General features: G+C 39.8%; 2 protein-coding genes across 3 annotated transcripts; both read left to right on the forward strand.

The window, feature by feature from the left end:
• Nucleotides 1-22,298: 22,298 nt before the first annotated feature.
• SLC33A1 (solute carrier family 33 member 1) lies at nt 22,299-44,553 on the forward strand. The gene is made up of 6 exons (XM_066258335.1): nt 22,299-23,658; nt 36,482-36,672; nt 42,014-42,198; nt 42,443-42,560; nt 43,496-43,711; nt 44,357-44,553. The coding sequence occupies exons 1-6, from the start codon at nt 22,884-22,886 to the stop codon at nt 44,522-44,524; spliced, it is 1,653 nt and encodes a 550-aa protein (XP_066114432.1). The 5' UTR covers nt 22,299-22,883; the 3' UTR covers nt 44,525-44,553.
• An 8,218-nt stretch (nt 44,554-52,771) lies between these two features.
• Nucleotides 52,772-85,171, forward strand: C2H3orf33 (chromosome 2 C3orf33 homolog). Of its 2 annotated transcripts, XM_066258336.1 has the most exons (5): nt 52,772-52,936; nt 63,378-63,437; nt 69,338-69,485; nt 80,038-80,198; nt 84,385-85,171. In XM_066258336.1, the coding sequence occupies exons 1-5, from the start codon at nt 52,823-52,825 to the stop codon at nt 84,772-84,774; spliced, it is 873 nt and encodes a 290-aa protein (XP_066114433.1). In that variant the 5' UTR covers nt 52,772-52,822; the 3' UTR covers nt 84,775-85,171. The 2 variants fall into 2 exon arrangements, with proteins under 2 accessions (XP_066114433.1, XP_066114434.1); XM_066258337.1 differs by lacking the exon at nt 63,378-63,437.
• Nucleotides 85,172-134,374: the final 49,203 nt, after the last annotated feature.

The following is a 134,374-nucleotide window of genomic DNA, read 5'->3' on the forward strand; positions in this document are numbered from 1 at the left end:
GACAACAACAAAAAGAAAGAAGAGGAGTAGATGGAGATTAACAGTAGCAAAGGTCGATGAAGTGCAAAAGTACTCACAAAATAGTTCACTACAATGAACAGGGTAGGGACCCTTTTCATTACTCAAATGTAACCACCATCGAAAAAACCACCACAGAAGCACATGAGATAAAAAAGATAGCAACAGAGGAAAGATGTATGGAATACAACCAAATAAAAACAAAAGATAGAAAAACGAAAGAGAAGGATCAAACAAGATGCAAAACTAACAGAAAACAAGATATAAAATGGTGATAGGGAACTCACAAGTATCAATAATAACACTAAATGTAAACGGATTAAACTCACCAATAAAAAGGCACAGAGTAGCAGAATGGATTAAAAAAGAAAATCCAACTGTATGCTGCCTACAGGAAACTCATCTAACTAACAAGGATAAAAACAAATTCAAAGTGAAAGGCTGGAAAACAATACTCCAAGCAAATAACATCCAAAAAAAAGCAGGGGTAGCAATACTCATATCGGATAATGCTGACTACAAGACAGAAAAAGTACTCAGAGATAAAAATGGCCATTTCATAATGGCTAAGGGGACACTGAATCAAGAAGACATAACAATTCTTAATATATATGCACCAAACCAAGGAGCACCAAAATATATAAGACAGCTACTTATTGATCTTAAAACAAAAACTGACAAATATACAATCATACTTGGAGACTTCAATACACCGCTGACGGCTCTAGATCGGTCATCCAAACAGAGAATCAACAAAGACATAGTGGCCTTAAACAAAACACTAGAGCACCTGGATATGATAGACATCTACAGGACATTTCATCCCAAAGTGACTGAGTATACATTTTTCTCCAGTGTACATGGATCATTCTCAAGAATTGACCATATGTTGGGTCACAAAAACAACATCAGCAAATTCAGAAAAATTGAAGTTGTACCAAGCATATTTTCTGATCATAAAGCCTTGAAACTAGAATTCAACTGCAAAAAAGAGGAAAAAAATCCCACAAAAATGTGGAAACTAAACAACATACTTTTAAAAAATGAATGGGTCAAAGAAGAAATAAGTGCAGAGATCAAAAGATATATACAGACTAATGAAAATGACAATACAACATATCAGAATCTATGGGATGCAGCAAAAGCAGTGATAAGAGGAAAGTTCATATCACTTCAGGCATATATGAACAAACAAGAGAGAGCCCAAGTGAACCACTTAACTTCCCACCTTAAGGAACTAGAAAAAGAAGAACAAAGACAACCCAAAACTAGCCAAAGAAAGGAGATAATAAAAATCAGAGCAGAAATAAATGAATTAGAGAACAGAAAAACTATAGAAAAAATTAATAGAACAAGGAGCTGGTTCTTTGAAAAGATCAACAAAATTGACAAACCCTTGGCAAGACTTACCAAGGAAAAAAGAGAAAGAACTCATATAAACATAATCCAAAATGAAAGAGGAGAAATCACCACGGACACCGTAGATATACAAAGAATTATTGTAGAATACTATGAAAAACTTTATGCCACTAAATTCAACAACGTAGAAGAAATGGATAAATTCCTAGAACAATACAACCTTCCTAGACTGAGTCATGAAGAAGCAGAAAGCCTAAACAGACCTATCAGTAGAGAAGAAATAGAAAAAAACATTAAAAACCTTCCCAAAAATAAAAGTCCAGGCCCTGATGGCTATACCAGAGAATTTTATCAAACATTCAAAGAAGACTTGGTTCCTATTCTACTCAAAGTCTTCCAAAAAATTGAAGAAGAAGCAATACTTCCGAACACATTTTATTAGGCCAACATAACCCTCATACCAAAACCAGGCAAGGATGGCACAAAAAAAGAAAACTACAGACCAATATCTCTAATGAATACAGATGCTAAAATACTAAACAAAATACTAGCAAATCGAATACAACATATTAAAAAAATAATACATCATGATCAAGTGGGATTCATCCCAGAATCTCAAGGATGGTTCAACATACGTAAAACGGTTAATGTAATACACCATATCAACAAAACAAAGAACAAAAACCACATGATCTTATCAATACACACAGAAAAGGCTTTTGATAAAATACAACACAATTTTATGTTTAAGACTCTCAACAAAATGGGTATAGAAGGAAAATATCTCAACATGATAAAGGCCATATATGATAAACCATCAGCTAACATCTTATTAAATGACACTAAACTGAAGGCTTTCCCCCTTAAATCAGGAACAAGACAGGGTTGTCCACTCTCTCCACTCTTATTTAATGTGGTACTAGAGGTTCTCGCCACAGCAATCAGAAAAGACAAAGAAATAAAAGGCATCCATATCGGAAAAGAAGAAGTAAAGGTATCACTTTTTGCAGATGATATGATCCTATACATCGAAAACCCCAAAGAATCCACAAAAAGACTACTAGAAACAACAAGCCAATACAGTAAGGTCGCAGGATACAAAATTAACATACAGAAGTCAATAGCCTTTCTATATGCCAACAATGAAACAATTGAGAATGAACTCAAAAGAATAATCTCCTTCACGATTGCAACAAAAAAAATAAAATACTTAGGAATAAACATAACAAAGAATGTAAAGGACTTATATAATGAAAACTATAAACCATTTTTAAGGGAAATTGAAAAAGATATAATGAGATGGAAGAACATACCTTGTTCTTGGCTAGGAAGAATAAATATAATCAAGATGGCTATATTACCCAAAGCAATATACAAATTTAATGCAATTCCCATCAAACTTCCAATGATGTTTTTTAAAGAAATAGAGCAAAAAATCATCAGATGTATATGGAATTATAAAAAACCCTGAATAGCCAAAGCAATCCTAAAGAAAAAGAATGAAGCTGGGGGCATTACAATACCTGACTTCAAACTCTATTATAGGGCCACGACAATCAAAACAGCATGGTATTGGCAGAAAAATAGACACTCAGAACAATGGAACAGAATAGAAAGTCCAGAAATAAAACCACATATATATAGTCAAATAATTTTTGATAAATGGGCCAAGAACACACAATGGAGAAAAGAAAGCCTCTTCAAAAAATGGTGCTGGGAAAACTGGAAAGCCACATGCAAAAGAATGAAACTGGACTACAGTATGTCCCCCTGTACAAAAATTAACTCAAAATGGATCAAAGATCTAAACATAAGACCTGAAACAATTAAATACATAGAAGAAGACATAGGTACTCAACTCATGGACCTGGGTTTTAAAGAGCATTTTATGAATTTGACTCCACAGGCAAGAGAAGTGAAGGCAAAAATTAATGAATGGGACTACATCAGACTAAGAAGTTTTTGCTCAGCAAGAGAAACTGATAACAAAATAAACAGAACGCCAACTAAATGGGAAATTATATTTTCAAACAACAGCTCAGATAAGGCCCTAATATCCAAAATATACAAAGAACTCATAAAACTCAACAACAAACAAACAAACAATCCAATAAAAAATGGGAAGAGGATATGAACAGACACTTCTCCCAGGAAGAAATACAAATGGCCAACAGATATATGAAAAGATGCTCATCTTCTTTAGCTATTAGAGAAATGCAAATCAAAACGGCAATGAGATACCACCTCACACCTGTTCGATTAGCTATTATTAGCAAGACAGGTAATAGCAAATGTTGGAGATGCTGTGGAGAAAAAGGAACCCTCATACACTGTTGGTGGGAATGTAAAGTAGTACAACCATTATGGAAGAAAGTATGGTGGTTCCTCAAAAAACTGAAAATAGAACTACCTTATGACCCAGCAATCCCTCTACTGGGTATATACCCCCAAAACTCAGAAACATTGATACGTAAAGACACATGCAGCCCCATGTTTACTGCAGCATTGTTCACAGTGGCCAGGACATGGAAACAACCAAAAAGTTCGTCAATAGATGAGTGGATAAAGAAGATGTGGCACATATACACTATGGAATACTACTCAGCCATAAGAAATGATGACATCGGAACATTTACAGCAAAATGGTGGGATCTTGATAACATGATACGAAGCGAAATAAATAAATCAGAAAAAACCAGGAACTGCATTATTCCATACGTAGGTGGGACATAAAAGTGAAACTAAGAGACATTGATAAGAGTGTGGTGGTTACGGGGGGGGGGGAGGGGGGAATGGGAGAGGGAAAGGGGGAGGAGGAGGGGCACAAAGAAAACAAGATAGAAGGTGACAGAGGACAGTCTGACTTTGGGTGATGGGTATGCAACATAATTGAACAACAAGATACCCTGGACTTGTTATCTTTAAATATATGTATCCTGATTTATTGATGTCACCCCATTAAAAAAATAAAATTATTTTAAAAAAATCAAAAAAAACAAAAAACTCTATGAACAAATCCCTATGCACAAAAAAAAAAAAAAGGTTCATCGATCTTGTTTACTTTTTCAAAGAACCAGCTCCTAGTTTCATTGATCCTCTGTATTGTTTCTTTAGTCTCTATGTCATTTATTTCTGCTCTGATCTTTATTATTTATTATTATTGTCTTTCTTCTACTACATAAGGCTTTACTTGCTATTCTTTTTCTAGTTCTTTTAGATGCAGGGTTAAGTTGTTTATTTCAGCTTTTTCTAGCTTTTGAAAGTATGCCTGTAGTGCTATGAACTTCCCTCTTAGTACTGCTTTTGCTGTATCCCATAGATTTTGAGTTGTATGCTCATTGTTATTTGTTTCTAGGAATTTTTTTATTTCTTCTTTGATCTCATTCTTAATCCATTCGTTATTTAACAACCTGTTATTTAGTTTCCATGTGTTTGAGAGTTTTTGAGCTTTTCTGTTGTGGTTCATTTCTAGTTTCATGTCATTGTGATCAGAAAAAGTGCTTGATGTGATTTCAATCTTCTAAAATTTGTTGAGACCACTTTTGTGCCCTAACATGTGGTCTAGCCTAGAGAATGTTCCATGAGCACTTGAAAAGAATGTATATTCTGCTGCTTTAGGGTGAATGGTTCTGAAGATGCCTATTAAATCAAGTTGATCTAGTGTGTCCTTTAAGTCTGCTGTTTTCTTGTTAATTTTCTTTCTTGAGGATTAATCTAGTGATGTTAGCGGGGTATTGCTGTTCATCTTGCCCTTTAAATCTATCAAAGTTTGTTTTATATATTTAGGTGCTCCAATATTAGGTGCCTAGATATTTATAATGGTTATATCTTCCTGTTGGATTGCTCCCTTTATCATTATGTAGTGGCCTTCTTTATCTCTTACTATAGTCTTTGTTTTTAAGTCCATTTTGTCAGATAAAATTATTGCTATCCCAGCTTTTTTTTCATTTCTATTTGCGTGAAATATTTTTTTCCATCCTTTTACCTTCAGTCTATGTGCATCTTTTGTTTTAAGGTGTGTCTCTTTTAGACAACATATGTATGGGTCCTGTTTTCTTATCCATGCAGCTACCCTATGTCGTTTGATCAGATCATTTAATCCATTTACATTTAAGGTCACTATTGATATGTAGTTGTTTATTGCATTTTATTCTTTAAAACTGTATTCCTCTTTTGCCATATTCCTTTTGTCCTTTGATCTGTTTACAACAGGCCCCTTAGCATTTCTTGCAGCCTTGGTTTGGTTGTAGTGAATTCCTTGAGTTTTTGTCTGGAAAGCTTTTCATTTCTCCTTTAATTTTAAATGATAGCCTTCCTGGATAAAGTAGTCTTGGTTGTAGGCTCTTACTCTGTATTACTTTGTATATTTCTTGCCATTTCCTTCTGGCCTCAAGTTTTTCTGTTGAGAAGTCAGAAGTCATCCTTATGTGGGCTCCTTTTTAGGTGATAGTCTTTTTTTTCTAGCAGCTTTTAATATTTTCTCTTTATCACTTACCTTTGGTATTTTAATTATGATGTGTCTTGGTGTAGATTTCTTTGCGTTTCTCTTTAATGGAGTTCTCTGTGCTTCTTGAACTTGTGAGATGTTTTACTGCCTTAATTTAAGAAAGTTATCAGCTATGATATGTTTGAACAAAATCTCTATTCCTTGTTCTTTCTCTTCTTCTTTAGAAACCCCTATGATGCGAATGTTATTTCTCTTCATGTTGTCCCAGAGCTCTCTTAGAGTTTCCTTAGTCTTTTTGAGTCTTTTTTTTCTGCTCTCCTTCTGTGCCTTTATTTATCTTGTCCTCTAACTCGCTGAATCAATTCTCAGTTTCATCTATCCTGCTTTTAATTCCTTCCATTGTTTTCTTTATATCTGATATTGTATTTGTCATTTCTGAATGATTCATTTTATTATTTTAATGTCCTTTTTTTATATTTGCTATCTCTTTATTTAGGTGTTTGTAATAACCACCTATTGTTGTTCTAATATCTTTGAGCATCCTAACAATCATTATTTTAAACTCTGCATCTGGTAATTTGGTTATATCTGACTCATTCAGGTCCTTTTCTGGGTATTTCTCTTGATTCATTTGTGTTGCATTTCTCTGCTTTTTCATTTTGTCTGTGTAAAAGAAGGTTTTGGCCACTGGAGTCCACTGGGTTTGGCTTCTGTGTTTCCTAGGTGTGGTCTGTCTGCAGGCCTGCCACTCCTTCTGCTGTTGCTGCCTTGGGCATTCAGGTATGGGCTTTGCCGGTGCCTGCCTACTGGGACTGTTGCTGTGGTTTCTGCCTCTCCTTCACAGGAGTAGCTGTGATCATGTGCTTGGGTGTACAAGCCTCGTTGGCCTTGGCCTTCGCCTCACCCCCATGGGTGGTGTTATGCTCAGCCCTGAGGGCAGGGGTAAGCACCTTTGCTCAGCTGTGGGTCTTGCCTGATTTCAGGCTTTCGCCCTGCCCGTGCAGGAGGAGCCCGCTCGTGGTACAGCTCTAAACCTTGGCTCCACAGGCCGGGCTGGACTGCATGCCCATGCTCAGTAGAGGGACTTGGCCTGTTCTGGGCTCTTGGCTCCACCCCCTTGGGAGGAGCCAGCTCCCAAGTCAGGCCACAAGCTTGGGTTTTGTGGGCGGAGCAAGGCTGTGCTCCTGCACCCTTGCTCAAGGGCGGTTCTCCACCCCTTCCGGGGCTTCTGCCCTTCCCCTGCAGGCTGGATTACAGACAGCCCACAGCTGGGCTTGAACACTGTTGTACGTCCCCTCTTTTCCAGCCGGGCAAGACTGAGCTCACACCTGGGCCTCAGTGGTGGCCTTCAGGTTTCTGCCCTTGCCAACAGAACCGTGCTTCCATGTCCCACCACCGCCCGCCCTCAGCCATGTGGGTGGGGGTGCTGCAGCTCAGACCCTGTAGTCCCAAAAGCTTCCTCCTTCTAAGTGACTCTGCTTTGAGTGCCATGGGAGACCTTGTTTGGCTGGTGTCCTGCTTCCCTTTGCTGGTATTGCTGTTTCCAGGAGAAATATTCACTTCAGATTTGGGGAGTGACTCGTCCCAGAGGTTAGGGTAGCTTTCTCTCAAAATATTTCTCCCTGTGCCTCCTAGATTATACTCTCTTCCTGCTACTTTGGTCCTCTCCTCTCTCCCTGTCCCTTGGAGCCCCAAGTGAGTGGTTGTGAGAGAGGTTTTCTGTGCGGTCCCTTTAAGAAGAATCCTGGGTCAGAGAAATCAGGCTCTTTCTCACAAACAGTATCCTGTCTTGTTTCCAGCTAAATACTGTCCATACGCCTTGTCTAGGCTCTGGGGATACAGGCTGGGGCTTTGTTTCTGGGACTCAGGACCCTCCTCTCTCTGCTAAACTCTCTTCTCGCCTCGCAAGTCTCTCCCGGCTGCCATTCACTCTGGGGAGCTGGGCAGCCCTCTCCGTGTTTCTGCTTTTTCTACCAGTTTCAGTGTGCCTTCTTCAGTGTTTCTTGATTGAAGAGTCCTTTTAGTTTAGTCCAAAGTTGGATTTTCCAGATAATAGTTCTTAAAATTAGTTTGTAGTCCACTTTGCTTCTGGGAGGTGGAAGTTGGTATGTCCACCTACTCCATCACTATCTTGTCTTCCTCTTGATCTCTTTTTTTATTATTTATTCATTAGAGAGAGAGAGAGAGTGAGAGAGAGAGAGAGAGAGAAGGGGGAGGAGCAGGAAGCATCAACTTCCATATGTGCCTTGACCAGACAAGCCCAGGGTTTTGAACCGGCAACCTCAGCATTTCCAGGTTGACACTTTATCCACTGTGTCACCACAGGTCAGGCCCTCTTGATCTCTTTTTGATGCCCAGTTATCACTGGAATATCAGCTCTGCAAAGTCATGAAATTGCACTTAAAGGTCTGACAGATGGTGTAGAAATGCATAAAGAATACCATGTAGTAAGGTACCAAAAAGATGAAAAATTAGTATTGATATTCCAGGAGGAAAGGGCAGGCTTTACTGTCAGGCTTTTCTATCCTGTCCTTCCTTTGGAAGGAGAAGGGAGAAGACTGTAGAACTTTCTGGCTTGCAAGAACAATGGGTCATTTAGTTTTAAATCTAAAATAAAGGTTAACCAAGAAACTTCTCTTTCAATAGGAGACCAAATTTACGTACCACCTTAAATTGATTGAAGTTCCTCCCCCTTTCTGGAATATTGAGAGTAAAATACCTCTAGGCTAGTGAGGGAAGATGCACCCTAAAAGATTTGTAAATATTTTTGATTGTGTTACTTTGAAAATCTTAATGTTTCAGTGTATCCCCTAAACAAATGTTGCCAGCTTGTGCCATGATGTCATGCTCTCTCCCACCAGTGTATGATCAAGGGTATATAAAACAGCTCCTGAACTATTTTGGGGGGACATGATTTGGGTTTCTAGACTACCCCATGTAAGCCATATGCAGCCGGCATATTTAATAAATCTCCTCCTTTAATAAAACTATTCAAAATTCATCTGGACTTGGTGTCTCTATAAAAACCTGCAGAATTGAGGTACAGTACCTTTCAGCATCTGGGGTACGAGTACTTTACAACATTTGGTGCTCAATGTGGGGCTGCGGTGTTTTGCATCACTGGGTAGAGACACCCCAAATCAGAAGGTCTTTCTGGGGAGCTGCCCGACCCCGCTTGAATCTCGAGGAGAGGAGCACCACTTGAGACTTTTCAGGGCTTCTGGTCTTCCTGCAGGGTCCAGACAGTTCTCCGGTAGATGCTCCCCAGTTCCCAAATTCAATAATTTGGACAATTCGGCAGAGAAATCAAGGAGGTAGGTAAAGCAACTCTGGCTTTACTGACTTCTGGCTTTCCTCTGAATTCTTGCTTTTGCTTTTCTGTTTGGGACTAGAATGTAGGTAAGGTAGATTTGTGGCTTTGCTGAGTTGTGACTCTGGAGATGTGGAATTCTGGTGTGTAGGTAGGGCCTTCAGAGCTACTTTGCTGAGTTGAAACTAGTTTGTCTGTCTGGATTGGACTCTCCAAAGACTGAGATGTTGGTAGGAAGTCTATTGGTCTTGCCTTAGTATTCTCTGGGATGCATCTGGTTTTACTCTGGAAAGCAGGCTTCCAGAGATGTCCATTTGTGTTTGCACATTTAGTCATACTCTAGAGCAGGGGCCTCAAACTCACGGCCCGCCGAACAATTTTGTGCGGCCCGCAGACTAATCCACGAAGTTCAAAATATTTTGGATAAAATTAAGTAAGCCCGTGGATTAGTCTGTGGGCCGCACAAAATTGTTTGGCGGGCCACATGCGGCCCGTGGGCCGCGAGTTTGAGACCCCTGCTCTAGAGTCTAGAAAGACAATTAGTGGGAACTGAACTAACCAGGTTATTCAGTTCTGCCTCAGGCTTTCAGAGACGTCTATTTTTGTTTGCACATTTGTACATTTGTTCATGCTCTAGGAATACAATTAAGGGGGACTGAGTTGAGACCCTGAACTTCTGGAGACATCTAGTTGTGCTCTCAGAGAAGCCTGAGTGGGGACATTTGGTGGTGCCACATTTGGGGTTTTCTCAGGAAAAAACCTGAGTTGGGACTGAGTTGATACTGAGCTGATCAGTTTTATCTTAGGACTTTCAGGGACACCTCTGTGTTTGTCGAGATCTCAGTCTTTGTTTTTAATGTTTCTGTCCAAGAAAAACCCCTAAGTGTATTAATATGTAAGGGACGTGGCTTGTGTGCACCTGAAAGGCCACTAGGGGGAATCCTTCCCTTGTCTATTGAGTCTGTGTATAAGTCTTTGTTTAATGTTTAAATGTGTCTGTTTTTAAGGCCTGGCTTGAGTTTTTGTGTAAAAAATTGGAAGTTTATGACTAGAGAGCAATCTTAGATGGCGAATTATTTATTCTCTTTGTTATTGGATTCAAAAGCTTCAGGGCGCTCTGTCTGATTTCTCCCCTGAAGAAATTATTCTCTTCTTTGGCTTCTTCCCCTTGTCCTGTGTAATAATTAATAACTCTATAGTCAAACACCCTTTATTCTGGGTGCTAATTGATTATCTGTCTTATCTTTCTTTCTTTTATTAGTGCACTAATTTCTGGATTTTCCTAAAATAGTTTCAATTTTATAATAGGTAGCCTTAGCTATTAAATATAAGAGGAGGGTCCAGTTCACAGAAGACCCCTTTAGGTTGTCTTTTAAAGCACTTTCAAGAAGCTTATGGAGACAACTGTGGGTATGGAATTAAATGGTCCAAGAAAAGGCTTCACTCTCTCTGTGAATCAGAATGGCCCACTTTTGGGATTGGATGGCCATCAGCTGGAACTTTTACTTTCTGGCTAGTAAGGGCAGTTTGGAACATCATAACTGAGGATCCAGGCCACCCTGATCAGTTTTCATACATTGATCAATGGCTAAATTTAACAATGAATCCGCCACAATGGCTAAAAGCTTGCTCCATACAGAGAGGGTGCCACATCTTCTTAATTGAAGTTCAGATTTGAGTCTGAAACAGGATAAAAGAATAACTAAAGTGACGGTAGCAGCGCTACAAGAGACAAACTCTTTTCAGAATAAGAGGCCCCCAAGGAAGTGAAATAGAGAAGGAAAAGATTTGAGGAAAAATAAGACTCTGCAAGGAAAGAGTCAGTATGCCTATTGCAAAAGAGAAGGGCACTAAAAAATTAAATCTCCCATATTACAAGCAGACAAGGTGGGTGAGAGAAAAACAGGACCGGAATGTGCTGTGGGCGGAGCGGTGGGGGAAGGGCGCTGAGGTAAGAGTGAGATGATTAGAGGAAGTATAGAGGCTACTTTCAAATAATAAGAAATCCAACTACTGAACAGAAAAGGCTTTGCCCTTTTGGAAAATACAGGGTAAAAATAATATTAAAAATTAGAACTTTGCTTTAGAAAAGAAAAAAAATTTAGAAATTTACAAACCACGGGTGTGGACCTTGCTAGTTTCAGTTCCTTAAAATAAATTACAATTCCAGAAGGAGTGATAGAAGCATAAGTAATAGGATTATAGGGAATAGAATTATTACAGATGAGCCCTCCGTGGGTTGGGGATGATGGCTTGTTGCCTCAACTAGTGTAAAAAATTAGAAAAAGGTTCCAAAACTCTCCTGCAGGGCTGAGGCAGGTGTTGGGTTCTTGCCAAGTCTCCCAATTCCTTTGTGTGACATAATTGTTATTTGATGAGGGAGGCATGGAGTTCATGGGAAAGACCCACTGCATTAGCCATAATAGTAAAAATTGTAAAAAGAATTCTCAGGGAATTGCAGGAAAAATTGGAAACTTCATATAGGCTAAAACAACCCACTACTGGGAAAATAATTTTGTAAAATTTGTATTTTAATTAGATGCTCAAAGCAAGGCAGTTAGTTACAGGTAGTGGACTGGATTATACAAGACAAATGGCAGGAAAGAAAAAAAAAGGGTAAAAGGGGCAGGCTTTTCTTTCACAGCTCCCAGAGCCTGCTGCAAGAATCCCAGGCATCCTGCCCCTCATGTTGACTTAATAGTGTAAATTACTGTGGGTCAAGAGGGTTAGTATCTTTTTGCCAGCTGGGTAGTTTGTACCAGGAATTCCATATTGTGTAAAAGTATTTTCCATATTAGAAATGTATATGTTATTTCAAAGGCCTTTGTTAATTCTTCTTTTTATTTGTGGTTCTATAGCCCTGTAATATTGAAATCTTAGTTTAAATATTAAGAAATATGCTTGACCAGCTGATGGCGCAGTGGATAGAGCATTGGACTGGGATGCGGAGGACCCAGGTTTGAGACCCCAAGGTTGCCAGCTTGAGCGCGGGCTCATCTGGTTTCAGCAAAAGCTCACTAGCTTGGATCCAAGGTTGCTGGCTTGAGCAAGGGGTTACTCGGTCTGCTGAAGGCCCACAGTCAAGGCACATATGAGAAAGCAATCAATGAACAACTAAGGTGTCACAACAAAAAACTGATGATTGATGCTTCTCATCTCTCTTTGTTCCTGTCTGTCTGTCCCTATCTATCCCTCCCTCTGACTCTCTCTTTGTCTCTGTAAAAAAAAAAAAAAAAGAAATATGTAATAATTGTTAATAATATCTTTTTATGTTATGTTTAGTTTATCATTTTGAAACAATATTGGCCAATGCTAGGTAATATAAGAAAAGGAGTCATATCCTGGCACTCTGAAAAATCTATTTTTATCATGCTCTTTGTTGTACTGAGTTATTCAGCAGCAGAGAGACTCTGGAATCCTAAAGGAGACACCAAACCTGTTCCTCCTGCAAGCTTTTACCCTCTTTTATTTGATCCAGTTAATAATGCTGTTTCTGACTTTTTCCAATAGTTTATATAGACAGAAAAGGGCCCTCAAACCCCTTAGTGAGATCTTCTGAACATGGCTTTTAAGGTTTATAATGACCAGGATAGAAACAGAAAAGGCAAATAGAGCCCAAAAGAGATCAGGAAAATACCAGCTTTTGGTATATGCCCTTAAAGGCTCCAGTGCCCCAGAGAGGCTTCATAGGATTCCATCAGAACCCTGCTTGAAGAGTGGAAAGAAAAGTCATTAAGATGAGGCCTGCCAGGCTTCTCGGCCCCACCAGGGACATGCCTTTGCTGTGGGAAAAAGGGACACAAGAAGGTAAGCTGCCCCCTTGCTCCATGGAGGGAGGGTTCAATCTCTTCCAGCCATAGTCCAGCCACCTGTGACCTGACTTTGCCCAGCATGCTGGGACTTGCCACTGAAGGCTACAGGTGCCCAGTGCCGTTAAGCTCATCTCACGTCACTGTGGATGAGCCTTGGGTATTTCTTCCAAGTAGCAGGTTAACTGATCTCATTTCTTGTAAACACAAGGGCCACATACTAACCTTGCCTAATATTTGAGTTTTATTTATCCCTTGAAGATCTCTATTGTGGATATTGATGGTCTTATTTCTGTTGCTTTGTTTAATGTGTAGTGTCTCCTTTATTCCTCTTTCTCAATGCCCCCATGCCTATTTTAGGCTGGGACCTGCTCCTAATTCCAACTAGAAGCAGTGGTTATTAGGATTTATACTCTAGATACAGAGTGTGAAATGTGACCACAAGTCCAGTGTCTTATAGACTTTTCCTGAATATATGTGACTTCTACTCTTTGGGACAATTCTCAGACTGAAGTAGGAATTGGGTTACATTTGCAAATAATATGAAGCAATAATGGTGTCAACATGGACTTAGTAAAATTATGTTAACATGTTAAGGACATTTGAGACTGTTAAGAATTTTATTTTGAGGCCTGACCTGTGGTGGCGCAGTGGATAAAGCGTCGACCTGGAAATGCTGAGGTCGCCGGTTCAAAACCGTGGGCTTGCCTGGTTAAGGCACATATGGGAGTTGATGCTTCCTGCTCCTCCCCCCTTCTCTCTCTCTCTCCTTTCTAAAATGAATAAAAAATTAAAAAAATTAAAAAAAATCATATTAAAAAAAAAGAATTTTATTTTGAATACTATTATATTGGTTAGAACTTTGTTTAATAATATACTAGGCTTTAGTCACTTTATTGTATTAAGACACTTATTATAGTATTTGTTAACATTAGCTGTTTTATTTTTTTATTTTATTTTTTTTTCATTTTTCTGAAGCTGGAAACAGGGAGAGACAGTCAGACAGACTCCCGCATGCGCCCGACCGGGATCAACCCGGCACGCCCACCATGGGGCGACGCTCTGCCCACCAGGGGGCGATGCTCTGCCCATCCTGGGCGTCACCATGTTGGCGACCAGAGCCACTCTAGCGCCTGAGGCAGAGGCCACAGAGCCATCCCCAGCACCCGGGCCATCTTTGCTCCAATGGAGCCTTGGCTGCGGGAGGGGAAGAGAGAGACAGAGAGGAAAGTGCGGCGGAGGGGTGGAGAAGCAAATGGGCGCTTCTCCTGTGTGCCCTGGCCGGGAATCAAACCTGGGTCCTCCGCACGCTAGGAACATTAGCTGTTTTAGTTTTATTATTTATTATATATTTTTCCAGTCTGCCTCAAAATCAGAACATAGTAATTCAAATGAGTAGATGCCACCCAAAACCAGTGGGGGTTTGGGACCCTTATTGCCAAAAGTTTATTCAAAACTAATTAGAAAAAGATTTTGCCAACTGAAAAGGAATAATTAGAAAATCCAGTCTTATAATCTATTACAGATGACATAATATCTGAGTATTTAGTTTGTGTCCAAGTGAATACTAAGCAAAATAAGAAAATTATAAGAAAGAAACAGGGAGAAGGGAATTTTCCCGTGTAAACATTTAGAAATAGACTTTAATAAAAATAATTGACAATTTTTAGGAAATTGCTATATAGAATTCTTTCCAGGTTTAGCTTGCCCATTCTAGTGTTGGGCCTACATTTGTATCCACAGTCTCAAAGCTGGTAGGAAAGGAACCCAATATTAATTAGAAGCTAATTTGAAGTTACATTGTACCCCACAGGTACCAAAAGGTTCAAGGCAAATAAGATGCATAAATCAAATTGTAAAGGAAACGTAACCACCCCTTCCTTAAGTACTTGCAGGGTTTGCAGGTTACTCAGCAAACTGTTCAAAGGACTGTCCAAGAGTCGCTTCCAACATTGCCAGGAGATCCAATACATCACCCAAGGACTGACTCTCACATGGACGGGACCACACACCATAATCCTGACAACTCCCACTGCTGCCAACATAGAAGGATAGCATGCCCAACTCCAACCACAAACCATATGCTGGTTAGTCTACGTATGGTGAATGCATGAAGAAACTTACTAAGGACTCCCTTTTCAATCAGACTTTAGGGGAAAGGAAATCTAGGGTAAAACGAAAGCCAACTTGTCACTAAAGGTTAAAAGTTTTAAAATTGCCTGACCAGGAGGTGGTGCAGTGGATAGAGCATCAGACTGAGATGAGGAGGACCCAGGTTTGAGACCCCAAGGTCGCTGACTTGAGCGTGGGCTCATCTGGTTTGAGCAAAGCTCACCAGCTTGGACTCAAGGTTGGTGGCTTGAGCAAGGGGTTACTCAGTCTGCTGTAGCCGCCCCCCCCCCCCGTTAGGGCATATATGAGAAAATAATCAATGAACAAATAAGGTGTCACAACAAAAAACTGATGATTGATGCTTCTTATCTTTCTCTGTTCCTGTCTGTCTGTCCCTCTCTCTGTCTCTGTAAAAAACAAACAAACAACGTTTTAAAATTAAGAGTTCTGACTAAAAGTAAATTGTTATAAAAACCAATTAGTTTTATGTAAATTGCAAAAGGTTTGTACAGTTTATAGGAAATCAATCAGTAACATTTGTTTCTTTAGTGAACTCTATTGCTATTAATGCTGTCTGTTAAATATCTGTTACATGTTATAAGTTAATATTCCTACACAACAGCCTCATGCTCTTCAGTAAATTAAGGATTTGACTTAGGAACTAAAACCAGTGGGGATTGTAGTAAGGTACCAAAAAGCTGAAAAATTAGCATTGATATTCTAGGAGGAAAGGGTAGGCTTTCCTGTCCCCCCCATCCTTCCTGTGGGGAGGGGAGGGAGAAGAATGTAGAAGTTTCTGGCTTACAAGAACAATAGGTCATTTAGTTTTAAATCTAAAATAAAGGTTAACCAAGAAACTTCTTCTCTTTCAATAGGAGGCAGAATTTACAAACCACCTTGCATTGATTGTAGTTCCTCCCCCTTCCTGGAATATTTAGAGTAAAATACCTCTAGGCTACAAAGGGAAGATGAACCCTAAAAGATTTATAAATATCTTTGATTGTGTTACTTTGAAAGTCTTAATGCTTCTCTGTACCCCTAAACAAATGTTGTCAGCTTGTGCCATGATGTCATGCTCTCTCTCACCCGTGTGTGATCAAGGATATATAAACAGCCCCTGAAATATTTTGGGGGCACATGATTTGGGTTTCCAGACTGCCCCATGTCAGCCATATGTGGCCAGCATATTTAATAAATCTCCTCCTTTAATAAAACTATTCAAAATTCATCTGGACTTGGTATCTCTATGAAAACCTGCAGAATTGAGGTACAGTGCCTTTCAGCATCTGGGGTACAGGTACTTTACAACAAAGGACAGTCCTAAATATCATGAGACATTTGGAAACATTTATTTATTTATTCATTCATTTGGTCAAAATATACCTCACCAGAAGAATAAATATCAAGAATCAGTTTGATTAACCTTAGTTAACCAACTGATCTATAAAAAACTGATTGTTTTATCTTTTTTAAAATGAATATAAGATGTATTAGCTATTATATGGACTCTCTTGGCTGGACTGTAAACAGTTGAAAAAATTGTACTATTTTTGAATGATTCTAGACAACAAATAAATATTAGTCTGTTGAATTTCTTAACCTATTTTGTTATTTGTGTCATGGTCAATGTGATTACATTTTAGATTAGAACAGGGCTCGGGAAACTTTTTGGCTGAGAGAGCCATGAACGCCACATATTTTAAAATGTAATTCCATGAGAGCCATATAACAACCCGTATACGTTAGGCATTATTCAATAAAAATTTGATGTTGTCCTGGAAGACAGCTGTGATTGGCTCCAGCCACCCACAACCATGAACATGAGCGGTAGGAAATGAATGAATTGTAATATATGAGAATGTTTTATATTTTTAATGTTTTATTTTTATTAAAGATTTGCGAGCCAGATGCAGCCATCAAAAAAGCCACATCTGGGCCCTGGCCGGTTGGCTCAGCGGTAGAGCGTCGGCCTAGCATGCGGAGGACCCGGGTTCGATTCCCGGCCAGGGCACACAAGAGAAGCGCCCATTTGCTTCTCCACCCCTCCGCCGTGCTTTCCTCTCTGTCTCTCTCTTCCCCTCCCGCAGCCGGGGCTCCATTGGAGCAGGGATGGCCCGGGCGCTGGGGATGGCTCTGTGGCCTCTGCCTCAGGCGCTGGAGTGGCTCTGGTCGCAACATGGCGACGCCCAGGATGGGCAGAGCGTCGCCCCCTGGTGGGCCGGGCGTCGCCCCTGGTGGGCGTGCCGGGTGGATCCCGCCGGTCGGGCGCCTGCGGGAGTCTGTCTGACTGTCTCTCCCCGTTTCCAGCTTCAGAAAAATGAAAAAACAAAACAAAACAAAACAAAAAAAACAAAAACAAAAGAGCCACATCTGGCTTGCGAGCCATAGGTTCCTGACCCCTAGATTAGAAACTTATTGCCAGTATAGACTCTTGAGTTCTGGACTCCTCCTGAAAAGACAAGTTAACTGGACTTCAAAAAACAATGTTACTGGCCCTGGCCGGTTGGCTCAGTGGTAGAGCGTCGGCCTGGCATGCGGGGGACCCGGGTTCGATTCCCAGCCAGGGCACACAGGAGAAGTGCCCATCTGCTTCTCCACCAGCCCCCCTCCTTCCTCTCTGTCTCTCTCTTCCCCTCCTGCAGCGAGGCTCCATTGGAGCAAAGATGGCCCGGGCGCTGGGGATGGCTCCTTGGCCTCTGCCCCAGGCGCTAGAGTGGCTCTGGTCGCGGCAGAGCGACGCCCCGAGGGGCAGAGCATCGCCCCCTGGTGGGCAGAGCGTCGCCCCTGGTGGGCGTGCTGGGTGGATGCCGATCGGGCGCATGCGGGAGTCTGTCTGACTGTCTCTCCCTGTTTCCAGCTTCAGAAAAATACACACAAAAAAACAAAAAAAACCCCAAAAAACAATGTTACTGAAATGTTTGTTTTGAAAACCTGGAAAGGCAGAAAAACCTATTCAAGCTACAGGTTCATGGTTGATGTTGTAAGTCCAGGAAGGCCATGTGGATACATAAGAATATTCCCAGGGTTTACACTAAGAAGACACAGGTTTTTGCTAGTGGTAATCCATAGGTACCAATTATTGTATGAATTTATTTGGTCTGAGTGGGCTTAAATTTTGTTATAGCTTCTGAATATCTAAGAAAATAATTGGAGTATATCTTATTTCATTAGTTCATGTTCCTTTTTATCTTTTTTTTTTTTGTGGTAACAGAGATGGAGAGAGGGACAGATACAGAAAGACAGGCAAGAAGAGAGATAGATGAGAAACATAAATTATTCGCTGCGATTCCTTAGTTGTTCATTGATTGCTTTTTCATATGTGCCTTGACTGGGGGGCTACAGCAGACCGAGTGACCACTTGCTCAAGCCAGCGACCTTTGGCTCAAGCCAGCAACCATGGGTCATGTCTATAATCCCATGCTTAAGCCAGCAACCCCATGCTCAAGATGGTGAGCCTGCACTCAAGCTGGATGAACCTGCACTCAAGTCTTCGACCTCCGGGTTCTGAACCTGGGTCCCCTGCATCCCAGTCTCTCCCTCTATCTACTGCTCCACCACCTGGTCAGGCTGAACTTGAGATTTTTATCAGATTTAAATAACTCATCAGTTCCCAGTGTGGTTTTAAACCATGTCTATTAATTGATACTCCTCCTTTGAAGTGTTGGAGCTTTATTCTTCTTCCTGGGAGTGTAGGCTAGATTTAATAATTTGCTGCTCTTAGATTACTTGCTCTGGAAGAAGACAGTTGCCATGTCAGAAAGAAACCTAAGAAGCTCTACAGAGAGATTCCTATAGCAAGGAACTGAGGCCTTCTGCCAGCAGCCATGGATGTGAAAGTGCCATCTTGAAAGCAAATCCTCCAGTGCCAAACATTCAGATGACCTGAAAACCCAGCTGACATGCTCACTGCAACTTCATGAAAGATACTGAGCCAGAACCATCCAGCCAAGCCATTTCTGAGTTCCTAACCAACAGTAACTGTGAAATAAAATTTTTTATTTTTCTTGAGAGAGACAAGGAGAATCAACACGTAGTTGCAGCACTTTAGTTGTTCATTGATTGCTTCTCATATGTGCTTTGAAGGAGGCAGGAGTTCCAGCCAAGCCAGTAACCCCTTGCTCAATCCAGTGACCATGGGATCATTTCCATGATCCCACACTCAAGCTAGCAACCCTGTGCTCAAGCTGGTGAGCCTACACTGAAGCCAGATGAGCTCATGCTCAAACTGGTGACCTCAGTGTTTCAAACCTGGGACTGTGTCAGGTCAATGCCCTATCCACTGCATCACCTCTGGTCAGGCAAAAATGTTTGTTGTTTTAAGGTGCTATGATTTGGAGTAATATGTAAGCAGCAATAGATAATGAAAATACTCAGGAAGGATTAAGGTGTTGTTTTTTTTAAGGCACATCTACAAATTAAGAAAAACCTCACAAACATCAGACAGGAAGAAAAAGTTACCTTCAAAAGAAACAAAACCAGATAAATATTTCTTTCATCTCAGTAATAAAAACTGGAAGTAAACAATTGCACTTTTAGACTAAGATTTAGTTTACCTATACATCCTCTTTTAAAAAATAATAGAAGAAATTCTCTAACAATATAAAAATGGAACCGAATTTAATCATGACTATATCAAGATCTTAGAGGTAAGATAAAGAGCACTAAAAGAAACCTTTTTATGCAATATATAAGTTAAATCTAATTGATGAGAAGGTGTGAATGAGAATTTGCAATTTATTTTGTAAAATTAGTCTTGAAATAATTTCCACTTACATACATAAGTTAGTATTAAACTTTCTAATACATTTACCATTCAACATTTATGTATAACTTAAAATGCATATATACTTTAAAAGAAAGTGAGCATTTCAGCAAGTTCATAGACCTTTGATGCCCAGAAATGGAACTTCCCTTAAGAACCACCATTCCTAGAAAGAGACTTTGCATGGGGCTTAGGGGCACGATGCAAGGGGTTGAGTGTTTTATACTGGGTAAAAACACTTGAAACCATGTTAACACAATAAATTAAAAAATTTAAAAAAAAACTACCATTCCTTAAAGAGTTGCAAAACTCTCTGAGCCCTGGCCAGTTGGCTCAGCGGTAGAGCATTGGCCCAGAGTGTGGAAGTCCCGGGTTCAATTCCTGTTCAAGGCACACAGGAGAAGTGCCCATCTGCTTCTTCCCCCTTCCCTATCTCTTTTCTCTCTATCTCTCGCTTCCCTTCCTGCAGCCAAGGCTCCATTGGAGCAAAGTTGGCCCAGGCGCTGAGAAAGGCTTTGTGGCCTTCACTACAGGCACTAGATTGGCTCAGACTGCAGTAGAGCAATGCCCCAGAAGGGCTGAGCATCACCCCCTGCTGGGCATGCTGGATGGATCCCAGTCAGCGCATGTGGGAGTCTAACTCCCTCCCTGCTTCTAACTTTGGAAAAATACAAAAACAAATAAACAAAAAAACAACTTTCTGAAACATTGTGTAACATTAATTTTCAGAAGTGAGTGTTTGTATTGTTTGGTTTCCTGACTAAACTCTAGGTTACTTTTAACAAGTAATTTTTCATATTCAAATTTTAATGTCCATTTTCAGGAAAACAATATTTCTTTCCAATAACTTTGTGATGAAAAACAGTTATTTCAACATTTGTACTCTCCAGCAATAACACATTTTATCTCTTAAATGATGTGAAGTTTGGTATGTTTAAGTATAGGGCTTTTGCATTTACTTATCCAACAGGAAAGAACAGATATATGTGTGTGTATACACACACACACACATACACAGTACATATATACACATATAGAACTTTATATATATTATATATAGAATTTTTATAGATAATGTATTTTCTATATTATGTGCCACTGTGTCAGCTCGACTCCTGGCGACTATGAATGAGTGATGTCTACAATGTCCTGTCCTCAATAGCCCTGGTCAGCTCCTGTAGACTCGTGACTACTCTTTTGTGGAGTCAATCCATTCTCATATTTGGTCTTCTTTTCTTGCTGCCTTCTATTTTTCCACTATTATAATCTTTTCTAAAGAACCCTGATATTTCCACAATGGATAGAGCATTGGACTCAGATGCAGAGGACCCAGGTTTGAAACACCGAGGTCGCCGGTTTGAGTGTGGGCTCAGCCGGCTTGAGAAGTCTCACCAGCTTGAGTGAGGGGTTGCTGGCTTGAGTGTGGGATAATAGACATGATCTCATGGTCGCCGGCTTGAGCCCAAGGGTCACTAGCTTGAAGCCCAAGGTCGCTGGTTTGAGCAAAGGGTCACTCATTCTGTTGTAGCCCCCAGGTCAAGGCACATATGAGAAAGCAATCAATGAACAACTAAGATGTGCAACGAAGAACTGATGCTACTCATCTCTCTCCCTTCCTACCTGCCCCCTCTCTAAAACAAATAACAAAACAAACAACAAAAGAAAAACCCTGCTATCTCATAATGTGTCTGAAGTAGGACAGCTTCAGTTTTGTCATTTTTTGCCTCTAGTGATGTTTCAGGCTTTACTCTAAAATCCATTTGTTTATCTTTCTGGCTGTTCAGGCTATCCACAGACACCTCCCAACACCATATTTCAATAAATTTATATTACAAATAATGCTTTTAGTTTCCTAAGGTTATTTTTCTCTTATTTCAATTACGAATATGTATTGAGTTAACATGAAACAAATAACACTTGGATCTTATAAGACCTTTCACAGTAGGTCAAAAATTGTGGGATGTAACCAGTTGTATAATTTCAGCCCACCCAACTGGTGGATGGGGCCACCTAGACCCCAATTCACCTACATGTTTTCCTCCATACTGGAAAAAAGGACTACAGGAAAACCGAATACCTCTTGAGCAGTTTCATTCACTCTATAAATGGGCTTTGTAAAGTATCAGCTTTGCCACTTCACCAGACCTTTTTCTACCCTTGTGGGGGCACAAAGCACAAGATAAGAAATTTCTGAAACTTCAACCCTTCTCTCCCAGTCTCTGCCCGGCCTACGAAAGCAACAGCATTGCACACTTGCTAGCTGGCATTTTGGGCACTGCCCTTCCCCCGCCGAAAGATCAGTCCTCACTTGCTCACTGCAAGAATCAGAGGCAGCCCGCCATTAGCACGGCCGCAGAGCGCAGACTCGGCTTAGCCCACGTGGCTGCACCGGCCCAATGACTTAAGCCCACGCTCTCCGTACGGTCGCATGCGCTCACAGAGCCGGAGCGCTCCGGCGGCCCGCCTGGCCGCACAGTGCGCTCGCGTTCATCGTCCCCTGAGGTCCCGGCTGCTAGAGTGGCGGGTTCCTACCAAGCGCCGTTTCCGAGCTAGGCCCCGGGAGCGTGTCCTGATTGGCTTGCTCGGAAGGCGGAGACCGGACTTACTTGAGAATGCGACCATTTCCTGAAGCGCGAGGCAGGAAGTTCCCCGGCGTCTCCCGAGCGCTGGGCAGAAGGTGCTGTCCGTAGCATTGGTAGCGGCGCGAGCTACCGCTTTGGTTGGTCAGTCCGGAGGCTGGCCGTTCGGTCCCGCCGCAGTTAGGTCGGTTTCCCTCGCAGCACCGCGGCCCCTCCTCCAGCCACGGGCCGGTGCGGCTGCCCGGTGCTCCGTCAGGCTCCTTGACGCCGCTCCACGGGGCGCCGACCTCGCCATCGCCTGGGTGGACGGCCAGGGGACTGTCCCGTCTTCAGCACGCAGTGCCGCAGTGAGAGGTGCCCTTGTCATCCCGCGCCCCACCGTCCTCTCTGAACCTGATCCAGAGCGGCAGCCTTGGACCTCGAGCTAGACGCATCCAAGACGCTGAGCCCCGGTCCCCCTCAGACAGGTCTCTGCGTTGTCTCTAATATGTCACCCACCATCTCCCACAAGGACAACAGTCGGCAACGACGGCCAGGGACTTTCAACCACTCTCTGGATATGAAAAGCGGCCCTTTGCCGCCAGGCATCTGGGATGACGCTCAGCTGGACTTGGTGGGCGGAGAAGGGGACAAGGAAGCTCTTCTGGAGGACAGTGGCATCAGTGATATTTCAAAACCCCCACGGAAATGCCGGGCCGAGTTAAGCAGCATTTTTCTGTTGCTTTTTCTTTACGTGCTTCAGGGCATTCCACTGGGCCTGGCAGGAAGCATACCACTCATTTTGCAGAGCAAAAACGTTAGCTATACAGATCAAGCTTTTTTCAGTTTTGTCTTTTGGCCCTTCAGTCTCAAATTGCTCTGGGCCCCATTGGTTGATGCGGTTTACTTTAGGAACTTTGGTCGTCGCAAATCTTGGCTTGTTCCTACACAGTATATACTGGGAATCTTCATGATATATTTATCCACTCAGGTGGACTGTTTGCTCGGAAATACTGATGGCAGAACCCCCGATGTGGTGGCTCTCACAGTTACATTCTTTTTGTTTGAATTCCTGGCTGCCACTCAGGACATTGCAGTGGATGGTTGGGCATTAACTATGTTATCCCGGGAGAACGTGGGTTATGCTTCTACTTGCAATTCAGTGGGCCAAACAGCCGGCTACTTTTTGGGCAATGTTTTGTTTTTGGCTCTTGAATCCCCCCACTTTTGTAACAAATATTTGCGGTTTCAGCCTCAACCCAGGGGAATCGTTACTCTCTCAGGTAGTATATTTAAACTATTATGCTGTTAGGTTTATTTTGTTTATGAATCCTTTTGATTGTGTGACATTGAAAGGAGGCTTGTTGTTTAATTTACTGGAAATCATTTTATGATAGATGACCCAAGGTAAGTGTTCTGTTCCGTTAAATTGAGCTTCAACCAGAACGACTACATTGGAGTAATCATAATTGATCTGTACTCTGCAGTAAGCCGAAAAAGGCAACTCATCCAGTAACCTTGTTGTGGAAGGACAAACAAAACTCAGTTTAGGGATATGTTGCCTAAGGTACAGATGCACATTTAAAAAAATCTGGCTAGTGTGAAGACACTAATCCAGCCTGACACCTATGGTTTACATTTTTCTTTTTCCTTTCCTTGGATTGAGATATCTAGCTCCACACTGTCTGATCCAATTCTAGCTCCTATTCTTATACCAGGAGCCTTCATTTAGCTCTCTTGTGAAAGGAATAGGGTTAATTTATTCAAACATTAACTAGTTGGCTAAGTGACAGAGTTCTCTGGGCCTGCTATAAAGCAGAGTCCAACCCACAAGCAGTGAGAGAAATGCACTTTTTAGGGGAGCTCAGATTTGCTGGTTATTAACTGACTGTGGGAATCGGGCTTCACATTGCAGATATTTAACTCTGGAATAATAATATTCCATGAAGTGGGTAAATGGAATTTCAGAATTTACAATACCATGTGAAAATGCATTGAAGAAGTAAAGTACAAAACAGTACAAGACAGTGCTAATGATGTTCAAAGTGCCTGAAGCGGTAATTATGGGGGTTAGGTTTGAGAAATAGTGCTGAAAGAAAGTTTGTGACCAAATTGGTGAGATTTCCTTTAAATGCTATTAGAGTTTGAAGTTTATCTAGTAAGAAATTGGGTGTAAGTGCTACAAAATTTCCTTTTTCCTGCATCAGTAAAATACATGCCCCAGGAAGGTCTTCTGAGGATTTTCTTTAACTTTCCTAACAACTAAGAAACAGAAGTACAATGACCATTATTAGTAATAACATCAGGAATATAGAATTCTTCATTTTGGTAGTGATGATGAATTCAAACAGCTAAACTTTCTCTCATCTTCCGTGTACTAGATTGGTAATTCCTAACAGGGTAAATGTCAGGGGTAGTTGTGTGGTGAGGGAAGTTAAGAGTTATAATATTTGGGGAGTGGTGAGGAGGGAGGTCTTCACAACTGAACTACTCATCCCCTGAAATCTTAGACTATCCCTGTAGACCACCCCGTAAGGGACCCCCTTTCTATCTCCTCAAATTGCTAGTGAGCCACTACTACTGATGAAATGATAATTGTACTTTTAATCAGTTGGTTTGAGACCAAAAATAGTTGAGAACTCATTGCTTTGCACTGGATTTGTCTCTAAATGTTATGGGGTCCCAGTCCTGCTCTGTGGATGGATCTCTGCCTAAAAATAATTTCTGATTGCATCAAGTAGGCACCTAGTTGTTTTTTATATGTCTTTCTTTTCATGAAGTACTGGTCTATTTATGCCATGAGGAAAGACTACTGAGATGATATGTTATTTAACATTCAAAAGTCTCAGCAGAGAATTTAAGGTTTAAGAGGCTATGGAAACTAAATTTCTAACAAATTATAACTTTCTCTTCAGTATGATATAAGAGTGATGGATAAAACATTATTCCAGAGAATGACATTCTGAAACCATTATAATTGTATCCTCCCTTAGCCACAACTGTTCCCCAATGGGAAGACCAAACTTGTGCTATTGGAGTTTTATTTACACTGATTTGTTATTTTGGATAGCTGTTTATTCTGTGGAATTTGAACTCTGTTCTCCAGGAAATTGAAAAAATAGCTATTTATTTATACATACATACATACCAGAGACAGAGAGAGGGACAGACAGACAGGAAGGGAGAGAGATGAGAAGCATCAGGTCTTCATTGCGGCACCTTTCTCATATGTGCCTTGACAGGGAGGTGGGGGGGGGGTTACAGGTTGCTTAAGCCAGCAACCATGGGGTCATGTCTATAATCACATGCTCAAGCCAGCGACCTCTGAGTTTTGAACCTGGGTCCTCTGTGTCCCAGTCCAACGCTCTTACCTACTGCACCACCACCTGGTCAGGCAGCTTACTATTTAATTTGTTATATCTGTAGTGGACTACTAGTTTTGGTTCAGACATTTTAGTAAGTTGAAGAGTTTCTGAATTTTCTTTTGTCTCTTTTTAAAGGTTTTATTTATTTTAATTATTATTATTATTTTTTACAGAGACAGAGTCAGAGAGAGGGATAGATAGGTACAGACAGACTGGAATGGAGAGAGATGAGAAGCATCAATCATTATTTTCATTGTGGCACTTTGGTTCATTGATTGCTATCTCATATGTGCCTTGATTGTGAGGCTTCAGCAGACTGAGTAACCCCTCGCTCGAGCCAGTGACCTTGGGTCCAAGCTGGTGAGCTTTGCTCAAACCAGATGAGCCCACGCTCAAGCTGGCGACCTTGGGGTCTGGAACCTGGGTCCTCCGTATCCCAGTCTGATGCTCTATCCATTGCGCCACCGCCTGGTCAGGCAAAGATTTTATTTATTGATTTTAGAGAGAGGAGAGAGAGAGAGAATGGGGGAGGAGTGGGAAGCATTAACTCCTAGTTAGTTGCTTTGTAGTTGCTGTAGTTGCTTCCTAGTTGCTTCTAGTATGTGCCTTGACGGGGCAAGCCCAGGGTTTTAAACTGACGACCTCAGCATTCTAGATTGACACTTTATCCACTGTGCCACCCCAGGTCAGGCTCATTTGTCTTGTGATGGCTACACATATCACATTTATAGCCCTGTACTTTCTGGAACCTAGTATAACTAAGAAAAACCAGTAGTTTTGAAGAATTTAAAGAGCACAGAAATAATCATGAAGAAAATAAAATTGCTTAGGTAATAAAATAGAGTCCGAACACTGAGGCAGATGCTTAGAGAAATCAGGATAGAGCAGTGGATAAAGTGTTGACCTGGAATGCAGAAGTCCCTGATTTGATCATGGGCTGGCCACCTTGAGCACAGGGTCACTGGCATGAGCACAAGATCTTCGGCAAGATCCCAAGGTCTTGGGCTTGAACTCAAAGGTCTCTGGCTTGAAGTCCAAGGTTGCTGGCTTGAGCAAGGGGTCTCTGGCTTGGCTTGAGTCTGGGGTTTGATCGCAACTCAAGGTGCATATGAGAATCAATCAGTGCAGAACTAAAGTGAAGCAACTATAGGTTAATGCTTCTCCCCCTCTCCCTCCCTTCTTGTCGGTCTCTCAAAAAAAAAGGAAGGAAAGGAAGGAAAGAAGGGAAGGAAGGGAGGGAAGGAAGGAAGCAAGGAAGGAAATTAGAAGTAGGTGTAACTTTTTATAAAATTCCAAACTATGTTCTGTGAACATGTGTGTTACAGATATATGGAGATGGAACATACTAAAAAAAGAACAGTTTTGCCATCTAGAAGGCAATAATCTAAACAGTAAAAATAGAACAAGAAGGATAGGGTGAACCTGACCTGGTGGTGGTGCAGTGGATAGAGCATTGGCCTGGAATGCAGAGGCCCCAGGTTTGAAACCCTGAGGTCACCAGCTTGAGCACAGGGTCGCTGGCTTGAGTGTGGGATCATAGACATGACCCCATGGTCGTTGACGTAAGCTCCAAGGTTGCTAGCTTCAAGCCCAAGGTCACTGGCTTGAGTCCAAGGTCGTTGGCTTGAGCAAGGAGTCAGCAAAGTCACTGGCTTGGCTCTAGCCCCCTCCCCATCAAGGCACATATGAGAAAGCTGTGAGTGAACAACTAAGGTGCTGCAACAAAGAATTAATGCTTCTCATCTGTCTCCCTTCCTGCCTGTCCTCTCTCTCTCCCTCTCTTCCCCGCTTCCCCACTCTCTCTAAAACAAAAGAGAAAAAAGATGAGCATAGATTCCCTTAGAAACAAAACCTTGATTATGCTGAGTTTGGATTTGGTGCCTTCAGGGTCCAGGACAGTGCTGTATTCAGAAGTGGGTTTCTTCTGTCCTGCCACTTGGTTTTCAAGGATCTTCAGTAACAAAAAGGGGTGACTTTTTAAGCTGCAGGAACTGATTAACCCAGAACAGAGATGAGAACATAAAGTTTTATGTCTTGAAAGAATCTCATGTTTCAATTCCTTTATTATGGATGAAGAAACTGCAGCCAAGTGGCTAGTTATAGGCAGAGATATACCTACTGCTTAGGGTTCCTGACTACTTAAATATAATATGTGGATAATGTAACATAATAGAATATGTGCTCATAGGGCTTTTCTACCAGAGAAAAGTAGCTCTATGACTACTGATGTCTAAAATAACATGGAATATCTAATGCCCAGAAGTGACAGATTAAAAAGTTTTGTTTTTGAGTAATGGACGTTATTCATTTATTCAGCAAAGACTCCCTATTTGGTGCTAACCATGTGATAGTGTTATAATTTGATGAATAAGACCTGGGAATTCTCTACTCCTAAGGAACTTAGAGTCTACAGTCTGTAAACCAAAGTGATGGAGGGGGAAATGGATAATATAAATGAGTGGATTTGTGCAAGATTGCAGGGATTGTAGGGGACAGTGATGTCCTGGAAAACCCATGCTCATCTAAAGGCAGAGAGCTTCAATGCCAATAAATTGTAGTCTTGTGGCAACAGGATCATAGGATTGCTAGATTTTATAAATACTCAAGAGAAGCTGAAATTTGCTTTTTTATTTTTTTCCCCTAATTTAAAAAACACTAGATTAATATAAAATATGTCTCTTGGCCAGGTCTAACTGGTAGTTAAGGCTGACTTTTCTATAAGCCCTGGTAAGAATAATGAATAGAAGAAGTGATTGGAACAGGAAACAGGAAATTTGGGTTTGAGGACAGGGAGCTGGATAGTCTGATGCCAGAAAATAGAGCTATACATATTACAGTTTATGTCCTGACTGGTGGCGCAGTGGATAAAATACCTACCTGGAACACTGAGGTTGCTGGTTTGAAACCCTGGGCTTTTGCTTGGTCAAAGAACATATGGGAGTGGATGCTTCCTGTTCCTCCTCCATCCTCCCTCTCTTTCTTTCCCCTCTCTAAAATGAATAATAAATAAATAAATAAATATTATAGTTTACGAATCAGTTTGTTTACAGATAGAGGCATATACATAGGAGTCAGTCAGAGAGAAAGGAACTGTTGTTTTGAAAAAACTGATACTCGTAAGTGTGAAGCTAATCAAACTGGTGGTGATAATTGTAGAAACAGTATGTATTTATAAGACATTCATGCTTTGAACTAGAAAGAGAGCAGAACCAAGGACCAGTTCTTACTATTTTTTTAAAATTTTATTTCAGCAAGATAGGAAATGAGAGAGAGACTGGAACATCGAGCTGTTACTGTATGTGCCTGAGAGCGAACCGGCAACCTCTGCACTTTTGGATGATGCTGTAACAAATTGAGCTGTCCAGCCAGGGCTAGACCAATTCTTTTTTTTTTTTTTTAACAGAGACAGAGTGAGAGTCAGAGAGGGGGATAGATAGGAACCACACAGACAGGAAGAGAGAGAGATGAGAAGCATCAATCATCATTTTTTCGTTGTGACTCCTTAGTTGTTCAGAGATTGCTTTCTCATATGTGTCTTGACCATGGGCTTTCAGCTGACTGAGTAGCCCCTTGCTCGAGCCAGCGACCTTGGGTCCAAGCTGGTGAGCTTTTGCTCAAACCAGATGAGCCTGCGCTCAAGCTGGCGACCTCGGGCTCTGGAACCTGGATCTTCCTCATCCCAGTCCGAGGCTCTATCCACTGCACCACTGCCCGGTCAGGCTAGGCCAATTTCTTTTTTTTTTTTTTTTTCATTTTTCTGAAGCTGGAAACGGGGAGAGACAGTCAGACAGACTCCCGCATGCGCCGGACCGGGATCCACCCGGCACGCCCACCAGGGGCGACGCTCTGCCCACCAGGGGGCGATGCTCTGCCCATCCTGGGCATCGCCATGTTGCGACCAGAGCCACTCTAGTGCCTGAGGCAGAGGCCCCAGAGCCATCCCCAGCGCCCGGGCCATCTTTGCTCCAATGGAGCCTCGGCTGCGGGAGGGGAAGAGAGAGACAGAGAGGAAAGCGCGGCGGAGGGGTGGAGAAGCAAACGGGCGCTTCTCCTGTGTGCCCTGGCCGGGAATCGAACCCAGGTCCTCCGCACGCTAGGTCGACGCTCTACCGCTGAGCCAACCGGCCAGGGCTAGGCCAATTTCTTGATGACATTTCTGCCTTGCTTTCTGAAGTAATACTTATTAATATATTTTATGTGACTAGCAATACTTTTTAGAATTCGGTAGCACTAACTGACCCATTTCTAAATAGACTGGTTATTTTTATGTAGGCTGTAATACATTCTTTAGCATCTGTAAGCTTAAAACATCCCCCTATATTCTCAAAAGGTAAAACTGTAGAGATGGAGAACAGATTGGTAGTTGCTAGGGGTTGTGGGTGAAAAGAGGGTGATGGATATCCTGAGGGAGTTTTGGGGAGTGATAGAACTATTCTGACTCAATTATGGTTGTGATTTGAAATTGATAACGTGTTAAAGTTTGTAGAACTGGACACAATATATTTAGTTTTTTATAATAAGGAAGTTATAAAAAAATTTTAACCTACTTTATCACCTTTATTTATTATTTATTTTTTTATTTTTCTGAAGTGAGAAGCAGGTGAGGGAGGCAGACAGACTCCCACATGTACCCCACTGGGATCCACCAGCATGCCCACTAGGAGGCGATGCTTGATCCCTCTGGAGCATTGCTCCACTGCAACTGGAGCCATTCTAGCACCTGAGGCAGAGGCCATAGAGCCATCCTCAGCGCCTCGGCCACTTTGCTCCAATAGAGCCTTGGCTGTGGGAGGGGAAGAGAGAGACAGAAAGGAAAGAGGAGGAAGAGTGGAGAAGCAGATGGGAAGGGTGGAGAAGCAATAAAATAAAATTATTTTATTGTGTGCCCTGACCAGGAATCGAACCTGGGACTTCCACATGCCAGGCTGATGCTCTACCGCTGAGCCAACCGGCCAGGGCCAATTTATCATCTTTATGAGCTAATCTCTGGGCAAGGTTGATATAAAATCCTTGAGTTTACCTTCCTTTTTTTTTGCCTTGAATGAAACAAGTTCATAAATCTGATGGACCTTACATTTCAGCATAGACAAGTGGAGCAAATTTGAACTTATTTTCAAATGTTGGGGCCCTAGTAGTAAAGTAAGATCGGGGGAAGAATACTGGGGCTAGACATTCAAGAGGGATTAGCTATCAGATGTTAGAAACTGGAATCCATATCACAGGAGGAAAGTCTTAAAGCCATTTTAAAAACAAAACAAAAAAATGAACCAAAGTAGCCCTGACTGGATAGCTCAGTTGATTGGAGCATCAACTGAAAGTGCAGAGGTTGCTGATTTGATCCCTGATCAGGACACATGTGGGAATGGCATGATGTTCCCATCTCTTTTTCTCTCTCACTGAAATAACTAAATAAAAAAATTTAGAGGCCAGTTGAATTAGTCTGTAAAGATTTCCTTTTCTTCAGCCTGGCATGTAGGAGTCCCGGGTTCTATTCCCGGCCAAGGCACACAGGAGAAGCGCCCATCTGCTTCTCCACCCTGCCCCTTCTCCTTCCTCTCTGTCTCTCTCTTCCCCTCCCGCAGCCAAGGCTCCATTGGAGCAAAGTTGGCCGGTGCGCTGAGGATGGCTCTATGGCCTCTGCCTCAGGTGCTAGAATGGCTCTGGTTGCAGCAGAGCGATGGCCCAGATGGGCAGAGCATCGCCCCTGGTGGGCATGCCGGGTGGATCCCGGTCGGGCGCATGCGGGAGTCTGTCTGACTGCCTCCCCGTTTTCCAACTTCAGAAAAATACAAAAAAAAAAAGAAAAAAAAAAAAAGATTTTCTTTTTTTGATTATATATTGTATTCTAGACCTATATATTTTATTCCTAGCAGAGTCTTAGAACTTTTGCATTCTTAAATTTTCCATTTATTTTCTGAAAATTTTTTATAACGAGTATAATATCAAAACCAAAAAATTGACAGTGGTCCAATGTATAAAGCTTGTTCAGATTTCACCATTATACATGTATTTGTTTGTGTATTTGCATAGATGTATGTACATGTGTGTGGTATATGCAATTTCATCACATATGTAGCCTTGCACAACCAGCACCACAGCAATCAAAATACTCAACTGTGCCATAGCCACAAGACTTCTTTGGGTTGCCTCTTTATAGCTATATTCATTTCTTCCTGTCTATCTCTAACCCCTAGCAGCCACTACTCTTGTCCATCTTCATAATTATGTTATTTCAGAAATGTTACCTAAATGAAATCATGATGCAGTATGTGTCCTCTAGAGATTGGCCCTTTTCATTCAGGGTAATTCCTTTGAGGTTCACCCAGGTTATTGCATGTAGCAATGATTTGTTTCTTTTTATTGCTGAGAAGTATTCCATTTATTAGACATACCACAGTTTATTTAACTACTCATTCAATGGGCAGTTTCCAGTTTTTGGCTATTGCTATGTGAAAATAGGTCTTCGTTTCTCTGGCCCAAGAATGCAAATGTAGGTTTGTTGTAAGTTCATTTTTAGTTCTGAAAGGAACTGGCAAAAATTTTTCCAGGTGGCTATACCATTTTATCTCTCTGCCAGTAATATATAAGTGGTATAGTTTCTTTGTATCTTTTTTCAGCATTTGATGTGATCATCCTTTTTCTTTTTTTCTTTATTTTCCCAGTTTATTTTTTTATGTGATCATTATTTTTTATTTTATTGCGCTGTCCCATGTTTTGCCTTGACTATTAGGCACCTGGATATGACATCCTTCTTGATTACTGGTGAATTGTCACATGCTCTTAATTTTTGCATTCATGGGAGCCCTCGGTAAGATCGAGTAGCCACTTCAGAATATTGTTTGTATTATAGGTCTTGGCTCAAAATTCATGTTTATGAAACTTGAACATCAGCTTTGACTCCTTTATCATATCATATGTACATCATACATCATAATGCTTTTGTAGATAAATACATAAATCAAAATTAACCAAAATGATAATGAAATCTTTAGATCATACAGTTGTTAGTATATTAGGCTATGTATGCATTAAGATGCATCAAAGCGGCCCTGGCCGGTTGGCTCAGTGGTAGTGTCGGCCTGGCGTGCAGAAGTCCCGGGTTCAATTCCCGGCCAGGGCACACAGAAGTGCCCATCTGCTTCTCCACCCCTCCCCCTCTCCTTCCTCTCTGTCTCTCTCTTCCCCTCCTGCAGCGAGGCTCCATTGGAGCAAGGATGGCCCGGGCGCTGAGGATGGCCCCTTGGCCTATGCCCCAGGTGCTAGAGTGGCTCTGGTCGCGACAAAGCGACGCCCCGGAGGGGCAGAGCATCGCCCCCTGGTGGGCGTGCCGGGTGGATCCCGGTTGGGCACATGCGGGAGTCTGTCAGACTGTCTATCCCCGTTTCCAGCTTTGGAAAAATACAACAAACAAACAAACAACCACACACACACAAAAAAAAATGCAGCAAAGCAATGTTAAACAATAACCATCTGCTGATCCATATTTATGGTAATTATGTTCATGAAACAATGTATTTTCTTGCAGTGGCAAAACCTCTTTCTGAGCTATTAGCTTCATTCTGTTCATGAGAGCTATGGAAAGCCTTTGCATCAGGGCTCTGAATAGTGCCTTGTTATCACTTCCTTCTTTCATGTGCACTGTTGTTTTGTCGTCAAAGCACAAAGAAATTACGAACTGAGACCTGTTTAGTCCTTTTTTTTTCCTCTTGGTATTGATATGAGGAGTTTAAATTCTAGAAGATTCTGTTCATTAAAACTGAGAGACTGCCTGACCAGGTGGTGGCGCAGTGGATAAAGCGTCGAACTGGGATGCGGAAGACCCATGTTCGAGACCCTGAGGTTGCCAGCTTTAGCGCGGGCTTATCTGGTTTGAGCAAAGCTCACCAGCTTGGACCCAAGGTTGCTGGCTCGAGCAAGGGTCACTTGGTCTGCTGTAGCCCCCCGGTCAAGGCACATATGAGAAATCAATCAATGGACAACTAAGAAACCACAACGAAGAATTGATATTTCTTATCTCTCTCCCTTCCTGTCTGTCCCTATCTGTCCCTCTCTCTGACTCTGTCTCTGCCACAGAAAAACAAAACAAAACAAAAAAATTGAGAGACTAGGCAAACTTTTTGAAAAGAACTGAAATTTAAAGTAGGATATAACTGACAAAGTTTTTTTTTTTTAGAGAGAGAGGAAGGGAGAGAGTGAGTCAGGAACATTGATCTCTTCCCGTATGTGCCCTGACCAGGGATTGAACCAGTAACCTCTGTGCTTTGGGGCAAAGCCCTAACCAGCTGAGCTACTGTATTCCCCATGTATAAGACGATCCCATGTAAAAGATGCACCTTAATTCTGGGGTCAAAATTTGAAAAAAAAAAGTATTATATAAAGTTATTGAACTCAAGTTTTATTCATCATTAAATTCATACAACTTCTCAAGTGGGAAATGCAAGTAAAAAAACTACAACCACTGTATAAGACACACCCAGTTTTTAGACCCCAAATTTTTTGAATAAAAGGTGCATCTTATACATAGGGGAAATACAATATCTGGCCAGGGCTATAACTGACAAATTTAATTTTCATTTAACATTTATATAGACCAATAATTGAAATATCTGATGACAGTGATAATACAGTTGGGTTTTTTTTTTAGGGTTTCTTAAGCCTAAGAAAGTTTAAGCCAAATGAGGAACAAAAACTTTCTGATTAAGAATAATGTAGATAAAATTTTATAAACAAATCATTATTTGTCAGATTTCACAGATAGCATTAAGGATGCAAAAATAATGAACATGAGCCTGGCCTATGTGGTACATATGGGAGTTGATGCTTCCTGCTTCTCTCCCCTTCTCTCTGATTTCTCTCTCTCTTTCTCCCTCCTCTCTAAAATGAATAAATAAAATCTTAATAAATAAAAAAATATTATTTAAAAAAATAATGAACATTAGCCTCATTTAGAGAATAATCTTAAATTGTTTATTCCTTTTTAGTCAGATTCAAAACATCCTATTAAACTAGAAAGTGTTATGTTGTTTTGATGAACTTTAATTATAACATATATATTAGTCTTTTAAAATGCATAACTTTGCATTTAAGAATGTTTTGTATTTTTCTTCTGATACCTAAAATTAAGTTCTGTATAACTTTCCCATGTTAGAGAAAGAACTCCCTTCAGAATACAAATTTCCATATATGCTTGAGCATTTTATCTTTAATTTGCATCATTTGAACAGCACAGCTTTTTTTTTTTTTTTTTTTTTTTTGGTAGGGTTTGTGGAGACTAGCCAATCCATGTAAATCCTTATTTTAACATTAATTTTTCAAAAATATTTTTATGCAGATAATGTGAAATAATAGAAAAATTATAAACCCAAATTCAGGTTTAGGTTCAAGTTCTGTCTCAATAATTTTACCTTTGGCAAATATTTAAATAGTCTGGGCTTCTTTTTCTCATGTCTATACAGTAACAATGCCTGCTTTGCCTATCTTATATATTTGCTCTGAATCAAGTCAGTTACCATATAAGAAAGGAGCATTTAAATACTAAGGTGAAAATTAGTCTAAATAAATAATGCTGTATGCCTCCATCATAAGTAGGCTCAAGTGCACCTTGAGCAAGACCAAATACAAAGGAAAAGCCCTTACTGAAGAATGCTCTACTTGTTTTTGAAAAAAGGTGATGAGGCTTCATGGACAGTTAGTTGTGTTACATGGGCAATAAAATAACAAGTAAATAGATATAAAAATGAGTACAAATCTAGAATGTTAAGAGCTAGAAAACTGCTGGGATTTTCTAGCCAGGGCCTTTTATATTTTACAGATGAAGAAACTGGACAGGGTTATCCAGTAAGTTTTATAGTGGCAAAATAAGATGTGTTTCTCAGGATAGTTAAGGAGATACAGGTTTTGAAATTAGTTGTAAAAGGCATCAAGTCACAATTTTATTACTGACTTAAAATGTAACCAGGCAAAACCACTTGAAGCCTGTTTCTTTGTAAGTAGTGATGAGTAATTAATCTATGGTGTTGTAGTAAAGGAGATAGTATGTGTTATGGCACATTATATACACTCAATAAAGGATGCCTTATTTCTTACTATTATTTTTAGCTATTATACAGAATTTTTCAGAACATTAATCACCCCCTCTGCTTGATTTGTTTAAAATAATGGCTAATGGCCCAGCTATCTTTCACCGGAAAAACCCGAACAGTAATCTTGTGTCCACATTGCGCAACTACAAGTATGAAGAAATTGTTTCTGTATCTCAGTATTAAAAAGAGAAGGCTATTCTTAAATAATTTTAAAACATTAGAAAAATTAAAAATAAAGTTGGAAAATCTAAAGGATCATCTGTTCATTGTCTAAGTTGTCCTGATAAACTGAAATGGCTTGAGTGCTTAAGTATGACTGATTGGTCTGTGGGATGTGAAAATCATCTCTTCCAATGAGCCCCCTCCTCCACTTTTCTTGAATAAAATGACAGACTTTTGTTTCATTCAACCCACTAAATGTCTGTAACCCTATTTTTCTTTGTTAAGTATCACTCTGTAATGTATGTTTAACAAAGCTAGACTGCCTTGATTATCTGCAATGTGTGGTACTTATGGTATGTTGAACATGATAGGCACATTGTGTTAATTTTTTAAAAACAGATTGTAGTTGAGGAAAAGTTGTATACAGAACTTTATACAATCAATGAAGTTATGCCATTTCAAAAATTAATTATAGATTTTAACATTCTAAATTTCAGATTTCCTTTTTTTCTGGGGAACTGTATTTTTGATAACAACAACTTTAGTTGCTGTTCTGAAAAAAGAAAACAAAGAGGTATCAGTAGGAAAAGAAGAAACCCAAGGAATCACAGATACTTATAAGCTGCTTTTTGCAATTATAAAAATGCCAGCAGTTCTGACATTTTGCCTTCTGATTCTAACTGCAAAGGTAAGAGATTTATAAAGCTAATTTACCATTCTGTTATAATTACTAAAATGGAATACTACTATTGCCTTTTCATATCATAACTTCCTTTCCACTACTATTAGAATTAAATAAAAAACAAATTTTGGCTTCTTGAATGTGTTTTAAAAGGTATGATGAGCCTTACCAGGTGGTGGTGCAGTGGATAGAGCGGTGGACTGGGGGGATGCAGAGGACCCAGGCTCCAAGCCCCGAGGTTGCTAGCTTGAGCAGGGGTCACTTGCTCTGCTGTAGCCCCCCACATCAAGGCACATATGAGAAAGCAATCAATGAACAACTAAGGTGCTGCAACGAAGAATTGATGCTTCTCATCTCTTTCCCTTCCTGTCTGTCTGTCCCTATAAGTCTCTCTCTCTGTCTCTGTCACAAAAATAAATAAATAAATAAAATAAAAAGGTATGATGATACCAAATATAATTTCAAAGTAAGGTAAGTGTTTTGGTACATTGAAAATAATTGTGCCAATTTGAAGTATGTCTAATAAATTAAAATTTTATTTAATGAATGATATTAATGCTTGGTGTACAAGTGAATACCTTGAAAAAAATAATAGCTCTCTATTGTTATAATGAGTATACATGTAATATCAGAGGTAGTAAAATTATTTACTTAGGATACGATTTACAAAGATATAGAAATATATGAGTATTAGAAATTTATTTAAAAATCAGTTGAATTTTTTTATATTATAAGGTAATATACCATAAAACATGGGGATTTTGGAGGTTTTTATTTAATTTTTTTTGCTTTCTGTATTAAGATGTCCTAATTTTATAGTTTTAAAACATTTTAAAGACTTCTGCTAGAAGAAAGGTAAATATACTTTTTTTTGTTATAGTGAGCTATTACTAATGTTGGCATTAATATTCCTAAAATCTAAAATCAGTTATAGGAGTTTCATATTAATATTTAAACTATTTCCATAAACACTTCCCAGGTATCTTTTGACAACCCTGAAGTAAAAATTATAGCCTTGATGTTTTGAAGTAGTGAGTGTTTCTTTCTTTCCAATGATAGAGTGGGTTAAATTTTAAGGAAACATTAGAGAGGTTTAAACTTAAGGAACTTACATGTTTTAACTGTAGGAAATGCTGAAAGGTTCAAGGAAGATAATATGAACTAATTACATAATTTAGAGATCAACTTTGGTAACATTTTTGGTATATTTTCTTCTTGCCCCCACTTCTCTCTCTTTATGTGTGTGTGCCTGCACATTTGTATAATACACTTTACATATATAAATATAATCAAATTGATATTAATGCTATGTATATTTATATACACATAAATACTTCAAAAGTTTAATTGGATCATACTGTATATAAATTTTTATCTTATTTTTGTGTTATTCCATATTCCTATATCTTTAAGTAATATTTGAAAACTTGTTAATAAGTATATAGTTGTCACAGTGTATAAATTTGCTATAATTTATTCAATTGTTTTTGTCACTATATTTAATTTGTTTAAGTTTTTTATTATAAATATGTACTAGTAAATATTTTTTGTGTAAGTTTTTCTTTGATATTTTAAATATTTCCTAGCAACAGGTTCTTAAGTGGCAATTAGTGGGTCAGTGAATATAATTGTTAAATTACTTTTTAAAAGATTATTATAATATAGTGTATTTCTCATGTATAAGACACTCCCATGTATAAGATGCACCTTAATTTGGGGGCCCAAAATTTGGGAAAAAAAATATTACATAAAGTTATTAAATTCAAGTTTTATTCATCATAAAATTCATACAACTCCTCATCACTGTCAAAACTCCCATCCATTAGCTTGTCCTCATCTGTGTCTGATGAGAATCACTGTCTTCACATATTGCCTCATCCTCATGGCATTTGAAATACCACAACCACTGTATAAGATGCACCCCAGTTTTTAGACCCCAAATTTTTCAAAAATGAAGTGTGTCTTATACAGGGGGAAATACGGTACTGTTCCTGGTAATATGTGTAAGGAAGTACTTGAATTATAGAGTCTAAAATTCCATGTTCCCCTTTTAAAATAAACCTCACCAAAGGTAACATTTCTTAATTTTTAGTAGCAGAAATAGTTTCTTCTGCTTTTGAGTTGTTTTATATAAACAAAATATGCAGTGTGTATTCTTATGTCAAATTCTTGTATTCTTTCACTCAACATTATATTTGTATAATTTATTTATATTGTTAATTATAGCAAAAGTTTGTTCATCTCATTGCTTATAACACTCCATTGTGTGACTGTGCCACACTTTATCAACATATATTTAGGTTATTTCTACTTTTGGACTATTATGAACAGTGTTTCTACAAATACTCATGTACATTGCCTTTGGTGAACATAGATGCACATTTCTGATGGGTAAATACCTAGGTATAGAATTGCTGGGTCATAAATATTGTTACATTAGTATATACTGTCAAGCAGTTTTCTGAAGTGATTATTTCAGTTTCCTTACCATCATTAGTGTAAGAGAGTTCCAGTTGCTTCACAGCCTTGAGAGCAAATTTTTCTTTTTCAATTTTAGACTTTTTGGTGGGTATATAGTGACATTTCATTATGGTTATAATTTGCATTTCCCTCATGACCAAAGAGATTGAACATTTTTTCATATAGTTATGATCATTTGAATATCCAGAGTTGCCTTTTTTTTTAATTTGTAGAATTTTTATTTTTTATATATCCTAGATATGAAGTTTTTGTTAGATGTATGTATTGCAGATATCTCCTACTACCATTGTTAAGACAGAGTAAATGTTGTAATGAGTTTATATATCTGATTTTTGCAAAAAGAATGGGTGAAATATAAGTGAAGTTATTTTCTGGACGTAAGTGAAATATCTTTGACCTTTTTTTTTATTGTGAAGTTTGCCTTCTGGCTTAATTCCAAGTTAAAATATATGGAATTTGTCATTCCTTTATATTTTTTTCATTTGATAGTATTTCATACTTACTCAAATTGACTGTATCATTTTAAAAAATCCCACATATCTCTTCCCAAGTTCTCTAATTGTTAACATTTGGTTCCACTTTCTTTATTCTGTAAATTTGCACTCTGTGTATTACATACTTCTTCTGAAATATTTGAAAGTAATCTGTACATACCATGCCCCTTTACTCATAAATGCCTTAAGTATGTATTTTTAAAGAACAACTTTCTCTTACAAAACCACAACTTAATAAAAAATCAAGAAATTTTAAATTGATACAATACTATTAATCATAGTCCATATCCAAATTTCACGAGTAGTCCCAATAATAGCCTTTGTGACCTTATTTTTTCCTTGTTAGGGACCCTGTCCAGGATCCCATATTACATTTAGTTTACCCTTTGTGACCTGGCATTTTAAAATAATGTTACGAATTTCTTCACAGTTCAAACTCGCGAAGCAAAAGACACACCAGATTTTATATACACCGAGCAGAGAGCTGAAACTTTTACTCAGAATCAGCCCCAAGAAACAGCGCCTCTGCATACTTATTGAGTTCCAAGAGTCATTGCTCAACAGTTAAAACTAGAAAGTTACACAAGCCTTTTTTCCCATCTGTTTCATCCCCAACCCTACACATCTACTGTTTCTTTTCATGAACAAGGACACAAGAGGAGTCAGAGTCTCAGAGTTTATCAATCACAAAGTACATTTGATTCTTACAGGCATTCCTCCAAGAATCCTGCGCATATGCACTTGAGTAACCCAGTGTCTCTATGGGCCAACACACTCCAAGATCTCCTGTCTCCTATTAACCCTTGCTCTGCAGTTAACTGCCATTTATACTGGTGCAGAGTTGTCTCCTACAAATATAGGCCTTTTGTTTATGTTTGATGTTTCTTTATGTTTAGGCTCAGTTAAACAAATGTGTCAGAAATACTACAGAAGTAATATTGTGTTGTCTTCAGGGAATTACATCAGGAGCTTTATCATGTCTCTTTATTCCATTAACTGTTGTTAACTTTGATTATGTTAACCCATTATAAAGTTACTTTCCTTTTGTAATTAATTTATGGGGAGATGCTTTGAGACTATCTAAATATCTTAATTCACCTCAATTACTCACTATTCTTAGCATCCTTACATTTTGTTGTTGGGTTTTTTTTTTTGTTTTTTTCCTGGTGAGAGAATGGGAGATAGAGAGAGAGACTCCCGCATGTGCCCCAACCAGGATCTACCCATCTGGGGCTGATGTTCTGCCCATCTGGAGCCATGCTCACAACCGAACTATTTTTAGCATGTGAGGCAGAGGCTCCACAAAGCCATCCTCAGTAACTGGGGTGATTCACTCAAACCAGTAGAGCTGTGGCTGCAGGAGGAGAAGAGAGAGAGAGAAGGAGAGGAGGAGGGGGGAAAACAGATGGTCACTACTCCTATGTGCCCTGACCAGGAATGGAACCTGGGACATCTCACACCGATGCTCTACCACTGAGCCAATTGGCCAGGACCTTGTTGTCTTTAAGAATTAACCTAATTATACTTTTTCTACCTTTTCTTCAACTTTCAGATATAATGTTTTCTCAGAATTACTTTTGAAATGTTAGAAGAATTTTGAAATTTTTATTACAGTCTATCAGAAATCATCAAAAATGTGTGTATGTGGCAGTGATGCTTCCTTTTAACCAGATTTATTTAAAGTCAATTAAAGACTTTTCTTTTAAACTTAAAATATACAAATCAGTAAGTTTCTATATGGATTTTTTTTTTTAGCAAGAGATACAGAGATAGGGACAGACAGGAAAGGAGAGAGAGATGAGAAGCATCAGTTCTTCATTGCAGTACCTTAGTTGTTCATTGATTGCTTTCTCATATATGCCTTGACGGAGGAGTGGGGCTACAGCTGAGCTGATGACCCCTTGCTCAAGCCAGCGACCTTGGGCTTCAAGCCAGTGACTTTTGGGTTCAAGCCAATGACCATGGAGTCATGTCTATGATCCCATGCTCAAGCCAGTGACCTTGGGGTTTCAAACCTGGGTCCTCTGAGTCCCAGGCTGATGCTATATCCACTCTGCCACTGCCTGGTCGGGCTGGATTTGGATACTTATTATTATAAGAGATTGAACTTTTGAAATGGAAATTTAGTTTTAATTAGGGCCACCTGCAGTTTCTAAGAATGCTGAATTTTTAGTTGTTTTCACAAAACATTGTTACTATACCACAGGATAAGTTTACCTTCTCTAACTTGATCGTTACACCAGGTATAATAATATGATGCTTGCAACTGGCATGGGTCAATAATGAGATTGAGGTTTTTGAAGAATTTATGTATGTTTGGAGGAAAATATTTCATGTCATAAATTAAAATGTTTTTTGTTTTTATATTGCAGATTGGTTTTTCAGCAGCAGATGCGGTAACAGGACTGAAACTGGTAGAAGAGGGAGTACCTAAAGAACATTTAGCCTTGTTGGCAGTTCCAATGGTTCCTTTGCAGATAGTACTGCCTTTGATTATCAGCAAATACACTGCAGGTCCCCAGCCACTAAACATATTTTACAAAGCCATGCCCTACAGGTAAAAACAAAATAAAACCTTACTAAATAAGGTTAAATAAGGAATACTTATCAGTATCACTAATATCTGTGTGTAGAATATATATAGAAAAAGGCTTGAAAAGCATCTTTAATATAATTTATATACACTTTTATCTCTTTTTAATCTCCAAATAGGCTTTAGATACAGGCTTTTTTTATGTGGTAGACATAGAGATATCTATTTTAGTTTTTTTTTTAACCAAGTTCGTTGTTATTTTTTATAGACTATTGCTTGGATTAGAGTATGCTCTGCTGGTTTGGTGGACTCCTAGAGTAGAACATCACGGGGGATTCCCTATATATTACTATATTATAGTGCTGCTGAGTTATGCATTACACCAGGTAAGCTTGTTGCGGTTTTCTTGGGAAGTAAACTGTTCTTTATAAAATAAAGAAGACTTTTATTTTTAGTGTTTGCCTTAAAATAAAATAATGATAATAAATTTTAAGAATCATGATTTGACAGTGTACTTTAATTTTATTTATTTATTTATTTATTTATTTATTTATTTATTTATTTTTGCTCGAGACAGAAACAGGAAGGGAGAGAGATGAGAAGCAGTACTTTAGTTGTTCATTGATTGTTTCTCATACATGTCTTGACAGAGGGCTCCAGCCAAGGCAGTGACACCTTGCTCAAGCCAGTGACCATGGGGTCTATGATCCTATGCTCAAGCCAGCAACCCTGCACTCAAGCTGGTGAGCCTGCACTCAAGGCGATGACCTCGGGATTTTGAACCTGGGTCCTCTGCCTCCCAGTCCAGTGCTCTATCTGCTGTGCCACCACCTGGTCAGGCCATTCTTGGCTCTTAAACACATTTGCGTTTAGGGAGATTTTTTTTCTTCATTTTGTCACATAAATTTTGAAATGTTATTTTTCTTCTGTGTATGTAGAAGAAAATTATATAATTTTATTTCATGTTTCTTTTAATATTTGAGTGCTACATGTATAGTACATATATATACATACACACATATATATTTAGTGCAGTACAAACATGGGGTTTTGATTGCACTCTTCTATTTACAATACTGACTGCATTTTATCACAATTATTCATTGCCTATTTTCCCAACCTAGAAGAAATTCTTGAATGGCATAGTGTCATGATCTGACTTAAAGTCTGGCCAATAAGAAATGTTCAATAAACATTTGTTGACTTCAGTTTAATATGGGTGATGAAAATTAGTTTTCAAGTTTATGATTTTGATTTTCTTAATTCAGACTACAGCTTTATAATCTAATTGTACTAAAGATGTTTTATATTTTTCTTGTAGGTTACATTATATAGCATGTATGTCTCCATAATGGCTTTTAATGCAAAGGTTAGTGATCCACTTATTGGAGGAACATATATGACCCTTTTAAACACCGTTTCCAATCTGGGAGGAAACTGGCCTTCCACAGTAGCCCTTTGGCTGGTAGATCCCCTCACCGTGAAAGAGTGTGTAGGAGCATCAAACCAGAATTGTCGAACCCCAGATGCTGTTGAGGTAAGTGTGTTGTAATTTTAGATAACATTAAATTAATATTGATATTAATTTTCTCATTTTGCCTCTAGAAGTACGATATTACTTTAAAAATCATACTTGCCCGTAGTATGTCACATAGAAATATTCAGATTTTTTTCATTCCAATCATAACTAAGGGTTACAGTGCTTGCAACTCAGTAAGAGTAGCTTACTTGAAGGTGCTTCTCAGCAAGGGAGGAGCAGTCTCTCTCCTCCACCTGAGGATCACTGTCCTACACAGTGGCTGTTTAATAAACGCATTATTAACAATAGTTAAGTTTGATAGCAAAAGGGAGCTTTCATTGGCTGTTCATTTAACAATTGTAGGTAAAACCATTTGGAGGTAGTTTGTTAATAAATTATTTCAAAGTAACATTAGCCTACTTCTGAAGTAGATTCATTAGATGTTTCTTCACATTTTCAAATATGAGAAGCTGTATCTTAAAAATGAGTATTGTTTATAGCACGAGCTGAAAATTGCTTTTAATCCTGTTAGTAACATTAGATATTAAGGCATATTAACAGGTAACAATAGATTTTGATCAATCTTTTAAATTGCAGAGTAGAAACATGTAAATTGCTAAATACTTTCATTTTTATTATGTTTATATAATTTTATTTTTACAGCTTTGCCAAAAACTTGGTGGCTCATGTGTTACAGCACTGGATGGTTATTATATGGAGTCCATTATTTGTGTGCTTATTGGATTTGGGTGGTGGTTCTTTCTTGGTCCAAAATTTAAAAACTTACAGGATGAAGGACCGTCTTCATGGAACTGCAAAAGGAGCAATTAATGCATTCACTACTGGACATTCTGACAAAGGTAACTATAGTTTAGTTTTAATTCAGAGAACTATGATAATCAGTGCACAGGACTATAAAATACTATTTTAAACAAGGAAATTATTTCTATAAAATGCCAAATGGTTAAAAAATAGAGATCTCTATATATATGATCATATTTTTCCTTGCCTTGGCAATGTATTTACAGTTTACTTCAGGTCAGGACATCAGTTCTAAAAAAACTTTCCTGGCCTTGTTATTCAATTTATATATTTTTAATTTACTGACCAAAGTATCTTTTAAGCAGCAATGCAATAGCCATGGGTGATAACCATGCAGTCAAGTATTGTTATCAGTTCCTATCATTGATCTGTATTTAAAATTTTGATAAAATATATTAAGTGGAAAACAGCTTGATTTTTAGGTACTAACTATAACACTGCTGCTGAAAGTTAAATTGTATTTTGAATTGCAAATTGTTCAATTCTATCTGTAATTTCCTGAGAAGACAATTTAGACTATGACTGAAATGCCATTTTAGTTGTTAATTTTGCTGACCACAACCACATTTTATTAATGAATCTGTGTTAAAAAGACTATTTTAAATGTAGCCCCTGCTTTTGTAGGCATTAAAGATTTATAAAAAGATTATTTAAACTATTTTTTATAAAATTAAAGCTATGATTTTTAATTTATTGATTCTCCTGTCTACCTTTTTTTGGAAGATATTTTAATTCCTTCTTAACTTTTACCCGAAAGCTCACATCTGTTTTTTGTTATAAATGCTACATGGCACACAGAAATGTGGTAAGGGGATCAAATTTAGTGTTGTATGTATGTTCGTAGCAAAGTTTTGAAAATAAAAATTAAATGTTTCTCTTCAAGTAGTTTTTTTTATTATTATTACTGAGAGGAGAAAAAAACAGTAAAGCTTTCAGATTAAAGTAAAGTTTAAGTCAGGGGTCTCAAACTCAACTCAGCATGTGGGCCGCAGAGCAAGATCACAGCCATTCGGCGGGCCGTACTAGGTCTACAAAAGGCAACTGTTACGCAACACTTTTCTCACTGCAGTTGAAAACAAAAAAAAATCAGTACAGCAAGCACAGTCATACATGCAGTTTACTCAGTGTCACAAAACGACCAGAAACTGTAGTTCGCATCACAACTGCTGTTAACTAAGCTAATATCTAGCTAGGATGCTAGAGAAATGAAAAATACAAGTAGGCCCCTAGGCTTACTTAATTTTATCCAAAATATTTTGAATTTTGTGGATTAGTCTGCGGGCGGCCCGCGGGCCGCGAGTTTGAGACCCCTGGTTTAAGTGAAAAATACTGTAATTTTAAAAAATGCTTTAGGGAGAGAGACAAAGACATTTTGTGCCTTTAACAGATTAAATCATATGGTGGAAGAATGTTTCTTAATTAAGCACTTTAGTGAGAAAAAAATCTCACAATTCCTTTATACCAAATCAGGTACTGTATTTCCACGTATTAGAACACACTCTTCTGCCTGTAAGCTATAGTTTCCAGTAGAGAATTGCTATCCCAGGAGAATTAAGCTTTTCAGTACTTCAGCAATTTCCAGCATATAACGTACACCTGGTAATAAGGTTCTTTACATATTTTTTGTTGTTTACTACTCTGACTATTTCAAGATTATATAAATCCTTCAAAAATTGGAGAAAAAGAGAAACTAAGTAGTCTTACTTAAAATTTTCATTTTTTGTGGAAAATATATATACCAACTCCTGATTTTGTTAATTTTATAACATAGGTTGCATTTTAGAGTGAGGTTTTTTTATAAATAATTGCAGAAAAAAATAGGTGGGAGAAAATGGCACTGAGCATCTGAAGAAAGAGAGGCGGTGGCCTCTAGAACGCACGTGTTGCCATTGGAGAGACTATGTTGGGCATTGATGTCCGATCCTGAAGAAATCACCTGGAAAATCAGGCTACACCAAACAATAGACTACAGTGCTTTGTCATATGGGTTGTCCATTATCATGTATTATAATCAAAATGTTTACTTGAATAAAGAAAAAAACCCATTTAACTCACATGTGAAATGAATTTTGACTTTTAATTTTTGGATTGTGTATTGCTCACATTGCCGTAACTACCTTTTATTTCTTTCTGATTCATATTATTACAAATTACACATACTTTCAAGCATATTTTGATGTCTTCAAATCTTTAATGACTGAAGTTTGAAAATATATTGTAAGCCTCTATGAGGTGAATGCCAGCAACTGCATTTGCTTTAGAAATGAACAGTTATTTTAAATTGTAGTCATCTGGTTATTTGGATACATGCTTGTAATGCATGTCCAAAATGACTTATTAATGGCTATGTACAGCTATGTTGCATACATTGATTATGGGGGCATCTAACAAATGATCTACCTGAATCTGAGGATGTTTATTGTATATCAATAGTATTAGAAAATACTACCTATTTTTTTTGTTTTTCTTTACTGATTGATCTTCATAAACTCTTCCTTCAAGAATGAACATTAACTCGTCTAGTTAATGTATACATTAACTGGCTAATCTCAAATATGAACATATCTCTATGTCAATATCTCCTTTGCACATTGGTTGAAACCTATATATATATCTCTGAGTCTGAAAAGTTCTTATAAGATTAGCAAAGACTAAAACTAAAAATTCCCTCCTATGCTGCATTTTGTTTTTTATTGTCAATATAGACATAACATTTTATAACCATTTTATGTGAAGAATAATGTTTAAATAGCACTACAGAAATAATGGTACTGGAATAATTCTTACGAAATTATCATAAGTTTCTAAAATTTAGTACCCTAGCCAGTTACAGTTACTGTAACTGACAACATATAAATATTAAAACCTATTCTGATTTTCATCAAAAAGACCATAAAGTTTACTTTTCATAGATTTTTAAATTTTTATTAAATAGCATACAGCAAAATTTCCCTTTATAGTATTGATGTTAAAAGTATACTAGATTGGCATTATTATATAGTTAAAAACAAATATGGTAGTCTCAAGTGATGTACACTTACCACAAAACCTTTTCTTTCATTTATTTTTATTAAGATTTTATTTATTGATTTTATGGGGGGGGGGGGAGAGCAAGAAGTATAGTTGCTTCAACTTAGTTGTTCAGTGCTTGCTTGTTGCTTGTCCTGTGTACCTTGATTGGGCAAGCCCAGAGTTTCAAACTGGCAACTTCAGTGTTCCAGGTCAATGCTGTATCCACTGTAGCACCACAGGCTAAACCCTTTTTTTTTTTATGAAGCCAGATTGAATTATTGGTTGTCTCTGGGCAAAAGGAAGAGTAGGTGGAGCCCTAACACTTTTCCTTCAGGAAGAGATGGTGTGTGGAGGATAGTTGGGATTATAAAGACTCACTGGAAAACTATTACAAAATCTCTTATTTTAAAATTTTTTATTAGCTTTAGTAGTTAAAATTTTGAAGACTTTCTTTAAAGGACAGCTTGGGGTGAAAAGAAAATATTTTGTTCCTTCACGGTTAGAACTTTCTGAGCCAATTTTTATGAAACTTGGGACCTGTGCTGAAAGAGGCCGTCAAAGTTTATTTGTGCCTGGATAGTGAGAGAGGGACAAAGGAGAGAGACAGAAACATCTATCTATTCCAGTCTGTGCCCCTAGGGATTGAACCTGCAACCTTTGCATATCAGGTCCATGCTCTAGTCAACCAATCTATCTGATCAGGACTACCACCCCTTCTTGATCCACTCATTTATTGATGTGCACTTGGCTTTCTTTCATAGCTTGGCTTTTAAGTAATGCTGCAATGAACATAGGGGTGCATATATTCTTTTGGAATAGTGTTTTGAGTTACTTTGGATAAGTTCCCAGAAGTGGAATCGGTGTGTCATAAGGCAGTTTCATCTTTTAGGTTTTGAGGAATCTCCATACTGTTTTCTACAGTGGCTGCACCAGTCTGCGTTCCTACTAACAATGCACAAGGGCTCCTTTTTCTCCACATTCTCACCAACACTTGTCATTAGTTGATTTACTGATGATAGCCATTCTGACAGATGTGAAGTAATATCTCATTGTGGTTTTAATTTGCATTTCTCTGACAACCAGTGACATTGAGGTTCTTTTCCTATGTCTGTTGGCCATCTGTGTGTCCTCTTTAGAGAAGTGTCTATTCAGGTCCTCTGCCTATTTTTTAATTTATTGCCAATCTCCAATCAAGTGAAATCAGATCAGTTACAGGCCGTCAGATTAAACAGGGTAAGTTAGAATAGTAGCATTGGAAAAGGAAAAGAGGAAATGGATCTCAGAGATTGTGAAGATGAATTGTAAGAATAATTAGTTGCCATAGGAAAGCAAGGATGTGAGCTTTTGAGTGTAGATGATTGATTGAAGGAAATGTGGGTGGGGAAGTAGCTTTTTGAAAGGAGGCAGTTTTAGTCAGAAGATGGTATTATGAGTAGGGAATAGGGACTTGATTCAAACAAATTTAACCTTTATTACTGTGAAGAATTTAATGGTACACTCTTAGTCCCATCCTGAGAAAAATAAGAACAAAAGAGTTGACATTTTGTTACATAAGCTCATATTCCTCATGGTGAACATTACTTGCTTTTCAGTCTAGCTTGTACAATAGCCTTCTGATGGTTCTTCCTGACTCTCAGTTCTTTGAAATTATGGCTGTTTCTTACTACAAATATGGGGTTCTTCCAAAATGCAATTAGACATTATAAACTCCTTTCTTTAGAACAAATTGCTTCCCCTAAGTGACAAAAACAACTCATGATCTTGTCACATATGCTAACACATTATCCACTGGCTATTTCACATACCAACTGCAGTAAGAGAATTAACAATTTCAGGAATACTGTGCATATTCACCCTCCAAATTCAAGGCGATGACCTATGGGCATTCTTCCTCTATAATTAACAATGGGCTTTTATTCACTTCCTTGTCCACAGACCTACAAAGTTTTAACAGAAAACAAAGAAAAGCTCTGTCTTGAATGGTTACCAAGACCATGACAGTCCAGTGTTGAGATCATTGCAGGCTCCTAAAAAAATAACAGCCAACATTTATTTAGTGCTTTCTTCATTCTATGCACTATTCTAAACTCTTGACATAAATTAGTTCATTTAATATTCATAAAAGCCATCATCTTGAAAGGCAAGTATCATTATAATTTCTATTTAATACAAGAACAGATAGAGACTGCTAATAAGTAGCACGGTCAGTTTCCAACTAAGGTAATCTAGCTCCAGAGTCCCCACTCTTAAATCACTTAACTACCATATCTGTGCTCCCAGTACCAACTCACCCACTCGACCTCTCAACTCAACATTCTTCTTTTTTTTTTTTTTTTAAAGATTTTATTTATTGACTTTAGAGAAGAGAGAAAGGCATGGAGGAAGAGTAGGAATCATCAACTCTTGTTGTTTCTCCTATGGGGTTTGACAGGACAACCCCAGGTTGAATCTGCGACCTCAGCATTCCAAGTTGAGACTGGAATGTTGCACCACCAGGGGTCAGGCTCAACATTATTCTATTCTGAACCTTTTGTGCCATTGCTATTCACTCAGATGATGACAAAATTCTTCATAGAATAGTTGGAGTTCCTCATTCTTGAACTAATATCTCAATCGTGTTTATATCTTTCAGTTCATGTCATCTTCTGTAAGTACTTTTTGTCTTAAAGGTGAGCTTTTATTGAAGATAATTATTTGGCAGGGATAAGAGTTTTAGCCAGAAGACATACCCTTTGAAACTGGAGCAAAGATTATGAGAGAACATTTGGACTGTTTATGGAGAAGGGAAAGAAGTTGATTTTTTTTTTTACTAGTAGTACTTTTTTACACCAAAAAAAGGTCTTGGTTTTAATCTTAAATTGTATGGTCACATTAGTGATACAGGAGAGGGCAAGGAAGCCAATTTCATAGTAGGAAGGAAAGAAAGTATAAACAGAAGAAGAGAAAAAGCTAAAGTCATGTGGTAGTGATACATTAGCTCTCTCTTTCAAACACACACACACACACACACACACACACACACACACAAGAAAACCTGTCTGTTAGTCCATAAAATTGCAAATTAAATTTTATGTTGTGTATGGTGAGGACCTATTTGAGATGGAGTGTTTAGAAAACCCCTCCTTGACCTGTGGTGGCGCAGTGGATAAAGTGTCTACCTGGAAATGCTGAGGTCATTGGTTTGAAACCCTGGGCTTGCCTGGTCAAGGCACATATGAGAGTTGATGCTTCCAGCTCCTCCCCCCTTCTCTCGCTCTGTCTCTCTCCTCTCTCTCTCTCTCTCCCTCCCTCCCTCTCCTCTCTAAAATGAATAAAAGAAACAAACAAACAAAAAAACAACTAAGCTTTAGAAAACCCCTCTTTGTGGATATGATACTTTGAGAGGATAAGAAGCCTGCTTGATGAGCATGGGGGTGAGGAGAGTCAAAGGGAGGAGACATAGGACATTCTACACAGAGGGAACAGTATGTGCAGAGGCTTAAAGCAGGAATGAACTTGGCATGTGTGAAGAACACAGAGGAGGTCAGTGTGCTTGAGGTGGAATGAATGAAATAGGGAGCAGAAAGAAACACTTAGATTATGCAGCATCTTGTACATAACCCTAATGCAGTGGTTCTCAAAGTGTGCGCCAGGGAGCACTGGTGCGCCCTAGAAGATTTCCAGGTGTGCCCTATGGTATTCCAGAGAAATATGTGCCTGTTGGGGACCAAAAAACCAGGGTTTTTGGAGTTTAGATTTTTGGGGGACAGAGGTGTAGGGAATTAATTGGCTGTAAACTGACAGTCTGCCCAACCCCCCACCTCATTTGCCTGATTAGGTTGCAAAAGGCTGTTAAGCTGTGGTGCTGGATTGTCTACACCCCCCCCCCCACCCCCCCACCCCTGTTCCCCGGAAAGACTGGAGGCAAGTTTCTTCTATCTTTTGTTTGGTGTAAAGTTAATTGATATGTATGGTGGGGTTTTTCTGCACTCAACACAAGAGTAAAAAGAGAGAAATTCTTCAATGTATTGATGAGGAAATGAGAGTTTGTGTTTTAAATATATGCCCAAACATTGAAGAAATCACTAGGACACATCAGGCTCATGTTCCTCATAAACACAAGAATGAAAAAAAAAACATTCGTGCCTGGACCTGCCAAATTTACTAAATCTTACTAGGAATGTATATATAAAAAGATAACTTTTTAATCATTTTTTTTATTTTTTAACCCCTTTTTTACAAATTCTAAAAAGCATAACTCAAAAAATGTAACATAAAAATGTTTTTAATGTCAGAATAAATTTAGTCACATTTATTTTTAATTACCATAAAAGCATGCTTGGACTTTATATATTTTTCTTTAATATTTGACTTATTATAACATATTTCTCAGAAATTTGTATATAGTGCACCTACAATTATTTGTAGGATTTTAAATGTGCCCCGACTTCAAAAAGTTTGAGAACCACTGGGAGTTTTGACAACACTGGAAGCATAATAGAAAGCCATTTAAGCAGAGGTAACACACAGAAAGTCTGTAGTCTCTGCCTTAACACATATTCTATGCCCAGCAGTGTTTTGTCAACATTTGGTTTTAATTTCAAAACAAGATTTCATAGAAAAGTAGATTTGCAGCTTATTGTAAAAGAATCTGAAGATTTCTCCATACTGAACTTGAGTTGGTGCAGGTTGGGTATAAGCCATTGTTGGGTTTTGCCAGGCAAGTGCAAAGAAGGCAGGGGGATTGGAGTTGAGGCTATTTTCAAGGGGCTGATTATAACCAACTGCAGAGTGGAAGCTGGATAAGATGGGAACAGAAGACTAGACGGGGCAGATGCATGGAATGGTTGAGGGAGCTGGTCATCTTACCGAGCTCAAAGAATTATTGCTGTGAGGGGAGGAATGAACGACTTCAGTTTCCTCTCCTGCACTGCACCTGTGGAACCCACACTGCGGCTGCGTTCATTCCCATCACGAAGTGATGGAAACTCTTTACACTAGCATAGTCGAGAACCCTTCAGTCCTCGCCCTGCCCAGTTCGGATCACCCACGCTGCGGAAAAACCCTGCAAAACGTGGAGTGTTCACCGTTAGGATCTCTCGTCACAGGTTGGGAGGCCGACCCACAGGCGATGGAAGGAGGGAACAGAATGCCAGCCAGCCACTCCCAGGCCGAGGTGCAGGGGACCCAGTCGCCAGTCAGCGCGTGGCGCTTTCCGCAGCCGAGGTATCGCGATACCCGCCGTCTGCCGAGGAGCGCGGCGCCCCCTGCCGCCCGCGCGTGGAGCGCAGCCCGGACTCGTGGACAGCCGGGAATATGGCGGGACGGCCGGTGGCCCGGGCCTCACCCCCGGCTCACGAAGACGGAGCGGTGCCCAATGTGGTGGCGCAGCTGGCGCAGTGGGCGGACGACCACCTGCGCCTCCTCCGGGTACCGCACATCGCGGGCCGGGGGCAGGGCAGAGGCTGCGCCACAGGCACCCATAGGAGGCGGCTGGGCGGGGCAGGGGGGGGGCGAGTGGGCCCGGTTGGGGGTGGGGATCGGGTGGGGGTAGGGGTGGGGGTGGGGTGGGGGTCGGCTCACTGCTGCGGGTGCAGGGCCGGGTCCGGGCGCCACAGACAGCGGACGCCTCGCCGTCCTTTAGAGCAGTTGCTTGGAGGCCCGGGCACATAGACCTGGAAAGAGGGTTTTTGTTGTTTAAATGAAGTAAGAAGTCACTGAAGTACTATCAAGGGAGGGACATTTTAGGTGCCTAGGAGGCACCATGGAGAGGATTGTGGCTAAAACCTCGGTGGTGGTGTGAATGGGTTGGGTGTTGGGTACAAAAAAGAGAATTCAGGGGCTGCCGCTGGGTAGATGTTGGCAAAAGTTGCTGATATGGAGAAGGTGGGGCGAATGTTCTGTTAGAAAAATCTGAAGAACTTTTTGGACTCGTGATCTTAGAGATACCAATTAGACTTCTAAATAGAGCTGTGTGAACTTGAACATGGTCATTAGTCTTCTAACTGGATTAACTGGATATAGGAATCTCACGTTGAAGGGAGATCAGAACCTCCCAACCTGTGACGAGAGATCCTAACGGTGAACACTCCACGTTTTGCAGGGTTTTTCTGCAGTGTGGGTGATCTGAACTGGGCAGGGCGAGGACTGAAGGGTTCTCGACTATGCTAGTGTAAAGAGTTTCCATCACTTCGTGATGGGAATGAACGCAACCGCAGTGTGGGTTCCGCAGGTGCAGTGCAAGAGAGGAAACTGAAGTCGTTCATGAGCTGCACACACCTGAAGCAGTATTTAAATCTGGGATGACATATGTGAGCGAGTCAGAAAAACTGAATAAGTACTAGTTTCAAATGGAGATCTGCGGGACTCTCAAACCTTTAGAAATTGGGGAAAGAGCCTGAGCAGGTGGTGGCGCAGAGGCTAGATAGAACATTGGACTGGGACACAGAGGACCCAGGTTTGAAACCGCCAGGTCGCTGGCTTGAGCTCGGCCTCACCAGCTTGAAGAGGGTGGGGGTTGCTGGCTTGAGCTCAAAGGTCACTTGATTGAATCCCAAGCTCGCTGGCTCTGCTGTAGTCCCGGGTCAAGGCACATATGAGAATGCAATCAATGAACAACTAAGATGTCGCAAAGAAGAATTGATGTTTCTCATCTCCCTCCCTGTGTCTGTCCCTCTCTGTCCCTCTCTCTGTCTCTCCCTCTGTCTCTGGCGCGTGCGCGCGCGCACACACACACACACACACACACACACAAAATAGTTAAAGAAGGATGTTAGGAAAGAAAAGGGAAAAGAAGGAAAATCAGGTGTTCTAGAAGCCTTGTAAAGAGAATATTTTCAGAAGAATGATTAACTTTGTTGAAGTCTGCTGAGACATTGGGTAAGACCATCAGCCTTGCAGATACTCAGCAGTCAAACACAAAGAGCTGGGACTATGTCTGTTTTCACTCAAGAGTGCAGTTCCAATCCTAAAGTACTGCCAGACACTTAGGAAGTGCTAGATAAATGTTTGTGACATTAATAAATGGTAGATATATACATGTTAATTGACCAGGCCTCCACTCTTTCAGGTATTTCAGATTGAAAAAATGACTTTAACAGAACTGGGAGAGGAAACAGTGTTTAAGTTAGTACCAAGGATATATTCCTAATAACCTACCACAGAATGTACCCTAGTTTATGCTTTCAACTTCATTTATTTTATATTTGTTTAGGAAGTTGCAGGGTTCTTATTTTTTACTTACTTATTTATTTTTTTGTATTTTCCCAAAGTTAGAAGAGGGGAGGCAGTCAGATAGACTCCCGCATGCGCCTGACGGGGATCCACCCAGTATGCCCACCAGAGGGCGATGCTCTGCCCATCTGGGGCATTGCTTCGTTGCTGCCAGAACCATTCTAAAGCCTGAGGCGGAGGCCATGGAGCCATCCTCAGTGTCCGGGCCAACTTTGCTCCAATGGAGCCTTGGCTGCAGGAGGGGAAGAGAAAAATAGAGAGGAAGGAGAGGGGGAAGGGTGGAGAAGCAGATGGGCGCTTCTCCTGTGTGCCCTGGCTGGGAATTGAACCCGGGACTTCCACGCACTGGGCCGACACTCTCCCACTGAGTCAACCGGCCAGGGTTCAAGGTTCTTATTTTTAAATTAGACTTCTTTACATCTATTTCAGTTTAAATGAAACACTACGAAAACATTGTTAAGTTTTTCTCAACTATTTACCCACATATATTTCCCAAGGTGCTGTATTTTAAGGTTTTGATAATAAAGTTTCTACCCAATACTTAAGTCTCACTGTAGGTTCAGGGTTATGTGAGTTACTGTCAGCATTGCACAAGAAGTACTAAACTGATCCTTTTTTTAATCTTATTTTTATTAATTTTAATGCAGTGACATTGATAAATCAGGGTTCATATGTTCCGAGAAAACATCTCCAGATTATTTTGACTTTTGATTATGCTGTATACCCCTCACCCAAAGTCAAATTGTCTCTGTCACCTTCTATCTGGTTTTCTTTGTGCCCCTCCCCTGCTCCTACCCCCTCCCTCTCCTTCCTCATCCCCTCCCCACCCCCTGTTACCATCACACTCTTGTCCATGTCTCTGAGTCTCATTTTTATGTCCCATCTATGCATGGATTCATATAGTTCTTAGTTTTTTCTGATTTACTTATTTCACATTGTATAATGTTATCAAGGTCCATCCATGTTATTGTAAATGATCCGATGTCATCATTTCTTATGGCTGAGTAGTATTCCATAGTATATATGTACCAAAGCTTTTTAATCCACTCGTCCTCTGATGGACACTTGGGCTGTTTCCAGATCTTTGCTATTGTGAACAATGCTGCTATAAACATGGGGGTGCATTTCTCCTTCTGGAACCGTTCTATGGTGTTCTTGGGGTATATTCCTAAATGTGGGATGGCTGGGTCAAAAGGCAGTTTGATTTTCAATTTTTTGATGAATCTCCATACTGTTTTCCACAGAGGCTGCACCAGTCTGCATTCCCACCAGCAGTGTAGGAGGGTTCCCCTTTCTCCACATCCTCTCCAGCACTTACTCTGTGTTGTTTTGTTGATGAGCGCCATTCTGACCAGTGTGAGGTGGTATCTCATTGTGGTTTTAATTTGCATTTCTCTAATGATTAGTGATGTTGAGCATCTTTATTATATGCAGCTTAAGTGTCTGTTTGTCGCTGATAGCTTATTGGTTGCTTGCGTAACTGTACTAGCCAATGGAGTGAAGTTGCCACGGCATTCAAATAGTCCCGCCTTCTGGCATGCCACCTCACAAATTGAGGTTAAAGATTGGAGCAATTATTATGCTGTTAAGAAATCTTAACACCAGAAGGGGTCTTTGCAATGGTACAAGACTAGAGGTTCTCCAATTGAAAAATAATGTCATAATAGCTAAGTCTTTGACTGGCTCCTCTAAAGGTGAAATACATGTCATTCCAAGAATTTATTTGGCTCCATCTCAAACAGGGTTGCTGTTTCAATTGTGACATAGACAATTTCCTGTAAAACTTGCCTTTGCTATATGACCATCAATAAGTCTCAGGGCCAAACGCTTAAGCGTGTTGGCATTTTTTTACCTGAGCCTGCATTTGGACATGGTCAACTTTATGTTGCCTGTTCAAGAGTTCGTGAAAGAATGGACATAAAATTAAAAATAATTGATGGTCCTCTGCAAGGTGAGCTTAAAAATGATGGAAAGATCTACACAAGAAGTGTTCTGTACAAAGAGATCTTTGACATGTGAATTAACATTTTATTATTTAAATCACCTTTATTTATTGAGCTAGCGGTGGCTCTTAAGAAATGTACCACCAGTGGTTTCCTTCATTGCACTCTAAGCAATTAAGCAAGTAGAAGGGGGAAACCCTGTGGGGCACTAAGCAAAGGGGCATCCTCGCCGCCTGCCCTGGGTAATTCAGTTTGAATTAGCAGACACCTTTACACAAATCATTTTAATTACAATTTATAATATCTAGAACAGTGGTCATTTCGTATGACTGCCGGACTTTCTAGTTTTTTCATATACCTATTGGCCATCTGTATGTCCTATTTGGAGAAGTGTCTATTCATTTCTTTTGCCCATTTTTTGATTGGATTGTTTGTCTTTCTGGTGTTGAGATTTACAAGTTCTTTATAAATTTTGGTTATTAACCCCTTATCAGACATACTGTCAAATATGTTCTTCCATTCTGTAGTTTGTCTTTTTATTCTGTTCTTATTGTCTTTAGCTGTGCAAAAGCTTTTCAGTTTGATATATTCCCATTTGTTTATCCTGTCTTTTATTTCCCTTGCCCGTGGGAAATATTTTGCTGCGAGAAATGTCGGAGAGCTTACTGCTTATGTTTTCTTCTAAGATGCTTATGGTTTTATGCCTTACATTTAAGTCTTTTATCCATTTTGAATTTATTTTTGTGAATGGTGTAAGTTGGTGGTCTAGTTTCATTTTTTTGCAGGTTGCTGTCCAGTTTTACCAACACCATTTGTTGAAGAGGCTGTCTTTACTCCTTTGTATGCCCTTACCTCCTTTGTCAAATATCAGCTGTTCATAGATCTGTGGGTTTATTTTTGGGTTCTCCGTTCTGTTCCATTGATCTATGTGCCTGTTCTTATGCCAGTACCAGGCTGTTTTGAGTACAATGGCCTTATAGTATAGCTTGATATCAGGAAGTGTAATGCCTCCTCCTTTATTCTTCTTTTTTAAGATTGCTGAGGCTATTCCTGTTCTCTTTTGGTTCCATATAAATTTTTGGAATATGTGATCTATATCTTTAAAGTATGTCATTGGTATTTTAATTGGTATTGCATTAAATTTATAAATTGCTTTGGGTAATATAGACATTTTAATGATGTTTATTCTTCCTAACCATGAGCATGGTATATGCTTCCACTTGTTTGTATCTTCCTTGATTTCTTTTATCAATCTTTTATAATTTTATGAGTACAAGTCTTTAGTCTCCTTGGTTAAATGTACTCCTAGGTACTTTATTTTTTTGGTTGTAAGAGTGAAGGGGATTGTTTCCTTAATTTCTCTTTCTGACTATTCATTGTTGGTGTATAAAAATGCCTCTGATTTCTGAGTATTAATTTTATATCCTGCCACGTTGCTGAATTCATTTATCAGGTCCAGTAGTTTTTTGACTGACACTTTAGGATTTCCTATATACAATATCATATCATCTGCAAATAATGATGGTTTTACTTCTTGTTTTCCAACTTGACTGCCTTTTATTTCTTCTTTTTGTCTGATTGCTGTGGCTAGGACTTCCAGGACTATGTTGAATAAGAGTGGTGAAAGGGGGCACCCCTGCCTTGTTCCTGATCTTAAGGGGATTGCTTTTAATTTTTGCCCATTGAGTATGATGTTGGCTGTGGGTTTGTCATAGATGGCTTTTGTCATGTTGAGGTATGTTCCCTGTATTCCCACTTTGTTGAGAGTTTTGATCACGAATGGGTGCTGGATTTTATCAAATGCTTTTTCTGCATCTATTGAAATTATCATGTGGTTTTTCTTCCTTTTGTTTATGTAATGAATCACATTGATTTATTTGCAAACACTATACCAGCCTTGCCTCCTCAGAATAAATCCCACTTGATCATGGTGTATGATTTTTTCCATATATTGTTGGATCCCATTTGCAAATATTTTGTTGAGGATTTTAGCATCTATATTCATCAGGGATATTGGCCTATCATTTTCTTTCTTTGTGTTGTCTTTGCCTGGTTTTGGAATCAGAATTAACATTGCCTCATAAAAGGAGTTTGGAAGTCTTTCTTCCTCTTAAATTTTTGAAATAGCTTGAGAAGGATAGGAGTTAGTTCTTCTTTGAATATTTGGTATAATTCACTTGTGAAGCCATCTGGCCCAGGACTTTTCTTTGTTGGGAGTTTTTTGAATACTGTTTTGATCTCATTTGGTATAATCTGTCTGTTTAGGTTTTCTAATTCTTCCAGATTGATTTTTGGAAGATTGTATGCTTCAAAGAATTTGTCCATTTCATCACAGTTGTCTAGTTTTTTGGCATACAGGTCTTCATAGTATTTTATTACAATCCTTTGTATTTCTGTTGTGTCAGTTGTTATTTCTCCACTCTCATTTCTAATTTTATATATTTGAGTCGTCTCTCTTTTTTTCTTGGTGAGTCTGGTTAAAGGTTCATCGATCTTGTTTAACATTTCAAAGAACCAGCTCCTAGTTTCATTGATCCTCTGTATTGTTTCTTTAGCCTCTATGTCATTTATTTCTGCTCTGGTCTTTATTATTTCCTTCCTTCTACTACAATTGGGCTTTACTTGCTGTTCTTTTTCTAGTTCTTTTAGATGCAGGGTCAAGTTGTTTATTTGAGCTTTTTCTAGCTTCTGAAAGTGTGCCTGTAGTGCTATGAACTTCCCTCTCAGTACTGCTTTTGCTATGTCCCATAAATTTTGAGTTGTTGTATGCTCATTATCATATCTTTCTAGAAATTTTTTTATTTCTTTTTTGATCTCATTCTTAATCCATTCGTTATTTAACAACCTGCTATTTAGTTTCCATGTGTTTGAGAATTTCTGAGCTTTTCTGTTGTGGTTGATTTCTAATTTCATGCTATTGTGATCAGAGAATGTGCTTGATATGGTTTCAATCTTCTTAAATTTGTTGAGAGCACTTTTGTACCCTAACATGTGGTCTAGCCTAGAGAATGTACCATGAGCACTCCAAAAGAATGTATATTCTACTGCTTTATGGTGAAAGGTTCTGAAAGTATCTATTAAATCAAGTTGATCTAGTGTGTCCTTTAAGTCTGCTGTTTCTTTGTTAATTTTCTTTCTTGAGGATCTATCTTGTGATGTTAGTGGGGTATTGAAATCCACTACTATTATAGTGTTGCTGTTGATCTTGCCCTTTATATCCATCAAAGTCTGCTTTATATATTTAAGTGCTCCTATATTATGTGTATAGATATTTATAATAGTTATAATTCTGTTGGATTGCTCCCTTTATCATTATGTAGTGGCCTTCTTTATCTTTTAGTATATTCTGTGTTTTAAAGTCCATTTTGTCTGATATAAGTATTGTTACCCCCTTTTTTTTATTCATTTCCATTTGCATGAAATGTTTTTTTTCCATCCTTGTACCTTCAACCTATGTACATCTTTTGTTTTAAGGTGTGTCTCCTGTGGACAGCATATGTACGGATCCTGTTTTCTTATCCATGCAGCTACCCTATGTCTTTTGATTGGATCATTTAATCCATTTACATTTAAGGTTATTATTGATATGTAGTTGTTTATTGCCATTTTATTCTTTAAAGCTGTATTCCTTTTTTGCTATATTCTTTTCCCACCTTTATCTGTTTACACCATGCCCCTTAACATTTCCTGCAGTATTGGTTAGGTTGTAATGAATTCCTTGAGGTTTTTTTTTGTCTGGGAAACTTTTTATTTCTCCTTCAATTTTAAATGATAACCTTGCTGCATAAAGTAGTCTTGGTTGTAGGCTCTTGTTCTGCATTACTTTGAATATTTCTTGCCATTCCCTTCTGGCCTCAAGTGTTTCTGTTGAGAAGTTCGATGTCATCCTTATGGGGGCTCCTTTTTAGGTGATAGCCTTTTTTTCTCTAGCAGCTTTTAATATTTTCTCTTTATCACTTAGCTTTGGTATTTTAATTATGATGTGTCTTGGTGTAGGTTTCTTTGGGTTTCTCTTTAATGGAGTTCTCTGTGCTTCTTGAGCTCTTGAGAGCTTCTCCTGCATTAATTTAGGGAAGTTTTCAGCTAGGATGTAATTGAACAAAGTATCTATCCCTTGTTCTTTCTCTTCTTCATCAGGAACCCCTATAATGCAGATGTTATTTCTCTTTATGTTGTCACAGAGCTGTCTAAGAGTTTCCTCAGACTTTTCTCTGCTTTCATGCCTTCATTCCAGTTTTCCTCCAACTTGCTGATTCAATCCTCAGCTCTCTCCATCCTGTTTTTAATTCCTTCCATTATGGTCTTCATTTCTGATATTGTATTTATCATCTCCAACTGATTCTTTTTAATATTTCAATATCCTTTTTTATACTTGCTATTTCTTTATTTAGGTGTTCGTAGTGACCATCTGTTGTTGTTCTAAGATCCCTAAGCATCCTTACAATTATTATTTTGAACTCTGCATCCGGAAGTTTGATTATTTCCTTATCACTCAGTTCATCTGAAGTTTTCTCTTGTGGTTTCATTTGGATTGCACTTCTTTGTCTTCTCATTATGTCTGTGTGTTTGGGTATTTTCTTTGTAGAGCTGGTTGAGTCTAGGCTTGGTGTTGTCTATCTCCAGTTTTCACTTGTGTTGTTTCTAAGTCTTCTTGGGTTGGCATCAGCTATTTTCTGTAATCCACTTTTGGATTTGGGCCGCTTTGAAGTCTTGATTTGTTTGTTTTCTTAACAGGTGATTGTCTTCTTTGCTGATCTCAGCAGGGGGCTTATTTGAAAATGTATCCAAGAATGTGGTGGGTGTGACCTGAGGCTCTGAATTCCTCTCTGCCAGTTAATCTCTCTGGGGGCAGTTTGCTTTCTCAGCTTCAGTAGGGGGAGTTGTATCTCAGATCTCCTTGGAGACCTGAGTTACTGTCCCTCCTCCCCACTTCTTGTTTTCAGCTGTGTCTTGTTGCACTGATTGGAGCTGGAAAGATGTCTGTATCTCTGTGACCTGGAAGTACTTTTGTATTTTGCTTTGTGGAAGGGTCAGCCCCCCCCCCCCAGTTATGGCTGCCTCCAGCACTGAATGAGTCAGCTTTTCAGGTCATCATCTTTATTCCTCTCCCCCTCACCATCTGTCTTTCTTTCTCTTCTTTCTTTTTGGAATACAAGCGGGCCCTTTCAACACACCTCATTCCCTGGTCGCCAGGCAATTGGCAGTGAGCAGTATTTACTGCTTTTTTCCTATCAGTGAGAGCCCAGCCTTCCCCCCCCCCTGTTCCTGTAAACAGGGGAGATTCAGGCACTCTCTACCAGGTTTGTTGTGGCTTCTTCTTTGCTTCTTGGTTTTTGATAGCTGTTCTTGTTGTCAAGATTTGGTTTTTCACGCTGATTGTTCATAAATTAGTTTATAATCCAGTTCGGTGGTGTGAGCTGGGAGTCTGTGCATCTGCCTACTTCTCTGCCATCTTCAGGTCTAAACTGATTCTTTTTTTTTTTTTTTAATTTATTTTTTACGGAGACAATCAGAGAGAGGGATAGACAGGGACAGACAGACAGGATCGGAGAGAGATGAGAAGCATCAATCATTAGTTTTTCATTGCGTGTTGCAGCACCTTAGTTGTTCATTGATTGCTTTTTCATATGTGCCTTGACCGTGGGCCTTCAGCAGACCAAGTGACCCCTTGCTGGAGCCAGCAACCTTGGGTTCAAGCTGATGGGATTTTGCTCAAACCAGATGAGCCCACGCTCAAGCTGGTGACCTTGGGGTCTCGAACCTGGGTCCTCTGCATCCCAGTCTGATGCTCTATCCACTGCACCACTGCCTGGTCAGACTAAACTGATTCTTTAAAAAAAATTTTTTTTTTTAATTTTAGTGAGAGGAGGGGAAGCAGAGAGAGACTCCAGCATGCACCCCTATCAGGATCCACCCTGAAAGCCCACTAGGGGGTGATGCTCTGACCATCTGGGTCCCTTGCTCCACTGCAGCCAGAGCCATTTTTTAGTTCCTGATTTGGAGGCCATGGAGCCATCCTCAGCGCTGGGGCCACCTCGTTTTAATCGAGTCATGGCTACAGGAGGGGAGGAGGAAAGAGAGAGAAACAAGAGGGGAAGCGGTGGAGAAGCAGATGGGTGCTTCTTCTGTGTGCCCTGACTGGGAATTGAACTCGGAAAATCCACATGCCAGGTCAATGCTCTACCACTAAGCCTATGGCCAGTGCCTAAATTAATTCTTGCTTTTTTAGAATTATGCTTAAATAATATAGTTAATAGAGAACAATATAACATATTTTTTAAAGATTTCACTTACTCATTTTAGATGTGGAAGGGAGGAGAGAGAGAGAGAGAGAGAACAGGGAGGAACAGGGAGCATCAACTTCCATATGTGCCTTTACCAGGCAAGTCCTAGGTCTTGAACCAGCAACCTCAGTATTCCAGGTCGATGCTTTAGCTACTGCACCACCACAGGTCAGGCAAGAACAATATAATATTATGTGAACAATTATTATGCATGTCAGATTGTTTGGGAGGAAGTGGGAAAGATTAATATGTAGGTGGGTAATTAAAGTTTTTTGGAAGAAGTAGGCCTTTAGTTGAATGTATCTTACTTGGACATTTAGATATAGAACAGCTTTTTTCCCCTTCTAATTAGTACTTTCACTTTAGTAAATAATAATTAGTGAGAGTTAATTATTAAATCTCTTTCTGAAGAACATCAGCACCATAATGGCCATAACTGGAATAATGTTACTTCTAAGAAGTGTTCGACTGGTAAGTTAAAAAATGAACAAGGTATTGTGAGAAGCAATTGACAGTTAATTTTTTCTCATTCTGACAATTTTTATCTCAAGCAGTATAGCATTTTGTTATTTTATCAGAAACATTTAAATAGTATTTTAGAGTAGTGAACAATTAAGATCTTGTTTTAACAGTAACATATCCATGGTATTTTATAGAAAGTAATTGCATAACCTATATTTCCATAATCACTTTCATCATGCTTAAAAAGAAATCAAAAAAATATTTACTTTGCTAGAATGGTATAATCACTAAATATGCATTTCAGACATTGTGGAATATCTCAAAACTGTTTTCTGTAGTGGTTTTAGATTTACATCATAGTTGAATTATGTGCCTTTGAACTGAATAATTTATGTTTTCTCTGATTTGGAACGATCTTTCAGATTGGTTGTTCAATGAATAAAGCAAGACGTATGGTGTAAAAAAATAATTTATGCTTTGTACTTCCAGTAGTGTTTTAAAAATAAAACATTGTGAAAATCATTAGGTATTTCAAGATTTACAAGTTTTGTTGTTGTTGTTTTTATAACTACTTGCTAAAGGTTGTAATTTTAGTGTAATGTTGCAGTCCATTTCTTTTCCACCTGTTGCCTTTTTCACCTGACTCCATGTCAGCACTTTTATCTTCTTTTTTTAAAGTGCCTAGAACTTATTTTTAACCTAATATCTAATAGGTTCTTTCTTACAACTCTATGATTTTGTAAGTCATTTATTTTTAGCATAATATATGTATTTTATATATAATATAAGGCTATTATATATGTAAGGCTAGTGGCCATGCAAGTTCACAATGGATTCAGGCAGACAGCGAAAGAACTGTGGAGCCAGAGGATGGTGGGCCATTCCATTTATTAAAGTATCATAATGGTGGACAAGCAAACCACTTCCCTTTCTCCTCACAGGGCCCCACCAGTCTCAGCAGTCCACAGCCAAACAGGCCTGGCTGAAACTCAGGGCTTTCAAGCCCCTCCGTTGTCTCTCTCTCTCTCTCTCTCTCTCTCTCTCTCTCTTTCTCTCCCCACTCACCAGCAAAACAGACTGGGGGAAAAAAGCCTTCTCCAGCAAACAATAGCAAACAATCACCCCTCCCAAGCAGGAAGGCAATCTGCAATTTGCAATCTCCCACCCTGAGGGCAAGCATTGCAGCCTTCCAAAGACTACACACATGGCACTGCCCCAGTACAAGTGAGCAAACCTAAAAACATTTGTTACAAACTTGTTTGTCCAATAATATATTATTTTTAGCATAATACATGTGTGGAAACTTTTGAGACTTCAGTTATTTTTTTCATTCTACTTTTTTCTTTCTTAATCTTAAAATCTATATATTCTATGTATTTTGAAGTTTTCCAAATTGTTAAAATATTAAATGATCTGATTAAGAGCTTGGGTAAAAATTGTGCTGAGGGAACATTTATCTTGGTAGCCCTTAAAAACATACTTAAATCAGTATGGTACTTTTTTTTTTTTTTTTTACTTTTTTTAGTAGCTTTGTCCCACTTTTGCTCATTTTGAATTTACAGTGAACTAGAACCTCTAATTTATTTTTTATATGTGGTACTGTTAGTTTATTCTCTTCCATCCTTAATTAGTTTGGGGTAGAATACAGGGGGAGACTTTTACATTTTAGCCTATCATTCTTGTTGTCAGGATCTTTTTAAATACTGACTCTTTCAGTAGTCACACCCTTCCAAGCATCAGACCATGTTCATCCTTATGCTCTCATTCAAGTCAGTGGGAATCAGCTCAAACTGGAGAGGCCAGAGACCCCTCCCATTGATATTGATAAAGTCATCAATGCCACTTTGGTGATGTCACAAAGTCATATAGGGAGACATCTATGTGGACATTAGCCCACAGACTTTCATCAACAGCTTTTGTCAGGTGACTCACTTAAACTCTTCATGATTTAATTCAGGATTTCTCCTCTCTTTTATTTACATTGTACATATTCCACATTCCTTTTGTTGTTTTGTTTTTGTGTGTGTGTTTTGGTGCAGAAAACTGGAATTGAACCAATATTCTACATTCTTGAATGCTGACAATATATCCAGAACCTTCCCACCCCCACCCCCATGACATTTTTTTTAGGAAAAGTTTGTCACACTCACCTACTATTTTGTGTGTGTGTGTGACAGAGACAGAGAGAGAGAGAGCTAGAGAGAGGGACAGATAGGAAGACAGACAGACAGGAAGGGAGAGAGATGAGAGGCAGCAATCCTTTGTTGCAGCACTTTAATTGTTCATTGATTACTTTCTCATATGTGCCTTGGCCGGGGGGTGGGGAGTCAAGGGCTACGGCAGAGCAAGTGACCCCTTGCTCAAGCCAGCAACCTTGGGCTCAAGCCAGTGAGCCCGCACTCAAGTTGGTGACCTCAGGGTTTTAAATCGGGGTCCTCTGGGTCCTAGTACGGTGCTCTATCCACTGCGCTAGCACCTGATCAGTCTACACTCACCTAATTTTTATCTAGATGCTTCAGTTGTTAACATTTGTCACAGTTGTGCTTTCTCTTCCTCCATCTCCATGAGACCATTTGAAAGCAAGTTGCCCCATAAATACTTCATAATGTACATTCTAAATAAGAATATGTATGTTCCTGTATAACCATATTAAAATTATCCCATCTAATAAATTAAATGTGGCCCTGGCCGGTTGGCTCAGCGGTAGAGCACCGGCCTGGCATGCGGGGGACCCGGGTTCGATTCCCGGCCAGGGCACATAGGAGAAGCACCCATTTGCTTCTCCACCCCTCCTCCTTCCTCTCTGTCTCTCTCTCCCCTCCCGTAGCCAAGGCTCCATTGGAGCAAAGATGGCCCGGGCGCTGGGGATCCTTGGCCTCTGCCCCAGGTGCTAGAGTGGCTCTGGTCGCGGCAGAGCAACACCCCGGAGGGGCAGAGCATCGCCCCCTGGTGGGCAGAGCTTCGCCCCTGGTGGGCGTGCCAGGTGGATCCCGGTTGGGCGCATGCGGGAGTCTGTCTGTCTCTCCCCGTTTCCAGCTTCAGAAAAATACTAATTAATTAATTAATTAATTAAATGTTTTTGCAGTAATATGATCTAAGAGACTGTTCATATTTAGACTTACTTTCTCAAAATATTCTTTTTTTTAATTTTAATTTTTTAATTAATTATTTTTTTAATGGGGTGACATTAGTAAATCAGGATACATATATTCAAAGATAACATGTCTAGTTTATCTTGTCATTCAATTATGTTGCATACCCATCACCCAAAGTCAAATTGTCCTCTGTCACCTTCTATCTAGTTCTCTTTGTGCCCCTTCCCCTCCCCCCTTCCCTCTCCCTCTCCCCCTTCTCCCCGTAACCACCACACTCTTATCAATGTCTCTTGGTCTCACTTTTATGTCCTATTTATGTATGGAATAATGCAGTTCCTGGTTTTTTCTGATTTACTTATTTCACTTCGTATAATGTTATCAAGATCCCACCATTTTGCTGTAAATGATCCGATGTCATCACTTCTTATGGCTGAGTAGTATTCCATAGTGTATATGTGCCACATCTTCTTTATCCAGTCATCTATTGATGGGCTTTTTGGTTGTTTCCATATCCTGGCCACTGTGAACAATGCTGCAATGAACATGGGGCTGCATGTGTCTTTACGTATCAATGTTTCTGAGTTTTGGGGGTATATACCCAGTAGAGGGATTGCTGGGTCATAAGGTAGTTCTATTTTCAGTTTTTTGAGGAACCATCATACTTTCTTCCATAATGGTTGTACTACTTTACATTCCCACCAACAGTGGATGAGGGTTCCTTTTTCTCCACAACCTCTCCAACATTTGCTATTACCTGTCTTGTTAATAATAGCTAATCTAACAGGTGTGAGGTGGAATCTCATTGCAGTTTTGATTTGCATTTCTCTAATAACTAAAGAAGATGAGCATCTTTTCATATATCTGTTGGCCATTTGTATTTCTTCCTGGGAGAAGTGTCTGTTCATATCCTCTTCCCATTTTTTTATTGGATTGTCAAAATATTCTTTATAGCTATTTTTTTCTCAATTGATGAATGCATCAAGGATTGTGCATTGTACACTGCTCACAAAAATTAGGGACTCAGGGACCATGCAGATACTCCAGTACTTTCAGCCTTTTGTATAGTGCATTTTCACCAATGAAATAAAAGTTGGTTTTGCATCTCATTTGCGTAATTGAACAACTTTCTTTGACTTGTTTGCTTTTCTGATATTCTTGTTTAATAAAAAAATTCAAATGCTTTTTTATTGCTTCATATTTTGAAATATTTCCTAATTTTTGTGAACAGTGTATTTAGTTGTCATATTTCTTTAATCTAGAATATTACTGCCACCTTATCTTTATTTTTCATTTATGTCTCTTATGAATTGTCATTTTTGAAGAGTCCAAGCCAGTCATCTCATAGAATATCCCACAATCTGGGTTTGTGTGTTTTCTCATTAGATTTAGTATGAACAAAAAGGTGGTGTATACTTCTTATTGTATTGCATCAGGGGGCTCATAATGCCGGTTTGTCTGCTAACATTATCACATAAAATATAATTCATAATATTTAGTATTTTAGACCCAGTACATTTTAAAACTTGCTTAATTAATTGTCTCAAAGGTGTCCTTTTAAATAGATGATCTATTCAAATCAGTATTCAGATGGTCCAGTTATTGTATTTGTTATATCTCTTGTCTCATTTATTTTACAACAATCCATGCTCCGTATTTTTCCCCCAAGCCATTGATTTATTAGAGAAATAAAGTCATCTGTCCCATTGACTGTTCCACATTCTAGATTTGTCTGCTACAATATTTTTTTTATGTGGAATATTTTTTTATAATGTTTAGTTCAACTTCACTGTTTTAAGAAGTTGGGTACTAATTTATCCTGCTTATTGAAAAACTCTTAACTAGCCATGATTATGCATGAAGCTCATCCCTCTATTCTTTAGTATTGTTAATGTGGAAGACATAGGTATAAAGTGTTGACTAGTACCTGGCCTGTGGTGGCACAGTGGATAGAGTCTCATTGGCCTGGGACACTGAAGTCCCAGGTTCGAAACCCCGAGGTTATTGGCTTGAGCGCGGGCTCACCAGCTTGAGCACGAGGTTGCTGGCTTGAACTCAAGGTTGTTGGCTTGAGCAAGAGGTCACTGGGTTGGCTGGAGCTGCCCCCCGGTCAAGGCACATATGAGAAAACAATCAATGAACAACTAAAGTGCCGCAACTATGAGCTGATGCTTCTTATCTCTCTCCCTTCCTGTCTATCCCTGTCTATCTCTCTATCTCTCGCTTAAAAAAAAGAAAATGTGAAAGAAAAAAAAAGAAAATGTGGACTAACTTTAGGGCATTAGGAGTTAGGTATTTAATTACATCTCTAATGTTGCCCTTTTTATGTTTTTTTATATCCTATGAGATAAAAAATAATAAAAATGTTCTGTTTATAAAGAGTCCTAATTCAATTTGACTTAGCTTTGTTAAGATTTTCCCAGCAGTACCTGCATGAATAGACTACACATCTATAGAATAGGATAGTGACTGTTTAACCAGACTTGTGTGGTACCAGGCACATATCTATACTCATTATACTCACTTCTTTTTGATGAATTATGTCATAATTTGAAGATGTAAACTTTTAGAAGTTGAAAGTCTGTTTAATGTGCTCTATATAATAGCTTGAAATAATAAAATGGTGACAAATATTTTTAAAGAATGTTCCTATAAACACTTTTGATTAAGTCATATTAAAATATTAATATAAAGTTAAGAACTAAATAAAAATTTTTCAGTGGTTGTCTTCTTGTTGAAGGTCTAGATAAAAATTTGACTTATCTAATTTTAAAGTGAAAATAATAATGTTCCATTTTTCTCCTTGTAAATCATCAGACATCAAAATTTACAAGTTCTTCAGATATTCCAGTAGAATTTATAAGAAGGAATGTTAAACTACGTGGACGATTACGGCGAATAACCGAGAATGGTTTAGAAATTGAACATGTTCCTATTACTTTACCTATTTTATCTTCATGGAGAAGTAAGTAAGGTACACGTATAATAAGACTAAATAACTATTTTTAAGTGTTCCTTTATTAAAAGCTGTTTATAAAATAGTGAAAGATGTCATTTTAATTTTTAATAACTCCAAACTCTTGGCCTTACATAAAAGGAATTATTTAATTTAACTCCAGATTTTCTTTTTTTCTGGCTTTTTTTATTAACCACTCATTATTTTATTTAGGCATTTTAACATTCGTGCCACAAAAACTGACCACCTAGTATGTTCTTAGCCGTATACTAGCTGTACATTGTTAAGTGAAGCCAACACAACAAACAAATGAAATTTGCTCTAAGACCTATGAAGAGAAAGAACAGGGTACCAGGGTATGAATTATTGGTGGTCATGTGAAGGGGAACCTGTACCTAAAAAGTGGTCAGAGAAAGCCTCATTGAGGGATTTCTGTTTAAGCAGGGACCTGAAGATGAGAGAATGTGTGTGGGAATGAGCTTAGCTCTTCTGCACATGTTTTTATTTTATTTATTCATTTTTAGAGAGGAGAGAGAGAAGGAGAGAGAGAGACAGAGAGAAGGGGGGAGGAGCTGGAAGCATCAACTCCCATATGTGCCTTGACCAGGCAAGCCCAGGGTTTTGAACTGGCGACCTCAGCATTTCCAGGTTGATGCTTTATCCACTGCGCCACCACAGGCTAGGCCAAGCTTGGCTCTTCTGATAAGCCATAGGAAGACTTGGTGGCAGGGCCTAGGGAAGAAGGGGACAAAGACACTGAAAGAGATTGGAGAGCTGGACAGGGGATGGTTCTTTCTTGCTGTACTTCCATGTCCAAGACCCCAGTCACACAGAACTTCCTGCTGTTTACATATGTTCTCCTGCCCCTGGGCATACCTCTTTGTTTCTATTGAATTCTATTGAATTCTTTAGTATCCAACTCAAATGTCAGTTCTATGAAGCTTTCCTTAACTCCCAAGCAGAATTAGCCTCTTTATTACACCGCACAGCAATTATACACACTGCAATTATACTACTTAAACTAATTTTTCTATGATCAGCTTTATATCCCACTAAACTGTGAGCTGCTGGTGGGCAGGGACCTTTTTCATCTATTTTCTTATTCATAGTCCCTAGAAAAATAATTTTTAAAATATATTTTTTTATTTATTGACTTTATAGAGACAGAGGAAGGGAGAGAGAGAGAAGAAGAGAGAGAGAGAGAGATTGATTTATTACACTTATGTATTCATTGGTTGATTCTTGTATGTGCCCTGACTGGGGACCGAACATACAGCCTTGGTATATCTGGATGATGCTTCAACCAACTGAGTTACCCAGCCAAAGCCCTAGAACAATAATTGTTAGCCAACAGAGATGGTAAAACTTGTCAAATGAATTTAGTTATATTTAAAGATCTTCTTAATATTATCTTAATTTTAAGAAGAAAGGGATTCTTTTTTACCCTCGAATGAGTATTACTCTGTTCAGTTAGATATGATTGTAAATGACTAAGATTAAAATTTCTCCCCAAATATACCTGACCCAATTGATTTCCCTTTTTAACAAATCAAACAGAGCATACACAATTTGAATGACTGTTGCTGCCTAAAGAGAGATTACCTAGGGTGTTTAGGTGTTGGACATTTTAGCTCTCAGGAGAGTTTACACTTCATAAATCCTCTACTTTCTCATGAAGTTGTCCATTGTTATGAATCTACTTTATATAAGATATAAAAATTTAGGGTTTTTTTTGTATCGTACTATTTTTTAAAAAAACCTTAGTACTGTTTAGTCACCAAGTTTCCTATCCACCTGATGAAGCAGAAATGTAACAAATTCCTTAGTGGTGTTTTACTTCAGTATTCATTTCATGTCTGCAGTCTTTTCTAGGAGCACATGGTGTTCCCCTTACTTGACATGCTCTCTCTCTACTCCTGCCCCTGCTTCTCTGTTCATTCTGAAAAACCCAATCTTATCCTATTCTCAGAGTGCTTCTGGACCCATGTTGCTTTATTTATTTATTTATTTATTCATTCATTTTAGAGAGGAGAGAGAGTAGAGAGTATAAGAGAGAGAAAGGGGGGAGGAGCAGGAAGCATCAACTCCTGTATGTGCCTTGACCAGACAAGCCCAGGGTTCTGAACTGGTGACCGCAGTGTTCCAGGTCGATGCGTTATCCACTGTACCACCACAGGTCGGGCCCATGGTGCTTTTATAACTTTTCAGCATCATCTGTGTCATGCAGTCTAGTATGAATTGGGCTTTTTTTTTTTTTTTAAGATGTGCGTAAAAGATTTGTTGAAAGGCTGGTAAGGATAGAAGGATTTGTGTCACATAAACAAAGCTGCAATTAGAAACTATAAACTTTTTAAAGTAACATCTGCACTGGCCGATGGTTTGGTTGGTTAGAGCATTGACCTCAAGCTCAGAGGTTGCCGGTTTGATCCCTGGTCAGGACACATACAGGAAGATCAATAAACATTAAAAAAAATTTTTTAAAGTAAAATTAGACATTAAATAATAAATATAACATCTAATTTTTCTAAGCTGTTTTGTTGAAAATATATCATGGATATTTCTTAAACTGTATTCAGTAATTTTATTCCTGCAAGGTATATCTTTATTCTCTTTTTGACCACATCATTTTTTAGAAGTTATTGACTTTAGAAAGAGAGGAAGCCTAACCAGAAGGTGGCACAGTGGATAGAGTGTCGGACTGGGATGCAGAGGGCCAGGGTTCAAGACCCCGAGGTCACCAGCTTGAGCGTGGGCTCATCTGGTTTGAGCACAGCTCACCAGCTTGAGCCCAAGGTCACTGGCTTGAGCAAGGGGTCCCTTGGTCTGCAATAGCCCCACAGTCGAGGCACATATGAGTAAGCAATCAATGAACAACTGGGGTGCCACAACAAAGAATTGATGCTTCTTGTCTCCTCTCTCCCTTCCTGTCTGTCTGTCCCTATCTGTCCCTCTCTCTGTCTTTGTCACACGAAAAAAAAGAGAGAGAGAGAGGAAAAAGGGGAGAGAAAGAAAGAGGAACATTGTTCTCTTCTTGTATGTGCTCTGACCAGGAATCAAACTAGTAATCTTTTTGCTTCAGGATGAAATTCTAACCAACTGAGCTATCTGGCCAACAACATCATATTTTCAATGGGGAATTTGCTGATTTTAAAGGATTTCAATGGTCTCTGCCAATCGAAGAATTCGGATATTAATACTTTCTTTAAAATTAAATTTATTGTGGTGACATTGGTTAATAAGACCCTATATAGGTTCCAAATGTGCATTCCTATGATACATGATTTGTATATTGCATTATGTAAGAACATTAATACTTTTTTTTTTTTTTTGCATTTTTCTGAAGCTGGAAATGGGGAGGCAGTCAGACAGACTCCTGCATACGCCCGACCATGATCCACCCGGCATGCCCACCAGGGGGCGATGCTCTGCACTTCTGGGGCGTCGCTCTGTTGCAACCAGAGCCACTCTAGCACCTGGGGCAGAGGCCACAGAGCCATCCCCAGCGCCCGGGCCATCTTTTGCTCCAATGGAGCCACAGCTGCGGGAGGGGAAGAGAGAGACAGAGAGGAAGGAGAGGGAGAGGGGTGGAGAAGCAAATGGGCGCCTCTCCTGTGTGCCCTGGCCAGGAATCGAACCCAGGACTTCTGCATGCCAGGCCGATGCTCTACCACTGAGCCAACCGGCCAGGGCAAGAACATTAATACTTAAGGTAGATAGTGTTGAATTAGATTTATGTTTTTGGTCCCAAAAGCTTTGGTCTCAAAAACTGGAGCATGTTTTGTTGGAAAACAGTTGGTGTTGATGGCAACATTAAAGGATTGGAGAACTCAGAATCTTTAAGCTTCTCATGTGTGAGTGTGTGTGTGTGTGTGTGTGTGTGTGTTAGAGACAGAGAGAGGGATACATCCTCCAGTGGTGCTCCTTGAAATGAGTTTTTGAAATTATTCCATCTGTTATATACTTATATATTTTTTATCTTATTTTTATTTATTTTAATGCAGTAACATTGATAAATCAGGGTACATATGTTCAGAGAAAACATCTCCAGATTATTTTGACATTTGATTATGTTGCATACCCCTCACCCAAAGTCAAATTGTCTTCCGTCACATTCTATCTGGTTTTCTTTGTGCCCCTCCCCTCACCCTACCCCCTTTCCTTCCTCACCCCTAACCACCCCCCACACCACCCCTTTACCATCACATTCTTGTCCATGTCTCCAAGTCTCATTTTTATGTCCCATCTATGTATAGATTCATGTAGTTCTTAGTATTTTCTGATTTATTTTTTGCACTCCGTATAATGTTATCAAGATCCATCCACATTATTGTAAATGATCTGATGTCATCATTTCTTATGGCTGAGTAGTATTCTACAGTATATATGTACCAAAACTTTTTAATCCACTCATCCTTTGACGGACACTTGGGTTGTTTCCAGATCTTTACTATTGTGAAAAATGCTGCCATAAACGTGGGGGTGCATTTCTCCTTTTGGAACAATTCTATGGTGTTCTTAGGATATATTCCTAAAAGTAGGATATCTGCGTCAAAAGGCAGTTTGATTTTTAATTTTTTGAGGAATCTCCATACTGTTTTCCATAGAGGCTGCACCAGTCTGCATTCCCACCAGCAGTGCAGGAGGGTTCCCTTTTCTTCACATCCTCGCCAGCACTTATTCTGTTCTTTTGTTGACAAGCGCCATTTGGACTGGTGTGAGATATCTCATTGTGGTTTTAATTTGCATTTCTCTAATTATTAGTGATGTTGAGCAATTTTTCATATGCCTATTGGCCATCTGTATTTTCTCTTTGGAAAAGTGTCTATTCATTTCTTTTACCCATTTTTGATTGGATTGTTTGTCTTCCTGGTGTTGAAATTTACAAGTTCTTTATAAATTTTGGTTATTAATCCCTTATCAGATGTACTGTCAAATATGTTCTCCCATTGTGCAGTTTTTCTTTTTATTCAATTCTTATTTTCTTTACCTGTGCAAAATCTTTTTAGTTTGATATAGTCCCATTTGTTTATCCTGTGTTTTATTTCACTTGCCTGTGGAGAAAAACCAGCAAATATATCACTGCGAGAGATGTTGGAGAGCTTACTGCCTATGTTTTCTTCTAAGATGCTTATGGTTTCATGGTTTACATTTAAGTCTTTTATCCATTTTGAGTTTATTTTTGTGGATGGTGTAAGTTTAGTGGTCTAGTTTCATTTTTTTGCAGGTTGCTGTCCAATTTTCCCAACACCATTTATTAAAGAGGCTATCTTTACTCTACTGGATGCCCTTACCTCCTTTGTCAAATATCAGTTGTCCATAGAGCTGTAGGTTTATTTCTGGGTTCTCTGTTCTGTTCCATTGATCTATATGCCTGTTCTCATGCCAGTACCAGGCTGTTTTGAGTATAATGGCCTTGTAGTATAACTTGATATCAGGAAGTGTGATGCCTCCCCCTTCATTCTTCTTTTTTAAGATTGCTGAGGCTATTCCTGTTCTCTTTTGGTTCCATATAAGTTTTTGGAATATGTGATCTATATGTTTAAAGTATGTCATTGGTATTTTAATTGGTATTGCATTAAATTTATAAATTGCTTTGGGTAATATAGACATTTTAATGATGTTTATTCTTCCTAACCATGAACACGGTATATGCTTCCACTTGTTTGTATCTTCCTTGATTTCTTTTATCAATCTTTTATAATTTTCTGAGTACAAGTCTTTAGTCTTCTTGGTTAAATGTACTTCTAGGTACTTTTTTTTTTTTTTTGGTTGTAAGAGTGAAGGGGATTGTTTCCTTAATTTCTCTTTCTGACTGATCAGTGTTGGTGTATAAAAATGCCTCTGATTTCTGAGTATTAATTTTATATCCTGCCACATTCTTGAATTCATTTATAAGGGCCAGTAGTTTTTTGATTGAGACTTTAGGGTTTTCTATATACAGTATCATATCATCTGCAAATAATGATGGTTTTACTTCTTTTTTTCCAACTTGACTGCCTTTTATTTCTTCTTGTCTGATTGCTGTGGCTAGGACTTCCAGGACTATGTTGAATAAGAGTGGTGAAAGGGGGCACCCCTGCCTTGTTCCTGATCTTAAGGGGATTGCTTTTAATTTTTGCCCATTGAGTATAATGTTGGCTGTGGGTTTGTCATAGATGGCTTTTGTCATGTTGAGGTATGTTCCCTGTATTCCTACTCTGTTGAGAGTTTTGATCATAAATGGGTGCTGCATTTTATCAAATGCTTTTTCTGCATCTATTGAAATTATCATGTGGTTTTTCTTCTTCCTTTTGTTTATGTGATGAATCAATCACATTGATTGATTTGCGAATATTATACCAGCCTTGCCTCCCCTGAATAAATCCCACTTGATCATGGTGGATAATTTTTTCCCTATATAGTTGGATCCAGTTTGCTAATATTTTGTTGAGGATTTTAGCATCTATATTCATCAGGGATATTGGCCTATCATTTTCTTTCTTTGTGTTGTCTGCCTGGTTTTGTAATCAGAATTATACTCGCCTCTTCAAAGGAGCTTGGAAGTCTTTCTTCCTCTTGAATTTTTTGAAATAGCTTGAGAAGGATAGGAGTTAGTTCTTCTTTGAATATTTGGTATAATTCACTTGTGAAGCCATCAGGCCTAGAACTTTTCTTTGTTGGGAGTTTTTTGATAACTGTTTCGATCTCATTTGGTGTAATTGGTCTGTTTAGGTTTTCTGATTCTTCCAGATTGATTTTTGGAAGATTGTATGCTTCAAGAAATTTGTCCATTTCATCTAGGTTGTTTAGTTTTTTTGGCATACAGTTCTTCATAGTATTTTCTTACAATATTTTGTATTTTTATTCTATCAGTTTTTATTTCTCCACTCTCATTTTGAATTTTATTTATTTGAGTCTTCTCTCTTTTTTTCTTGGTGAGATTGGTTAAAGGTTCATTGATCTTGTTTAACTTTTCAAAGAACCAGCTCCTGGTTTCATTGATCCTCTGTATTGATTCTTTAGCCTCTATGTCATTTAATTCTGCTCTGATCTTTATTATTTCCTTCCTTCTACTACATTTGGGCTTTACTTGCTGTTCTTTTTCTAGTTCTTTTAGATGGAGGGTTGTTTATTTGAGATTTTCTAGCTTCTTAAAGTATGCTTGTAGTATTATGAACTTCCCTCTCAGTACTGCTTTTGTTGTGTTCCATAAATTTTGAGTTGTTGTATCCTCGTTATCATTTGTTTCTAGGAGTTTTTTACTTTCTTCTTTGATGTCATTCTTAATCTATTCGTTATTTGACAACCTGCTATTTAGTTGCTGTGTGTTTGAGAATTTTTGAGCTTTTCTGTTTTGGTTGATTTTGTGGTTTCATGCCACTGTGATCAGAGAATGTGCTTGATATGATTTCAATCTTCTTAAATTTGTTGAGACTGCTTTTGTTTCCTAACAGGTGGTCTATCCTAGAGAGTGTACCATGAGCAGTTGAAAAGAATGTACATTCTGCTGCTTTAGGGTGAAAGGTTCTGAAGATATCTATGAAATCCAGTTGATCTAGTGTATCCTTTAAGTCTGCTGTTTCTTTGTTAATTTTCTTTCTTGAGGATCTATCTAGTGATGTTAGTGGGGTATTGAAATCCACTACTATTATAGTGTTGCTGTTAATCTTGACCTTTATATCCATCAAAGTCTCCTATATATTTAGGTGCTCCTATATTAGGTGCGTAGATATTTATAATAGTTATATCTTCCTGTTGGATTGCTCCCTTTATCATTAAGTAGTGGCCTTCTTTATCTCTTACTACATCCTTTGTTTTAAAGTCCATTTTTTTTTATATAAGTATTGCTACCACAGCTTTTTTTTTTCATTTTCATTTGTATGAAATGTTTTTTTCCATTCTTTAACCTTCAGTCTATGTGCAACTTTTGTTGTAAGGTGTGTCTCTTGTAGACAGCATATGTACAGGTCCTGTTTTCTTATCCATGCAGCTACCCTATGTCTTTTGATTGGATCATTTAATTCATTTACATTTAAGGTTATTATTGATATGTAGTTGTTTATTGCCATTTTATTCTTTAAAGCTGTATTTTTTTTTTTGCTATATTCTTTTCCCTCTTTGATCTGTTTACAACAGGCCCCTTAACATTTTCTGCAGCATTGTTTTGGATGTAATGAATTCCTTGAGTTTTTTTTTTTTTTTTGTCTGGAAGCTTTTTATTTCTTCTTCAATTTTAAATGATAGCCTTGTTGGATAAAGTAGTCTTGGTTGTAGGTTTTTGTTCTGCATCACTTTGAATATTACTTGCCATTCCCTTCTGGCCTCAAGTGTTTCTGTTGAGAAGTCTGATGTCATCCTTATGGGGGCTCCTTTGAAGGTGATAGCTTTATTTTCTCTAGCAGCTTCTAATATTTTCTCTTTATCACTTAGCTTTGGTATTTTAATTATGATGTGTCTTGGTGTAGGTTTCTTTGGGTTTCTCTCTAATGGAGTTCTCTGTGCTTCTTGAACTTGTTAGAGCTTCTCCTGCATTAATTTAGGGAAGTTTTCAGCTAGGATGTAATTGAACAAATTCTCTATCCCTTGTTTTTTCTTTTCTTTTTCAGGAACCCCTATGATGTGGATGTTATTTCTCTTCTTGTTGACACAGAGGTCTCTTAGATTTTCTTTAGACTTTCTGAATGTCTTTTCTTTTTTCTTCTCTGCTTTCATGCCTTCATTCCAGTTGTCCTCCAACTCGCTGATTCAATCCTCAGCTCCATCCATCCTGTTTTTAATTTCTTCCATCGTGGTCTTCATTTCTGATATTGTTTTTGTCATCTCCGACTGATTCTTTTTTTAATATTTCAATATTCTTTTTTTATACTTGCTATTTCTTCATTTAGCTGTTTGTAATGACCATCCATTTTTGTTCTAAGAGCCCTAAGCATCCTTACAATCATTATTTTGAACTGCACATTCAGAAGTTTGGTTATTTCCATATCACTTAGTTCATTTTCTGGCTGTTTGTCTTGTGATTTTATTTGGATTGCACTTCTCTGTCTTCTCATCATGTCTGTGTGTTTGGGTGTTTTATTTATAGAGTTGGTTGAGTTTAGGCTTGGTGTTGTCTACCTCCAGTTTTCAATTATGTTATTTCTAGGTCTTCTTGGGTTGGCATCAGCTATTATTTGTAGTCCACTTTTGGATTTGGGCCCCTTTGAAGTCTTGATTTGTTTGTTTTTTTAACAGGTGATAGTCTTGTTTACTGATCTCAGAGGGGGGTTTATTTGAAACTGTATCCAGGAATCTGATGGCTGTAACCTGAGACTCTGAAGGCCTCTTCTTCTAGTTTCTCTGGGGACAGGGTGTTTTTTCAGCTTCAGTAGGGGGATCAGATCTCCATGGAGACCTGAGTTACTGCCCCTTCTCCCCACTTGTTTTCAGCTGTGTCTCGTTGCGCTTATTGGAGTTGGAGAGATGTCTGGAGATCTGTGACCTGGAAGCACTTCAGTATTTTGTTTTGTGGAAGGATCAGCCCCTCCTCCAGCTATGGCCACTCCAGCACTGGATGAGTCGGCCTCTCAGGTCATCCCCTACATTCCTCTGCCCCTCACCATCTGTCTCTCTCCTTTCTTTTTGGAAGACAAGCCAGTTCTTTCAACACACCTGTTTCCCTCATCACCAGGCAAGTGGCTGTGAGCAGTATTTTCTGCTCTTTTTTTTGGAGTGAGAGCCCTTCTGGGCTCTCATCCTCACCCCCCTGCCCTCTGTTCCTCTAAGCAGGGGAGATTCAATTGCTTCCTACCAGGTTTGTTGTGGCTTCTTCTTTGCTCCTTGGTGTTTATGAGCTGTTCTTGTAGTCCAGAGTTGGTTTTTCATGCTGATTGTTCATAAATTAGTTTGTAATTCAGTTTGGTGGTGTGAGCTGGGAGTCTGTGCATCTGCCTACTCTGCTGCCATCTTCAGGTCTCATACTTATATTGTTTTAAAAGAAAAGTTGAATGTAGAAATGAATAACCTTACCTCTAGAGAGTCTGAGTATTTATAAACAAACATAATATATTCAGTTGGGGCCCTGGCCGGTTGGCTCAGCAGTAGAGCATCCTCTGGGCATGTGGAAGTCCCAGGTTTTATTCCCAGAAAAAGTACCCATCTGCTTCCCCACCCTTCCCCCTCTTTTTTCTCTCTGTCTCTCTCTTCCCCTCCCACAGCCAAAGCTCCTTTGGAGCAAAGTGGGCTCTGGCACTGAGGATGGCTCCATGGCCTCTGCCTCAGGTGCTAGAATGGTTTTGGTTGCAACAGAGCAATGCCCTAGATTGGCAGAGCACCGCCTCCTGATGGTCATGCCAAGTGGATCCCGGTAGGGTGCATGCGGGAGTCTATTTCTCTGCCTCCCCGCTTCTCACTTCAGAAAAATACAAAAAAATGTTATATATATATATATATATATATATATATACACACACACACACACACACACACATGCACACACACACACACACACACATATACAGCTGTTTTTTTGAGGGCTAAATGAGTTTGGAATTTGCATTCACAACATGATATTAAAGCTACAATCTTTTCTACCTAACCATTTTAGAAGAGCCGTGTGGTGTGTTGCTGGTTAAGCTGGCTGGAGTAGAACTCAGTGAAACTGGGAGGGTGTGGTTACAAAATGAAGTGAAACCTTCCCAACTACTATGGTTCCAACTTCTTGGAAAGGAAGATTCAGCACTTTTTTGCTACCTTTTAGTGAATAAGGTAAGTAGTGTGAAGAAATAATGAACAAGATTTTATCTTTTTTATTTATACATAAATTTGTTATTAATTAGAACATTGGATATATAATGGGGCTGAAAATTTGTTTGGAGAACCAGATGTTTCATATATCAATTTTGTTATAAAATTTGAGTTATATATGTTACAGGGGGCAGGATGGTTCTTTGTGGAATTGGGACTGGTTAGTTGCATAATAAACAGTGTAAGAAGTGAAAGAATTCAATCAAGAGACAAAGTGCAGCAAGTAAAGAAAGAATTTATTCCTTATGCAAGAAGAAAGTAAGAGAAAAAGGGCTTTGGAGACAGGTTTAGGGGATGAACCCAGGATAAGCTGCTGCTGCCCGCTGCCCACTGGTCCCCTGGTTGCAAGTTTTGAAAGGGGTCTTTTTGAGCTTAGAAGAAAGAGAGAGACATGGAAAACATGCTTGTGGAGGGAGGGGAAAGAGGAGGAGGGGCAGAGAAAGGCACAGACATGTTCCAGGAAGAGAGACTATACTGGGGCCTCTAAGGGATTTTAAGGTTGAGGATTTTAGGGGAGGACCTCAATAGATTATTCATCAGTTCTATAGGTGTGTCATTTAGGGTGGTGGTTTCCAATGATTGGTCAGCAGCAAGGCAGGGGTCCTTAGTCAATGCAGCTTCTCCTGACATCAGCCCTAGCTTCCCTTTGTCTGGTTTTACTACTTTTCTGGGCCTGGAGCTGAAACGCAACTGAGGCTTAATTGTTATCTCTAGGAGTTAATGCTTAAGCACAATTTTCTGGCCCCCTGTTTGTTCCTTCTTTAAGGAGGTCTAAGACCACATGACTAGTGATATGTAAGGGATAGAAAGGTCAGGGAAGGGTCTGAGTCCTATGACCAGAGATATGAAATCAAAGGTCTAAACTGCACAACCAGCTAAGGGAGGAAAGGTCAACCTATGGGGCTGGTTCCTGGTTTTCCAAGCTTAGCCCATAGTTAGGCATCTGGGGCTTTCCACCCTTGTGGCCTTCTGTGCCTGGCCTCTAGTCCTTGCTCTGCTCATGTCTGTCTACTTGCCTATCATTAATGTATTTATTATAAAAAAATAGAAAATTAAGAAAAAGGAAACATTTGAAATTATTTATGATTCTGAACATCGCTAATTTGAGAACAATCTAAACATTTATGATATGAGACTATGACATCACATGTGTTATTAGAAAATGCATGTTGAATGGTGCTTGTCAACTGGGAACTACAAAAGATATTTTCTGAAGGTAAATATTGCTCAATCTTTGAATTCTAAAGTTGAGCATATTTAAATACTATTTATGATCAGCAGTCAGGCATCTGGAAACATTGCCTCAGAGTTCTCAGGCTTCATCTGTGCTGCTGGTATTGCCCTGGCACTGTCATGAGGCCTGGGATGTGTCTTACTCCAAATTTTTGGTGGGTGATTACTGAAAAAAGAACTTAGAAAAATTAAATGGTTGAAATGTTATTATGATAGAATTAAGATTAGTTTTTCTAATTTTTAAAGTCCTTTATTATATAATAAACAATAATTTAAAGAAAAAACTTTATGTTAAAGTGATTAGAATTGTAACATTTTTAATTCTTAAGTTTTTGAATTATTAATAGAAAGCCTAATAGAATCCATTATTTTTGCATGTTCAGATCATAGTTATTTCCATCAAAATAAGAATTACCTAGGCCCTGGCCGGTTGGCTCAGCGGAAGAGCGTCGGCCTGGCGTGCGGGGGACCCGGGTTCGATTCCCGGCCAGGGCACACAGGAGAAGTGCCCATTTGCTCCTCCACCCCCCCTTCCTCTCTGTCTCTCTCTTCCCCTCCCGCAGCCAAGGCTCCATTGGAGCAAAGATGGCCCGGGCGCTGGGGATGGCTCCTTGGCCTCTGCCCCAGGCGCTAGAGTGACTCTGGTCGTGGCAGAGCGATGCCCCGGAGGGGCAGAGCATCGCCCCTGGTGGGCGTGCCAGGTGGATCCCGGTTGGGCGCATGCGGGAGTCTGACTGTCTCTCCCCGTTTCCAGCTTCAGAAAAATACAAAAAAAAAAAGAATTACCTAAAGCATCTTATATCTAATGTAAATTGATGATACATAATTATATAAAAGGTGCCAAAGACCTTTTAAAAATATTATCTTCTTTTTAATTTGAGGATTTCTTTTATTTATCCTCAAAAACACCCAGTGGAGTCACTGTTTTTACTTGCGTTTACAGATGGAACTCAGGGTAATCAATAGAAGAGCCTATATTCAAGCCCAGCTCTTCCTGGCCCTGGGCCCACACTCCACCTTGTGTTGCTTTAGCAGGTGACCAAACTACCTATATGCAGACTGTGATCATTCGCATCAGTTGAATTTTAGTTGTAAGGTTGAGTTTGTTCTGATTTGGGTTTAAGGGAATCAGATCTTAAAACTTAAATGATTGAGAAAAATATGATAAACATTTTAAAACTGTATCGATTAATTTTTTAGCATTATATAGCAAAAGTTACTGCATTTAAAGGGGCAAAAGGTTATTATTTTTTTTCTTTAGATAGTCCTAGAAAATATCTCTTAGTTAAACCTGGAGTTTTCATTTTTAGAATTTTTTTTTTTTTTTTTTTTTTTTGCATTTTTCTGAAGCTGGAAACAGGGAGAGACAGTCAGACAGACTCCCACATGTGCCCAACCGGGATCCACCTGGTACGCCCACCATGGAGCAACGCTCTGCCCACCAGGGGATGATGCTCTGCCCATCCTGGGCGTCGCCATGTTGCAACCAGAGCCACTCTAGTGCCTGAGGCAGAGGCCACAGAGCCATCCCCAGCGCCTGGGCCATCTTTGCTCCAATGGAGCCTTGGCTGCGGGAGGGGAAGAGAGAGACAGAAAGGAAGGCGTGGCGGAGGGGTGGAGAAGCAAATGGGCGCTCCTCCTGTGTGCCCTGGCCGGGAATCGATCATTTTTAGAATTTAACTATAAATTACTTGTCTAATGAAGCAGTAAAATTATTAATAATTTGTTGAAATCCCACAAAGATTATGGAAGCAGCTAAACAGGATCTTCTTTATATTGATAGTTAGTGGGGAAATCCCATCTCTGCAGTTTCATTAGGAAGTGAGGGATCCCATAAATAAATTTTTTGAAGGATGAAGATTCAAGACCAGGCCTCTTTTTATGTTATTTTGCAGAAAGTCTTTTAAAAATTCATTTACGTACCTATGTCTTCTTAAGCACTAGAATTCTGAACCTAATTTAACAGCTCCATAATGATTTAGTTCCTTTTGTATTTGCCTACTTATTTATATATTTTTATTTATATATTATTATTAATAATAATTTATTCAGCAAGTCTGAAGGAGAGGCTGCATTTTTAAATTATTATTATTCATTGCCTGCCTGTGGTGGCATAGTGGATAAAGTATGACCTGGAACACTGAGGTTGCTGGTTTGAACTCCTGAGCTTACCTGGTCAAGGCCCATGAGAAGCAACTGCTATGATTTATTTATTGATTGTAGAGGCTCCTCTGAAATCAATAAAGAGAGAGAGAAGGTGAGGGGGAGTGGAAGCATCAACTCGTAGTGGTTACTTCGTGTATGTGCCTTGATCGAGTTAACCTAGGGTCATATGAACCAGTGACCTCAGCATTCCAGGTCAATGCTTTCTCCACTGTGCCACCACAAGTGAGGCTAATTTTTATTTTTTTATTTTTTTTAATTTATTTATTGATTTTAACAAGAGAGGAATGGAGAGAGAGAGAGAGAGAGAGACAAACAGTCAGGAACATTGATGATCTGTTCCTGTATGTGCCCTGACCAAACTGCATTTGCGTACTTTTTAGTTTCTTTTGCTGTGTTCTCTTATCATTTTGTCTGTCTTGTGTGGCCCATGCTCCAATGCCAAACAACAAACAAACAAACAAAACTGCTATTTGTATACTTTACTGCTTCTTGGGCTCTTTGAAATAGACCAGTGAGGCTGTGGTGAACAAAGTATTATAAAACAGGCAATTGACTTTGAATGAGGACCTCTTCTACTAATGAAATTCTTGGATTTAACATTAGGTGTGTTAAGCTCTTGGGGACCTTTTTGCTTTTTGTCTTTTCTGGAGGACTAAAGTTGCTGAATGACTGATTTCAAAGTAAATAGATGTTATGGTATATTAGCAATTTTCTTAAATAATTGGTTTGTGTTCTTTTTTTATTCAAGGGTAGATATTTTAGTGTGAATCTGAATGAAGAAATTTTGAGAAGAGGCCTTGGCAAAACTGTTCTTGTTCAAGGCCTAAATTATGATTCTAAAATTTATTGGAAAATTCACAGGAACTTACTTAAAGCTGAATTAACAGCCTTAAAAAAAGGAGAAGGAATATGGAAAGAGGAATCTGAAAAAGAAAGTTATTTGGAAAAATTCAAAGACTCCTGGAGAGAAATATGGAAAAAAGACAATTATTTTAAAAAACTTGGATCAGATTTCAACCTGAAAAAAGAAAGTTATTATGACAAACTTAGAAGTACTTATGAAGCATGGAAGGACAACTCCTTAATACTGATGTTCAGAGAACTTATAAGTCGATTACACTTCCATAGAAAAGAGTGAAATATTCCAAGTAGTCTGGAGTGACCTACTCTGAAAAGTATAAAATATGTAAATATGTGGATATTTTCCATTGAGTTCAAATGAGAATTTCTCTGAAATGGTCAAAGTTCTGTTCTCATGGTAATTTAAATAATTAAGAGATGATTGGTATAAAAGACAGTTTTAGAATAATTAAACAAATTGTGATTAATGTAATATGCTTTTTGGAAAATTGAAACACTGAATAAAATGTACCAGGTCAGAGGGTATATACAAGTAGTACTGATATTTGAAGAGAGAGCTTAACTATGGGTCATTGTGTTATTTTTAGTTATTTTCGGCAGCCATATTTAATTTTTGTTTAAAGAGAATTTTTGTCCTAGTTTTATCAACTTGGATTATTTATAATAAAGGAATTGTTTACAACTCATGTCTGAGGATACTCTTTTATCTGCTTACAGTTTTTTGAATCTTGGGCAATGCTACCAGAAAAGTTCGCTTAGACCATTCCTAGTAATCAAGAATGACTATAATTTCTACTTGTTGTTGGATAAGAAGGGCAAAATCTTGAGGATAATTATAAAGGAGATAATCCTGAGGATAAAAAACAAGAATAGAAAGAATAGGCCTTCAGCTCCTAACATAGCCAATCCTTGAAAGACTTTACCTCCTAACTTCTCATTATGTGAAATAGCAAATTTGTTTATTTGAAAGCCAGTTTGAGTTGGTTTGAGGATTTGGCAATAACATACTCACTGCTAAAATCATCCTGACAGTAAGTACAAAGCTGCTTTCAAAATGCCAGCAATGCCTGACCAAGCAGTGGCGCAGTGGATAGAGCATTGGACTGGGATGCAGAGGACCCAGGTTCGAGACCCTGAGGTTGCCAGATTGAACACGGGCTCATCTGGTTTGAGCAAAAAGCCCACCAGCTTGAACCCAAGGTTGCTGGCTCCAGCAAGGAGTTACTCAGTCTGCTGAAGGCCCAATGGTCAAAGCACATATGAGAAAGCAATCAATGAACAACTAAGGTGTTGCAAGGCGCAATGAAAAAAAAACTAATGATTGATGCTTCTCATCTCTCTCCATTCCTGTCTGTCTGTCCCTGTCTATCCTTCCCTCTCTCTGAAAAAAAAAAAATGCCAGCAATAATCCCTTAATATCCACAACGTCTAGAGACATTTTTTTTTAATGAGTTCTGATACTGGCAAAAGTCAGACTGGATTGTCTGGTCCAAATAGTTGCCTTCTGTTAAAATCAGTAATACAAAATGATGAGTTTACTGCTGCTGCCTGACTCTTCCTTAAAACATAACAAAGTGGATTTCCCAACATTAGTTTTTAAAGAATGTCCCAGTAGAGCCTAAGCCAGGTGTGGCCAACAGTTTTTGCCCTTGGGCCAGATTAGAAAGAAAACTTTTTTCACGGGCCAGATGAAATATTAAAATAAGTACAAAAATGATTCATTTAAGTAAACAAAATTTTATTATGTAATTTGTTTATGAATAAATAAATGTGAGTGAAAAAAATTTTAATATATAATATTATTTTATTAAAAATATAATTACATACCATATAAATATCCAAACTGTATCGCAATCAATTGAAACAATATTTAATTAATAGAATGAGTTTGAAGGGGTTATATTGCAAATAAGACAATTAATTCATTTTACAAACAGCCTGGACATGTTTACAAACAGCCTGCAGTTATCAACTGCAGCTATTGTCTATGCTACAATGCCACTGATTCAGCACACTTAACCACAAAAATATCAAACTGTTTGACCTTGGGTGCACACTGGCAAACTCTGCCTAAAAGAATGTGGGTTTCACATCACCACTAAATGTCAAACAGTTCATATTGAGTACAGACACGTACAAAAGTTATAAATCCTTATAATGGAATTTTTTTAAAAAATGAAGTATCATGAATCCATTAGACCAATTATTGGAAGCTAACCCTAGATTAGTCACATGCGGAATTCTTTTCCGCGTATCACTATCTTCTTAAATATCTTGATTTCCAATAATCAAATATGCTTCTGCTTCTGAGTAGCTGAGATTTTTTTTTTTTTTTTTTACAGAGACAGAGTCAGAGAGAGGGACAGATAGGGACAGACAGACAGGAACGGAGAGATGGGAAGCATCAATCTCAGTTTCTCATTGTGGCTCTTTAGTTGTTCATTGATTGCTTTCTCATATGTGCCTTGACCATGGGGCTACAGTGGACTGAGTAACCCCTTGCTCAAGCCAGTGACCTTGGGTCCAACTGGAGCCTTGCTCAAACCAATGAGCCTGTGCTCAAGCTGGCGACCTCGGGGTCTCGAACCTGGGTTCTTTGCATTCCAGTTCGATGCTCTATCCACTGTGCCACCACCTGGTCAGGCAGTCGCTGAGATTTTAAAGTAGCAGAGAATATTAAAAATTTAATTATGAGTTGCATAAACTCATTACTGGCTCATGGACTGTATGTTGGCCATGCCTGGCCTAAGCTCTATGTGGATCAGGAATCCCTGATTCAATTTCCCCACACAGTGGGACACTCCGCTTAACAGCAGGGCTGGCAGCCTCTTTGAGACTACTCTAGAGGCAGCTATGAGGATTCTATTCAATACTTATCAGTGCCAAGAGCAACTGCCACGGGAGGAAAGACGTGACTGACACACAAGTTAGTTGCAAGAATAACACAGACAGTTTATTACTTACAAATCCTTTGGCATGCCTGGGTACAGCTTAAGGGGACCCCATCAGCGTGCTCCTCTTGGCTGTCCTTGGTCAGAGAGGCATGGAGACAGTCTGCATTCAACGGTGGAGTCTGGGCGACTACTGCCCCAGGGGGAGCCCTTAGCTTTAGTACTTTTTCTGGCCAAAGCCTTCTAACAGGTGTCAAACTATAGGATTATCACCTCTAACCACCTTTTTGGGAGTTCCTCATAGGAAGCCCTTTTTATGTTAATCTACTGAAATGTCACATCAAGCCACTTTTAAGATGTTCCTAGAGAAACTTCTTGTTTATGTTATCCTATAGAGTTATGACATCCAGCCACTTTTTATCTATATATAACTTTACACAAACACTAACTAGGACCTGCACAAAAGGCAGAGTCTGCCTATCTTATCTGTACACACTAGATTCATTCCTGTCCAGACATCATAGCCTTATTCACTTTCCTTAATTGCTTTTAATATTATTCTTAGGTTTCATTTCTTTAACCTAGCCAGCATGAGTTTCATTTCAGGGCTTGTGGCAGGTGACCAACCACAAAGGAATGTTCGATGAAGTCATGGACAGTTGAAACTGGGGATGATTGAAAATGCACCAACATCCATAATTGGTGAAAAGCACCCCTGCACCCAGTGATAGCAAAAGTCAATCAGCAAATGCCCTGCTACCCTTCTTACTTCCCTATCCTTACCCTTAAAAAGTTGCCTAAAGACTGTAGCGGCTGCTGCTCTTCCTTACAAGACAGCCCAGCAGGTTTCCTTTTATTAAAGCCTGTTACTCTGGTCTTTCGGACTCCGATTGATTTTATCATTTGGTGCTGAAACCCAGGACAGGGTACTAACTGCCTGGATGATCCCTCTTTGCTGTCCAAACTTACAACCAGGGAAGCAGTGAGCAGCAGCAGCTTATCCTAGGCTTACTCCCTGATTCTGTTTGGATATGTAATTGTAGGATGATTGGCCAGCGATCTGACCCTGTCCTGAACCCCTGCTGGACCAGAGGTAGAAGAGTTTTTTGAAGCTTTCTCAATCTGCAGTAGACTCCTCTCCTTCCCTCACCCTCACTCTACTCTCTGAGGTTCACAGTTTAGGAGGCTTCTACTCCAAGTGGCCTGCTTCTATGGACTTCCTTGAAAATCTAGGCGCCTAGCCAAGTTGCTTTCTTCTTCTCTGGAACTGAGGTCTCTGGTGATGATCAGTTTCCTCATGTCTCACACACTCACTCTACTCAGAATAATTGAAAGAGTTTGAAGACGCTCTTCTCTTTCTTTATTCTCAGCCTAACAGGGGCTCCTCCCAATTTCAGATCTCAGAGACTACTCCTTTGGGATGCTCCTCCTTCCTCCCCAACTCCCGTCTACTTCTTTTACTTATCATGGAGACTTACCGCATGGCCCCAATATAAACTACTTTTGATTACAACACACTCAAAGATCTCAATAATTTTTGCCACTGGACAGGGAAAGCCTCAGAAATTCCCTATGTACAGACTTTCTTTCTCCAATCTCTACTCTCCCTCTGTTCCTCTTGCTTGACCTACCAAATACTTTTAGCAGAAACCTCTTCTCCCCTGTCCTCCTTCAACTCTCCTCTAAGCTCTGATCTTTTTTATTCCTCTGACCACGTGACACCACCATCAGCACCTCAACTACCTTCCTCCTTCTCCTGCAGATTCTGACCCTCCTTCTTTCGATCCAGCTGTTCATGCTGTCCATCCATCTGCTTCCTCTCTTCCTCCTCTCTATGCTGACAACTCCTTGCCATCTTGAGAAGCTTAAAAAGGCAGAGTTGTCTCTTAAGCTGTGTAAGTAATCTGTTTTGTCTCTTTGTCAGAAAATCTCTAAAATAATTTTAAAACAAGTAAAGTGTGCTCATTTAAATTTCTTATTTTACAATTTATATGTGAAGTCTTTGTTTAATGTGTAACTGTGTCTGTTTCTAAGGCCTTAAACCAATAATTACCCACCTCTTAAATCAAGGCTTATTCATCCCCATGGACTCTCCTTGCAATACCCCCATCCTTCCTGTTCAAGAACCTTCAGGGGCTTATCACCTTGTACAAGACTTACAACTAATCAATGAAGCATCCAATAGTCCCTAATCTCTACACATTACTGTCACACATTCCTCAAACACCACTCACTTCATGATCCTAGACCTCAAGAATACCTTCTTTACCACTTCTCTACACCAGGGTTCCCCAAACTACAGGCCACAGGCTGCATGCGGCCCCCTGAGGCCATTTATTTGGCCCCACCGCACTTCCGGAAGGGGCACGTCTTTCATTAGTGGTCTCCTGGAGTACTGTATGTGATGCACCGCAAAGCATGGTGTCACTCACGTACAGTACTACTTCCGGTGATGCAGGATGCACGTGTTATGGCTCCAGAAGCGCATCATATCACTTGTTATGGATAGCAGTGACAAATATGGAACCGGACATAGACCATCTGATTATCCAAAAGCAGGCCCATAGTTCCCATTGAAATGCTGGTCAGTTTGTTGATTTAAATTTACTTGTTCTTGCCTGACCAGGTGGTGGCGCAGTGGATAGAGCATCGGACTGGGATGCAGAGGACCCAGGTGCGAGACCCTGAGGTCGCCAGCTTGAGTGCAGGCTCATCTGGTTTGAGGAAAAAGCCCACCAGCTTGAACCCAAGGTCACTGGCTCCAGCAAGGGGTTACTCGGTCTGCTGAAGGCCCGTGGTCAAGGCACATATGAGAAAGCAATCAATGAACAACTAAGGTATTGCAACACGCAATGAAAAACTAATGATTGATGCTTCTCATCTCTTTCCGTTCCTGTCTGTCTGTCCCTGTCTATCCCTCTCTCTGACTCACTCTCTGTCTCTGTAAAAAAAAAAAAATTTACTTGTTCTTTATTTCAAATATTGTATTTGTTCCTGTTTTGTTTTTTTACTTTAAAATAAGATATGTGCAGTGTGCATAGGGATTTGTTCATAGTTTTTTTTAATAGTCTGGTCCTCCAATGGTCTGAGTGACAGTGAACTGGCCCCCTGTGTAAAAAGCTTGAGGACTCCTGCTCTACACCCTGACTCTTACTTTCTGTTTGCCTTTATTTGGACTGACCTGACACTAATGCAGCCCAGCAACTTATATAGACTGTCTTATCCCAGGGGTTCAGAGACAGCCCACACCTGTTTGGACAGGCACTAGCTCAGGATGTAGCAGCATGCAATCTCAAAACTAGTACTCTCTTACAATATGTAGATGACCTACTCCTCTGCAGCCCCTCCCTGCCTGCCTCAAGGAGACACACTGCCACCCTTCTTAGCTTCTTTGCCATGAAGGGATATCATATCTTCTCTGCTAAGGCTCAACTTCACTCTCAGTCCATAGTCTATCTGGGCATCACCTTAACCCCCACCACCCAAGGTCTCACCCTAAATTGAACTCAGACCCTCCACAGTCTCCAACCACCTACCACCACAGATCAAATCCTTTCTTTCCTCGGTCTAATAGACTTCTTTAAACACTGGATTCCCAATTTTGCTCTCTTAGCCAAACCCCTCAATGAGATCTCCTTAGCATGGCTTTTAAGGTCTCTACAGCCCAAAAGAAATCAGGCGAAATACCAGCTCTTGGTGGCCACCCTTAAAGGCTCCAACACCCATAAGGCTCCTTGTCAGACTCCATTGGGGCCCAGTTTCAAGTGTTGAAAGGAAAGTCATTGGGAAAAAGCCTATCCAGCTCCTCAGCTCCCACCAAGGCCTTGTCCTCACTGTGGGAAAAAGGGACACTGGAAGGTAGACTGCCCCCTCACTCCTCTAAGGGAGGGTTCAGTCTCTTCTAGCCCTATCCCAGCCACCTGTGACCTAACCTTGCCCAGCCTACTGGCACTTGAAGGTGCCCAGGGCTGTCGGCCCATCTCACATCACCATCAAAGAGCCTAGGGTGGCTATCTAAGTAACAGGTAAGCTGATCTCATTTGCCACTTACTCTGCCTTGCCCAAATATTTGGGTCCTGCTCATCCTTTAAAGATCTCTGTTGTGGATGTTGATGGTCTTCTTTCCTCCCAATTGGCCATGGATCCACTGCCTTGTCTAATACTTGGTGTCTCCTTACACACTCTTTTCTCTTCCTACCTCAATGTTGCATGCCTGTTTTAGGCCGGGACCTACTGTCCAAATTCAGAGCCTCTCCTTTCATTTCTTGTCCTCAAAGTCAGCTCTGTTACTGCTTCTCAGCCAGCCAGATTTGCCCAATTCTGTTATAAATTTACCTCTAACACCCAGCATAGTGAATCCCAAGGTTCTCCTCATGACCCCCCATGGTGGCAAAACTCTAGGGAAAGGCCCCCTAGTTCCATGCCTCCAGGTTAAAGAAAATGAAAACTCCATCTCCACACATGCCTATAGACGGCCCTTCTAGTCAACCTGAATCACCGCCCAGATACACCTGCTCCCCATTAGGGCCCACCAAGGTGCACTTTCCTATTTATTATTTTAGCTTTTGGACCCTGCCTCTTAACATCTGCTCATTAGCTTCTTACAGAACTGCATGCAGGCCTTCACCAATCAGAAAATTGAGAAATCTACCTAGCCCTACACACCAACCATGAAACCTGCCCTTGAAAAACAGAAAAATCTGGACCCCTGTAAATATACCCCTAACAAGCAGAAAACCATTACTGCACTTCTCTACTCCCCACTGAGAATAATGCTTAGAGAGGCCATAACCCTTCACTGCCCCTACTCAGCAGGAAGAAGTTACAGAAGATGATGACCTCTGTCCCTTTTCCCTTGAGCCTCTCTAGGAATTATTCTCTTTCATTTCTATATAAATATATCAAATAGTCAGAATCTTAGGTTTCATTTCTTGAACCCTGCCAGCATGAGTTTCATTTTAGGGCTTGCGGCAGGTGACCAACCACAAAGGAATGTACGATAAAGTCATGGATGGTTGAAAATGCTGATAATTGAAAATGCACCAACATCCATAATTGGTGAAAAGCACCCCTGCACCCAGCGATAGTGACAGCCAATCAGCAAATACCCTGCTACCCTTCTTCCTTCCCTATTCTTACCCTTAAAAAGTAGCCTAAAGACTGTAGTAGTTGTTGCTCTCCCTTACGAGAGAGCCCGGCAGGTTTCCTTTCATTAAAGCCAAGGTCTTTCAGACTTTGATTGATTCTATCAATTATATTTTTATTTGGATGCATCTTCCATATTTTTCTGTATTTCCTTATATTTAATTACTATGTTGTAAGGTACCAAAAGGCTGAACATTGATAATGATATTCTGGGAGGAAAGGTCAGGCTTTCCTATCAAGCTTTCCAGTCCCATCCCTCTTTTAGGAAGGGGATGGAGAAAAATGTAAAAGTTTCCGGCTTAAAAGAACAATGGGTCATCCAGTTTTAAATCTAAAATAAAGGTTAACCTAGAAACTTCTTCTCTTTCAATAGAAGGCAAACTTTACATACCACCTTGCATTAATTGTAGGTTCTCCCCCTTCTTGGAGTCTTGAGGGTAAAATACCTCTAGGCTAGTGAGGGAAAATGAACCCTGAAAGATTTGTAAACATCTTTAATTGTTTTACCTTGAGAGTCTTAATGTTTCTGCATATCCCCTAAACAAATGTTGCCAACTCATACCACGATGTCATGCTCTACCCTGCCCATGTGTGAGCAAGGGTATATAAACAGCCCCTGAAATATTTTTGGCACTGCATGATTTGGGCCTGCAGATGGCCTGTGTCAGCCATAAGTGGCCAGCATATTTAACAAATCTCCTCCTCTAATAAAACTCTTCAAAATTTATCTGGACTGGGTATCTCTATGTAAACTCCATGAAATGAGGTACAGTGCTTTCAGAATCTGGGGTGCAGTACTTCATAACATATGGGGGCTCATCTGAGATCTGGTGTTTCACATCCCCATATCAAGACACCCCGAATCGGCTCATCTCTCCAGGAAGCTGCCCGGCCCTGCTTGAATCTCGTGGAAAGGCACGCCACCTGAGACTTTTCAGGGCTCCTGGCCTTCCTGGGGGGTCCAGACCATTCCTTGGTAACACCTTCCGGTTCCCAAATTTGACAATTTGGAGAATGTGGCAGAGAAAATCGAGGAGGTAGGTAGAGCAACTCTTTTTGCTTTATTGAACTTTCTGGCTTCCCTTTAAACTCTTTTTTTTTTTTTAATTTCTCTGAGGCTGGAAATGGGGAGAGACAGTCAAGACAGACTCCCGCATGTGCCCAACTGGGATCCACCCGGCACGCCCACCAGGGGGGCGACGCTTTGCCCACCAGGGGGCGATGCTCTGCCCCTCCGGGGTGTCGCTCTGTCATGACCAGAGCCACTCTAGCACCTGGGGGAGAGGCCAAGGAGCCATCCCCAGCGCCTGGGCCATCTTTGCTCCAAATGGAGCCTCACTGCAGGAGGGGAAGAGAGAGACAGAGAGGAAGGAGAGGGGGAGGGATGGAGAAGCAGATGGGCGCTTCTCCTGTGTGTCCTGGCCGGGAATCAAACCCGGGACTTCAGCACGCCAGGTCGATGCTCTACCACTGAGCCAACTGGCCAGGGCTACTTTAAACTCTTGCTTTCACTTTTCTGTTTTGGACTAGAATGTAGGTAGAGTGGATTTGGGAACTTTGCTGATTTAAAACTCCAGGAAGGATGTGGGACAAGATGGTGATGGAGTAAGAAGATGTCCCAACTTCCACCTCCCAGAACCAAAGTGGATTACAACTTAATTTTCAGAACCATCATCTGGAAAAGCCAACTTTCGACTAAACTAAGAGAACACTTCAACATATAAACACCGAAGAAGCCACATTGAGACTGGTAGGAAAAGCGGAAACACAAAGAGGGCTGCCTAGCTCCCCAGAGCGAACAGCAGCCTGGAGAGACTCACATGGAGGGAACTGAGTTTAGAGGAGAGGGGAGGGTCCTGAACCCCAGGAACACAGCCCCAGTTTGCAGCCCCAGAGCCTAGAAGAGGCATATGGACAGTATTTAGGTGAGAAACAAGTCAGGATACTGTTTGTGAGAAAGAGACAGATTTCTCAGACCCAGGATTTTTCTTAAAGGGACCACACAGAAAACCTCTCTCACAACCACCTACCCAGGGCTCCAGGGGATGGAAGAGAGGAGAGGACCAGAGCAGCAGAAAGAGAGTGTAATCTAGAAGGCACAGGGAGAAATACTTTGAGAGACAGCCACTCTAACCCCTGGGACGAGTCACTCCCCAAATCCGAAGCAAATATTTCCCCTGGAAACAGCAATACCAGCAAAGGAAAGCAGGACACCAGCCAAACAATCTCTCCCATGATACTTAGAGCAGAGTCACTTAGAAGGAGGAAGCTTTTGGGACTACAGTATTGAATGTTAAGGTCTGAGCTGCAGCACCCCCACCCACACAGCTGAGGGCTCGCCTAAGGGCAGGTGGCAGCGGGACGCAAAAGTGTGGTTCTGTTGGCAAGGATGGAAGCCGGCCAGCCATAACTGAGGCCCAGGTGTGAGCTCAGTCTCACCGGCTGAAGCAGAGGGGACGCTGGAAAGTGGTCAAGCCCAGCTGTTGCCCGGCTGCAATCAGCCTGTGGAGGAATGACAGGAGCCTCTGAAGGGGTAGAGACCCACCCCTGAGCAAGGGCATGCAGCCTTGCCTGGCCCGTGGAACCAAGGCATGCGGTCCCACATGCAAACCAGTTCCTCTCGTGGGGGTGGAGCAAAAGTCCAGAACAGGCAGAGTCCCATGACTGAGCGATGGTATGCAGCCCCACCCAGCTTGTGGAGCCAATGCTTGCAGCCCACCTGCAACTGAGTAAAGGTGCTCACCCCTGCCCTCAGGGCATGGGGCTTGAGGCCCAGGCATGGCGCATGAACCCACCCATGGGAGCAGGGCGAAGGCTGAAGTCACTGAATCTTGTACACCCAAGCACGTGATCACAGCCCCTCCTAGGAAGGAGAGGCAGAAACCACAGAAACATCCTCAGTGGGCTGGCACCAGCAACAATGATACCCAATTGCCCTAGGCAGTAGCAGCAGAGGGGGTGGTGGGCCTGCAGACAGACCACACCTAGGAAAAACAGAGGCCACACCCACTGGACTCCAGTGGCCAAAACCTTCTTAAACACAGACAAAATGGGCAGGAAGAGAAATGAAACAAATGAATCAAGAGAAATCCCCAGAAAAGGACCTGAATGAGTAAGATATAACCAAATTACCAGATGCAGAATTTAAAATAAAGATTGTTAGGATGCTCAAAGATCTTAGAACAATAATAGATGGTCATTATGAACACCTAAATAAAAAGATAGTAAATATAAAAAAGGATATTGAAATAATAAAAAAGAATCATTCAGAAATGAAAAAATACAATATCAGAAATAAAAAATGCAATGAAAAGAATTAAAAGCAGGATGGATGAAGCTGAGGATCTAATCAGTGAGTTAGAGGACAAGATAAATGAAGGCATGGAAACAGAGCAGAAAAAAGAAAAGAGACTCAAAAAGCCTGAGGAAACTCTAAGAGAGCTCTGTGACATGAAGAGAAATAACATCCGCATCATAGTGGTTCCTGAAGAAGAGAAAAAACAAGGGATAGAAACTTTGTTCAAACATATCATAGCTGAAAACTTTCCTCAATTAAGGCAGGAAAACGTCTCAGAAGTTCAAAAAGCTCAGCGAACTCAATTAAAGAGAAACCCAAAGAAATCTACACCAAGACATATCATAATTAAAATACCAAAGCTAAGTGATAAAAAGAAAATATTAAAAGCTGCTAGAGAAAAAAAGGCTATCAACTACAAAGGAACCCTTATAAGGATGACTACCAACTTCTCAATAGAAACACTTGAGGCCAGAAGGGAATGGCAAGAAATATTCAAAGTAATGCAGAACAAGAGCCTACAACCAAGACTATTTTATCCAGCAAAGCTATTGTTTAAAGTTGAGGGAGAAATAAAAAGCTTTCCAGACAAAAAAAAAACAAAAAAAACCCTCAAGAAATTTACTACAACCAAACCAATGCTGCAAGAAATACTAAGGGGCCTATTGTAAACAGATCAAAGGGGGAAAAGAATATAGCAAAAGAGGAATGCAGCCTGACCAGGTGGTGGCGCAGTGGATAGAGCGTTGGACTGAGATGTGGAAGAACCCAGGTTCGAGACCCCGAGGTTGTCACCTTGAGCACGGGCTCATCTGACTTGAGCAAAAGAAAAAAAAAAGAGCTTATCAGCTCTTTGTCAAATATCAGTTGTCCATAAAGGTGTGGGTTTATTTCCGGGTTCTCTGTTCTGTTCCATTGATTTATATGCCTGAGGGGGTGAGGAAGGATAGAGCGGGTGGGGGAGGGGAGGGGCACAAAGAAAACCAGAAAGAAGGTGACAGAAGACAATTTGACTTTGGAGGAGGGGTATACAGCACAATTAAATGTCAAAATAATCTGGAAATGTTTTCTCTCAACATATGTATCCTGATTTATCAATGTCACTGTATTAAATTTAATTTAAAAAAAGCTTTGGTACATATATACTATGGAATACTACTCAGCCATAAGAAATGATGGCATCGAATCATTTACAATATCATGGATGAACCTTGATAACATTATACTGAGTGAAAGAAGTAAATCAGAAAAAACTAAGAAGTATATGATTTCATACACAGGTGACACATAAAATTGAGACTCAGAGACATGGACAAGAGTTGATAGTTACTGGGGAGGATGAAGGAGAGGGAGGGCATGGGGGGAGGGGAGGGGCACAAAGAAAACCAAATAGAAGGTGATGAAAGACAACTTGACTTTGGGTGAGGGGGTATGCAACATTATCAAATGTCAAAATAATCTGGAGATATCTTCTCTGAACATATGTACCCTGATTTATCAATGTCACCCTATTAAAACTAAACAAACAAACAAAAAAACTCCGGGGATATGAAACCCGGGTGAGTAGGTAGGGCTTTCAAGACTACTTTGCTGTTTGTTACTAGTCTATAGTATTGCTTTTGTTTTCCTGTTTAGGACTGGTACTGGTCTGGGACTAGTTGTAAGTAGGGTAAACTTGTGACTTATTAATCTGTAACCCAGTGGGTAAGGCAGATCTCCTGTTTTGCTGATTTGGAATACTGGTAGCCTGTAGGTAAGGTCAATCCAGATATATGACCAATCTAGATCCATGGATTTACTATCCCATAATTCCAGTCTGTAGGTAAAGTAAATCTTTTGTTTTGCTTAGCTGAAACTCTGGCAGCCTGTAGGTAAACAAACCCTTTGCTTTGCTAATCTGAAGCTCCAGAGCATGTAATTGAAATAGAATTTTGGTGTTGCTGATTTGAAACTCTGGCGTAGGTAGAACCAGCTGCTTTGCTTATTTGAAACTAGTTTCCACATTTGGCGGTGTTCTCGGGAAGAAACCTGAGTAGGGACTGAGTTGATACTGTGCTGATCAGTCCCATCTTAAACCTTTCAGGAACACCTCTGTGTTTGTCAAGATCTCAGTCTTTATTTTAATGTTTCTGTCTCTCAAACCCCTAGTTAAGAAATCTCTGGTGCTGCAGCCTGTGTGCACCTGAGAGGCCATAAGGGGAGCTCTTCCCTCATCTATGAGGCTTTGTCTTTGTTCGCCAAATTATCTGCTATTATTTAATTGAAATAGGCATGCATTGTTTGTGTATAAGTCTTTGTTTAATGTCTAAATGCATCTGTTTGAGTCTTTTCTGTCAAGATTGAAAGCTTCTGACTAAAAGCTATGTTAAGTGACTTTTTGTTCTCAAAATATACTTCAAGGTACTCTATCTGACTTCTCCCCTGAAGGAAAATTATTCTCATCTGTTGGCTTCTTCACCTGTTGTTGTGTGATAATTAATATCTCTATAGTCAAACACCCTCTCATTCCGGGTGCTAGTTAACTACCTGTCTCATATTTTTGTTTTATTGGTGCACTAATTCTTAGATTCTTTTGAAACAGGTTTCAGTTTTGTAATAAGTAATAGCAACCAGGAATTCTAATTCCTGTATAATAAGGACAGTCTGGAATATAGTAATTGGAAACCCAGGTTGTCTGGATCAGTTTCCATACATTGATCGGTGGCTAAATTTAACAATGAATCCACCACAGTGGCTTAAAAGCTTGCCCAATATAGAAAGGGCTGGCAAGCAAATGATTTAAATGAAAGAAAAGCAGAGCTCACAAATTAAAAGTGTTTCTCCAAACTCTGGAGCAAAAGGACTAGCAAGTAAGCTGTTTGAGTGAGAGAAAAACCAAGTGGCAATGTGAAGTGAGCAGCTGAGGAGAGACAAATGTACACATGCCCCCTCCCTTTTCCCTCATTCTCCGGTCTTAGCCAGTGCTGCACTTGAGCAGAAGGCAAACAGTAAACAGCAAACCAAGAGACAAGCCCTGTCTTCAGGCACACAGTTAGGTTAGGATTCAGCTAGCTGTGTGTGGGTGACTGAAAAGAGCAATAAAGTAACGATAAAATGAAAAAGGTATATTCAAAACCAATTAGAAAAAGATTTGGCCAACAGGAAAGGAATAATTAGAAAAGCCAAACTTAGAATCTATTACAGAAGGCATAATATCTGAATGTTTAGTTTATACCCAAGTGAATACTAGGCAAAATAAGAAAATTATAAAGAAAAACAGAGAAAAAGAAATTTTCTTAAGAAAACATTTAAAATATACTTTAATAACATAATTGACATTTTTTAGGAAATTGCTATATAAAATTCTTTCCAGGTTTAGCTGGCCCATTCTAGTATTAATTAGATACTAATATGAAGTTACATTGTGCCCAAAAGTACCAAAATGTCCAGGCAAATATATTACATGAATCAAATAGTAAAAGAAATGTAACCACTCTTTCCTTAAGTACTTGCAGGATTTACAGGTTTTGTTTTGTTTTGTTTTGTTTTGTATTTTTCTGAAGCTGGAAATGGGGAGAGACAGACAGACTCCCGCATGCGCTCGACGGGGATCCACCCGGCACGCCCACCAGGGGCTACTGCTCTGCCCACCAGGGGACGATGCTCTGCCCCTCCAGGGCATCGCTCTGCCATGACCAGAGCCACTCTAGCACCTGGAGCAGAGGCCAAGGAGCCATCCCCAGCACCCGGGCCATCTTTGCTCCAATGGAGCCTTGGCTGCAGGAGGGGAAGAGAGAGACAGAGAGGAAGGAGGGGAGGTGGAGAAGCAAATGGGCGCCTCTCCTATGTGCCCTGGCCAGGAATCGAACCCAGGTCCCCTGCACGCCAGGCCAACGCTCTACCGCTGAGCCAACCGGCCAGGGCCAGGATTTACAGGTTATTCAGTAAACTATTCAAAGACTGTCCAAGAGGTGCTTCCAGCATTACATCACCCAAGGACTGACTTTCATGTGGACAGGTCCATACATGGTAATGCTGACAACTCCCACTGCTGCTAAAGTAGAAAAATGGCATGCCTTACTCCAACTACAAACCGGAAACTGGTTGGTCTAAGTATGGTGAATATATGGAAAAACTAAAGACTCTTTTTTTAAAAGCATTTAAAATTTTATTTATTTATTTATTTATTTTTATTTAGTGACAGAGAAAGGTACAGACAGGAAGGGAGAGAGATGAGAAGCATCAACTTTTTGTTGTGGCACCTTAGTTGTTCATTGATTGCTTTCTCATATGTGCCTTGACTGAGGGGCTACAGTAGAGTGAGTGACCCTTTGCTCGAGCCAGTGACCTTGGGCTCAAGCTGGTGAACCTTGCTCAAACCAGATGAGCCCACACTCAAGATGGTGACCTCTGGGTCTTGAACCTGGGTCCTCTGCATCCCAGTTCTATGCTCTATCCACTGCACCACTGCCCAGTCAGGCACTAAGGACTCTTTTAATTAGACTTTGGGAAAAGGGAAACTAGGATTAAACAAAAGTCAACTTAATTGTCACTAAAGGTTAAAGATTTGTAAATCAAGAGTTCTGACTAGAAAGGAATTATATGGTTTTGATAATAAAAGGTATAAGGTATGGAAATACTTTTAAAAGGAAAAAAAAGCAAGTTGTTATAAAAGTCAGTTATTTCTGAATAAGAAAGTTCATGAAAGCTGAGGGTTATGTAAGTTGCAGAAGGTTTGTGCAAGTTTTAGGAGGTTTGTACAGAGAAAAAAATATTTGAACAATCAGTTAACTGGTTTTTGAAGAATGTTTAATTAGTCACCCTGGCTAACAATCCTGTTGTCTGTAGTGATTGGTCCTCTTACTTTAATATAGTCTTGTACCATGTTTAATCAATTTTATAGCAAGGTTTGTTCCTGTCTGTTAAATACCTGTTACATGTTAGAAGTTAATATTCCTAGAAAACAGCCTCATACTCTTCAGTAAATTAAGTTAAGGATTTGACTTAGGAAATAAAACCATTGGGGATGTTGTAAGGCAGTGGTCCCCAACCCCCGGTTCACGGACCGGTAATGGTCCATGGGCCATTTTATACTAGTCCACAGAGAAAGAATAAATAACTTGTGTTATTTCCATTTTATTTATATTTAAGTCTGAATGATGTTTTATTTTTTAAAAATGACCAGATTCCCTCTGTTACATCCATCTAAGACTCACTCTTTTTATTTATTTATTAATTTTCTTTTAGAGAGGAGGGAGGGAAGGAAGGAGGGAGAGAGAGAGAGAGAAAAAGATTGGAGGGAGGAGCAGGAAGCATCAACTCCCATATATGCCTTGACCAGACAAGTGCAGGGTTTTGAACCGGTGACCTCAGTGTTCCCAGGTCATCGCTTTATCCACTGCACCACCAGAGGTCAGGCTAAGACTCACTCTTGATGCTTGTCTCGGTCACATGATACATTTATCCATTCCACCCTAAAGGACAGTACATAAAAATATTTTCTGACATTAAACCAGTCCGTGGCCCAAAAAAGGTTGGGGAACACTGATGTAAGGTATCAAAAAACTGAAAATTGATATTGATATTCTAAAAGGAAAGGTCAGGATTTTCTATCAGGCTTTCCTGTTGTATACCTCCTTTAGGGAGGGGAGGGAGTAGAATGTGGAAGTTTCTGGCTTGCAAGAACAATGGGTCATTCAGTTTTAAAACTAAAATAAAGGTTAACTTAGAAACTTTTTCTCTTTCAATGGGAGACAGCATTTACATACCACCTTGCATTGACTGTAGTTCCTTCCCCTTCCTGGAATTTTTTTTTTATAAATAAATTTTTATTTTAATGGGGTGACATCAATAAATCAGGGTACATACATTCAAAGAAAACATTTCCAGGTTATCTTGTCATTTAGTTCTGTTGCATACCCATCACCTGAAGAGAGATCATCCTCGGCCACACTTCATCCAGTTCTCTCTGTACCCCTTCCCCTCCCCCTCTCCCTCCTTCCCTCCCCCCACCCCCATAGTCACCACACTCCTGTCCATACCTCTTAGTCTCGCTTTTATGTCCCACCAATGTATGGAATCCTGCAGTTCCTGTTTTTTTCTGAGTTGCTTATTTCACCCCGCACAATGCTACCAAGACTCCACCATTCCTCTATAAGAGATCCGATGTCACCATTTCTCCTAGCTGAATAATATACCATGGTGTATATGTGCCCCATCTTCTTCACCCAGTCCTCTATTTTTTTACAGTGATTAAAAGCCTTTAAGCAAACTCTTGGCCAATACAGCAAAAATCCATAAAAGAGTAGTGTCCTTAACATGTTCCCCAAGTCCAAGTTGGCCCCATCACCATGACAAATCCCTGAAAAATGCAACCCAACGACAGTTCAGTCTGTTAGGAGCTGTCACAGGGAGCAGGAGTCCAGGAAATTTCCCCACAGGAAAAGTCCGCATGGCACTGGAATTGTTGTCACCATTCTATACTTTGCAGCTCATGTCCAAGTCCCAATGACCGCTGCTTCTAGCTGGTAATGATTCAGGTACACTGGAAAAAGCCATTTGCAGCATGTGTGAATATGGAGCTTCTGTTCTCCTCTGCCTGGAGAGTTGAGACCAGGTTGCTTTTCCCTGGAGCTCTGCGACTGTGGCCTGGTAAAGAGAACCTGGGGCTACACTAAGCTGGGTGTCAAAGGTAAATTCATAATACAAGTTGGCAAAAGGAGGAAAGAGAGCTCTAAATTAGGAGTAGGTCCCAGCCTGAAATATGTGTGGAGCATTGAGGTAGGAGGGATAAAGGAAACACTATATATTAAGCAAAGCAGCAGAAAATAGGACTATCAACACCCGCAACAGAGATCTTTTAGGGAAGAATAAAAAACCTAACTATTCAGGCAACACATAGTTAAGTGGCCCTTGTGCGAATGAGATCAGTTTACCTGCTTCTTGGAAGAAATACCCTAGGCTCGTCCACAGTGTCCTAGATGGGGCCGACAGCCCTGGGCACATTCAGCCTTCAGTGGCAAACCCCAGCTTTCCGGGCAAGGTTAGGTCATAGATGGCTGGAGCAGGGCTGGAAGAGACTGAACCCTCCCTTAGAGGAGCGAGAAGGAAGCCTACCTTTCAGTGTCCCTGTTTCCTCACAGCAGAGGCATGTAACCCTGGCAGGCTTTAGCTCAATGACCTTCCTTTCCACTATTGAAGCAGGACCCAGATGGCATCCTATGAGACCCCTTTGGGGTGTTGGAGCCTTTAAGGGCATATCCTAAAAGCTGGTAGTTCCCCTGATCTCTATTGGGCTTTTTCTGCCTCTAGGTATCTTAAAAGCAATTCTGAGAAGATCTCGCTGACGGGGTTGAGGATCCCCATCCGCCTATATAAATCTTTTCCATATATCTGGAGCTATTTGGAAAAAAGACATAACAGTGTTATTAGCTAGATCTAATAAAGAAGGTAGTAGTTTGCAGGCAAAAAAGATTTGGTGTCTCCTGTTCATCAGCATTCAAAAGAAATGTAATTTTTTTTTTCAAGTAAAAAGCTTGATATGGTAGACCCGTCAGAGTCATTGGCCTGGTGTGCAGAATTCCCGGGTTCGATTCCTGGCCAGAGCACACAGGAGAAGCGCCCATCTACCTCTCCACTCCTCCCCGTCTCCTTCCTCTTCGTCTCTCTCCTCCCGCCCGCAGCCAAGGCTCCACCAGAGCAAATCCACCCTGGGCACTAAGGATGGCCCCATGGCCTCCGCCTCAGTCACTAGAATGGCTCCGGTTGTAACAGAGCAATATCCCAGATGGGCAGAGCATTCCCCCTGGTAGGCATGCCAGGTGGATCCCAGTCAGCCGCATGCAGGAGTCTGTCTGACTGCCTCCCCATCCCCATCCTCAGAAATATACAAAAAATTAATAAATAAAAGAAAAAATACTAAAAAAAAGGGAGGGGCATTCCCTTGTGCTAAAGCTCCAGGGAGCATGGAGTGAGCTTGAGTATGTCCTATGAAATATGGAGCTCTATGTTTACATATAAGACTTTGAAGAAGGAGGAACTGCTAAAGTAGTTTATCAGCATTTGTCCCTAAGACAGCAGTTTTTATAGTGGGAACACCATACGTAAATATTTGCTGTCTGTCTATAGATTAAGGGGGGAATATGGCAAATGCTGAAAAGCCATGATCTTTGTGCCCCTTCCCTCCTCCAACCCCCTCCCTCTCCTCACCCCACCCTGTAACCCCAACACTGTTGTTCATGTCCCTGAGTCTCATCTTTATGTCCCACATATGTATGGAAACATATAGTTCTTAGTTTTTTCTGATTTACTTCTTTCACTCAGTATAATGTTATCAAGGCCCATCCATGTTGTTGTAAAAGATCCTATGTCATCATTTCTTATGGCTGAGTAGTATTCCATAGTATATATATACCAAAGCTTTTTAATCCACTCGTCCTCTGATGAACACTTGGGCTGTTTCCAAATCTTTGCTATTGTGAACAATGCTGCCATAAACATGGGGGTGCATTTCTTCTTTTCAAACAGTGCTATGGTGTTCTTGGGGTATATTCCTAACAGTGGTATAGCTGGGTCAAAAGGCAGTTCGATTTTTAATTTCTTGAGGAATCTCCATACTGTTTTCCACAGTGGCTGCACCAGTCTGCATTCCCACCAGCAGTGCAGGAGGGTTCCCTTTTCTCCACATCCTCTCCAGCACTTACTCTGTGTTGTTTTGTTGGTGAGCGCCATTCTGACTGGTGTGAGGTGATATCTCATTGTGGTTTTGATTTGCATTTCTTCAATCATTAGTGATGTTGAACATATTTGCACATGCCTATTGGCCATCTGTGTGTCCTCTTTGGAGAAGTGTCTATTAATTTCTTTTGCCCATTTTTGGATTGGATTGTTTGTCTTCCTGGTATTAAGTTTTACAAGTTCTTTATAAATTTTGGTTATTAACCCCTTGTCAGATGCTATGTCAAATATATTCTCCCATTGTGTAGTTTGTCTTTTTATTCTGTTCTTATTGTCTTTAGCTGTGCAGAAGCTTTTTAGTTTGATAAAGTCCCATTTGTTTATCCTGTCTTTTATTTCACTTGCCTGTGGAGACAAATCAGCAAATATATTGCTGCAAGAGATGTCAGAGAGCTTACTGCCTATGTTTTCTTCTAAGATGCTTATGGTTTCACGGCTTACATTCAAGTCTTTTATCCATTTTGAGTTTATTTTTCTGAGTGGTGTAAGTTGGTGGTCTAGTTTCATTTTTTTGCAGGTAGCTGTCCAGTTTTCCCAACACCATTTGTTGAAGAGACTGTCTTTACTCCATTGTATTGTCTTACCTCCTTTGTCAAATATCAGTTGTCCAAAGAGCTGTGGGTTTATTTCTGGGTTCTCTGTTCTGTTCCATTGATCTATGTGCCTGTTCTTATGCCAGTACCATGCTGTTTTGAGTACAATGGCCTTATAATATAACTTGATATCTGGAAGTGTGATACCTCCCGCTTTTTTCTTCCTTTTCAGGATTGCTGAGGCTATTCGTGTTCTTTTTTGGTTCCATATAAATTTTTGGAATATGTGTTGTATGTCTTTGAAGTAAGTCATTGGTATTGCATTAAATTTATAAATTGCTTTGGGTAATATGGACATTTTAATGATGTTTATTCTTCCTAACCATGAGCACGGTATATGCCTCCACTTATTCATATCTTCCCTGATTTCTTTTATCAATGTTTTATAATTTTCCGAGTACAAGTCTTTAATCTCCTTGGTTAGATTTATTCCTAGGTACTTAATTTTTTTGGTTGCAATGGTAAAGGGGATTGATTCCCTGATTTCTCTTTCTGACAGCTCATTATTAGTGTATAAAAATGCCTCTGATTTCTGAGTATTAATTTTATATCCTGCCACTTTGCCAAATTCTTTGATCAGGTCTAGTAGTTTTTTGCCTGAGACTTTAGGGTTTTCTATATACAATATCATGTCATCTGCAAATAATGATAGTTTTACTTCTTCTTTTCCAATTTGGATACTTTTTATTTCTTTTTCTTGTCTGATTGCTGTGGCGAGGACTTCCAGAACTATGTTGAATAAGAGTGGTGAAAGGGGGCACCCCTGCCTTGTTCCTGATCTTAAGGGGATTGCTTTTAATTTTTGCCCATTGAGTATGATGTTGGCTGTGGGTTTGTTTTAGATGGCCTTTATCATGTTGAGGTATGTTCCCTGTATTCCCACTTTGCTGAGAGTTTTGATCATGAATGGGTGCTGAACTTTTTCAAATGCTTTTTCTGCATATATTGAAATTATCATGTGGTTTTTCTCCTTTCTTTTTTTTATGTGATGTATCACATTGATTGATTTGCGAATATTGTACCAGCCTTGCCTCCCAAGAATAAATCCTACTTGATCATAGTGTATGATTTTTTCCATATATTGCTGGATCTGGTTTGCTAATATTTCCTTGCGGATTTTTGCATCTAAGTTCATCAGGGATATTGGCCTATCATTTTCTTTTTTTGTGTTGTCTTTGCCTGGTTTTGGAATCAGAATTATGCTCGCCTCATAAAAGGAGTTTGGAGGTCTTCCTTCCTCTTGAATTTTTTGAAATAGCTTGAGAAGGATAGCAGTTAGTTCTTCTTTGAATATTTGGTAGAATTCACTTGTGAAGCCATCAGGCCCAGGACTTTTCTTTTTGGGGAGATTTTTGATAGCTGTTTCAATCTCATTTGTTGTAATTGGTTTGTTTAGGTTTTCTGATTCTTCCAGATTGATTTTTGGAAGATTATATGATTCAAGGAATTTGTCCATTTCATCTAGGTTGTCTAGTTTTTTGGCATACAGTTATTCATAGTATTTTCTTACAATATTTTGTATTTCTGTTGTGTCAGTTGTTATTTTTCCACTCTGATTTCTAATTTTATTTATTTGAGTCGTCTCTCTTTTTTTCTTGGTGAGTCTTGTTAAAGGTTCATCGATCTTTTTTACCTTTTCAAAGAACCATCTCCTAGTTTCATTGATCCTCTGTATTGTTTATTTAGCCTCTATGTCATTTATTTCTGCTCTGATCTTTATTATTTCCTTCCTTCTACTACCTCTGGGCTTTACTTGCTGTTCTTTTTCTAGTTCTTTTAGATGCAGGGTTAAGTTGTTTATTTGAGCTTTTTCTAGCTTCTTGAGGTATGCCTGTAATGCTATAAACTTCCCTTTCAAGACTGCTTTTGCTGTTTTCCATAAATTTTGAGTTGATGTATGCTCATTATCGTTTGTTTCTAGGAATTTTTTAATTTCTTCTTTGATCTCAATGTTAACCCATTCATTGTTTAATAATGTGCTATTTAGTTTCCAGGTGTTTCAATGTTTTTCAGTTTTTCTATTGTAGTTGATTTCTAATTTGATGCCATTGTGATCAGAGAAAGTGCTCGTTATGATTTCAATCTTCTTAAATTTGTTGAGCCCACTTTTGTGCCCTAACATGTGGTCTATTCTAGAGAATGTACCATGAGCGCTTGAAAAGAATGTATATTCTGCTCTTTTAGGGTGAAAGGTTCTGAAGATATCTATTAAATCGAGTTGATCTAATATGTCCTTTAAGTCTGCTGTTTCTTTTTTAATTTTCTTTGTTGAGGATCTATCTAATGATGTTAATGGGGTATTGAAATCTCCTGCTATTATAGTATTGCTGTTGATCTCGCCCTTTAAGTCTATCAAAGTCTGCTTTATATATTTAGGTGCTCCTATATTAGGTGCATAGATATTTATAATGGTTATATCTTCCCTTTGGATTGCTCCCTTTATCATTATGTAGTGACCTTCTTTATCTCTAACTATGATCTTTGTTCTAAAGTCCATTTTGTCTGATATAAGTATCGCTACCCCAGCTTTTTTTTCATTTCCATTTGCGTGAAATATTTTTTTCCATCCTTTTATCTTCAGTCTGTGTGCATCTTTTGATTTAAGGTGTGTCTCTTGTAGACAGCATATGTACGGGTCCTGTTTTCTTATCTACGCAGCTACCCTATGTCTCTTGATCGGATCATTTAATCCATTAACATTTAAGGTTATTACTGATATGTAATTGTTTATTGCCATTTTTTTTCTTTAAAACTGTTTTTCTCTTTTGCTATATTCTTTTTTTCCTTTGATCTGTTTACAACAGGTCCCTTAGCATTTCTTGCAGCCTTGGTTTGGTTGCAGTGAAATCCTTGAGGTTTTTTTTGTCTGTAAAGCTTTTTATTTCTCCTTTAATTTTAAATGATAATTTTGCTGGATAAAGTAGTCTTGGTTGTAGGTTCTTGTACTGCATTACTTTGAATATTTCTTGCCATTTTTTTCTGGCCTCAAGTGTTTCTGTTGAGAAGTCAGAAGTCATCCTTATGGGGGCTCCTTTTTAAGTGATAGTCTTTTTTTCTCTAGCAGCTTTTAATATTTTCTCTTTATCATTTAGCTTTGGTAATTTAATTATGATGTGTCTTGGTGTTGGTTTCTTTGGGTTTCTCTTTAATGGAGTTCTCTGTGCTTCCTGAACATGTGAAACGTTTTCCTGCCTTAATTGGGGGAAATTTTCTGCTATAATATGTTTGAACAAAGTCTCTATCCCTTGTTCTTTCTCTTCTTCTTCAGGAACCCCTATGATGTGGATGTTATTTCTCTTCATGTTGTCACAGAGCTCTCTTAGAGTTTCCTCAGACTTTTTGAGTCTCTTTTCTTTTTTCTGCTCTGCTTCCGTGCCTTTATTTAGTGTGTCCTCTAACGCACTGATTCAATTCTCTGCTTCATCCATCCTGCTTTTAATTCCTTCCATTGTATTCTTTATTTTAGATATTGTATTTGTCATTTCTGAACTGATTCTTTTTTATTATTTTAATGTCCTTTTTTATATTTGTTATCTCTTTATTTAGGTTTTCATAATGGCCATCTATGGTGGTTCTAATATGTTTGCGCATCCTAACAATCGTCATTTTAAACTCTGCATCTGGTAATTTGGTTATATCTCATTCACTTAGGTCCTTTTCTGGGGATTTCTCTTGGTTTATTTGTGTTGTATTTCTCTGCCTCCGCATTTTCTCTTCACGGGAGTGGCTGTGATTACGTGCTCCCGGGTGCACAAGGGTTGGTTGCCTTGGCCTTTGTCCCGCCCCTGTGTGTGATGTTATGCTCGGTCCTGAGGGCACTGTTGAGCACCTTTGCTCAGCTGCGGGTCTTCGCGTGTTTCCGAGCTTTTGCCCTGCCTTTGCAGGATGATCCCACTCAAGGAACAGCTGATAGCCTTGGCTCTACCACCAGGCAGGGCTGCGTGCCCAAGCTCAGCTTTGTAGTGGAACTCTGCCTCTTCTAGGCTTTTGGCTCCACCCCCGCAGGAGGAGCTGGCTACCAAGTCAGACCGCAAGCCTGGGTTGCACGGGCGGGGCAGGGATGTGCTCCTCTGCCCTTCCTCCGGGGCTGGTTTCTACTCTTTCTGGGTTTCCCGCTCTTCTCCCGGAGGCTGGATTACAGGCTGCTGGCAGCTGAGCTTGGCCGCTTTTGCACGCCCCCTTCTCCCTAGCCTGGCAAGATTGAGCTCACACCTAAGACCAGTGGTGGCCAGCCGGCTTCCACTCCTGCCAGCAGATCCGCGCTTTTGTCTCCCGCTGCCGCCTGCCCTTTGGCACGCCCTCAGCCGCGTGGGTGGGGGCGTTGCAGCTTGGACCCTAAGACTCACTACTGTAGACCCGAAAGCTCCCTCCTTCTATGAGACTCTGCTCTGAATGCTGCGGGGGAGCTTGTTTGGCTGCTCTCCTGCTTCCCTTTGCTGGTATTGCTGTTTCCGGGGGAAATATTCACTTCAGCTTTGGGGAGTGACTCGTCCCAGGGGTTAGGGTGGCTATCTCCCAAAATGTTTCTCCCTATGCTTCCTAGATTGCATTCTCTTCCTGTTACTGTGGTTCTCTCCCCTCTCCCTCCATCTCCAGGAGCCCCGGGTGAGTGTTTGTGAGAGAGATATTCTGCGTGGTCCCTTTAAGAAGGATCCTGGGTCTGAGAAATCAGACTGTCTCACAAACAGTATCCTGACTTGTTTCCAGCTAAATACTGTCATTACGCTTCTTCTGGGCTCTGGGGCTGCAGGCTGGGGCTTTGTTCCTGGGGCTCAGGACCCTTTCCCCTCTCTGCTAAACTCACTTCCTGCCACACAAGTCTCTCCCTGCTGCCATTCGCTCGGAGAAGCTGGGCAGCCCTCTTTGCATTTCCGCATTTCTGCTTTTCCTACCAGTCTCTGTGTGGCTTCTTCAGCGTTCCTGGGTTGAGGAGTCCTTTTAGTTTAGTCCAAAGTTGGTTTTTCCAGCTGATAGTTCATAAAATTAGTTTGTAATCCACTTTGGTTCTGGGAGGTAGATGCTGGTACGTCTGCCTACTCCAGCGCCATCTTGTCTCTCTCCCCTTCCTGGAATCTTGAGGGTAAAAGACCTCTAGGCTAGTGAGGGAAGATAAACCCTGAAAGATTTTTAAACATCTTTGATTGTGTTACCTTAAGAGTCTTAATGTTTCTGTGTATCTCCTAAACCAGGGGTCCCCAAACTATGGCTCGTGGGCCGCATACGGCCCCCTGAGGCCATTTATCCGGCCCCCGCCGCACTTCCGGAAGGGGCACCTCTTTCATTTGTGGTCAGTGAGAGGAGCATAATTCCCTTTGAAATACTGGTCAATTTGTTGATTTAAATTTATTTGTTCTTCATTTTATGAACTTGACTCCAATGGCAAGAGAAGTGAAGGCAAAGATAAATGAATGGGACTACATCAGAATTAAAAGTTTTTGCTCAGCAAGAGAAACTGATATCAAAATAAACAGACAGCCAACTATATGGGAACTGATATTTTCAAACGACAGCTCAGATAAGGGCCTAATATCCAAAATTTACAAAGAACTCATAAAACTCAACAACAAACAAACAAACAATCCAATAAAAAAATGGGAAGAGGACATGAACAGACACTTCTCCCAGGAAGAGATACAAATGGCCAACAGATATATGAAAAGATGCTCAGCTTCATTAGTTATTAGAGAAATGCAAATCAAAACTACAATGAGATACCACCTCACTCCTGTTAGATTAGCTATTATCAACAAGACGGGTAATAGCAAATGTTGGAGAGGCTGTGGAGAAAAAGGAACCCTCATTCACTGTTGGTGGGACTGTAAAGTAGTACAACCATTATGGAGGAAAGTATGGTGGTTCCTCAAAAAACTGCAAATAGAACTACCTTATGACCCAGCAATCCCTCTACTGGGTATATACCCCAAAAACTCAGAAACATTGATACGTGAAGACACATGTAGCCCCATGTTCATTGCAGCACTGTTCACAGTGGCCAAGACATGGAAACAGCCAAAAAGCCCTTCAATAGAAGACTGGATTAAGAAGATGTGGCACATATACACTATGGAATACTACTCAGCCATAAGAAATGATGACATCAGATCATTTACAGCAAAATGGTGGGATCTTGATAATATTATAAGGAGTGAAATAAGTAAATCAGAAAAAAACAAGAATTACATGATTCCATACATTGGTGGAACATAAAAATGAGACTAAGAGACATGGACAAGAGTGTGGTGGTTACCATGGGTGGGGGGGGAGGGAGGACATGGGAGGGAGGGAGGGAGAGAGTTAGGGGGAGGGGGAGGGGCACAGAGAACTAGATAGATGGTGACGGAGGACAACCTGACTTTGGGCGAGGGGTTCGCAACATAATTTGATGACAAAATAACCTAGACATGTTTTCTTTGAATATATGTACTCTGATTTATTAATGTCATCCCATTACCATTAATAAAAATTTATAAAAAAAAAAAAAAAAAAAATTTATTTGTTCTTTATTTTAAATATTATATTTGTTCCCGTTTTGTCTTTTTAATTTAAAATAAGATATGTGCAGTGTGCATAGGGATTTGTTCATAGTTTTTTTTTTATAGTCCGACCCTCCAACCGTCTGAGGTACAGTGAACTGGCCCCCTGTGTAAAAAGTTTGGGGACCCCTGCCCTAAACAAATGTTGCCAGCTCCTACCATGATGTCATGGTAGGCTCTTTCCTGCCTGTGTGTGAACAAGGGTATATAAACAGCTCCTGAACTATTTTTGAGACTGCACGATTTGGGCCTGCAGATGCCCCATGTCAGCCATATGTGGCCAGCATATTTAATAAATCTCCTCCTCTAATAAAACTCTTCAAAATTTATCTGGAGTGGGTGTCTCTACATGAACTTAATGAAATGAGGTACAGTGCCTTTCAGAATTTGGGGTGCGGTACTTTATAACAACTGATATTATAGGTAGGATAGAGAGAAAGGCAGTGGGGGTGGAAAGTGGGAAGCATCAACTCTAGCTCCTTCTTATATGTGCCTTGACCAGTCAAGCCCAGGACCTTGATCCACTGACCTTGGCATTTCAAGTCTATGCTTTATCTACTGCACCACCATAGGTCAGGTATGTATCTCTGACTCTATCTTAATACTAGTCCGTATTTCTCCCATCACCTTCAGGCTAATAGTTTCTGCATATAACTATAGATATAGTAATTAGTAGAGAAATTATGCTTGAGGGTTGAGCTTTTGGCAAAGATCTGCAGGAGCCTCAAGACCAGACTCAGAAGAGCAGAGGTCAAAGAGACTGGGGAAAAAAATATTTAGAAATTTCATTTTCTTTCTTTGATTCCTGTTGGAGCCTAGGTGTCATACACCACTTGCCTGGCCCATTCTCCCTTCCTATCACATAAAAAATGCCTGAATTCTGGGCTCTCTAAAGATGGATTTGCAGACACTGTAATGCCACATATTCTCAAGCTGGCACATTCTTGATCCAAAATGGCATTTTGAATATTGGGCTTTTAAAGTATCAGGCACACAACATTTAATAGGTAACATAACATACATCCTGCTCCAAAGGTAATAAAATCACACAAAAAAAGAATCTTTGGAAAATATGTGACCTCACAGTTACAGTAGTATAATGTTATAGTTGTTATAAAGTACAGCACCCCAAATTCTGAAAGGCACTGTACCTCATTTCATTGAATTCCCATAGAGACACACAGTCCAGATAAATTTTTAAGAGGTTTTTTTTTTCAAAGCATGATTGTCGATGACATCAGAGTAATGGCGGGGTAGGAAGCGATACTGATAAATCTCCCCCAAAACTCAACAAGATCTTCAACCAGAAACAGAAAAACCTATCCTTGGAGCCTCCAGATGTTTCGCAATACACCCGAAGGTATGATCGAGCGAAAAATTGGCTAAATATATAACCAAACCCTGAAGGAAATAGGGAGTAAGAAATGCTCCGCCTTCCTCACTAACCTAAACAGGGCGGCTTTCACTGGAAACTGAGAATATAGAAACTAAGGCGAGCAAAGGGGGTGAATAGATCCAGGCCACGGCACAAACGGCCGAACCAGGCTGTGGCATGGAGATCCAAGCCGAGGAAAAACTGTTCCTGTGACAACCCAGGCAATACAGCTAACACTCGCGCCAAACCCAGACAAAGAAAGACAAGCGGGGCAGCCATTTCACCTGATCTCCTGGTTGGTGCGCGCAGATAGTGGGCGAGAGATTCCTTCCAAAGCCCCGGGAGTGTGTGCCCGTGTTGTCCCACAGAAAGGCAGAGTCAGAGGCATTTGTGTGGGCCAAAAGTGGAATCTCTGGGCTGCCCCAGCACCCTGAAGGAGCCGCGCATGGGGAGGGAGTGAGAACTAATTCCAACGCTGGAACTTTTCCGTGCAGGAGGGGGTTTCATTCAGAGGGTGAGGCCGCTGGTCTGATATCCTGGTCTGCGCGTGCAGATAGTGAGCAAGAGATTCCTCCGAGTGCCTCGGCAGTGCCTGCCCGTGTTATCTCACAGAGGGGCAGACTCAGGGGCCTTTGTGTGGGCCAAAAAGCGGAATCTGAGGCCGCCCCAGCACCCTGAGGGAGCCGCGCATGGGAAGGGAGCGAGAACTAATTCCAACACTGGAACTAGTGGGAGGGGTTTCACTCAGAGGGTGAGTCGGCTGGCCTGATATCCTGGTCAGTGCACACGGAGAGTGGGCAAGAGACTCCTTCCAGCACCTCAGGAGTGGGAACTCGTGTTATCCCACAGAGGGGCAGAGTTAAGGGCCTTTGTGTGGGCCGAAAGTGGAATCTCAGGCTGCCCCAGTGCCTAGAAAAAGCCGCTCACGGGGATGGAGCGAGAGCCAATTCCAGCACTGGAACTTTTCAGGGCGGGCGGGGGGTTTCACTCAGGGGGCAAGACTTACGGCCGGACATCCTAGTCTACGCACACAGATAGTGAGCGAGGGTTTCCTCCAAGCGCCCGGGAGTGGGTGCCTGCCCGTGTTACCAGACAGAGTGGCAGAGCCAGAGGTCTTTGAGTGGGTTGAAGCCCCGGCTAATTATGCTAGCAGCTCTGACTGACTGAGCCTTACCCAGAGCCCTGTGCTCAGTGGGAATAGAGTGGGGAGTGGCCAGCTCTTTGAGCCTCTTACTATCCAGGCAGAGGCAGCAGCAACCCCATAGCTGGATTATCAGGCTACTAATTGAGGAAGGAAAGACTAGGAGAGAGGCTCCAGGAACACGAACTCTCTCACTGTCGGAGCCTATAAATGCTAATGAGCCTCAACTGCCAACGTGACTAAAGCTCAATACATGACATCGCCATAGAGACTTATCAACTGCAAACCTCTACCTGAGCATGCCAAAGGGGCAGAACCTGGGGTACAGAATCACCGACTAGGAAGAGGGAGAGAAAAGAAAAAGCAAGAAGATAACCTCTCAAAATCAAGAATACTCTGCAGACTTTATAACCTATCCCATTTTATTATATTTGTTCGTTTGTTTCTCTTATATTCATCCTTGATTTTTTTTTTCCTCCTCCAATTTGGTCATTTAACTCTCTACCGGTCTTACTCTCTCCTCTCCTTGAACTACACTACCCATAAGTGTTACATCTCCCAATATCTTTTCTTTCCTCTTCCTTTCTCTCTATGAGGGTTGCATTCCAAAACCCTTAACTCTCTCTCTCTCTCCTCTTTTTTCTTTTTTCTTGTTTCAGTGGTTCCCTCTTTTTCTTCTCTCTCTCTCTTTCTTTTCTCACTCTATATTAGTTTCTTCCTTTCTCCTTTACATCTCCTCTCATTCAAACCTCAATAACAAACAAATTATCTTAACTGGGACTCAAACTTATGTTTGAGTTTGGCATTTTGGGGAGTTTTTACTTCACCTTTTTAACTAACTAGCAGTGCTCCCACCCCTCGCTCTCCATTTTATCAAGCTCTTATTCCATTAAATACAATAGTAATTTTTTAATTTATCCCCCCATTTTTCTGTTTCCCTCTTATTCCTCTCATCATAACTCTTAGTCAACCAACACCTAAATGCAAATCATTTTATTCTTGATCCAAATTTTTTCATTATTTGCTTTTTGTGGGTACATACGACCCCTTTAAAAAATTTTTTTTTATTTTTATATATTTATTTATTTTTTGCCCCTTTATTACTTTTCCCCAATTCAGGCCCTCTATTACAGGCATTGTTTGTTCTATTACATACAATATAATTCACAGTTCACCACAAGATTTTCTCAAGAAAGAGGGGAGAGGTGAGGAGAGGAAAAAAGGAGGGGGGGAAAATTTCCTTTTTTAAAAAAAATTTTAATTTTTTTTTTAATTTTTATTTTATTTTCTTTTTCTTTATTTCATTATTAATTTTAAAAAAACAAAACTTTTTTCAATTTTTTATTTTTTTAACTTTTTATTTTTTATTAAATCTCATTAATACTATCAACAAAACCACCCTCAGATGCCATTAAGGAAGAGAAAATCGAATATCATGGATACAAAAGAAAGAGAGGTAACACAGATAGATGAGGAAAAATCTATGGAGAAAAAATTTAATATATTGGAAACCGTGGAGCTAAATGACACAGAATTCAAGATAGAAATCCTAAAAATCCTCCGAGATATACAATAAAACACAGAAAGGCAATTTAGGGAGCTCAGAAAACAACTCAATGAACACAAAGAATATATGTCCAAGGAAATTGAAACTATAAAAACAAACAGAGATGAAAAACTCAATTCACGAGCTGAAAAACGAGGTAACAAGCTTAGTTAATAGAACAGGCCAGATAGAAGAGAGGATTAGTGAAATAGAAGACAAGCAACTTGAGGCACAACAGAGAGAAGAAGAAAGAGACTCAAAAATTAAAAAAAATGAGATAGCCCTACAAGAATTATTTGACTCCATCAGAAAGAATAACATAAGAAGAATAGGTATATCAGAAGGAGAAGAGAGAGAAAATGAAATGGAGAACATACTCAAACAAATTATAGATGAGAACTTCCCAAGCCTGTGGAAAGAACTAAAGCCTCAAATTCATGAAGCAAACAGAACTCCGAGTTTTCTTAACCCAACAAACCTACTCCAAGGCACATCATAATGAAATTGGCACAAACCAACAGCAAAGAAAAAATTCTCAAGACAGCCAGGGAAAAGAAGAATACAACATATAAAGGAAGGCCCATTAGATTATTATCAGATTTCTCAGCAGAAACTCTACAAGCTAGAAGAGAGTGGACCCCAATATTTAAAGTCCTGAAAGAGAGGAACTTTCAGCCATGAATACTATACCCATCAAAGCTATCTTTCAAATATGAAGGAGAAATAAAAACCTTCACAGATACAGAAAAGATGAGGAAATTTATCATCAGAAAACCCCCACTCCAGGAATTACTAAAGGAGGTTCTCCAATCAGATACAAAGAACACCAAATAAATAAATAAGTAAATAAATAAATAAAGCCACAAGTAAAAGCTCCAAGAAGAACACAATAAAACCAAATTTAAACTGTGACAACAACAAAAAGAAAGAGGGGAGAGAATGGAGATTAACAGTAGCAAAGGACGATGGAGTACAAACGTACTCACAAAATAGTGTGCTACAATGAACAGGGTAGGAACCCTTTTTATTACTTAAAGGTAACCACCATTGAAAAACCACCACAGAAGCACATGAGATAAAAAAGATAGCAACAGAGGAAAGATGTATGGAATACTACCAAATAAAAACAAAAGATAGCAAAATGAAAGAGAACGATCAAACAAGACACAAACCTAACAGAAAGCAATCTATAAAATGGCAATAGAAAACTCACAAATGTCAATAATTATACTAAATGTAAACGAATTAAACTCACCAATAAAAAGACACAGAGTAGCAGAATGGATTAAAAAAGAAAATCCAAGCCCTGGCCGGTTGGCTCAGCGGTAGAGCATCGGCCTAGCGTGCGGAGGACCCGGGTTCGATTCCCGGCCAGGGCACATAGGAGAAGCGCCCATTTGCTTCTCCACCCCTCCGCCGCGCCTTCCTCTCTGTCTCTCTCTTCCCCTCCCGCAGCCAAGGCTCCATTGGAGCAAAGATGGCCCGGGCGCTGGGGATGGCTCTGTGGCCTCTGCCTCAGGCGCTAGAGTGGCTCTGGTCGCAACATGGCGACGCCCGGGATGGGCAGAGCATCGCCCCCTGGTGGGCAGAGCGTAGCCCCATGGTGGGCGTGCCGGGTGGATCCCGGTCGGGCGCATGCGGGAGTCTGTCTGACTGTCTCTCCCTGTTTCCAGCTTCAGAAAAAAAAAAAAAAAAAAAAATGCAAAAAAAAAAAAAAAAAAAAAGAAAATCCAACTGTATGCTGCCTACAGGAAACTCATCTAAGTAACAAGGATAAAAACAAATTCAAAGTGAAAGGCTGGAAAAAATACTCCAAGCAAATAACATCCAGAAAAAAGCAGGTGTAGCAATACTCATATCTGATAATGCTGACTACAAGACAACAGAAGTACTCAGAGACAAAAATGGCCATTTCATAATAGCTAAGGGGACACTGAATCAAGAAGACATAACAATTCTTAATATATATGCACCAAACCAAGGAGCACCAAAATATATAAGACAACTACTTATTGACCTTAAAACAAAAACTGACAAAAATACAATCATACTTGGAGACCTCAATACACCGCTGACGGCTTTAGATCGGTCATCCAAACAGAGAATCAACAAAGACATAGTGGCCTTAAACAAAACACTAGAGCACCTGGATATGATAGACATCTACAGGACATTTCATCCCAAAGTGACTGAGGATACATTTTACTCCAGTGTACATGGATCATTCTCAAGAATTGACCATATGTTGGGCCACAAAAACAACATCAGCAAATTCAGAAAAATTGAAGTTGTACCAAGCATATTTTCTGATCATAAAGCCTTGAAACTAGAATTCAACTGCAAAAAGGAGGAAAAAAATCCCACAAAAATGTGGAAACTAAACAACATACTTTTAAAAAATGAATGGGTCAAAGAAGAAATAAGTGCAGAGATCAAAAGATATATACAGACTAATGAAAATGACAATACGACATACCAGAATCTATGGGATGCAGCAAAAGCAGTGATAAGAAGGAAGTTCATATCACTTCAGGCATATATGAACAAACAAGAGAGAGCCCAAGTGAACCACTTAACTTCACACCTTAAGGAACTAGAAAAAGAAGAACAAAGACAACCCAAAACCAGCCAAAGAAAGGAGATAATAAAAATCAGAGCAGAAATAAACGAAATAGAGAACAGTAAAACTATAGAAAAAATTAATAGAACAAAGAGCTGGTTCTTTGAAAAGATCAACAAAATTGACAAACCCTTGGCAAGACTTACCAAGGAAAAAAGAGAAAGAACTCATATAAACAAAATCCAAAATGAAAGAGGAGAAATCACCACGGACACCGTAGATATACAAAGAATTATTGTAGAATACTATGAAAAACTTTATGCCACTAAATTCAACAATCTAGAGGAAATGGATAAATTCCTAGAACAATACAACCTTCCTAGACTGAGTCAAGAAGAAGCAAAAGCCTAAACAGACCTATTAATAGAGAAGAAATAGAAAAAAACATTAAAAACCTCCCCAAAAATAAAAGTCCAGGCCCTGATGGTTATACCAGCGAATTTTATCAAACATTCAAAGAAGACTTGGTTCCTATTCTACTTAAAGTCTTCCAAAAAGTTGAAGAAGAAGCAATACTTCCAATCACATTTTATGAGTTCAACATAACCCTTATACCAAAACCAGGCAAGAATGGCACAAAAAAATAAAACTACAGACCAATATCTCTAATGAATACAAATGCTAAAATACTAAACAAAATACTAGCAGATCGAATACAACAACATATTAAAAAAATAATACATCATGATCAAGTGGGATTCATCCCAGAATCTCAAGGATGGTTCAACATACATAAAATGGTTAACATAATATACCATATGAACAAAACAAAGAACAAAAACCACATGATCTTTTCAATAGACGCAGAAAAGGCTTTTGATAAAATACAACACAATTTTATGTGTAAGACTCTCAACAAAATGGGTATAGAAGGAAAATATCTCAACATGATAAAGGCCATATATGACAAACCATCAGCTAACATCATATTAAATGGCACTAAACTGAATGCTTTCCCCCTTAAATCAGGAACAAGACATGGTTGTCCACTCTCTCCAGTTTTATTTAATGTGGTACTAGATGTTCTAGCCAGAGCAATCAGACAAGACAAATAAAAGGCATCCATATTGGAAAAGAAGAAGTAAAGCTATCACTTTTTGCAGATGATATGATCCTATACATCGAAAACCCCAAAGAATCCACAAAAAGACTACTAGAAACAATAAGCCAATACAGTAAGGTCGCAGGATACAAAATTAACATACAGAAGTCAATAGCCTTTCTATATGCCAACAATGAAACAACTGAGAACGAACTCAAAAGAGTAATCCTTTTCACAATTGCAACAATAAATTAAAATACTTAGGAATAAACATAACAAAGAATGTAAAGGACTTATATAATGAAAACTATAAACCATTGTTAAGGGAAATCGAAAAAGATATAATGAGATGGAAGAATATTCCTTGTTCTTGGTTAGGAAGAATAAATATAATCAAGATGGCCATATTACCCAAAGCAATATACAAATTTAATGCAATTTCCATCAAAATTCCAGTGACATTTTTTAAAGAAATAGAGCAAAAAATCATCAGATTTATATGGAACTATAAAAAACTCTGCATAGCCAAAGCAATCCTAAAGAAAAAGAATGAAGCTGGGGGCATTACAATACCTGACTTCAAACTATATTATAGGGCCACGACAATCAAAACAGCATGGTATTGGCAGAAAAATAGACACTCAGAACAATGGAACAGAATAGAAAGTCCAGAAATAAAACCACATATATATAGTCAAATAATTTTTGATAAATGGGCCAAGAACACACAATAAAGAAAAGAAAGCCTCTTCAATAAATGGTGCTGGGAAAACTGGAAAGCCTCATGCAAAAGAATGAAACTGGACTACAGTTTGTCCCCCTGTACTAAAGTTAACTCAAAATGGATCAAAGATCTAAACATAAGACCTGAAACAATAAAGTACATAGAAGGAGACATAGGTACTAAACTCATGGACCTGGGTTTTAAAGAGCATTTTATGAATTTGACTCCAATGGCAAGAAAAGTGAAGGCAAAAATTAGTGAATGAGACTACATCAGACTAAGAAGTTTTTGCTCAGCAAGAGAAACTGATAACAAAATAAACAGAAAGCCAACTAAATGGGAAATGATATTTTCAAACAACAGCTCAGATAAGGGCCTAATATCCAATATATACAAAGAACTCATAAAACTCAACAACAATCAAAGAAACAATCCAATAAAAAATGGGAAGAGGACATGAACAGACACTTCTCCCAGAAGGAAGTACAAATGGCCAACAGATATATGAAAAGATGCTCATCTTCTTTAGGTATTAGAGAAATGCAAATCAAAACTGCAATGAGATACCACCTCACACCTGTTAGATGAGCTATTATTAACAAGGCAGGTAATAGCAAATGTTGGAAAGGCTGTGGAGAAAACGGAACCCTCATACACTGTTGGTGGGAATGTAAAGTAATACAACCATTATGGAAGAAAGTATGGTGGTTCCTCAAAAAACTGAAAATAGAACTACCTTATGACCCAGCAATCCCTCTACTGGGTATATACCCCAAAAACTCAGAAACATTGATATGTAAAGACACATGCAGCCCCATGTTCATTTCAGCATTGTTCACAGTGGCCAGGATATGGAACAACCAAAAAGCTTGTCAATAGATGACTGGATAAAGAAGATGTGGCACATATACACTATGGAATACTACTCAGCCATAAGAAATTATGACATCGGATCATTTACAGCAAAATTGTGGGATCTTGATAACATGATACGAAGTGAAATAAGTAAATCAGAGAAAAACAGGAACTGCATTATTCCATACATAGGTGGGACATAAAAGTGAAACTAAGAGACATTGATAAGAGTGTGGTGGTTATGGAGGGATGGGGGAAAGGGAGAAGGAAAGGGGGAGGAGGAGGAGCACAAAGAAACTAGATAGAAGTTGACAGAAGACAATCTGACTTTGGGTGATGGGTAAGCAACATAATTGAACGACAAGATAACCTGGACTTGTTATCTTTGAATATATGTATCCTGATTTATTGATGTCGCCCCATTAAAAAAATAAAAGTATTTAAAAGTAAATAAATAAATAATTAAAAATAACAAAAAAAGGAATGATTGTCTTTTTTTAAGTCGTTTTTTTTCAAGTTCAGTGTTTTTAAATTATTTTTATTTATTTATTCATTTTAGAGAGGAGAGACAGAGAGAGAGAAAAGGGGGGAGGAGCAGGAAGCATCCACTCCCATATGTGCCTTGACCAATCAAGCCCAGGGTTTTGAACCGGTGACCTCAACGTTCCTCGTCAACGCTCCATCCACTGCGTCACCACAGGTCAGGCCTTGAAGAGTTTTATTAGAGGGGGAAATTTATTAATATACCGGCCACATATGGCTAACATGAGGCATCTGCAGGCCCAAATAGTGCAGTCTCAAAAATAGTTTAGGGGCTATTTATATACCCTTGTTTACACATGGGCAGGGGAGAGCATGACATCATGGTACAAGCTAGCAACATTTGTTTAGGAGATACACAGAAACATTAAGACACTCAAGATAACACAATCAAAGATATTTACAAATCTTTCAGGGTTTATCTTCCCTCACTAGCCTAGAGGTCTTTTACCCTCAAGATTCCAGGAAGGGGGAGGAACTATAGTCAATGCAAGGTGGTATGTAAATGCTGTCTCCCATTGAAAGAGAAAAAGTTTGTAAGTTATCCTTTATTTTAGATTTAAAACTGAATGACCCATTGTTCTTGCAAGCCAGAAACTTCTACATTCTTCTCTCTCCCCTTCCTAAAGGAGGAATAAGACAGGAAAGCCTGATAGGAAAGCCTAATCTTTCCTCCCAGAATATCAATATCAATGTTCAGCCTTTTGGTACCTGACAACATCCCCACTGGTTTTATTTCCTAAGTCAAATCCTTGACTTGATTTACTGAAGAGTATGAGGCTGTTGTCTAGGAATATTAACTTCTAACATGTAACAGGTATTTAACAGACAGAAACAAACCTTGCTATAAAATTGATTAAACATGGTACAAAATAATATTAAAGTAAGAGGACTAATTGCCACAGACAATAGGATTGTTAGCTAGGGTGACTAATTAAACATTCTTCAAAAACCAGTTTTCTTTTTTTTTTTAAGTTTGTGTTTTTTAATTTTTATTTATTTATTTTTTACAGAGACAGAGAGTGAATCAGAGAGAGGGATAGACATGGACAGAGACAGGAACGAAGATAGATGAGAAGCATCAATCATTAGTTTTTCATTGTGCGTTGCAACACCTCAGTTGTTCATTGACTGCTTTCTCATATGTACCTTGACCGTAGGCTTTCAGCAGACCGAGTAACCCCTTGCTGGAGCCAGCGACCTTAGGTTCAAGCTGGTGGGCTTTTCCTCAAACCAGATGAGCCCTCACTCAAGCTGGCAATCTCGGGGTCTTGAACCTGGGTCCTCTACATCCCAGTCCAATGCTCTATCCACTGCGCCACTGCCTAGTCAGGCAAAAAAAACCCCCAGTTTTCTGACTGTTTAAATTTTTTTTCTACAAACCTTCTATAACCTGCACAAACCTTCTGCAACTTACATAAACCTTCAACTTTCATTAACTTTTTAATCCAGAAATAACTGGCTTTCATAACAACTTGCTTTTTCCTTTTTTTTTTCTTTCAAAAGTATTTCTATACCTTATACCTTCTATTTTTAAACCATACAAACCTTTCTAGTCAGAACTCTTGATTTTAAAAATCTTCACATTTAGTTACAATTAAGTTGGCTTTTGTTTTACCCTAGTTTCCCTTTTCCCAGAGTCTGATAAAAAAGGAATCCTTAGTGAGTTTCTTCATACATTCACCATACATAGACAAACCAACTTCAGGTTTGTGGATGAAAGAAGGCATGCCATTTGTCTACCTTAGCAGCAGTGGAAGTAGTCAGGATCACGGTGTGTGGACCTGTCATGTGAAAGTTAGTCCTTGGGTGATGTAATGCTGAAAGTGCCTTTTGGACAATCTTTGAACAGTTTGCTGAGTAACCTGTAAATCCTGAAACTACTTAGGGGAAGGGTGGTTACATTTTTTTACTATTTGATTTATGCAATTTATTCGCCTTGAACCTATGGGTACCTGTAGGCACTATGTAGCTTCAAATTTAGCTTCTAATTAATATTGGATTTCTTTTCTACTGGCCAAATTCTTTTTCTAATTGGTTTTGAATATACTTTTGTCAATAAGGGTACCAAGACCCCACTGGTTCTGAGTGGCATCTATTCATTTGAATTACTATGTTCCAATTTTGAGGCAGACTGGAGAAATATACAATTAACAATAAAATTCAAATGTTAACAAATACTGTAACAAGCATCTTAATAGAATAAAATGACTAAAGCCTACTAGATTATTAAACAAAATAAAATTCTAACTAATATAACAGCGTTCAAAATAAAATTCTTACAGTCACAAATGTTTTTCACATGTTAACATAATTTCACTAAGTCTGAGAAATGTCCTAAAGAACAAGAGTTACACATATTCAGGAAAGTCCATAAGGCATTAAAGTTTCGTCACATTTCTACACTTTGCAGCTAGAGTTTAAGTCTTAGTGACCACTGCTTCTAGCTGGAATTAGGAACAGGTCCCAGCCTACAATAGGCATGGGGCATTGAAACAAGAGGAATAAAGGAGACACTATACATTAAATAAAGCAACAAAATTGGACTGTCAATACCCACAGTAGAGATCTACAAGGATAAATAAAACTCAAATATTCAGGCAAGGCATAGTAGATGGCCCTTGTGTTCACAAGAAATGAGATCAGTTTATCTGCTACTAGGAAGAAATACCTTAGGCTTGTGAACAATGTCCTTGGGCCTTCAGTGGCAGTTCCCAGCATGCTGCGCAAGGTCAGGTCACAGGTAGCTGGAACAGGGCTAGAAGAGACTGAGCCCTCCCTCCATGGAGCAAGGGGGCAGCTTATTTTCTTGTGTCCCTCTTTCCACAGCAAAGACATGTCCTCCAGTGGGGCCAAGAAGCCTGGCAGGCTTCAGTTCAATGACCTTTTTTTCCATTCTGGAGCAGGGCCCTGCTGGAATTCTATGAAGCCCTTTCTGGGTGCTGGAGCCTTTAAGAGCATATGCCAAAAGCTGGTATTTCCTGACCTCTTTTGGGCCTTGTTTGCCTTTTCTGTTACTCCCTTGGCCATTATAGACCTTAAAAGCCATGCTCAGAAGATCTCACTGAGGGGCTTGAGAGCCCTTTTGTATCGATATAAACTCTTGGAATAACATTGCTTTTGTATAATAGGTTTGGTGTGTCTCTTTTAGAATTCCAGAATCTCTTCACTGCTAAATGATTCAGTACATTAGCATTTAAAGGAAATTTTAACAAAAGCATGATAAAAATAGATTTGCAAGAATTCCAAGATATGACTTAGTATTGAACAATATTGTTTCAAAATAATAATGAACTAAACATTACATAAAAGGGCATTATTAACAACTTCCAATATTTAGACTAAGATTTCAATATCACAAGGCTATAAAATAGCAAATAAGAGAATTAACAAAAGGCATTTTAAACAACACATACATTTTAACATGAAAAATACTTTCATACAATAAGGGATTCTTGGTATAAACTACCCAGCTGGCAATGAGATATTAACTTTTTTTTGACTTAACAGTAATTTCAATCATGAGGGGTGGGTGGATGCTTGAGGAAGAAGCAGACTCCAACAACTGAGAGCTTGCTGCTTTTACCTTTTTTTTGTTTTTGCAGTCAAGCCCCTTAGCAAGACAATGGGACTTCTCCTAAGCAGGACTCGAACACTATTTTGCTTAATGCTGTGGGTCTTCCTTATGAACTTCATGTCTTTAACATAACTGATAGACTTGAAGAGACTCCAACGCCCTCTCTGCCTATGGGAGAGTGTTTAAACTTTTCCTCATTTTTACACCAGTGAGGGCAAGAAACCATAATTCCCAACACATGGAGAGCTTATTTTTAATTTTATTCCCTATAATCCTATTACTTATGATACTATCACTCCTTCTGGAGTTGCAATTTAATTTAAGAAATTGCCAATTAACTAGCATGGACTACACCTATGGTTTGATAATTTCTAAATTCTTTTTCTCTTCTTTAAGATTTTTCTAAAGTAAAGTTTCAATTTTTAATACTATCCTTACCCTATAATTTCTAAATGGGCAAAACCTCTTTTGGTTTGCCAGTGGGTTTTTGAAACTAATTTTTATTCTGAATTTTAGTTATTTTATCTTTATTTCATTGCTCTTTTTTGTTGCTCTACACCAGGGGTCCCCAAACTTTTTACACAGGGGTCAGTTCACTGTCCCTCAGACTGTTGGAGGGCTGGACTATAAAAAAAAACTATGAACAAATCCCTATGCACACTGCACATATCTTATTTTAAAGTAAAAAAACCAAAATGGGAACAAATACAATATTTAAAATAAAGAACAAATAAATTTAAATCAACAAACTGACCAGTATTTCAATGGGAACTATGGGCCTGCTTTTGGCTAATGAGATGGTCAATGTCTGGTTCCATATTTGTCACTGCTAGCCATAACAAGTGATGTGACACGCTTCTGGAGCTGTGACTTGTGCATCCTGTGTCACCGGAAGTAGTAATGTACGTGAGTGACTCCACACTTTGTGGGCACCAATGAAAGAGGTGCCCCTTCTGGAAGTGTGGTGGGGGCGAATAAATGGCCTCATGGGGCTGCATGCAGCCCGCGGGCCATAGTTTGGGGACCCCTGCTCTATACATAGCAGGCTGAATCCTAACCTAACTGTGTGCCTGGAGGAGGTGGGCTGTTTACTGTTTGCCTGCCTCTCGGGTGCAGGAGACCAGGGAACAACTATGGAGAGAGAAGGGACCATGTGTACTCAGCCCCACCCCTTGCTCCATGCACCGAGCATCAGCACTAGGTTTTTCTCTCACTCAAACTGCTTATTTGCTAGTCCTTTTGCTTCAGAGTTTGCAGAAACACTTTCAAGTTTTGGGCTCCACTTTTTTTTTTTTTTTACTTTTAGCTGCTTGTAACCTGGAATATTTATTTTTCCAATGTCCATTTTTCTTACAATATATGCATTGATTCTTTTCTAGCTGAGTCCTGTTCTTTTTTAAATTATTTTCTTCTCTATTTTCTTTTCCTCCCTCTCCTTCATTAAAATTTACACTAATTTTCTCATAATTCCTCTCAAGGGCAGCCATATCCTCATGTGCCTCGGAGATCTCTCCTTCTTCTCCAAGGGTCCCTTATCCTTTGTCTCTTGGAATGCTGCTACTATTGCTTTAATTATTCTTTTTTCCTGTTTTTTTTTTTAAATTTTTATTTTTTTACAGAGACAGAGAATGAGTCAGAGAGAGGGATAGACAGGGACAGACAGACAGGAATGGAGAGATGAGAAGCATCAATCATTAGTTTTTCATTGCACGTTGCAACACCTTAGTTGTTCATTGATTGCTTTCCCATATGTGCCTTGACTGCGGGCCTTCAGCAGACCAAGTAAACCCTTGCTGGAGCCAGCGACCTTGGGTTCAAGCTGGTGGGGTTTTCCTCAAACCAGATGAGCCCACACTCAAGCTGGCGACCTTGGGGTCTCGAACCCAGGTCCTCTGCATCCCAGTCCGACGCTCTATCCACTGTGCCACTGCCTTGTCAGGCTTTTTTCCTGTTTTTGACTCAAATTTTGCATGACCAAGAAGACATGGCATCTGCTTTGTATCGAGCATGTTTTAAGCCACTGTGGTGGATTCATTATTAAATTTAGCCTCTGATCAATGTATGGAAACTGATTGGGACAACCTGGGTTCCCAATTACTATATTTCAGACTGTCCTTATTATCTGAGGATTAGAATTCCCAGTTGCTATTACTCATTACAAAACTGAAACTTGTTTCAGAAGAATCTAAGAATTAGTGCACCAATAAAACAAAAATATAACCTGACTTGTGGTGGTGCAGTGCATAAAGCATTGACTTGGAACGCTGAGATCGCCAGTTCAAAACCCTGGGCTTGCCCAGTCAAGGCACATATGGGAGTTGATGCTTTCTGCTCCTCTTCTGTCTCCCCCCTTCTCTAAAATGAATAAATAAAATCTTTAAAAAAATTAAAAAATAAAACAAAAAAAACCCAAAAAACAAAAACAAAAATATAAGACAGATAGTTAACTAGCACCCAGAATAAGAATGTGTTTGACTATAGAGATATTAATTATTACACAAGACCAGGTGAAGAAGCCAACAGACACAAATAATTTTCCTTCAGGGGAAAAGTCAGAGTGCCCTGAAGGTAGATTTTGAAAACAAAGAAAGTCAGTTAACATAGTTTTTAGTCAGAAACTTCCAATTTTGACAGAAAAGACTCAAACAGACACATTTAGACATTGAACAAAGGATTTATACACAAACAATGCATGCCTATTTTGATTAAATAATACCGATAACATGATGAACAAAGACAAAGCCTCACAGATGAGGGAAGGCTCCCCCTCATGACCTCTCAGTTGCATTCAGGTCTCTGCACCAGAGATTTCTTAACCATGGGTTTTAGAGAAGGAAACATTAAAATAAAGACTGAGATCTCAACAAACAGAGAAGTCTCTTGGAAGTCTTGGGTCGAGATTAATCAATCCAGGTTAGCTCAGCCTCCACTGATTCAGTGTGATGTGAAACTGACTAATTCTGGATGAACTTAACCTTCATTAGCCTTCCTCGAAATAGATGCATGTGCCCACTTCCGGCATTCACTGAGAGCACAACTAGAACCCAAGGCAGGACCACTAAAACTCCCCACCGACGTCTTGGTCTTGGAGAACCTGCGTGAATGTATGACCACATCTGGTCTGTTTTGCAGCAGTTTCAGTTCAAAACGTAAAAACTATAGACTAGTAACAAATCAGCAAAGCAGTCTTGAGAGCCCTACTTACTTTCACCGGGGTTCCACTTCCCCAGTGTAACAATTCAGCAAAGCTCCCAAATCCACTCTACCTACATTCCAGTCCCAAACAGACTACAAACTAGTTACAAACACAAAAGCAAAAGTAAGAGTTCAAAGGGAAGCCAGAAAATTCAGTAAAGCAGAAAGAGTTGCTCTACCTACCTCCTCAATTTCTCGGCTGAATTATCCAAATTTCTGAATTATCCAAATTGTCGAATTTGGGAACTGGAAGGCATCTACCAAGGAATGGTCTGGACCCCACAGGAAGACCGGGAGCCCTGAAAAGTCTCAGGTGGCACACCTCTCCATGAAATTCAAGCGGGGCCAGGTAGCTCAGTAGAGAGTTCATTTGATTTGGGGTGTCTCAATCTGGTGACATGAAACACTGGATCCCAGATGAGCCCCCATATGTTATGAAGTACTGCACCCCAGATTCTGAAAGGCACTGTACCTCATTTCATCACGTTCACATAGAGACACCTAGTCCAGATAAATTTTGAAGAGTTTTATTAGAGGAGGAGATTTATTAAATATGCCGGCCACATATGGCTGACACGGGGCATCTGCAGACCCAAATCATGCAGTGCCAAAAATAGTTCAGGGGCTATTTATATACCCTTGTTCACACAGGGGCAGGGGAGGGCATGACATCATGGTAAGAGCTAGCAACATTTGTTTAGAAACATTAAGACTCTTAAAATAACACAATCAAAGATGTTTACAAATCTTTCAGGGTTCATCTTCCCTCACTAGCCTAGAGGTTCTTTACTCTCAAAATTTCAGGAAGGGGGAGGAACTACAATCAATGCAAGATGGTATGTACATTCTGTCTCCTGTTGAAAGAGAAGAAGTTTCTCGGTTAACCTTTATTTTAGATTTAAAACTGAATGACCCATTGTTCTTGCCAACCAGAAACTTCTACATTTGTCTCTCTCCCCTTCCTAAAGGAGGGATGGGACAAGAAGACCTGATAGGAAAGCCTGATCTTTCCTCCCAGAATATCAATATCAATTTTCAGATTTTTGGTACCTTACAACACAATAAATAAAAAATAATAATTGAATTAAAAATAGCACAAGCATTTCACTCTGTTAGAGTTCCATACTACTTTTTATTACCTGGGTCTAATGTCTCTTAGCTTTTTGTTTTAAGGGGATGTTTTATTTTTATTTACAGAGAAGTTAACATTTAAACTAGTTTTGTGGCAAGCTCTTAAGCCATTTGCATTTCCAATGTGCTTCCAAGTTATGCCATATCTAATCCTAGTCATGACTAGAATTAGTTCTGATGACCTTTACTAGCTTAGCCAGGGTACAGTGTCTTTCCAGTTAAGGTGGGTTGTTGGGTGGATAAAATGTGATATGTTCACTGTTGGGCAGATAAAATGTATTATGCTTACTTTGTTAAAGTGGCGCTGCCCACGAGGAGGCCGTTGCCCAGGTGATATTAATGTGTGTCTCTGTAGGCAGGCAGAATCCTTGTAGCCTGGGGCTTGGTTTTGGGATTAAGCCTTTCCTACCCTTTTTGATGTGGGGTGGTACAATCCAATCATGCCTCAGAGAAGTGACTTTGTATTAGAGACTTCCCTATTTTGTATATTGGATTAAAGGTTTGGATTTCTACGCTATAAAATAGGGGCAGAACAGGAGCTTGCTCTCTTGGTTCCTGGGATGATTAGCATGAGAGAGCAGAGGGAGCAGAGCAAAGAGCAGAAAGAGGCCATGTGGCCAGGAGAAGCAGCCAAGATGGTGGAGTGCTGAGTGAGATGCCAGTTTGTGCAGAGTTTGTATCTGGGATAAGGAAGGAGATGGGGAACTGAGGAGAATAAGGCTGGTGAGCTAGAAACCTTTGATTCTAGGAAACTCAGATAAGTCAGTGGCTTTGTGAGCACTGAATGTGAGTGGGTTTGGGAGCCCAGTGTGTATTTTTTACTTGCCTGCCGGGTGCAAGCTAGAATTAAAGAAAATGGCCTATCAGTTTTTGGCTCCATTGTTTCTTTACCTACTGTCCGAATCCAATGGGAACCTGCATGTGAATGACCACGATGGCGGCTCCTGGCCTTACATTCACTTTGTTAAAGATGGCGCTGCCCACGTGGAGGCTATTACCCAGGTGATATTAATGTGTGTCTCTGTGGGCTGTAGGCAGGCAGGATTCTTGTTGCCTGGGGCTTGGTTTTAGGATTAAGCCTTTCTTACCCGTTTTGATGTGGGGTGGTACAATCCCATCATGCTGCAGATAAGTGACTTTGTATTAGAACTTCCCTATTTTGTATATTGGATTAAAGGTTATGAATCTACACTATAAAATGGGGGCAGAACAGGAGCTTGCTCTCTTGGTTCCTGAGATTAACATTAGAGAGCAGAGAGCAGAGAAAGGCCACGTGGAAGAGGCCAGGAGAAGCAGCCAAGATGGCAGAGTGTTGAGTGAGAAGCCAATTTGTGCAGAGTTTGTGCAGGATCAAGGAAGGAGATGGGGAACAGAGGTGAATAAGTCGGTGAGCTAGAAACCTTTGATTCTAGGAAACTCAGATAAGTTAGTAGCTTTGTGAGCACTGAATGTGAGTGGGTTTTGGAGCCCAGTGTGTGTTTTTACTTTCCCGCTGGGTGCAAGCTAGGATTAAAGATGATGGCCCACCAGTTTTTGGTTCCGTTGTTTCTTTAACGACTGTCCGAATCCAATGCGAACCTGCATGGGCCAGGCGGCTGTGATGGTAGCCCTGGCTACTGGCTTCACATAGGTGAAGGTGAGGCTGGTACAGGTCTTTCTATGAACTAGATCCAGTCTCATCTTTTCTTTGATGTTGTAATAGGAAACTCTGATTTTATGGACAAGGTGGGCAAAAAGAGAAATAGATTAGTGCAGTTGCTGTAATGTGCAGTCACTGTTTGCTGAATATTCTTGTTCTCCATGTTGGTCAAATAAGTTTGTAAATATGATATATATGTTTGCTCACTTATAGTTTGCATTGGGTGTAGGAGACAGGCTGTAAGCAGTCAGGATTCTTATAACCTAAGGCTTAGTTTTAAGATTAAGCCTTTCCCACTCTTTTTGATATGAGGTGGTGCATTCTCATGAGGAATCCCATTATGCCTCTGATAAGTGACTTTGTATCAGAGACATCCTTGTTTGTATATTGGATTAAAGGTTTTGGTTTCTACACTTTAAAGTGGGGCAGACCGGAGCCTGACCGGTGGTGGCACAGTGCATAAAGCCTTGACCTGGAACACTGAGGTCACCAGTTCAAAACCCTGGGCTTGCCTGGTCAAGGCACATATGGGAGTTGATGCTTCTTGCTCCTCCCCCTTTCTTTCTCTTTCTCCCCTCTCTAAAATGAATAAAAAAACCCTCTTAATAAAGTGGGGCAGCCTGACCTGTGGTGGCACAGTGGATAAAGCGTCAACCTGGAAATACTGAGGTTGCCGGTTCAAAACCCTGGGCTTGCCTGGTCAAGGCACATATGGGAGTTGATGCTTCCTGCTCCTCCCCCCCCTTCTCTATAATAAATAAATAAAATCTTAAAAAAAAATAAAAAAAATAAAGTGGGGCAGACCAAGAGTTTGCTCTCTCTTGGTTCCTGAGATTAGCATTAGAGAGGAGAGCAGAGAAAGGGCACAGGCACATGGAGGAGGCCAGGAGAAGCAGCCAAGATGGCAAAGTGTTGAAGGAGAACCCAGTTTGTGCAGGGACAAGGAAGGAGATGGGGAACAGAAGTGAATGAGACTGGTGAGGTTAGAAACCTTTGATTCTAGGAAACTTGGATAAGTCAGTAGCTTTGTGAGCACTGAATGAGTGGGTTTTGGAGCCCAGTGTGTGTTTTTACTTGCCAGTGGGTGCAAGCTAGGAGTAAAGCTAATGGCCCACCAGTTCTTGGCCCCGTTGTTTTATTACCAACTGTCCGAATCAAATGCAAACCTGCATGGGCCAGGTGGCTGTGATGGTGGCTTTTCACTCCACTTAAGTAGTGGCAGTATGAATACCTACTTGAAGGTTAAGGAGAATCCTCTTGGGCAGATAAAATGTATTATGCTCACTTTGTTAAAGATAACACGAGGAGGCCGTCGCCCAGGTGATATTAATGTGTGTTGGGGTGGGCTAAACGCAGGCAGAATCCTTGTAGCCTGGGGCTTGGTTTTGGGATTAAGCCTTTCCTACCCTTTTTGATGTGGGGTGGTACAATCCAATCATGCCTCAGAAAGTGACTTTGTATTAGAGACTTCCCTATTTTGTATATTGGATTAAGGGTTTGGATTTCTACACTATAAAATGGGGACGGAGCGGGAGTTTGTGCTCTTGGTTTCTGAGGTTATCATTAGAGGAGAGAGCAGAGCAGAGAGCAGAAGGAGGCCACGTGGAGTAGGCCAGGGGAAGCAGCCAAGATGGCAGAGTGCTGAGTGAGATGCCAGTTTGTGTAGAGTTTGTATCTGGGATAAGGAAGGAGATGGGGAACTGAGGAGAATAAGGCTGGTGAGCTAGAAACCTTTGATTCTAGGAAACTCGGATAAATCAGTGGCTTTGTGAGCACTGAATGTGAAAGGGTTTTGGAGCCCAGTGTGTGTTTTTACTTGCCCACCGGGTGCAAGCTAGAATTAAAGACTATGGCCCATCAGTTTGTGGCTCCATTGTTTCTTTACCGACTGTCCGAATCCAATGCGAACCTGCATGGGCCGGGCTGCTTTGATTGTGGCCCTGGCTGTGCCTCCTGGCTTTACAAATCCCATTGGCCAGAAGCTTTCATCTGGGCCCTTGACCTCAGCTTTTCTGATTATGTCTCTGGTGTCTATGGTAGATCCACTGGTTGATTGCCCAAGGACCAGGTGAAGTAGGTAATTGCAGAGAGGCTAGACCTTTGTCATTGGAGATGTTTATAACAGGTCCATTTGAAGAAGTAGAAAAATCTTTTAGGCTGAATTTTTGAGCAAGGCCCAAGTTCTTTGCCTTTCTCAAATAGAGAATTTGCTACCTGGTCTTCCTCCTGTTATCAAAACAGGATCTATGACCACCTTTTTCTCTTGACCTTCTTTCCTTTTGGCATTTGGGTATCTAGAACCCTTTACTTTTTCTTTCTTTTTTTTGTATTTTTTCAAAGTTAGAAGCGGGAGGCAGTTAGACAGACTCCCGCATGCACTTGACCGGGATTCACCCAGCATGCCCACCAGGGGGCAATGCTCTGCCCATCTAGGGCATTGTCCGTTGTAGCCAGAGACATTCTAGTGCCTGAGGTGGAGGCCATGGAGCCATCCTCAGCACCTGGGCCAACTTTGCTCCAGTGGAGCCTTTGACTGCAGTAGGGGAAGAGAGAGATAAAGAGAAAGAATAGGGGGAAAGGTGGAGAAGCAGATGGGCGCCTCTCCTGAGTGTCCTGACTGGGAATCATACCTAGGACTTCCACATGCCTGGCCAATGCTCTGCTACTGAGCCAACCAGCCAGGGCCAAAACCCCTTTATTTTTTAAAATATATTTTTATCAAGTGAATTTAGTTTATAATGCTTTTCTAAAAGATTGGGTTTATATGACCGGTTATTACTATTTTCTTCTAAATGCACATTTCCTTTTTTAGGTTTTATTTGTTTCTCATTTTCTAATTGTACTTTTTACATATGAGATGTTGACAGCAACACCAGTTTTATCATAATTAATAATTAGCAAGGGAGAAAAGTAAATATGATGCCCATACATATGAGCCAGCATGTTATGATAGGGCAGTTGAATGCATATTCTAGAAATACCCACAAAGAAAAAGGGACAACCAATGGCTCCTTCCATTTTGCTTTCTCTGTTTTATTGTTTTCATTGCTTTTATTTATGAGACAGGTGTCCAAATGCTGGCTCTTCTTTGGCACATTCGGTCACAGCTACTATTCCACAAGAGCTCTCTAAGTGCTCTCTATCATAGTTCTCTGTCTTGGGACTCTTACCTCTTTCTCTCCCCACCTGCTTAACTCCCAAGGCAATTTGGTCTGTAGCCTTTTACTTCTGGATCCCTACCATCTGGGATGGCAAGGACACAGGAGTTTACTTGTGGAGGGGGACAGGACTCATGGGTGTGTGTGTTGGGAGAAGGGATG

This window comes from Saccopteryx bilineata, chromosome 2, assembly GCF_036850765.1.
Source record: "Saccopteryx bilineata isolate mSacBil1 chromosome 2, mSacBil1_pri_phased_curated, whole genome shotgun sequence".
Taxonomy (NCBI): Eukaryota; Metazoa; Chordata; class Mammalia; order Chiroptera; family Emballonuridae; genus Saccopteryx; species Saccopteryx bilineata.

What these genes read in the sequence shown, in the direction of transcription:
- C2H3orf33 (XM_066258336.1), top strand. Translation starts at nt 52,823, where the DNA reads ATGGCGGGACGGCCGGTGGCCCGGGCCTCACCCCCGGCTCACGAAGAC. An exon ending in TTCTAAGAAGTGTTCGACTG is followed by an intron (nt 63,438 to 69,337) that starts GTAAGTTAAAAA and finishes GTAAATCATCAG; the next exon opens with ACATCAAAATTTACAAGTTC. An exon ending in GCTACCTTTTAGTGAATAAG is followed by an intron (nt 80,199 to 84,384) that starts GTAAGTAGTGTG and finishes TTTTTATTCAAG; the next exon opens with GGTAGATATTTTAGTGTGAA.
- SLC33A1 (XM_066258335.1), top strand. Translation starts at nt 22,884, where the DNA reads ATGTCACCCACCATCTCCCACAAGGACAACAGTCGGCAACGACGGCCA. An exon ending in GGGAATCGTTACTCTCTCAG is followed by an intron (nt 23,659 to 36,481) that starts GTAGTATATTTA and finishes TCTAAATTTCAG; the next exon opens with ATTTCCTTTTTTTCTGGGGA. An exon ending in TACAAAGCCATGCCCTACAG is followed by an intron (nt 42,199 to 42,442) that starts GTAAAAACAAAA and finishes TATTTTTTATAG; the next exon opens with ACTATTGCTTGGATTAGAGT.